The 144179-nt window shown below is 42.2% G+C and overlaps 2 protein-coding genes across 3 annotated transcripts in view; one reads left to right on the top strand and one right to left on the bottom strand.

Moving 5' to 3' along the window:
- The window catches only part of TTLL2 (tubulin tyrosine ligase like 2), a 26140-nt gene extending 5089 nt beyond the window's left edge, over nt 1-21051 (bottom strand). Inside the window, exon 1 of the mRNA XM_063441179.1 lies at nt 20965-21051. The gene's annotated coding sequence lies outside the window, so the exon portion shown is untranslated. The remainder of the gene's footprint in view (nt 1-20964) is intronic.
- Nucleotides 21052-50130: 29079 nt separating this feature from the next.
- Nucleotides 50131-119085, top strand: SPAST (spastin). 2 transcript variants are annotated; one of them, XM_063443211.1, is made up of 17 exons: nt 50133-50614; nt 64931-65014; nt 69055-69138; nt 77047-77142; nt 90992-91161; nt 92056-92195; nt 93754-93847; nt 100655-100729; nt 100810-100881; nt 104684-104759; nt 106802-106893; nt 108242-108321; nt 109337-109379; nt 113972-114051; nt 114250-114320; nt 116462-116502; nt 118260-119085. In XM_063443211.1, the coding sequence occupies exons 1-17, from the start codon at nt 50224-50226 to the stop codon at nt 118380-118382; spliced, it is 1812 nt and encodes a 603-aa protein (XP_063299281.1). In that variant the 5' UTR covers nt 50133-50223; the 3' UTR covers nt 118383-119085. The 2 variants fall into 2 exon arrangements, with proteins under 2 accessions (XP_063299282.1, XP_063299281.1); XM_063443212.1 differs by lacking the exon at nt 77047-77142 and having other exon boundaries at nt 50131-50614.
- The last annotated feature ends 25094 nt before the right edge of the window (nt 119086-144179 follow it).

Raw genomic sequence — 144179 nt, forward strand, 5'->3', positions numbered from 1 at the left:
ATTGCCCGAAATTCGTCCAAATTCATATTCAGACCGAAACGAATTACACATGTCTACTTCCAAGGATTCTTCTAGACAATTTGACGCAGGGCTAGTGATTCTGTTAGGCCAATTAAATGGTGGCATTTGGCGCTCTTTAATAGGGAATGCCCTCAGCGACCGTAATTCCAGCTCCATGTGAGAATATTCCAGCCTGCTGTGATTAAAATTTGAGGTGTTGGGCGCATGCAGCAGCAGCACTTACACTGCTAATCACCATTCAGGCACGCTCAAGACTTTAACTGGATAATCAGCCTTCAAATGAGAAGAACAGTGCAAGGGCACATCATCCACATGCTGCAGACCCCTATGTGTTTGGATGTGTATGTACGTATTTATATGTGTATGTAAGAAACAGTGTATGTGTGTGTGTCCGTGTGTATGTGTATAGATCTTCCCTTGAGAAATATATAAATATATATTCGGCAGTGTTTTTATATAGATCTGCCCTTCCTTTCTCAAATGGTCTCATCTTTTTGTTTTATTTGCCTCTTACCCTAGTGTCTTTCTTGCTATGTGCTTGTCTTGCGAAGAAAAAAGAAAAAGAAAAAAAAAAGAAGACACTTGGGGTCTATTAACAAAGCAGTAATTTAATAAGTTTATTTTAAAACATAGGTAAGGGGGCGTGGCCGGACACCGTGCGGAATGGAGGCACACTGACGGAGCTCTGCTTCCACGGGCTTAACAACGCGGCTAATCACAGCTCTTACCGGCTTAATCTCCGACCCACACAAACAAAAAGATGTCCCAACACCGCGCAAAGAAAACTGCGGAGGCGAAAGAAAAATCTACCTTCTTTGCAGCCAGAACGCCGCAACACAAATCCGCCGACCTCCAGGCCCAAGATGGCGCCGAAACAGAGTATGACACAGAGCACGGCTGCACAGTGAGTAGGCATGGCGATAACCCCTTAACACAAAGCCTCCTACAGGCCATGCTAGATACTGCAGTTACTAGAATGCAATCCACTGTCACAGAAGCCATTAAAGATTTGAGGAAAGACCTCACTGACATAGAGGCTAGAACCTCCCACCTTGAGTGCAGTATAGAAGGCCTTAAAGGGGCACAACAAGAGTCTGAAACACGCCTCAGCAAAATTGAAGAACAACTATACTCCCATGAGACTAAATTAGCTGACGCAGAAGACAGATCACGACGTAACAACATACGCCTAAGGGGAGTACCAGAGGAGGTGGGAGCACAAGACCTAACGGCCTACGCTATAGAGATGTTCAAAGCTTTACTACCAGATATCCCAGCAGACATGTTCCTCCTGGACCGCATCCACAGGCTCCCCAAACCGCAACATCTACCACCCACCACACCGAGAGATATCCTCATGAGACTCCATTACTAACACATCAAAGACCAAATACTCAGAGCACACAGAACCAAAAAGGACTTACCTGTTCAGTTCAAGAACATCCTCATGTTCATGGACTTATCCGCAGAAACACTACGCCGAAGAAGAACCTTCAAAGCCATAGCGGACGCGCTGAGACACCATAATATCCCATACCGATGGGGCTACCTGGCCAAGCTCCTTATCTCAAAGGGAGGAAAACTCATCGCAGCAACCACACCAGCCGAGGGAATGGACCTCCTGCGACAATGGGGAATGACTCGAAACCTGCAACCATCTCCCTGAAACCCCGGAAACACCGAAGAATGGCGCCCTCAAAAGACGAGACTCACATCCCCGAGAGAAGACTGATGTTACTCGACGAAACTCAGCAAGTTTTCACATGTTAATTTTTCTCTTTTATTTGTTTACCATTAAGTTACAATGTGATGTTATTACATAGATAAAGCTTACACTACTCCATAAGTTTAAGCCCATGAGGCCCACCCCTTGAGACGGGCTGGGGCAATACGTGTAATACCCCACAAAAGCCCTTTCGAATTCCCTTCACTGCCTATACTGAGCAAAAGCTTCCAATCACCGACCACTAGGGCCGGGGCCTCTACTGCTATAACACAGGCACTTCTCTGCTCATAGAGGCAATGGTAGCTGCAGTCACTAAATACCAAACAAGAACATAAGGGCGGAGGGAAACCGGTTAACGATAAGCCCGAAGCGACCCCCGCTCGACCCGACCACTTTACCCCCACCTAGGAAGTGCCATAGTCAAGACACATACCTCTAAAAGTCACTTTTGTAAGATACTTTATTTGTTTACTGTTTATTTGCTTACCTGTATTAACCTGTTTTACTTTGTATTGATATCTATATAGTGCTACCTGGTTCCAATCCCTAAACACCCAGGTGCAGCTACCCCCTAACTGCTCCGCATAGACAATCAGACCGGACATACCGGCAGGCCCACCACTCCAACGGGACTGTACTCCACTCCTCCCCTCAAGTTAGCCAACACAACCTTGTCACGCAACTACCATATACCAAGACACATACCCCACATCCACCACCCACGAAATATGAAAATCATTACCCACAATATTCGAGGGCTGAACTCGCCCAATAAACGTCATACCCTCCTTAAAGAGCTCAAGAACACACAAATGGACATCGTCTGTTTACAAGAGACGCACTTCAAACATGGCTCTAACCCCACTCTGGGCCTCAATAATTTCCCACACCAATTCCACGCTACCTCCCCGAACAAAAGTAAAGGAGTATCGATCCTATTGAGCCACACTCTAGCCTTTGACCTAATTTCAATCGTACCCGACCCACAAGGTAGATTTCTCATCCTCATATGCTCCTTGAACAACTCCACGTACACCATAGTGAACTCTTACTAGCCGAATGACAACCAAAAGTCCTATTTGGCCTCCCTACTAGACAAAATAGAGAAACTACAAACCGGCACCACATTCCTCTGTGGTGACTTCAACCATATCTTAGACCCTATGTCAGATTCTACAGCCCGACTCTCCCTGAAACGCAAAAAACACCTACACAAGTATTGCATCTCAATCAACAAGATACTGGCATCACACGGTCTCTACGATGTCTGGCGGACCCTACACCCTAACGATAGGGAATATACTCATTACTCCCAAGTTCACAATACGTACTCCCGCATAGACGGGTTCCTTATACGCAATGCTCACCTACAACAGGTTAGATCATGCACTATAGAAACGTCCACAATATCAGACCATAACCCAGTGTCGTTAGTCCTCACAGACTCATACCAATTCAAAAACCGCAGCCCCTGGAGACTAAACGAACACCTTCTCAACGACCCCTCATTCATGGAAAAGACAAGAAACGAAATGCACCAATACTTCGAATCCAACGCCCCTAACGGCACATCTCCCGCTACTTTGTGGCTAGCGCACAAAGCAGTTATACGGGGAATCCTAATAGGCAGAGCGGCATATCTTAAAAAGTGCACACTTTGCTCTCACTCCTCAAAAAACTTCAAGACCTCCACAGATCAAACCAGGCGAATCCCGTGAAAGCTCTCCAACAACAAATACAACACGCACAAAATGAAATTAACGTAATCCACCTACGCAAGGCACACACGGCACTAAAGAGACTAAAGGCCACTTCCTACTCAATAGGTAACAAAGCTTCGAAACTGCTAGCAGCAAGACTACGGGACAAACAAGCACAAACCAGAATACCTTATCTAAACACACAACACGGGCACAAGGTAATGCAACCCACGCAAATATGTAATGAATTCGCTCACTACTACAGCACCTTATACAATTTAAAAAACGATCCTAACTCACCCCGTCCCACCCCACAATCGATAAGAACATACCTCAGTAAACTCGACCTCCCCACTATACACCCACAACAGGCAGCACAACTCATTGCCCCCATCACCACAGAGGAGGTACAACGCCATATAGATGCCATGCCCAGAGGGAAAGCACCAGGCCCCGATGGGTACACCAACACATATTACAAAACATTCAAACGTGAACTGATCGAGCCTCTTACCCATTTCTACAACGAAGCAACTAAACTAGGCTCATTCCCCAATGAGTTCCTATCAGCTCACGTCATCACCATCCCTAAACCAGGGAAACCCCCAACTTCATGCCAAAATTTTAGACCAATATCATTGCTCAATGCAGACGCCAAACTATATGCAAAAATACATGCTGACCGCCTCAAGACAATACTACCTTCCCTAATACACACAGATCAAGTAGGATTCGTAGCAGGCAGACAGGGCCCGGAAAACACCAAGAAGGTCCTTAACATATACCACCTTCTAAAACGAACCAAACAAGAGAGCATTATGCTCTCTTTAGACGCCGAAAAGGCATTTGATCGCCTAAACTGGCACTTCCTACACGAAGTCCTGTCACTTAACGGCTTTCCACCGCCCTTCCTGTCTGTGATACACGCCCTATACAGCAACCCCACGGCAACAGTGCTGACCTCAGGATTCTGCTCACAACCCTTTCAGATTACTAATGGCACCCGTCAGGGATGCCCTCTATCTCCCCTTCTATACGTCCTCGCCTTGGAGCCCCTGGCAATAGCCATTCGCAAAAACGCCAACATACATGGAGTCCCGGTCGGCCCACTGGAGTACAAACTAAACCTCTTTGCGGACGACATACTGCTCACGCTCACCCAACCACTCATATCCCTCCCATCATTACACAAAGAATTACACACATACAGTCAGCAATCCTACTACAAACTCAATATTACTAAAACGCAAGCAATGTGTCTCAACGTACCTAGATCCACAGAAGATATACTAAAATCGGCCCATGAATATGACTGGAGAATAGACCACCTAACATTCCTGGGCATTAGAATAACCAACAAAATCGCCGATCTATTCACAGCAAACTACATAAAGCTCCTCCGAGAAACTGAAAAACAACTCGCTGGCTGGAAACATCTATTCCTATCATGGGTAGGGAAAATAGCTGCGATCAAGATGACAATACTCCCCAAAATCCTATATCTTTTCCGGTCCCTACAAATCAAGATTCCACAAAGCTATTTAACGAGCCTCCAAGCAATACTACTACGTTTCAGCTGGAGTGGGAAACATCCCAGAGTCCCTAAAGCCCTGCTTTTCAGACACGTAAAGAATGGAGGAATGGGGTTCCCAAACCTAAAATTGTACTTTCACTCAGCCCTCCTCACGAATATTATCGACGCCCACTCCACCGACAACTCCCCAGAATGGGTAGCTATAGAAAGCCAGTTCTGTACCAACAAAGACCTATCTTCCACACTGTGGACCCCCCAACACACTAGACCACGAACCACAGACATGTTACCCACTACCAAACTCTTAATATCAACATGGGACAGCTGCAGAGACAAATTATGCTCAGCTCATCCATGGGCACTGGCTGCCCCAATCAAGACCCTACACCACTGCAATGGCACATTCCCGCATCAAAAATGGAGCGAAAGAGGTATCACGCACATGTATCACCTATATCAGCCTGGGGGCCTGAAACCCTTCCCAGAATTACAAACCGAGTTCACACTCCCTTCGAACTTCACATTCGCATACCTCCAACTGAAAGCGCTACTGACAGACAACTCGATTCACACTAGGAACCAGACGCTACGTACCACAGCTACGAAGTTCGAACTACAATGCATGACAGCACTATCCCCGACAAAAGCGCTTTCCAATTGCTACTACAATCTCGCAAATCCCAAGACAGATGACACCTGGAAATTCATGAGGGATTGGCAAGAAGACCTTCAAGAAGAAATCACACCACAAGAATGGAAGAAAATCTACACAGCTCATGAAGGGCTGACCACCTGCGCAGCACATTTTGAGACGTCGCGTAAAATACTATACAGGTGGTACATGGTGCCCTCTCGATTGCATTCCATGTACCCAGCAACGACTGACATATGCTGGCGCTGTAACTCACATAGAGGCACAATGATGCATATTTGGTGGTCCTGCAACCCAGTTAACGAACTTTGGAAATTAGCAGAACGCTTGATTCATGAAATTACAGACTGCTCCTTACCGCACGAACCAAAGATAATACTTTTACGGTCAATACCAAATAACATCCCCAAACCAGAAAAAAAAATGATATACATCATTCTGAGCACAGTGTCCACCTTAATAGCGAGAAACTGGAAGACCCCTGCTCTCCCCTCAACCCAAGAAATTACTACCCTGATTTCGACAACTGTCGACTACGAACTCCTAATGTGGAACCAAATGAGGATAGGGAAACTGAGCCCGTCCATAGACGAGATGTGGCGTACCTACCTACTAAAACAGCCTACACAAATTCCCAAAGCCTTACGCGAAGAAAGGCTAACATAAGTCAAACTACAGAGTTCACAGCCACGAGGATCCTATCCATCCTAGACACAACATACCTACACATCACGAGACTATGCGAGACCCCTGTCAAGCTGTCAGCCCCCCAGATGACCCCTGCCCGGTCGGACTGTACCAGGACTCGGAGCCACTTCAGCTGCCCCCCCTTCCTTATTCTTTATCAACCTATTTTCCCACCCTCTCCTATGCCCCTCCCCCTATCCATTAAGCCTTAGCGACAAAACCTGAAGAGTACCATGACAACACGCTCTAAACATCTGCACAATCTCATAAACCAGAACGTTACAACGGAACTACCTTACGCAGGCACCTACGATTGCTCAGACCACATAAGCAGAGGAAATCCACAAACCCCATTGGGCATGGGACAGTAGACCAAACTAAAACCCTAATCTGACAGACCCTTTAGACAGCACCAAAGACAGAAGGTCAAGAGCAAATTAACACATCACAGGGGCAACTGGCGGACACTTGATCACCAACCTCCCACAGTTCCTATACCACACATCAATGGTTAACCTGACGTACGAGCCTACCACGCACGACCCGAGCTGTCTATACTAATAACAAGTTCTGACATGTTATGTAATAATATTCCCATAGTACGAAATGTATACTATGTAATTTGGAAAGTGTGTCATACTGTATAAGATCGTTTTGACTCCCCGCCCCTCTTCTCTTCTGTATCCCTATATTTTCAGAAAATAATAAAAACTAAGTTATAAAAAAAAAAAACATAGGTAAAAATAGCAAAGTTAAAAACTTCATCAACTTGCGGGAGATGGAGATTATTTTAAACTTTTCTATTTTAGCCTCACTATTTAAAGGGACACTGTAGGCACCCAGACCACTTCAGCTGGGTGCAAACTCACATCAACCTTAACCCTAGAGTGGTAATTATTGAAGTTTTTATAAACTGCAATAATTACCTGCAAGGTTTAACTACTCCTCTAGTGGCTGACAGCCACTAGAGGGACTTGAAGGTGACTTTTGGTTGCCTAAATGACACTGGATGTCCTCACGCTATGCATGAAGAATTCCTGCATCAACGGAATCCCGCCCGCCAGCGGACATCGGTGGGGGAGGTGCGTGGGTGAAGCTAAGCCAGCGCCAAGGGAAGTGCACCACTGGGGTGGACCTTGACAAAGGGAGAAGCTATAGTGCCAAGGCAACAGGGCCGGACTGGAAACTAAAAGCAGCCCTGGAAAAAAATTATATACCAGCCCAATAATGCGTCGCGCCAGCATAGTGTTCTGATATAGAGGGTGAAAAAATAACTTGAAATTGAAAACTCTTACTCCAACGAAAGAACGCATATAGGACTTCAAAATAAACAAAAGAGTGCCTTTATTTTAAGTAGACGTACATTTGCATGTAATCAATGTTTCAGTACAACTACTTTGGCCTATTAAGGACATTTTAGCAATGATACTGAAATGCTGAATGTCTGCAATTGCACAACTAAACAAAAATGAAGTTAGCTTGTTTATTTTGAAGTTCTATGGGTGCGCTCTAAACTTTAAATATGTTATGGTGCATGAGTATGCAACTAGCAACAAGATTGGGCCAATACGTGCTCATTACATATATATATATATATATATATATATATATATATTAATGACATTTATGTGTGTATTATGCATATATAAATGTATATTACTATATGTGTAAATATTATAGGCATAATTATATGTTACTAATACACACATCTATATATATATATATATATATATATATATATATATATATATATATATATATGTGTGTGTATTACTGTCAGGATCACATCAATTTACGTCTATTACCTTTACCTCGTTTAGTGTATCTTGTCTCCAATTGTCTCCTTTTTTTCACTTACAGCGACCCTTGTGCATCTTTTACTTCATCCCAGTCCCTGTGTTTCTTTTTACCCTTCTCCAGCCTCTGTATTTCTCTTTCCCTAGCCCCTTTTGCGTTGTTCTTAGCCCCAGCCAACAAACCTTCTGTGTCTCTTTCTCCCCTCTCCTCCCTGTCTCTCTTCCCCCTCTCCTCCCTGAGTTTCTCTTCCCCATCTCCTCCCTGTGTCTCTCTCTTACCCCTCTGTCTCTTTGTACCCCCATCCCCTGTGTCTCTCTATTACCCCTCTGTCTCTTTGTACCCCCACCCCCTGTGTCTCTCTATTACCCCTCTGTCTCTTTGTCCCCCTTCCCTGGTGTCTCTCTATTACCCCACCTGTCTCTGTGTCCCCCCTTCTCCTGTGTCTCTCTATTACCCATCTCTTTGTCCCCCAACCCCTATGTCTCTCTATTACCCCTCTGTCTCTTTGCCCCCCCCTTCCCTGGTGTCTCTTTATAACCCCATCTCTTTGCCCCCCATCCCCTGTCTCTCTATTACCCCTCTGTCTCTTTGTCCCCCCCCCCTTCCCTGGTGTCTCTCTATTACCCCTCTCTTTGTTCCCCCATCCCCTGTCTCTCTATTACCCCTCTGTCTCTTTGCCCCCCCCCCTTCCCTGGTGTCTCTTTATTACCCCATCTCTTTGTCCCCCCATCCCCTGTCTCTCTATTACCATTCTGTCTCTTTGTCCCTTCCCTGGTGTCTCTCTATTACCCCTCTCTTTGTCCCCCCATCCCCTGTCTCTCTATTACCCCTCTGTCTCTTTGCCCCCCCTTCCCTGGTGTCTCTCTATTACCCCTCTCTTTGTTCCCCCATCCCCTGTCTCTCTATTACCCCTCTGTCTCTTTGCCCCCCCCCTTCCCTGGTGTCTCTTTATTACCCCATCTCTTTGTCCCCCCATCCCCTGTCTCTCTATTACCATTCTGTCTCTTTGTCCCTTCCCTGGTGTCTCTCTATTACCCCTCTCTTTGTCCCCCCATCCCCTGTCTCTCTATTACCCCTCTGTCTCTTTGCCCCCCCTTCCCTGGTGTCTCTTTATTACCCCATCTCTTTGCCCCCCCCCCATCCCCTGTCTCTCTATTACCCCCCTGTCTCTTTGTCCCCCCTTCCCTGGTGTCTCTCTATTACCCCTCTCTTTGTCCCCCCCATCCCCTGTCTCTCTATTACCCCTCTCTCTTTGCCCCCCCCCCTTCCCTGGTGTCTCTTTATTACCCCATCTCTTTGCCCCCCATCCCCTGTCTCTCTATTACCCCTCTGTCTCTTTGTCCCCCCCTTCCCTGGTGTCTCTCTATTACCCCTCTCTTTGCCCCCCCATCCCCTGTCTCTCTATTACCCCTCTGTCTCTTTGCCCCCCCCTTCCCTGGTGTCCCTTTATTACCCCATCTCTTTGTCCCCCCATCCCCTGTCTCTCTATTACCCTTCTGTCTCTTTGCCCCCCCCCTTCCCTGGTGTCTCTCTATTACCCCTCTCTTTGTCCCCCCCATCCCCTGTCTCTCTATTACCCCTCAGTCTCTGTGTCCCCCCTTCCCCTGTGTTTCTATTACCCCTCTATTTATCCCCCCTTCCCCTCTATTTGTCCCCCCTTCCCCTCTATTTGCCCCCTTCCCCTCTATTTGCCCCCCCTTCCCCTCTATTTGTCCCCCTTCCCCTCTATTTGTCCCCCCTTCCCCTCTATTAGTCCCCCCCTTCCCCTCTATTTGTCCCCCCCTTCCCCTCTTTTTGTCCCCTTCCCCTACTTTTCTCTGTACCTGCTGCTACAGGAGGACTGAGGGAGGGGGCGGAGCTAACTCCCATGCTCCCTCGCGGTTCCCATAATTCCCAGCACAGCCACATCATAGAGTAATCCCTATTCTATGATGTGTAGATGCTGGGAATCATGGGAACCGCGAGGGAGCTTGGTAGTTAGCTCCGCCCCCTCCCTCAGTCCTCCTGTGCTGACAGCTATGCTGCTGTCAGTATCAGTGAGTGTGCCGCCGGATCGCTTAGGCGGCCGCCCGGCACACTCACTGATACTGACAGCAGTACAGCACAGGAGATGGGGCCGCCGGCCGCAAGGTGAGTAATCACCTCATAGTGTGCCGCCGGACCGGCCACCCGGCGGCACCCACATGCGGCCGGCGTGCGCGATATTATTAAAATATAGGGAGCAGGGCTCCCTCTCCATCTCCAGCCCCCCAGGTGCCGCGGCCCACCGGGAAATTTCCCGGTATCCCGGTGGGCCAGTCCGGCCCTGCAAGGCAACAAGTTTGTTTTCCGGGCACTATAGTTTTCCTTTAATTAACAGACCTATTTGGGGGGAAATACTATGAAGAAAAACAAAACAAAAAATACTGTGAAAAGGGCAAAAGACACTAACAAAAAAGTGACAGATTGGAAAGATTAAGTAGAGACGAGTAGGCAGAGATTGCAAGTGGAGTAAAAACCAAGGGAAATTTGAGAGGAAAAGTGTAGACAGTTTTGCTTAGCAAGAGGAATGGAAAAGGAACAGTTAAAAAGGAATAATCAGACACAGAGACTATGGGTTTATTTATCAAACACCAAACTGTAAGAAAGAGAAAATTGCTAAATTTAGGCTAAAATAGCTGATTTGAAAAATGTAGTGAACATCTCAGAGAATTGAACTGTATCTCATGACAAGGCAGCAAATGGATTTTTGACAAAAGCAGCAGAAATACTTGCATCTGCTCTGACCTCAACTTCTGATGAGATAGACAAGCAATGATCCTGTGTATTTACCCTTGCTGTGCTAGTGTTGGAAAGGGAGGTAGCCTGGGTCAAGTGGTGTATCCTGGTTTTGTGCTGCCTTAGGCATGACAAAACTCAGGCACCACTTCCCCCCACCCCCCCTTCTAAATACACACACATTCACTGACAGACACGCATACAGTAGCTAACAGACATACACACTCACTAACAGACACATACAGTCACTAGCAGACACACACATTCACTAACAAACACGCATACACTCTCACTAACAGACACACACATAGTAACACACTCCCTGACATACACACACTCACTAACAGACACACACTAACACACACACACACACACACACACACTAACAGACACACACACACACACACACTAACAGACACACACACACACTCACATTAACACACTCACTTGTTTTTTTTAAATTCAACACCCCCAGCCTCCTTACCATTGGGAATGCTGGGGGGATTCTCCCTTTCCCTGGGGATCCAGTGGCTGCTGGGCGGGCTCCCGGCATCACTCAGCGGCGCGCTAGGGAGCTAAGCAGAGAGCTCAGGGGAAAGTGCTCCCTCGCCAGCGCCGCCCGCACGGATTTTTACTTAGCCGCCTGCCTGCCTGGACTGTTAGCCGCCCCCTGGAAAATGCCGCCCAAGGCAAATGCCTTGTTTGCCTCACGGCTAATACGTCCCTGCCTGGGTCATTGATTCTATTGAGACTAGGTTTACCTTTATGTTCTATTTAGATAGAAGCTGCTGCCAGGAGTACTTTAAACAACTTTGAAATATGAAATGGGAAATATTGGCAGGCATTATGTCATTGATCCTAGTTACACAGTTACATAGTAATCTAAGTAATCTAAGTTACACAGTTACATAGTAAAAAAGACTCAAGTCTATCAAGTTCAGAACTAGTGTGAGCCTAGGCTACCAATATTAATTTGTTAAAAGTTATTTAAGTTAATTTTGTTAACAGTTTAGAAGAAAGAAAATCCTTTATTTAGGGACTGAGATTTTCAGTAACAAGAGAAAGGAAAGTTTGCTTCCCTAACCTGGGTCATTGAGTCTACTGTGAGACTGTTTCACTTTCTGCTGTATTTAGCTAGAAGTTGCTGCCACTTAAAACAACTTTGAGTGGGAGATAGAAGATTGGCAGGCATTTTGTCATTGACTAGCCTGGAGGAAAAGAAATCCTATTATTATCCAGGGTGTCAGCCATGAAGCATTGTGCAGTGTTCCTTAACAGAAAACACAATAACTCTACAGCTATTCATTCACCAAGGACAAACTTATGTTTGCAACACAAACACCTAAATTTGCTTAATAAAGTTGTGTTAGTTTAGCCATTATCCAATGCACAATCATTAATAGCCCAATAACCCCATTTATTGTAATAAGAAAAAGAAACCCACGATCATCAATGATACGTATTAATCCCAAGTATAAATTGAGGAAGGGTAGGGGAAGGTGTCATGTTCCCCAATCCAGTTTTAGCAGTAGTGCCATAACCTATAAGAATCTGAACACATCTTACACAGTCATGAGGACAGCTGACACTTCCTCTACTGCTGCTTCCAACATCACTGCTACCTTTACCACTATAAGTAGTATTCGGCATCATAATAGCGGAATTGGAAGCATGCCTGTTAGTCCAATTCACCAGCCAGGAGGCTTTTCATGCTGCAATAAATGTTGCTGCAACTTCCACTGGCACTACAGTTCCTTTTACTGCAGCTAGTTTAAAGGACCACTATAGTGCCAGGACAAAAACTCGTTTTCCTGGCTCTATAGTGCCCCCCTCCCGCCGGGCTGAAGGGGGTTAAAAACTTATCTTTCTCCAGCGCCGGGCTCCCTCGTCGCTGGGTAATCTCCTCATCCTTCGGTCGTCATCGGCTGAATGCGCATGCGCGTCAAGAGCCGCGCGTGCATTCAGCCAGTCCATAGGAAAGCATTCAGAAATCCTTTCCTATGGACGCTGGCGTCTTCTCACTGTGAAAATAAGTGAGAATCGCAGAAGCGCCTCTAGCTTCCGCGATTGAGACAGCCACTAGAGGCCGGATTAACCCTAAAGTAAACATAGCAGTTTCTCTGAAACTGCTATGTTTACAGCAGGCAGGGTTAACCCCAGATGGACCTGGCACCCAGACCACTTCATTAAGCTGAAGTGGTCTGGGTGCCTATAGTGGTCCTTTAAGTGTTACAACTTCTGTGTTTTCTGGTGCTCCTTTGGCGCAAGGGATGGAACCAGTGAAGTTGATGTCATTGTTTGTGTTACTTCCAATTCACCCCCCACCCCCACCCCCCCAAGAAGCAGCTAAGGGAGAGCTCTGCAGAGACTTTGTTGGTGCCATCACACAATGAAATCTGGTAGTCTAATTACTGTACATTTTTCCATTACCTAGAACATGATACAAATGCAAATGTTTATATTTGGTGTGTCTGACCATTGTGGTGTTATCGACAAGCAACAAAGACAGCTTCAATTCCCTCTAACAGCTGTGTTTAGATTTCAATAAACAAATATAATATATTAAATGATGACAGTGGCATTCTCCTGAATGAGAGCAAAGTGTTTACTTTTTATTACAAATGAACCTATGTACACAAGCGATATTATTAACTAAAAGCTTTTTAGTAAATGCAGTTCAAACTTTGCTTTAGTAACATATGACACTTTTATTTCAGGTAAAGCACCATATTGTTATGTAAAGCAGATTCTCGTCTGGTCATGTCTAGTGACGCAAGGACATAAAACAAGAATTATGTTAATGTTTGCTTGGCAGACAATGTTACTCATTCCTGAAAAACCAGATTAATAATATAACCTATCCAGGAAATGAGAAAATACACAGTTACTGTTTAAATGAGAAGTGCCCTTAATTATCCTGTTGTATTAAGCAGAAAGTAAATAGGTGCTATACAATCACTCACAACTGTTTATTTAAGCCATATCCTCAAACAAAAAAAAAGTAATAAAGGACCACTTCAGTCACCCAGGCCACTTCAACGCAAGGAAATGGCCTGAATGCAGTATTTCTGTCCTCTTAACCCTGCAATGTAATACATTGCAGTTTATTTTAGAAACTACAATGTTATCTCTTCTTCAAAGAGGAAGATAAAAAAGATGAAGAGAAGGAGGAGGAGGAGAAAAGGAAACGATATCGGAAGATACCGAAATCCTTTGGGAACTGGTTACAGGCGTTTTGCGTGCTGGCCAGTGTGTTGGGTGAGAAATCCCCCGGTTTATGCTCCTCCCTGTTCTGCTACTTGGACGGAATCTGGGAAGCGTACCGCACCTATGGAGGAGTGGCATGGTGGCGGTACGATGAGCAGTTGCGGCAGCGGCTGGCGGCCAACCCAGGTATGAGGTGGGACCAAATGGACCTGCCTCTGTGGATGAAACTCATGATGGCGCAGAAAGCGCAGCCCTTTCAGCAAACGGCCGGCGCAAAGGGGCAGTCCGCCTCGTCGGCCGCCTTGCAAAAGGGCTTCTGCTGGCTCTTCAACGCCAGTGTAAATGGGGTGCCATCTGCCGCTTCAAACATGAGTGTTCGGGCTGTGGCGGCGCCCACGGGCTCCACAGATGCTTTAAGAAGCGGAAGTCGGGGAATGCTGGCGTCCCTACCGCAGCTGGGGGTGGATGGGGCCTCCCCTGCCTCGGGGCTTCACTCCGGTGAGGCTCGACGCGATGGGGCTGTGGCTAAGCCGCTACGGTAACAGGGCGGATGCCGCGGTGCTCAGGGAGGGTTTCGAGCTCGGGTTCTTTATCCCATTCAGGGACAGGGTTGGGACGGGGGGACTGCGCAACCTAAAGTCGGTGGCGAAGTTCCCGGGGGTAGTGCGGGACAAACTGGAGAAGGAGGTGCTGTTGGGTAGGATGGCGGGACCGTTCCCGGCACCGCCGTTGGAGGGTCTCAGGGTTTCCCCCTTGGGGGTGGTGCCCAAGAAGGAACCGGGGAAGTTTAGGCTCATTCACCACCTCTCCTATCCGAAAGGAGCGTCGGTGAATGACGACATCGACAGGGAACTGTGCTCGGTCTCTTATGCATCATTTGACCGGGCGGTCGAGCTGGTAAGGAGAGCCGGGCGCGGGGCGCTGATGGCTAAGGTGGACATTGAGGCCGCATTTCGGCTTCTCTCGGTCCACCCGGTATGTCATCATCTGTTGGGGTGCTTCTTCGACGGGGGTTATTACGTGGACTTATGCCTTCCGATGGGGTGTTCCATCTCCTGTGCCTACTTCGAGAAATTCAGTTCATTTCTCGAATGGGTGGTGCGGGTTGAATCGGGTAGCGGTGCGTTGGTGCACTACCTGGATGACTTTCTCTGCGTGGGGCCGGCGGACTCCCCGGCGTGCCTGCACATGCTCAGAACTGTCGAATGGGTTGCGGGCCACTTTGGTGTACCGCTGGCAAGGGAAAAAACGGAGGGCCCGGCGGCATGCCTTAGTTTCCTGGGACTGGAGATAGATTCGAGGCTCGGGGAATGTCGGTTGCCGGCTGCGAAACTGGAAGGTTTACGGGGTGCGGTGGCCGTGGTGGCGCGGGCTCGCAAGGTGACCCTGCGGCAGCTGCAATCTCTAGTGGGGATGCTCAACTTTGCATGCCGGGTGATCCCGATGGGTCGGGTGTTTAGCCGCAGCCTATCAGCTGCGACGGCAGGGGTGCGCTCCCCGCACCATTTCATCCGGGTGTCGATGTCCATGCGGGCCGACCTGGCGGTGTGGGATGCCTTCCTGCAGGACTTTAATGGAACGGTGTTTTTTCGGCAGGAGGGTGTATCGGCGGCAGAGTTGGAATTGTTCACCGACGCGTCGGGTAGCATTGATTTTGGGGCCTATTTTGCGGGACGATGGTGTGCGGAGAGATGGCCAGAGGCATGGAGGTCGAGCCCCCTCATGCATAACCTGGCTTTCTTGGAACTGTTCCCGCTGGTCGTCGCAATGGCGCTGTGGGGGGATGGGCTGAGGGATTGGAAGGTGGTCTTTTTCTCGGACAACATGTACGTAGTGCACGCAGTCAATAACCAGTCCGCAGCGTCAAAACCGGTGGTTCGGCTGCTGCGACGTCTTGTTTTGATGTGTATGTCACTTAACGTAGTCTTTCGCACGCGCCATGTGCCGGGGTATTTGAACGAAGTGGCTGACGCCTTGTCTCGTTTTCAGTGGTCCCGATTCCGGAAGGCGGCCCCGGAGGCGCTGGACGTGGGCCAGACGTGCCCAGACGAGATATGGCATCTAGGAGCGTCTTGCTTGGGGGATTAGTGAAGGCTTCGCTGGCGCCGGCCACTTGGGCCGACTAAGATAAGGTTTGGAAATCTTAGGAACAGTCACTACGAGGGCTGGATCAAGGGTTGGTGAGGGAATCGCGCCTGGACGCCTTTTTGTGGTTTGCCTTTCGGCTTCTAGCGGGGGGAGGCGTCCCCCGCGGTGGTTGATAGGTCCATGGCGGCGATAGCGTTCTGGTTTCTCCTCCGAGGGGAGGAGGATCTGACCAAGACCTTCGTCATTAGGCAAGCGCTCAAAGGGTACCGGAGGGGCCGGAGATCTCCCGACACTAGGCGCCCAGTGTCGGTGCGAGTGCTGGGGGACCTGATACGGGTCCTGCCGGAGATTTGTTTCGACGGGTTTGAGGTGTCACTGTTCTGGGCCGTTTTCCTCCTGCCCTTTTTCGGGGCCTTCCGGATTGGGGAGTTGGTGAGCGCCAACCGAGCGGTTTCCGGGGGTTTGCAGTTTTCAGGCATTCGGGTGTTGGAGAGTAAGTTGGTGCACCTGGCCAGGTCCAAGACGGACGTCAAGGGAAGGGGCAGGGATGTAACACTGGGGGACGATTTAGTGAAGCGGATTGGGAGGTGGGAGTCGGTGAGGTTCCGTTCCTATGTTCGCTTGGGCTTATTGGACTGATATATTGGGCTGGTGGGGATCCGAACGGGGACGGGGTGTCTGACAGTCTGTTTATTTCTTCCCCAGGCTGGGTCGCATGGATCGTGGGACACTCTTTTGTCGTTGGGGCGGAGAGGAGGGCCGCAGCTCGAGCTCAAGGCCAGCAGCTGGGCTTTCCCAGGGAACACCTGTTAGTGCGATGGTTTGGGTACAGGGGAGGTTGCTGGGGGGATGTCTGCGGGGCCGTGTTCAGGATGGTGGCCAGTGGGCGGAGGCCTGATCTGCTGGTCATCCATGCCGGGGGCAACGACTTGGGTCTGACGCCGCAGCGTTGCTTGGTAAAATGGATGAAGCAGGACCTCAACAAGTTGAGGGACCTGCTTCCGGAGGTGATGCTGGTCTGGTCGGAGATGGTCCCAAGGCGACGGTGGCGGCACGCTCGGGACCCAGGGGCCATAGACAGGTGCAGGAAAAAAGTGAACAGCTTGATGGCAAGCTTTGTTCGGAAATTGGGGGGGGGGGGTAATGGTGCGGCACAGTGAGTTGGAGGATGGGCTACAGGCAGGGCCGGTGCTAGGATTTTTAGTTACACAGGCGAAGATGCATTTTGGTGCCCCCAACCCTCATTAAAAAAAAAATGCATCTTCACCTGTGTGTCTTTCCTCCCAAGCCACAGGCACACAGGCATAATTTTTCAGTCACACAGTCAAAGTCATACAGGTACACTGTCATACAAAGACAGCAATAATCATACAGAGACATACAGACACATACAGTCAGAGACATACAAGCAGAGATATACATGCATACAGAGACATGCAGGCATATAAAGACATACATGCATACAGAGGCATACCGCCATACAGACACATACATACAGACAGGCATACAAAGACATACACACATACAGATACATGCATGCATACAGAGACATAACATCATACAGACACATACATATAGACAGGCATACAGACACATACATACATACAGAGGCATACCGTCATGTAGACACATACATACATACAGAGGCATACCGTCATACAGACATAAACATGCATACAAAGACATACAGAGACACACACACACACATACGTACATACAGAGACATAAAGGCATACAGTTACATACATGCATACAGAGACATATATACAGACATTCAGAGACAACCATACATCCAGTTACATACATGCATACAGAGACATACAGAAACATACTCACATGCGCACACACACACTGACATACACACTCACACACACAAACTCATAGACACACTTACACACACACTGACAGACACACATACTCACATGCACACACACACTGACAGACACACACAAACTCACAGACACACATACACACTGACATACACACTCACATACACACACAGTAATTAATAATCTAAATTAAATGTAAGTGTCCCACCCAGCCTCCCTACCTGGAGAGCTGGCGTGGGTCTCTCATTGGTGGTCCAGTGGGGCTGCTGGGAGGCGTGCGGCACAAGTTGATTAGGAGGCGGCGAGGGAGCTCTCTGATCTCTCTGACCGGCTCCCTCGCAGGCTGTTTTCTGATGCCGCGGGAGCCGGAATATGACGTCATATTCCGGCTCCCGCGGCATCAGCAAAAGGCGCGCGAGGGAGCCGGTCAGAGAGATGAGAGAGCTCCCTCGCCGCCTCCTAATCAACTTGTGCCGCATGCCGCGCCGCTCCGCTCCGCTCCGGGGATCCAGGAGGTGACCAGGCAGGAGGGAGCACTTCCCTCCTGCCGGTCACTGGAATTTTGCGCCCCCAGAGCCGGTGCGCCCTAAGGCGGCCGCCTGTGCCGCCTTATGGACGCGCCGGCCCTGGCTACAGGGGTACTACCACCCAGACGGTGTTCATCTCTCGGCTGTGGGCTGGGATCTGCTGAACTTGGGTTGGCAGGAAGGGATGCAGAAAGTACTTTTTCTCAGGGCTTAAGGGGTCAAGGTCTGAGCTAGTGGCGAGATGGGGAGCTGAAGGAGAAGAAATAGGCTCCCCAGGAGGAACCGGATGGAATTGGAAAATGGTGGACATTGGTGGTTGGTAGGTTTCGAGTCCTGTCGGTGGCTCAGAACCTGGTGGGGTAGGGGTATCCGGGTATACCCCTGCCGTGGTTAATTGATGTTTTGGCACTTTAAATTGGTTCATGTTGGACTAATGTGATATGTTATGTATGATATTGTTAATAAAGCTGTGGACAATTTTTCCCATATATCTCTAGTGTCAGTGCATTATTGGGTAAGGTATGTGGGTTGGTTGTCCTGGATTCCGACTGCCCATATGGCGACTATACACCAGTCAAGTGTATGCATGAAATGGTTACTGTGAATGGATCTGGGGTTAATGGGACACTGTAGTTACTATAGCCATTTCATCTTTTTGAATTGGTTATAGTGCCTGGAGTCCCCTGGCACTGTTTCTCCATTCAAAGTTAAAACATTTTAGAGCAGTTTAACACTAAATAAGGCTCCTTGGCCAACCACAGTCTGGCCCCTTCTGGATGTGCGGCTTGTAGTCATAACCTTCATACCGTCAGATGGAGATCTGACTGGCTAAGAGCAGTCAGCTGACATTCGCAATCAATCACAGCTACCCATTGCTGCTCAAGCTAATGCTTCCTCATTTAGCATTAAACAGAATTAAAACTTTAAAAACTGTTTAATGCTGAATATAATTATGGTACCAGGGGATTCCCGACACTCAAACTAGTTTAATGAGATGAAGCAGATACAGTGCCTTCAGTGTCCCTTTAAGAGGTGCATATCTGGGGGCTTTACCCTCCGAACGCCCGCTAGCAATACCCAATATATGGAATATGGCATGAGTTAATGTCTCTTAAGAAAGTTACGGATACAATGTATGGGCACTTGTCATTCCAAATCCCTTTACATATCTTGTGGTTGGGGTTTTGTGAACAGACTGACTTGACATTATCTAACAAACCTGTAATTATATTAATTGAGTTGGGGACTGTGCACTCCCAATACTTACCTAAACTGGCACTGGAGCTAAAAGTTAGGCAATTCCCAATACGTATTAATAAAAGGTATGTGTCAGAGGAAGATTATAGTTTACTTTAGTACCAGCACCAGAAGTGCGAGAATAGGTGTAGTTATCATCAAATTATCAATTTGGAAGTTTTACCGAGGCACCCTCAATAATTATTTCAAATAACTCTTTAAAGTAGGATAGTTAATAGCATATGTTTTGATATTCTGTAGTAAAACATGTAAGATCAAGGGTTTACCAGGCTAAAATAAAACCTGGGTGATTCAATAATTTTGTGTAATTTGGTGAGTTTTGCATTTATTCTAACTGAAGGTTTGGTTCCTATTTAAAAGTGAATGAACCGAGACAAGGAGTGAGTGAAGTTAAAATCCATTCCCCATGCCCTGAGGAGAAAGAGATACCTGATTGGTCAAAAAACAATCACGGCGACAGTCTCTGGGCAAATCTGAAGAAAGTTCCATGTATGATTCAGTCAAACAAAAAGAAAGAGGTTCTGAGATAAAGTAAGCGGGTGAACTGAGATTGATGAAAGGCATGTAAAATTGAGGAGTAGAAAATGTTTTATAGCTTAGTAACCTCTCTTTTCCATTTTGTTTTTAAAGGTAATGCCAGAACAGCAAAGAATAATGGCAATGCCGATGTAATCGTTTTTTAACATTCGACAAAGCTGTATAACCCATCAATAACTAATGCCAGGCATATCAAGCTATAAAAGAGATTCTCGCACCTCGGGTCCTTAAAAGGTTAAAAAAAATATCATAAACTCTCTAATAAACGAGAGGCCATTGCCTTCAATGTATAAAGCAGTACATTTGACAGTCATCATTACCATCCACACCACTGAATAATAATATACTACTTAAAGTGAAATTAGAAGTTAAAAGAGTAATATTAGGCTCAGATAATAATTTGATATATCGGTCTGCCTGTCTATCTATAGATCTTAATAATTAAATTAACAGTTGATAATACCCAGCAATAATGAAGTCAAACACTTCATTGACAAGAATACCATTTAGAATAAATAAAATTAAACTCTTTGTCAATTCATGGTTTGATGTGGTGATGTAAAAAACAAACTACATATCTTAATCTTATAATCATTTCATTTCCTCTAAAATGTTATTTTATATAGCTTGGTTACAGTTTCCTACCTTGAAATAACTGTTCCCAAAGAGACAGAAAGTTTGACATTGTATGCCACAGTTTCTCTTCCCCTGATCACTTAATGTCTAGCTGTATATGAGCAGCAACGTCTTAAATGCTTCCTGACCCCCTCCCCTTTTTGAATACCGCCCTTGTGCATGGCACTAGTCAGGTTGCTACGAGACAGTGTCTCACTTTAAATGACAAAGGACTTTTCATTTCAAAGAAAGATTGCTGTCATAGAAGAAAACCACCAGCATAAATGACATATAGTTTGACTGACTCATAACTGCTGTAAAGTACATAATTATTACTTAAGGGGAAACTGCCACCAAAAAAATATCAAATATATTTCATTTTATTAAACTGTGAAAATGTTTTAGTTTTAATCTTTTTTTTTTCAATATAATTTTTTGACATAGACTTTTTTTTATTCACAATAACATTTTTTTTAATCATTGAAAGTGCCTATCTGAGTTCAGGGAAGTATGTGTGCTGTATATATATACTCAATGTAAAGAGAAAGAAGCTAGTGTATCACTAGTTGTAATATTTAACCCTCCCTTGAGGCCATACATAAAATCATCATAGTTCAGGAAATGCCTTGCAGGAGGAGTAGGGACAGCCTTGGGAAATTCATACTATATATTAGCATGTGCAATTCTGCTATCAAACATAGGAGGTTTACTCTAAACACCCCTTTTCCCCTAACCCTAAATTTAACCCCTTTTAAAAAGTCCAAATAGTAAGCACTCAAAGCCTAAAACTGGAAAAAATTCTAGGTTAAATTCCATTGAAAAAAACAACAACAAAAACACACAATGCTCTTGTTGCCCTTCCCTCACTTGTTCCTCTCTTCTTTATCCCCAGCCCTCAATTATTCCCCCCTTCCTTCTCCCCTTCCCTCACTTTTACCCCTTTTCTTTATCACATTCCCTCACTTGTACCCCTCTTCTTTCTTCCCATCCCTCACTTGTCCCCCATTTCTTTCTACCCTTCTTTCACTTGTACTTCTCTTCCTTCTCCCCATACCTCAAGCCACATAGTGCGATCTGCTTTGTGCACCCCTTTCACACCTGTCACCCTGGGAGTGTCCATGACCGAGGACCCAACACAGAGAGGGGGCCAGCAGCTCGCCCTTTATACCGCCAGGTGCAATGCCCCTCCTCTCACTCTGCCCTGAGAAGGATAGATCCTAGCACAGTCTCTGGTCTGTAGCTCCGTCGGGTGCAAAGCTGCAGACTGTGAAGTTAGTGTCTCACGAGTACAACCAATCATAGCATTACCACAGGACACCCCATGCCCGCAAGACACCTGGTCTGAAGCTCCAGATGGCTAGCCCACTGGACCACCAGGGAAAAAAACACCAGACCACCAGGGAATTCATCAAAATGTATTTGAAGGTATTCAGTGGGAAGGCTGGTCACAGAATCACATCCTCCCCCACACACTGTCACCCCCCCCCCCCCACACACACACACACACAAACACACACACACACTGCCATCCCCCTACACATTGGCACAACCACACACATACTGTTACTCTTCCCACACTGTCCCCTCCAACACACTGTCACCCCTTCCACACAGTCATCCCTTTCACCCAGCCACACTCACCTGCCCTCCCTCTTCACCCTCCTAATCCTGTCCTGTGTATGTATTTAGCAGTGTGTGAATACACACACACTGCTGTATACATACACAGACTGCTGAATAATACACACACAACTGCTGAATACACACACACACAAACTGCTTAACACATACACACACTGCTCAACACACACACAGATTGATGAATACACAAAGATTGTAACCCATGGAGCAGCATAGCTAAGGGTAATGGACCTTGACATGGCTAGGAGACAGCCACGGAGCGTGGGTAATGTTTGGGATGGGCTAGGAGAAAGTAGGGAAGGTTTTTTGGCTATGGGAGTATATATAGGGGCCCTTTTAGATTAGGGGCCATCTTAACTAATCACTACTTACGTGTTGTTATGGCAGGTCTGTGTGGTGTCTCTGTTTTTTTGCATTTCAGATGCTTTTGCTGTTTTGAAAAATGGGGATGCTCTGGGCACAGCCAGGCCATCTGTGATTTCAGGGACTCGTCCTGCCAGAAGAACCAGGAAACCCCAGCTTTTGAGCCCAAGTGAGCAGCCCGGTGGTCAGAGAAGAAAGAGACTGTCTGCGGAGCCTGGAGTGGTGGATGTGGCTGCCAGCGGGAGCCCCTTGACTTCCGCAAATTGAGGATGGCGCCGGGATGCAGCCGCGCTGCCAGGACATGTTCCCGGGAACAAGGCTGTCAGGGAACTTCGGGGTGTGAATTGGTGCAGTCGGTGACATCAGAACTTTTGCGCCACAAACAGGTAACCTGCAAGACTGCCAAACGGGCCGCGAATGGGAAACCACGTACGCTCGGGCAGCAACAGGAATCTGTCGAACATTCGGGCCGTGAACAGGGGACTGCCACATGTTCTGGCCATGAACAGGTACACATCGGATCTCCCGAATGGGTTGCGGAAACTACCAAACATTCGGTTGGTGCAGCCGGGGATTCAGCAGATTGTTCGGTTCACAAACTCAGGACAACAGCAAGTGCTTCTGGTTCAGGAACTAAGGGGAACAAGGCGGTGAACAGGAAAAAGGCTCCCCTTTTGACGGTGGACTTTGCATCAGGCATGGAATATGCTTGGAGTGCTGCTGGTACCAGGGACGAGGAGGACGATGCGGTAGCAAATACAGGTGAGTTGGCCACCAACACAGTTGGTCACCTTGTTGGTCACAGTGGGGAAGAGAGGGGTGGTTGGCAGGTCTACGGCTAGGCCCATGCATTTTAGTGATGCCAGACACCGTTCTGTTTCCTCAGTAGGGTCACGGGGAGGAGCAGTTCCCCAATGTCACCTCCTGGGCAGTACGGGGACTATGCACGAGAGGGTCATGCAGAGGGCCAGAGCTGGGAGATGCACACCTGTCCCTACTTAGGAGAGTCAGCGGAGAGCCCCATAGGATTTCCCCAGGGTGGGCGGTCATCGCCGCACTCAGGACTCGGACGTCAGGATACCTAAGGATGCTGATGGGCAGAGCTCTAGATATCGCTCTAGGAATGTTCTTAGGTAGCGGGGACATGGAGACGGCAGGGGGTCACCTGGAGACATTGCTTAGGGCTGGCGCTCGTGTCCCTCTGTTCGAAAAGGTGACAGACACCGGGGATGTCATTCTTTTAGCAGGAGTTCTCAGGAACGGGACGATAGAGGGCACAATCCCCGTGGGCACGGCCTACTGGGGTAAGATTGGACGTACAACTGGCCTTATCAGCCCCAGTCAGATGGTAGAGAGGTCAGGGCACAATTGGACGGCCTACCCAGGATGTTTTCTGTTTCCAGGTCTCCAGGGCGGTTGCCCGTGGAAAGGGTGAGACCACAAGTGGCGGACACACGGCGCCAGGACTACAACACTCGGGATGCAGCCTCACGGCCTTCAGCGGTAAGAGATTTGGATGGTGAGTAACCATACTTCTGGTGCTCTTTTTGAAGGTTTGAAATCATTTGGTGCCTAGATCAGAGGGCCAAAGAACAGGCCCGGTGGGGGACCCAGTAGTGGGGGAGAACGTGGCACGCGATACGGCTGCTCCGTTGGCGCCCTCGCATGACTTGAGGCACAAGAGGGCCGATCTGATTGGGGGAGTCCCAGAGGTGGCTCTTTTGCTGGACATTTGGGCTGTCACCTCAAGCCCAAAGTAAAGGAGAGAATTTGAAAAGGGGAATTCATGGAGATCTTTTCACTGCTCCCTTTGTACACTGATCTCAACGAGGAGGACAAAAAGGACAGTAAGAAGGAGGAGGAAGAGAAAAACAGACGTCATCGAAAAATCCTGAAGTCATTTGGTAATTGGCTTCTGCATTTTTGGCCAGTGTAATGGGCGAGAAATCCATGGATTGCTGTTCACAATTGTTCTGCTGTCTCGACGGTATCTGGGAGGCATATAAGACGTATTAAGGCTTGGCTTGGTGGCGTTATGACGAACAATTTCGTCAGCGCCTCTTGGTCAATCCGGGGATTAGTTGGAATTAGATGAATCTCCCTCTCTGGATGAAGCTGATGATGGCGCAGAAGGCATCTCCCTGTCAGTCGGGGGCCGGCACTGAACCTTCCTCCACCTCATCGGCCGCCCATAAAAAAGGTTTCTGCTGGCACTTCAATGAGGGCCAGTGCAAGTGGGGAACTACTTGCCGGTTTAAGCATGAACATTCAGGATGTGGAGGGAATCATGGCTACAACCGATGCTTCAAGTGTGGTAAGTCATCTGCGGCAGGTGGTGCTTTAGGGACGGTTGTAGCCGGTGAAGGTAGGCACGATGTTGCTGTGACTAAACAGCTACGGTAATCAGGCGGATGCGACATTGCTAAGGGTTTTGTTATTCCATTCAAAAAGAGGGAGGTGGTCCTGAGTGTTTCTAATTTGAAATCAGTGGGGAAAAAGTTCATCAATAAATTATAGCTGGGAAGGATGGCAGGGCCGTTTGCACAGCCCCCTCTAGCAGACATTTGGGTTTCTCCTTTGGGGGTGGTGCCGATACATCATTTATCGCATCCAAAGGGTTCATTGGTGAATGATGGTATCGATAGAGATCTCTGCTCGTTTGTACACATTATTTGACCATGTGGTCGAGTTACTTTGGCGGGCTGGTCAAGGGGCATTGAAGGCAAAGACAAACATTGAGGCGGCATTTCTTTTATGCCAATACACCTTGATTGTCATCATCTATTGGGCTGCTTCTTCGAGGGGCAGTACTTTGTCGATTTGTGCTTGCCTATAGGCTGTTCCATTTCTTGCGCATATTTTGAAAAATTCAGTTCCTTCTTGGAGTGGGTGATCAAGGTGGAGGCGAGCACTAGGTTCATAGTCCACTATTTAGATGATCTCCTCAGTGTGGGGCCTGGATGTGTGCTGTCCTTTTTGGGTCTGGAGATTGATTCAGTACGGGATGAGTATCGCCTGCTGGAGGATAAGCTGATTGCTCTTCGGCAGGCAGTATCGGAGGTCAGAGGGTCCAAGAAGGTTACATTACGGGCGCTTCAATCGTTGATTGGCCGTCTGAATTTTGCTTGCCGGGTCATTCCAGTGGGATGGGTATTTAACAGGTTCCTAGCTAGGGCAACGAGTGGTGTTGCATTCCAGGGCTGATTTGGATGTATAGGCGTTTTTTCTACGGGATTTCAGTGGATGGGTGTTTTTTTCAGGGAAACAGCTGTTTCTTAACCTAATCTGGAATTGTTCACAGACGCATCAGGGAGTATTGGGTTTGAGGCTTATTTTGCGGGTGTGCGGAACTGTGACCAGAGGAGTGGAAGGCCAGCCCACTCATTCGCAATCTAGCCTTTTTTTAGAATTTTTTCCGTTGGTGGTGGCATTGGCCTTGTCGGGGCACCAGTTGAGAGACAGGAAGGTGATCTTTTTCATGGAAAACATGTCCATAGTGTATTTATGGGGATTCATTATTATCAATTAATTTTCATTATTTAAAATTATTTTCATAAATATTATTAAAATGAATAATCTTTATTAAAATATCAGGGGTTGATATTTTATTGGCGCTATTCCTATTTGTTATTTAAAGCGAAGAGTTACTCACTATTTTAACTCTTTAGACCTGGGGTACGTTGTTCAAATTTAATATTTCATACATTAATATCACAACTTTTTATAAAAAAATACAATATTTATTTTTGTCAATGATTGTAAATATACATGGTAATTCGTGGATAGCTTTTCAATAATATTGAATAAGATATGGCATAGTACAGTATCACAATCTCAGTAGCAATTTCAAACTCTTTAGAGCAATGGGACTGTTAGTTCAATACACTTTCAATCAACCGGGTTAGCATATGGAATATGCTACTTCGTATACAATTGATTGAGACAATCAGCAAATAGAATGTTACTATTTGTTAAATTATAAGGAACCACATGAGTTTATCAGCATATGGATTATTATAATTTAAAGACATATGTTCAGGATCTTAAAGAAATGCAATCTTAGTTTTTACAATTTGTGGATTGTTTGCTTAATGTAAACACCATTCATTAGCCTTAGCTGGACAGAGTTCGTTTTCTACTCAGGTGATCTATACACAAAGTTCTACGGACAATGTTTTATTAGCTAGCCACAGAATTTTAACCAGTTTAGTGCTGACACGTCAGTTTAAGCTTTTAATTCATACAAGATTTTAACTTGCACACTGTTATAATTCATCCAGTATCTAAATTCTTGCAGGTAAAGTTCAAACAGTTCTTATCTGATAAATGTTTCCTAGATTGTTATCTAATAATATTAATATGGGTAACTCTTGATATTCTGTTTTTATTTCATGATTTTAATTACCATCCCATCTTCAGTTTGAGATGCAAATCTTTATAATGAGCTATCATGAAACCCAATCTGGGGGATTCAGATCAGTTTTTACCCAGACAAATACTAGCTTTTAGTTGTGTAATTTTATAATTGGTATGATTGGCTTATATTTACCAATAGATGTCTGCTGGATTCTAGACATGTGCAATTCGTTTCGGTCCGAATATGAATTTGGAAGAATTTCGGGAAATTCGGGCATTTGGATACTTCTGAATGTCCGAATTGCCGAAGTGCCGAAGTGCCGAGTTGCCAAGTTGCCGAGGTCCCGAAGTTCCGAAGTTCCGAAATTACAGAATTTCCGAAGTGTCGAAGTGCCGAAGTACAGTATTGCCTAAGTACTAATATACTTACCCAGTGAAAGAAGAAGAATGTTACATTGTATACAATTTTAAATAAAAAGTATACAAACATAGCCAGGATTAACCTGTAAGCATTTGCAACCCTTACAACAATCAAGTAAAACGCATTCATATAAAATGTAAGTTACTTAGCCTGTCAGTGTAATCACAGGAATAAATAAGTAGATAACTCCCTAATTCCCACGGTATTAGGGAGCTATCTACTAAAAGGCTGAAATACCTAAATTGGTCTTTCAGCCAAATTTACTAATACTAAGTAAAGATTACTTAGTATTAGTAAATTATGCCCCTACTCGCTATAACGCGAGTAGGGGCATGTCTATTAAACAGTGAGCAGCCTGTGGCTGCTCACTGTTAAAAAAAAAAAAAAAAAAAGGTCCCCCTTCCGAGCCCCCTTACTTCCACCAATCAGAGAGTTATCCACCAATCAGAGAGTTATGAGTCAAATTACACTGCGTGGGAAAATTCCAAAGAACTTTCCCACGCTGTGTAAAATGACACAGAGCACTCTGATTGGTGGATTTCAAACCAACCAATCAGAGTGCTGTGACAGGTAAATGTAGAGACTTACCTGTCAGTCTCTTCATTTACCTGTCAGAGCACTCTGATTTTGCCCCTCCTCCTAGTTTAAATACATCCTAGCAAAACCTCTGAAATGCTCACTGAGAACATTTGTTCCCTTTTGAGAAAGATGCAAACCATCTTTGTTGTACCGTTTATTTCCATTCCCATGAGAAATGAAGCCAAATCCTTGCTCCCGACACTATTCACCAACCCACAAGTTAAAGTCCCTAACACGCATCCACCTGTCGTTCTGAGTGTTATGCACAGCTGAACTTTAGAGAATGACAGTGTGGAAGCAACCTGCCGTTTATCATTGGCAAATACACTAAAAACTTCCTTTACCTCTGAAACCTCATTGCAAGCTAAGTCATTTGTCCCTAGATGCACAAGTACATCCATTTCCCCTTCCTGGTTTGCTCGCTTAACAATATAACAAATATGTCTCCTGTCTCTGTAAGCAGTAGCTCTGGGAAGACATCTCACAAGACCACCATTGTCCAGCTCCACACCTCTTATGATAGAATCCTCCAACAACAACTGCTTTCTAATTGGCCTCACCATAGTCTCCAAGCCTTATTATATGCCTGCTATAATAGGTCTGCCTGGTTGGTTATTTATATCTTTATGAACTTTGGGTAAAAAATAAAAAACATGAGTTTTGGGGTATTTAATACTAAGAAAATCTACCGGTAATTATTTTTAATTTAAAATTCCTTCATTTAGGCCTTTCTCAAAAAATGTAAAACATAACTTATTAATTTCTTCATTAAGATACTTACTTAGTTTCTTGTATGTATTAATATCATTGAAAATTCTATCTGCCTCTGTGCCATACAATGATTTAGACATTAAAACTATTCCCCCCCCCCCCCAACCCGCAGGCTTTATAACCAGGTTGGGATCATTTTTTAAAATCTTTAAGAGCTTGTTTTTCCATTAAAGTTACAATGCTTCTAAATTTGTCTTTTGGAGCTATCTTGTTTATCTCTGACATTACCATGGTTTCAAAAGATATAATTTTATCCGAAATAATGTTTCAGAAAGAAAGTTGATTTCTTTTTTAGATCTGTCTGTTTTAATTTTGATGTATTTACTACTTCTTCTCTTTCTATAGGATTTTTCAAGAAAAACTTTTTAAGACAGAGATTTCTCTTGAATCTGTTGAGCTCTAAGTACATTTCAAAGTGGTAGAGATCTTTGCTTGGGCAAACGTCAGTCCTTTATTCAGAACTGTCTTATAGTGTATGTTCAGGTCTTTATCACTAAGGTTAAAAATTCCTGTGGATGATCCTTGTAATGTTTTTTTTTCCCTCTTCCTATGTTGTATGTGTCTACCTCCTCTCTTTCCTTTTCTCCTGATATTCTCCTTCTTTTTGAATAGGTAGGGGAGTCTGTTTCTTGGTCTCTCCTGTACCTCCCTTTGGCTCTGTTTGCCAAAAAAACCTCCTCATCTTTATGATTTTCTAAAATGTCATAACGGTTGTATAAGTGGATCTTATCCTCTCTTGGATGTGGGCTTGTTATGGGGTGCCTTGTGGGGGGTTTATACTGATCTCTATCGGACTCCTTCCTATTTCTTTTGTAAATACCATCTCCTAGAACTCTAGCATGAGGGTAAGTATAACTCTCATTCCTCCTATGTGAGTCTTTTCTAGTACTAGAGTTGTTATGGGGCCTTTTATTATAGTTCTGAATAGGATAATTATTACATGTACTTGTGATTTAATCTCTTTTATATCTGTATGGGGTTTTATTCTCCCTAGACATAGTGGATGTGTATCTCTTATCTGAAGTGAAATTATTCCCTTGTTTGTCTTTATGCAAAAAAGATCTAACTTGTTTTAGTTTATAGCCATGGGTGTCTCTAAGGTATTTCCTATTTTTAACTTCTATGATGTCCCTCTCCAGTTTGTTCAAACGTTTTTCTATATTAAGGGTGGTATCTTCAAACTGTTGTTGATTAAGTGTATTTAGTAAGGTGTCTTGGTATCTGTTGATTTCTATATCAATCTCTTTGAGATTTTCCTTTCTCCTTCTAATTATAAGATTCATACTGGTAAACAAGAAACCCTCCAACATATTGTTCCATTCTTCCATAAACCCACTTACATCTCTATCAAAAGTTGGCATTTTGAAGTATCTAAGTCCTCTCGGAGCTATCTTCTCATTAATGCACTTCTCAAGGGTGGCTAATTCCCATTTTATTTTAATTTCTTTCTGTAATAGTTTTTCTAACTGGTTACTAATTTTAGATGATTCTCCTGTATTTTTTATTTCTAGTTTATCTGTCCAGTTGTCTAGTTCAGCTTCCATATTGATATAGGTGTTTTTCCTTTTGTCAAATAAAGACATGTTTATACCAGCAGCTGTGTACCTCTGAAGGAAAAGTGTAGATGCAGATAAAAATACAAAAAAGTATGAGTACTACTTTTAGGGAAATAAATGGAATATTCCAAAGATAATTAATAGATAGCTACTAAACACCAAACGTGTAACTTTTCCAAAATAACACAAACAAATAGTAACAACGGACAAATAAGTGTAGTTGCTTATGAGAAGGCAGTTATTACCTTCTAAATCAATAAACAGGGTACTTAGAATTTTATAACACTCTGGATACCTAAAAATATCAATATAACATAGTGCAGATCATAAGACTGAACGTATATAAGAAGTAATATGTACAGAACACTCACAAACAAGGAGCTATACAACCTAGCTCTGGTGTAGATAGCATCCGGGTGTCAGGATTACAAGTTGATCCAGCACGCAGTACTGTGTCACACCTAGGTCTCAGAATAACGTATAACCGGACCTTAGAATGGCTGGACTTAACGTCTCCAAGAATATTCAAAATACTAGTTGAGGTCAGGGACATAGAATCAGACACAAAGATGAGGGAAAGCCAAAAGTCAAGGATACCAGATATCAAGGAAGTCAAAGCAAAGCCAAAGTCAAATACCAGAAAATCAAGATCAGGAACGCACTCTCGGATAACCATATACATGAAACCACGACAGGGCACTGAGCAAGAGGAGAACTGGGCCTAAATACCCCTTCTGTAAATCTGATTGGCTGTAACCGGCCTTTGATGCCAAAGGCAATTACCAGGTTTCTATTTGCATGATTGCTGCTAAGCACAAACCCTCCTGTGGATTTGATTGCTGCTCGGCACAACTTTTCCTGTCAGGACAGTAATGTTGCTCGGCACAACTTTTCTTGTCAGGACAGTAATGTTGTGTAATGGCACCCCCAGGCATAAAAGGGTTAAACCGCCATTTAGTAGATCTTCCCTTCCAGAGATACAGGCACAGCTACTGCAGAACACCAAACTCCCGAACTGGATACAAAGGAATACTCCAAACTCCCGAACTAGAACCTCACGAATAGCTGCTAGCAGACCAACAGGAAAAGCACCCAAGCGGCTTACACTCCTGGCAATCAATCTCTAACAGCATACAGTAAATCCCCCCAAAAACGAGACAAAGCTCCGTGTTGAGGGTCCAGCAGTGATCAGACAGAGCTGTGGGTTTATTGTTCTTATATACTCTGCCCCCTGTAACTCAGCCTGCCGCTGGGGAATGGATACTGGGCTCCCAATTCTCAATAAATCACTCTGCCACTGGGGGATAGGACCGACTGTCTCTGCCCCCTGTAACTCAGCCCACCGCTGGGGAATGGAGACTGGGCTCCCAATTCCCAATAAATAACTCTGCCGCTTTGGAATGGAGACTGGGCTCCCAATTCCCTGCAGGAGCGGTGGAGAGACCTTGGTCCCATCTCCACCGGCCACCTGGGGTTCTTCCCAGTGAGTCTCCACAATATCTTCCCAGCTGAATGGGTCTGGATCTGGGTCTGTCACCTTGCTGTCCTGCTGAGCCTTCCCAATGGAGTGGAAGAGATCTTGGTAGTCCTGCTCCAGTTCCACTCCAGGGTTGCTAGGTTAGTGGGAACCTCATGGGGGTCATCCCAGTCATGCCTAGCCTCCCTCTTGTAGAAAATGTCCTGAAGTCTGGTCTGCGCAGGGCTCCCGAAGTCAGGCTCTGCAAAGGGCTCCCATAACAAGCCAGGACCATCAAACTCCTCTCCCTCTGGCTTGTCATGCTTGGCTGTCCAGGGTATATACTGTGCCATATACCACCAGAGCGCCTGGTAGGCATCCTCCAGCCATAGCTCCTGCCATACCCGGTGCTCTAGTTCCTTCACCCATTCCTCCAGGGGCTGCTCTCCCAGGAAGGGCATCTGCAGGGCCACTTGCTTCTGCAACCGCTGCTCTTCACTGAGGAGACTCTCACCCCCCTGGTATTGTATATTATCCAGGGCCTGGTACCACATGCCTTTCCTTAATGCATCCCAGCCATCCAGGTCCTCCTCCTCGTATAACACTGCTGGTTCCATTCTGTTGCTTTTAGGGTCGCTGTACTGGGACATGCGTTGCCACCAACTTGTAAATCCACGGAATGGTGTCTCCTGTAGCTGTCCTTCTGGCTGTGGGAGCGATCCCGCCGCTTGCCACCAATTGTAACGGCACCCCCAGGCATAAAAGGGTTAAACAGCTGTATAGTAGATCTTCCCTTCCAGAGACACAGGCACGGCTACTGCAGAACACCAAATTCCGAACTGGATACAAAGGAATACTCCAAACTCCTGAACTGGATACAAAGGAATACTCCAAACTCTTGAACTAGAACCTCACGAATAGCTGCTAGCAGACGAACAGGAAAAGCACCCAGCGGCTTACACTCCTGGCAATCAGTCTCTAACAGCATACAGTAAATCCCCCAAAAACAAGACAAAGCTCTGTGTTGAGGGTCAAGCAGTGGTCAGACAGAGCTGTGGGTTTATTGTTCTTATATACACATTCTTACACATTAGTACCACCCACAGGGTTTTGTAAAACAACCAATAAACATGTACAATACACTCAGACACTCCCACACAAAATCCTCCCCTCTGCCTGTGATACAATTACATTACACAATGGGTTAATGTAATTATCACAGGCAGAGAAATACAGTTTTTCCACATTATTCATAACGTTAAAAGTATACATCACATTCCCATTCACTTACATTTTCAGAATCAGCATACTCCAAATACAAACATATGTAAAAATCATCCAAATGAAGGTCCAGTGGTTCAAAAGATAGATCGAAGTCCTTTGTGACCAAATGAAGCATGGCTTTTCTGCCCAAAACCAGTTCCACAGAGTCTTCTATCCTGAAGATAATTGGGAAGTAATCCAATTATCTCCAAGGACAGAGGCAAAACTCCATTGAACACATGGTAGCAAAAGACAATAAAATACATACAAATATATAACTGTGCAGCTATTGTATAAAACAGGTACTTTCACCATATCCCCAGATAGCTTAGATCTGAGCGCACATTATTACTGAATGGCGCTCAGATCACATACATACAGTTCAATTGCCATGAAGCCAAAGTCTTTCACATAGTCTTTCGTTATACAAATGGGCTCCATGGCATAGCTATCTGGGGTATCACTGTTCAAATAGGCAGTGGCGTCTCTAGGATTCATTTTTAGAGGGGGCACATGGTGGGCCAGGGACAAAAGTAGGGGGCACATTTAACCCCGCCCTCACCGCAGTTTGACCCCGCCCCTGCCGCATGTTAAGCTCCGCCCACACACAATGTGTTTTGTTTTTTTGTTTTTTTTAATAATCCCTGGTGAATTCATTATTTTCCACCAAGGATTATTAAAAAACATTTCCCCTGATACAGTCCATACACATACACACAGACTGCTGAGTCCATACACACACAGACTGCTGACCATACACACACACACACAGACTGCTGAGTCCATACACACACAGACTGCTGAGTCCATACACACATACAGACTGCTGCGTCCATACACACATACAGACTGCTGCGTCCATACACACATACACACTGCTGAGTCCATACACACACTGCTGAGTCCATACACACACACACACTGCTGAGTCCATACACACACAGACTGCTGAGTCCATACACACATACAGACTGGTGCGTCCATACACACACACACTGCTGAGTCCATACACACACAGACACACACACAGACTGCTGAGTCCATACACACATACAGACTGGTGCGTCCATACACACACACACTGCTGAGTCCATACACACACACAGACACACACAGACTGCTGAGTCCATACACACACACACACAAGCTTCCTCACTAGCAGACAGACAGAAACACACACACACACACACACACCTGAGCACATCAAGCCTACCTGTTGCTGGGGGTCAGCCATCTTCTGGCCTTTGCAGCAGCAGCTGCTCAACGGCGGGGCTTATGATCGGGAGGCGGAGCTTCGTTTGGGGGTGGGGCCTGTGCCGTGGAGCCTGTCTGTGCTGTCTCCGGCCACAGACAGCCCCCAGCACCATTCCAGCTCCTCTGTCCTGCATTCCCTCGGGCTGTCACACACTGTTACAGCCCGAGGGAATAGAATGTAAGAACATGGCCAGCAAGTTGCTGAGCTAAGCCCAGAGTTTCAGGTCTTACTAATTGCTCTAAGCCAATCAGCTGGCTCTGCATTGCAGCGCTTAGATCAGGAGAGCTAACAGAAACTGCTAAGCAGGCATTTCCAGCCCTCCCTCCCTTAGTAGAGAAAGGGAGCAGCACCCTGGCAGACACCAGGTAAGGTGTACCAAAGTATTCTAGAATTGTTTGACTCCTTACATGAGGGGTGCCACTGCAATCCTGGCACCATAACTGCTACAACACGCTATAGTGAGATGTTCCTTTAATCCAAACTAAAACTAAAATGAGCCTGGGGGCAATGCTCATGTGTACATGGAGTGTGACGTCATATAGCAGGTGTCACTTGCACACACTTGAACCTGGCTCCCTTTGGTCAAAATAACTTTGTTCCAATGAAAGGTTCTTATAACCAACCAAAGTCAAAGCCGGCCTTAGGGGTGTGCAAGCTGTGGGGTCACACAGGGCGCATGACAGCACGGGCACCATTCGGCCGACATAGCTCACACACTCCCTTGATGATAGGTGTAAGGCAGGTGCACAGAGCACTCCATAAAGCAGGTTGCACGTGTTGAGTGACCGCACGGCACCTGGGTAGGAGATTTCATTATTCTCCATCCAGATCAGATAAGGCAACGGGCGTGGAGCTAAATTTGTGGCAGGGCAGAGCTAAATGTGCAGCAGGGGCCAACTACTAGACACCAGGGAGTGCATTGTCCCTGTTCCTCCCTCCAACCCATAAAGGAAAAAGGAAACGGTCTGTGTGTGTATGTGTGACTGTCTGTAACTGTGTGTGTCTGTCTGTCAAAAACGGTTAAAACTATTGTGAAAATATGTGGCGCTTATTACTTATTTGAGTTATTGTATTTATATAGCAGCTGAAAACATTCTATGGGTACTCCAAATAACCCACCAAAGATGTACCATATGTTTATGTGATACACCCCTACCTAATATAAAGTGCAAGTGCATCACTTAGTTTTAGAAATAGGGACTTCCCTTCAAAATTTTAGTGACTACAAATACATGTAAACAAAACAGAAATAAATTATAGTGTAGTAAGTAAATAATATTTAAAACACAAAAACGTGAGTGAAAATGTATTCACAATTTAGAGAGGCTCTAAACTCTGCAGCCTCTGTGCCCTCAAGGTGGCAAACAACAACCTCTCTTCAAGTGATATTCCGTCAGCAACTCCCAATAAAGTGCATGTGAATGAGAAATGATAGAGAGACAAACGCCTTCTAGGTGTAGTAATTCTGATACTTTCAAAATAGCACATAACTGAATGTAGTGCTCACCTGGCTTGGAGCCTTTCAGCAACTGGCTCCAAGCTTGAAAAAAACAGTCTCACTTACTTTGGGGGCTGACACTCCCCTATATGGAACCTAGATAGCAGATGAAGACAGGAGGGAGTGAGTATATTACCTTTTGTTACTAATATCATATACTTAAAAACAGTATAAATAACAGAAATGAAACACAGGCAAAATAAAAAAAGTACCGTTCTCATGTCTCCAAGACGTGTTTCACCTGGGGCAATGTATGAAATGTATTATTATAAGCTTCTTAAATCTAACCTTTGAACCATGTGGCATTTGTGCTAAAAGCAGCTGCTTATTGCACAGTGGCAGACAGACAATGGTGTATAACAAAACATGATCCTCTTACCCACAATAATGGAAGTTGAGACTTTTGTTTTGGAAGAGAGGAATATTGTTTTTTGATTCGTTTTTTGTAAGGAATCTTACAGTATTATTTACAAGAAATAAAAAAAAATTATATATATATATATATATTACAAAAAGAGATATAATTTTGTATCCTCATTTCTGTCTGTAGCAACCATTGTGAAAAACGATTTTGCTTAACCCCTTAAGGACACATGACGTGTGTGACACGTCATTATTCCATTTTATTCCAGAAGTTTGGTCCTTAAGGGGTTAAAGGAACCCTACAAGCACAACAACTACGAACACACCCCATAGTGATTATGGTTCCAGGAGTATCCCCACACCACCATTGTTAGTAGTAATTGTAGTAGTGTCCTGGCACCCCCCTCCCCACCTCCCATAAGTAACAAGCAGTACTAGTATATGTAAGGGGTTTTACAATGTTTTGTAATCTTACCTGAGACGCTCTTTGCCTCCATTAAATCACAGCAGCAGCAGCATGGTCTGCTGCTCAACGGCGGGGGCGGGGCTTGTGTGCGGGAGGCGGAGCTTCGTTTGGGGGTGGGGCCTGTGCCGTGGAGCCTGCCAGCACCATTCCAGCTCCTCTGTCCTGCATTCCCTCGGGCTGCCACACACTGTAACAGCCCGAGGGAATAGAATGTAAGAACATGGCCAGCAAGTTGCTGGCATTTGGGGGGGCCCAAGGGGGGGCACAGCATGATGTAGGGGGGGCCATGGCCCCCTCTGCCCCCCCCCTAGCGACGCCACTGCAAATAGGGCAAGTATCGAATGACCCGGCTTTCGTGTCTTTGCAGGGGAAAATCAAGCGTTTCAACATGGGGCCATAGTCTAAAGGCAGCAGGCGGGCAACCAGGCTCCTCCAATGTTGCTTGGCACAACTTTTCCTGTCAGGACAGTAAATGCCATTAACCACATTTTTATGTTCAGATGAATACGTGACACCGGGTCCGTTAAGGCGACCCACCCCTATAGGAGATAAAACGTCCAATCCTAGGGGAAGTACATAAAATAGAAAATAGAGTAGCACAGTATAGGATAATCATATAAATTCTAGTGCCGATTGGGTACTTACAAACCTAGAGCCCCTGTGGTTCTGTAGTAGCGTATTGTGCAGTTAGGGACTGCACTCCCCTTTGTGAGTAAACAGCTCTTAATACCGGGAACCAGGATTAAAAATGAAATAATTGTTTTTATAGCATATCAGTAAATTCTGTTATTTTTAATCCTGGTTCCTGGTATTAAGAGCTGTTTACTGTCAGGATTATAGTAGATCAAGCACGCGAAATTGTATCACACCTAAAGACTAAGGATAACGTCTAACCGGACCTTAGAATGGCCGGACTTAACGTATCAGAGAATAGTCAAAATACTTGCCGAGGTCAGGGATACAGAATGAGACGCAACAATGAGGAAAGCCAGAAGTCATGGATACCAGAAATCAGAGAAATCAAAACAAAGTTAAAGTCAAATACTAGAAAAAACACAATCAGGAACAAACTCTCGGATAACCAGCTAGTAGAAACCACGACAGGGCACTGGCAAAAAGATAATTTGGGGTTAAATAACCCTCTTTAAGCTGTAATTGGCTGTCTCTGACCTCTGACCCCACGTCTATGATGTGACGTCGCACGCACGTTGGTGCCATATTTAATGTGGGCGAAGGTAAGTTTATTATAAAATCCTGATCCGCAGTGGCCGGCATTCCTAAGAGCGTCGCACCCGCTGGGGACCGGAATGGAGGGAGACCAGGCAGCTGCCCGCCACGACCAAGGTAAGTTTGAAACCTTTCTGTTGGCGTGGCTGCCTAGTTTATGTGCAGCCACGCCAACAGAAGAGCCGAGAGCCACGACAGTACCCCTCACTTGAAGACCACCCACCGGGTGGGCAGGGCCAGGCTTGAGGGGAAACCTGACAATTTTCTGCCTGCATGTACGCCTGAAGCAGAAACACAAGAATGATCGGCAGGACCATAACCCTTCCAATCGACCAAATAGTGCAGAGACCAGCGAGAAAACCTGGAGTCGATTATAGAGGAGACTTCGTACTCCTCCTATCCAAAAACAACCAACGGTGGGGGAGGGACAGAAGGGGTGCTATACCTGTTACAGATAAGAGGTGTAAGTAGGGATACATGAAACGTATTAGGAATACGCAGAGAGGCGGGGAGAGCCAGAGAAAAAGACACAGGATTAATCCTACGCATAACTGGAAAGGGACCAATAAACCTGGGTGCAAACTTCATGCTAGGGACTTTGAGTTTAATATTCCTTGTGGAGAGCCACCCACCTGGTGAACAGCTTTGGCACCCCGCCTCTTATCAGCTTGTAGTTTGAAACGAGCTGTAGCTGTTTCCAAAGCCGTGTGGACCTAAGTCCAAGTCTCATGAATACATGTGAGATGATCATCCAGAGTGGGAATAGAAGTGACAAAGAACACTGCAGGGAGGACAAAAAATGGACTATGTCCAGATGAGTCATAGGTAGCATTATTTCTGGCGAATTCGGCCCACGGTAACAAATCAGAACAGTTTTCCTGAGTGCCATTAATAAAATATCTCAAATATTGTTCCAACGATTGATTGGCTCGCTCAGCCGCACCATTGGTTTGAGGATGGTATGAAGATGAAAACGATAATTCTATACCCAACTGTTGGGTATAAAATGCTCTCCAAAATCGTGACACCAATTGGAAACCCCTATCTGACACAATATTTAGCGGAATACCATGTAATCTGACTATTTGGCGTATTATGAGTCAGCTTTTGTGAAGAAGGTATCTTTTTGAGCGGAACAAAGTGTGCCATTTTAGAATCATTAGGATGGTGTTATAGCCTTTAGAATTTGGGAGTTCCACAATAAAGTCCATAGACAAGTGAGACCATGGGGCACCGGGTATAGGGAGCTGTTGCAATAACCCACAAGGTAGTTTATGGGGAACCTTAGAAACCGCACAAATAGTACACGCCTTCACATACTCTCTGATGTCCTTTCTAAGAGATGGCCACCAAAATGATCTAGAGACAGCGGACATCGTTTTATTAATGTCTGGATGTCCAGCTGTCACATTATCGTGAAACACTCTTAGTACCTCCTTTCTTTCCAGTAACGGAATAAACAGCCTATCTCGTGGTTTATCACTAGGTGCTTCGGTCTGGGCTTCCATTATAGCACAAAGGAGAGGAGAAGACAAGGAAAGAACTGTGGAACCAATGATACATTCAGGTGGTATAATGGGAGAGGCCTCTTTTTCTTGTTCTGCCTCTAGGTCAAATTGCCTAGATAGGGCGTCAGCCTTAACGTTCTTAGGACCTGGTCTGTACATGATAATAAAGTTAAAGCGTGACAAGAACAACAACCATCTAGCTGGTCTAGAAGACAGCTTTTTAGCATCACCAATGTATGCCAAGTTTTTTGTGATCCGTTATGATGAGGAGTGGATCCCTGGAACCTTTCTTTCAGACCTAGGATAATGGCTAACAATTCTCTGTTACCAATATTATAGTTACGTTCCGCTGATGACAACTTTCTAGAAAAGGATTGCCCACAGGTATATACAAATAAAGACTAAAACTTATAATTTATTGTTATATCTAAAATAAAGAAGAACATCTATAAATATCACACAGTGAGAAAAAGGTACTATCGTGAAAAAAAATATATATATGAATTTGAAAGACCCTATGGAAAAGAAGAAAAGAATATAGCTAGACTCTAAGTAAAAATGGCAACAGATATATCTCGTGGTTGCTACTTGGAGAGAATAACAAAGTGTTATAAAGTAGATATACAATCAACGGTGGTGACGGAAGTAGCTAGTTAAACTAGAGTATCAGAAAGAAAAACATATATTGAATAGTCCATGTAGTATTAACCTGAATTATATGGAGCTATCTAGGTTTGGCGGATAATTATAGCAGAGGTTCTAAACTGTGCCTTCATGGGCACCTAATTTATTGCAGGTACTGACTATACAGCCTATATGTCTAGCTGTCTTGTAAAAAAGTAAATACCTATGCTGTGCATTCAAGGGCATCTATTTGCTTGTTGTAATGTGTGAGGGGCTCGGCTCAGAAGATTATTTATGTTGGAATCCTAAAGACTTTAGAGTTCTTTAAACTACCCCTTGACGGCACTTTACCGTTAGAGCGGATTACATTGATAAGATATTTGAATGCAGCCGTCTTTTCTCTGAGCCAGAATTACCTGATTTAAGATAGGAGCTGCCATGATTTTAGGTGTTTAGCTTTATCTTACGATAGGTGCCCTTGAAGGCACACAGAGACAACGAGTGTACTGAACCTTAGACACTCATTATAAAAGCTAATAGGTGCCCTTGAAGGCACAACATAGGTATTCACTTTCTTACAAGACAGCTAGATATACAGAGATAGCGAGTGTACTGAACCTGAGACACACATTACAAAAGCAGTCTCATAACCCCTAACTGCATAGGTTCAGGTTCAGACTGTACAGAAGGGCCAGGGACAACAGGATTGGAGGATCGAGGTGCTAGTGACATATTCATATGCCTGGTTTTATTTCTAGTTATCTCCCTGTATCGGTTATCGATATGCATCACATAAGTGATGTATCCCTGGTAGTTCTTTGGCTGCAATTTCGTCAAGGATAGCTTTGGATAATCCCTCTGCAAATGCAGTGATTAATCAGTTATTAGTCCAGTCTACCTCAGAAGCCAAGGTGCGGAATTCTATGGCATAATCTGAGACAGAACTGTTCCCTTGTTTGATACGCATTAGGGAAGTGGAAACCTTGTTTTCCCTTTCCAATGGTTCAAACGTTAATTTGAATTCAACAAAGAATTCTTGGTAATTATAGGCAATAGTCCTATCGCTCTCCCATAATGGATTGGCTCAAGCTAAGGCTTTACCTTTCAGTTGGTTCATTAAGTACCCAATTTTAGCTATATCCTGTCACGGTGCCGCAGGTTTCTGTCGAAATGGCCACACTGAAAAACAGCGGTCATGCCGACAGAAATAACAAACAGTTATCTTACCATGGCAGATCAAAGCCCGACCTCCTTCCATCTCGGTCCCCGGCATATTCGGAGAATTAACCCTGTTTCTTATTCTCTGGCTCTTCCAGCCTCCTTGCGTATACCTAATTCATTTAATATCTCCTTACTTGAACCGTTTATTTGCAATAGGTATACTGTCCCAGTATTTTCCCCTCCTCCTTTGATCGTTTCTGGATAGGAGGAGTACGAAGTGTCCTACATAATTGATTCCAGGTTTTCTTGTGGTTCCTTGCAGTATTTAGTGGATTGGAGGGGGTATGGGCCTGCCGATCGTTCTTGGGTCCCGGCTTCCGACATACATGTTGACCGCAAGATTTGTTCTTTTCACTCCAAATTTCCTCTCAAGCCAGTCTTCAAGTGGGGGGTACTGTCACATCTCGGTCCCTGGCGTGTGTGGCGTTAACAGAGACGTCAGCCGCTGCGGTTCTGTTTTTAATAAAGAAATAGCCTTTGCCCAATACAAAGATGGCGCCTACGTGCGTGCGATGTCAGAGGTCACATACAGCCAATTATAGCTTAAGGAGGGTTATTTAAACTCAAAATGCCTTTTGATCAGTGCCCTGTCGTGGTTTCCCTTAGCTGGTTATCCGAGAGAGTGTTCATGATCATAGTATTTGTGGTATTTGACTTTGGCTTCATTCGACTTCCTTGATTTGTGGTATTCTTGACTTTTGCCCCCCCCCCAGCCGGCCCGGCCAGCCGCCTCCCTGCCCAGCAGCCCCACTGGACCCCAGGTGAAAAATCCACCCAGCTATGCCAAAAGTAGGGAGGCTGGGTGGATTTCATATTTTTTTAAAAAATAAATAATAATAATTGTAAGTGGGGGAAATGTGTGTGTGTGTGTCAGTGAATGTGAGTGAGTGTGTGTCAGTGAATGTGAGTGTGTGTCAGTTAATGTGAGTGTGTGTGTGTCAGTGAATGTGAGTGTGTGTGTGTGTCTGTCAGTGAGTGTGTGTCAGTGAATGTGTGTGTGTGTCAGTGAATTTGAGTGAGTGTGTGTGTCTGTCAGTGAGTGTGTGTGTCAGTGAATTTGAGTGAGTGTGTGTCTGTCAGTGAATGTGTGTGTGTGTGTGTGTGTGTGTGTCGGTCAGTCAGTGTGTATGTGTCGGTCAATGAGAGTGTGCGTCTGTCAGTGAGTCTGTCAGTGAGCGTGAGTCTGTCAGTGTGCCCCCGAGTAATAGTGTATGTCTGTCTATCAGTGTGTCAAATCAGTGAGTGGGTGTATGTTACTGTTTGTCAGTGTATATGAGAGTGTATGTCTGTCAATGGGTGTGTGCGTCTGTCAATGAGTGAGCGTCTGTCAGCCAAAGTGCGGCGTTGACAGGAAGGGGTGGGGAAAATTAAAACTAGGGGGGGTGCCCGAGCACCGCGAGATCACGGAGGAAAGGGTGAGTATTGTGGGAAAATTTCTCTGACCCACAGGAAGTAGGTCAGAGCAGGTCAAGCGTAGGAAACATACATAAGACAAAGTTGTCCCTACTTTGTCTTATGTTTTAAAGAAAACTAGATCAGATAGGAAAAAAGAATAGATCCTGCGAGAGGGAGAGAAGAAGAAGCGATTGGGGAAAGGTAAGTTTGGGATGACAGTGCCACTTTAAGTTGTAGACATATGCAATTCGTTTTGTTCCGAATGCAAATTCGGCCGAAATTCAGAAATTCGGACATTCAGATGCTTCCAAATGTCTGAAGTGCTGAATTTCCGAAATGCTGAAACAAACCGAATTGACGAAGTGCCAAATTTCCGAAGTGCAAAACAGGAGAGGGTTGGGGTTTTGAGGTTGGGTTAGTGGTTGGGGTAGGGATAGGTTTAGTGGTTGGAGTAGGGTTAGAGGTAGGGTGTAGCGGTACTTACAGGGCCGGCCTTAGGCATATAGGCGCCCTGTGCGGAAAGTCTTCATGGCGCCCCCCCACCACCCACCAAGTTGCCTGAATACAGTAACACACACAGGCACCAGGGGCGTGTATATCGTGAGGCAAACAAGGCATCTGCCTTAGGTGGCACTTTGCAGGGGGTGGCAAAAAAAGCCGCCCCCAAACCCCCAGGCAGATCCCTTGCTTGCCTCACGTCCTGGGGGGCTCAAGAGCTGGCCGGCTGGCCATGTTTGAGCCCCCCCCCCCCCGAGGCTGGCAGCGGGCAGCGAAGGAGCATACTCACCTGAGCTCTTCCTGCTCAGCTCCCTCTGCGCCGCTTAATGAAGCCGGGAGCCGGAATATGACGTCAGTCCGGCTCCTGGCATCACTAAGAGCCGCCTACTCAGTCTGTGCGCCCCCTGCCTGCCCGCCCAGCAGCCACACTGGACTGCAGGCAAGAAATCCACTCCAGCTCTCCCATGGAGGCTGGGTGGATTTAAAATAAAATTAAAAAAATATTAGTTTGTGAGTGTTAGTGGAAATGTCTGTGTGTGTGTGTGTCTGTGAGTGTGTGTGTGTCTAAGTGAATGTGTGTGTGTGTCTGTGAGTGAATGTGTGTGTGTGTGTGTCTGTAGGTGTCTGTAAGTGTGTGTGTGTGTGTCTGTGAGTGAATGTGTGTGTCAGTCAGTGAGTGTGTATGTGTCAGTGAGTGAGTGTGTATGTGTCGGTCAGTGGGGGCGTGCGTCTTTCAGTAAGTGCATGCGTCTGTCAGTGAGAGTGTGCATCTGTCAGTGTGTGTCCAAGTAATAGTGTGTGTGTGTGTGTATGTCATTGTTTGTCAGTGTATATGAGAGTGTGTGTCTGTCAGTGAGTGTGCGTCTGTCAGTGAGTGAGCGTCTGTCAGTCAAAGTGCGGCCTTGACAGGAAGGGGTGGGGGAAATTTAAACTTGGTTACAGGCATGTACACACACACACACACACTCAGTTAAAGGCAGTCACACATACAGGCACACACAATGGCACAGCTACAGCGACACACACAATTAGAGTCACACACAGACAGTCACACACACACACAGACAGTCACACACACAGACAGACAGTTATACACACACACAGGCAGTCACACACACACAGGCAGGCAATCACACACAGACAGTTACAGACAGACAGACAGTTACAAACAGACAGACACACACAGGCAGGCAGACAGTCACACACACAGGCAGGCAGTCACACACAGGCAGTCACACACACACAGGCAGTCACACACACACACAGGCAGTCACACACACAGGCAGTCACACAGACAGACAGTCACACACACACACACACACACACACACAGGCAGTCACACACACAGACAGGCAGTCACACACACACAGGCAGTCACACACACACACACACACAGACAGGTAGTCACACACAGACAGACAGTCACACACAGGCAGTCACACAGGCAGACAGTCACACACTCACACACACAGACAGGCAGTAACACACACACACACACAGACAGGCAGTCACACACACACACAGTCACACAGCCACATGGGACATGTGGGGGGGGGGCTATAGGGACACATGGGGGCTATAATGAGACACATGGGGCTGGGGAGGGGGCTACACATGGGGCTATAAGGACATATGAAGGGCTGGGAGGGGGTACAGGGACACATGGAGGGCTGGGGGGGCTATAGGGACACATGAAGGGCTGGAGGGGGGGTATAGGAGCATATGAAGGGCTGGGAGGGGGGAATAGTGGGACACATAGAGGGCTGGAAAAGAGGGCTAACAGGCAAACAGTCACACTTACCTCTATCCAGTGGATGCAGCTGGCTGATGGGGAAGCAGGGACTCCTTCCCTCTTCCTGTGCAGCAGGGGCTTCGGGAGGTATTAGCCCCGCCTCTGCCTCACGATATGCCCCGCCCCCGCAGCTCGGTAAGCCCCGCCCCCTCTGCCGCGATTTTTTTTTTTTTTTTTTTTTTAATAGACCCTGACACCGGCCATGTGCGGGCTGTGTCGGCTGTCAGGGCGCCCCCTGCTCCATGGCGCCCTGTGCGGCCGCACAGCTCGCACACCCCTAAGGCCGGCCCTGGGTACTTACCCTTTCCAGGGGCCGGCCGGGGTCCTCTGTTCGAGCCGCGCGCGGTCCTGCTGCACGAGCCGCGCGTGGCTCATCCGGAGGCAGGAACAGGAAGGCGGGCAGTGACCGCGAGAAGCGGTCACGTGTCCCGCCTGACTCTAAGAGCGCGCCGTGGGTCTCGGGCGCGCTCTTAAAGGGACAGTGGGAGCCTAAATTGGAAAAGGCCTCCCATTGGTCCCTGTCATGCCACACTCCCCATACACTTACCTTTTGGGGGCATGGAGATGACAGGGACCAATCAAAATAGTTGTTTAGTTATTTATACTCACCTTTTTCCCTTGGTTCCTTGCCCTATCATGGTTTCTGTTTCAGTTCCCTTTAGCGCTTGTTGTGTTCAGTTGTGTTTCTTCGTACTTGACCTTGGCTTTGTTTTCTGACTACGTTATTTCTTTATCCTTATCTGTTCTGTTTGCCGGCTTGCTGTTTACTGTGTACCAGACGCCTGCTAGTCCTAGTTTACGCTGTCTCTTTGTGCCCTTGACCTCGGATCGTTCCTGACTCTGTACTTCTCCTATATACGTCGAGTCCGGCCACTCTAAGGTCCGGTAGACGTATCTCCCCTCTGTGTTGTCTTCTGTTTAGCTGAATCCTGCGTGTTGGGGTATATTTTCGTTACATAGGGTAACCCTATTCCTACCCCTAAATCTACCCTACCCCTATGCTCACCCTAACCTTACCCCTAACCCTACCATAACCTTACTCCTAACCCTAACCCTGCTCCTAACTCAACCCTTCCCCTACCATAACCCTACCCTAGGGTTAGAGGTAACCCTACCCTAACACTAACCCTAACCCTACCTCTAACCCTAACCCTACACCTACCCCAACACTACCCCTACCCCTAACACTACCCTAACCCTAACTTAACCCTACACTTACCCCAAGTGTCGAAGTCCCAGAAGTGCCAAATTTCAGAATGCCAAACCGAAGTGCTGAAGTTCCGAATTTTGAATGCTGAACTGAACCGAATATTTTTTCCATGCACATCCCTATTAAAGGACCACTATAGTGCAAGGAAAACATACTTGTTTTCCTGGCTCTATTGGGTCTCTAGGTCCCCCCCACCCTCAGCGCCCTCCTCCCGCCAGGCTCTAGGGGGTGGAAGGGGTTAAATTTACCTCTTTTTCCAGCGCCGGGCGGGGAACTCTCCTCCTCCACTAGAGGCTGGATTAACCCATTTGTAAACATAGCAGTTTCTCTGAAACTGCTATGTTTATAGAAGAAAGGGTTAATCCTAGATGGACCTGGCACCCAGACCACTTCATTAAGCTGAAGTGGTCTGGGTGCCTATAGTGGTCCTTTATTAAGTAGTAAACTCATTGACATATCTTTGCTATGACTGATTGTTATACTGAATACATGTTTATTATTATTATTATTGCCATTTATATAGTTGATGATGTATTATTTAATTACTTCCTTTATATTACCATATTGTCTTTTGTCTCTCTTCCTGCTTGACTTCGTTGTCAAATTGAAGTTGGGTCCGACACGAATTTTCTTTTAGATTTCGGCTTGTTTTAATTAATTGGTTTATATTTATGTTCATGTTACTTCACGATCGATTGCAAGTGCTTTGTTTGAGACCATCTGGTATACTATGGAAGCGATGCTGATTGGTTGTTCCTGTTGCTGGGAGAATGTGTCTCTGATGGTATCTATATGTTATTGTATGGATTGTAAACGTTTTTTTTCTTTGCTGCTGAGGAAAAAAAAGAAAGAGTGCAGCATAATAATTTACTCCTTGTCAATAAAATCATGACTTTACGTCATGTTCATATTAAAATCTGGGAATTTTTTTTTATGAAAAAAATATATAGAATTTTTTTATGATATACTGACATTGTTATTTACTAATGTGAGAATTCAACATGAATCTACAAATTCACAGAATTTTTCCAGTTCAGGTATTTTGATCTAAAATTTGAAATTCACTTTGAATTCTCACGTGAGTGAATAACCCTGTGTGAGAGAGAGAGTCATTAAAAGAGGCTTGCTAAATCTCCAATACACATAAGTTTTATTATAATGATGGTACCAGTTGTCTTATTTATTATCCCCTCCCACCACATTTCTAGTTAAATTGTAAGAGTGCATCATATATGGCACAAATATGGCATGTGAACAATGTGGATTTTAGTAAATCATTTGCCAATGTTTTGTCTTGTTTGTATACAATATTAAAAATCTTAAATACTCCAATAATAAGAGTAATATTTCCCATATTAAAGTTACATCCAGTTAAGAAAATATGCAGTTTATATATAATAATAATGATCATAATACGCTGTAATAATAATATTGAGACACAATTGTAAATTACAGAACACATAAGGGATGAAGGGGGATGTAAGCCTGGAAGGACATTGATTTTGCAGGGTGATGGTTTAATGTGTGTCACAATAGTCTCTGTGGGACCATAAAACATTATAAGAGGTCCTCCATCTCTATATAATTACTCAGTAAACCAGTTCTGGTGTTGGGGATACATGGACATATTAGTGTTACGGCCCTTGGAGGCCTGAGCAGTGTGTGTGCTTTAACCATTAACTAGTCATTCACTGAGAGGAGCCAGATCCAGTGAGCTTAAACAGACAGAATAGAGAGGAAAAGAAAAGAAGATGGAGCCAAATGTAAACTATTACCTCCGAATGGGGAGGGGGGGGTGGGGGGGTGGGGGAGGGGGAAGTGTGGGACGGGTGTAAACCCTAGGATAAAGTATGCTAAAAGAGAGAAGAGTGGAGGTAGTAGTAGTAATGACATATATAGAGAGAGTGGAATACCCTCGGGGGGTGGTCTATTGTTTTTAAACCGTCACTTTTAATGGTTAATAATAAAAAGTCCCACAATAGGACTACATTATACTGCAAACTAAACCAACACACACACACATTGCTAGAAACAACAGCCAGTAATGCTACCCTATAGCCAGTAATGCTATCCTATAGCCAGCAATGCTATCCTATAGCCAGCAATGCTATCCTATAGCCAGCAATGCTATCCTATAGCCAGCAATGCTATCCTATAGCCAGCAATGCTATCCTATAGCCAGCAATGCTATCCTATAGCCAGCAATGCTATCCTATAGCCAGCAATGCTATCCTATAGCCAGCAATGCTATCCTATAGCCAGCAATGCTATCCTATAGCCAGCAATGCTATCCTATAGCCAGCAATGCTATCCTATAGTCAGCAATGCTATCCTATAGCCAGCAATGCTATCCTATAGCCAGCAATGCTATCCTATAGCCAGCAATGCTATCCTATAGCCAGCAATGCTATCCTATAGCCAGCAATGCTATCCTATAGCCAGCAATGCTATCCTATAGCCAGCAATGCTATCCTATAGTCAGCAATGCTATCCTATAGCCAGCAATGCTATCCTATAGCCAGTAATGCTATCCTATAGCCAGTAATGCTATCCTATAGCCAGTAATGCTATCCTATAGCCAGTAATGCTATCCTATAGCCAGTAATGCTATCCTATAGTCAGTAATGCTATCCTATAGTCAGTAATGCTATCCTATAGCCAGCAATGCTATCCTATAGCCAGCAATGCTATCCTATAGCCAGCAATGCTATCCTATAGTCAGTAATGCTATCCTATAGTCAGTAATGCTATCCTATAGCCAGCAATGCTATCCTATAGCCAGCAATGCTATCCTATAGCCAGCAATGCTATCCTATAGCCAGCAATGCTATCCTATAGCCAGTAATGCTATCCTATAGTCAGTAATGCTATCCTATAGTCAGTAATGCTATCCTATAGCCAGCAATGCTATCCTATAGCCAGCAATGCTATCCTATAGCCAGCAATGCTATCCTATAGTCAGTAATGCTATCCTATAGCCAGCAATGCTATCCTATAGCCAGTAATGCTATCCTATAGCCAGCAATGCTATCCTATAGCCAGTAATGCTATCCTATAGTCAGTAATGCTATCCTATAGCCAGCAATGCTATCCTATAGCCAGTAATGCTATCCTATAGCCAGCAATGCTATCCTATAGCCAGCAATGCTATCCTATAGTCAGTAATGCTATCCTATAGCCAGCAATGCTATCCTATAGCCAGTAATGCTATCCTATAGCCAGCAATGCTATCCTATAGCCAGTAATGCTATCCTATAGTCAGTAATGCTATCCTATAGCCAGTAATGCTATCCTATAGCCAGTATGCAGTCAGACTATTAATGTCTGTCTCTGGATAGGAGCACAGATTGTCCCCCAGTGTGTTTATCGGATAGATGGATGTGGGATATGTGGACCTGAAATACACACAGTGAGCTCATACTGGGCGGGGCTAACAAACCCAGTGAGGCGGAAGCAGCATGGAGCAGAGCAGCTGGGGAATGATAACACACTAAATGGCTGCAGTTATTGTTATAAATGGGAGAGGGGTCATAGAGCTCATTCAATGCGATAGGTCCCTGCAATGTCACGTGACATTTGGCGAGGGCGTGGTTAAATAAATAGTCTAAGAGGGAGGTTGGGCCCCATCAGCTGTCATTCATAGTGGGCGGGGCCACCAAAGCTGTCATTTGGAGTGGGCGTGGTAGTCAGGCAAGGTATTTTAGAGTGGGCGGGGCCACCCAGTTATCATCGAGAGTGGGCGGGGTCAACCCGAGATGACATGCAGAGTGGGCGGGGCCAGCGTTCGTTGTGCCCGGTGTAATGGCGGCGGCTGCGGGCACTGTGAATGAATTCTCCCGGCAGAAAAGGCACGAAGAAGAAACCGGTGACCCCAGCGGCAGAGACAGGTCCCGGGCCCCCGGCGCCCCTACTTCCCCCGGAAGCCCCGGAGCGCTCCGTCACGCCCTCTCTTCATAAGCGGAACCTGTACGTGTTCTCGTACCCGCTGCTGGCCGTGTTCTCGCTGTTCCGGTTCCTCGCCTTCCACCTCGGCCTGCTCTTCGTGTGGCTGTGCGAGCTGCTCTCCCGGGGGCTCATGGCGGACAAAGCGCCCCGCATGGCGGGGGTGGGAGCCCAGGCCGCGGACCGGCCGCTGGAGCCCGATGTGGTGCGGAGATACCACCAGGAGGCCTTCCACTGCATCTCCATGGCCCTCCGCATCGACGAGCAGGAGAAAGGTGAGGCCTCATGACGGGACAGAAACGTCCGCCGAGGTCGGCATAGCTGTCATGGCTGCCTTGCCATCACATAAACAGAGCCCAGGGGTGGCTGCCAGAGCTGTGCCCGGGCCCACTGTGTGCAGGGCCGTCTTTAATATCAATAGGACCCTGGGCACAGCGGGCTCCTGGGCAATATATCCTCACTGACAGACACTCACTGACAGACACTCACTGACAGACACTCACACTTTTAAATCTACTCCCGTTTCCTAACTTGAAGGATTGCTTCCCTGGTGTCCAGAGTGGTGGCTGAGGCTGTTGGGGGTTGCCTACTGGCAATCCAGGGGCCAGTTCCCCTCCTCTCTGCTTCCCTGGTGTGGTCTCTCCCGTGCGTCTCTCTCTGGGAGGAAGTGCCTCACTGCAGTCACTTCCTCCCGTGCTGTTAAAGAGCCCACCTGGTGGCCCTTAGTGCATGGGCCTCCTTAGTGTGCGTCCCCAGGATTCACCGGGTGCCCATGGCTGGGGGATGGCAAGAAAGTTTTCAAGGACAGCGGAGTACACAGGGCAGCTGCCTTGGGTCCCTTAGAAGTAAGAGGGCCCAGGGCAGCTGCACTGCTTGCCCTATGCGTTAAAGACGGCCCTGATTGCGGGGGGGGCTCCCACCCTCTGGCAGTCATTGGGGGGGGGGCGGCTCCCACCCTCTGGCAGTCATTGCGGGGGGGGGGCGGCTCCCACCCTCTGGCAGTCATTGCGGGGGGGCGGCTCCCACCCTCTGGCAGTCATTGCGGGGGGGCGGCTCCCACCCTCTGGCAGTCATTGCGGGGGGGCGGCTCCCACCCTCTGGCAGTCATTGCGGGGGGGGGGCTCCCACCCTCTGGCAGTCATTGGGGGGGGGGGCTCCCACCCTCTGGCAGTCATTGGGGGGGGGGGCTCCCACCCTCTGGCAGTCATTGGGGGGGGGGGCTCCCACCCTCTGGCAGTCATTGCGGGGGGGGGGCTCCCACCCTCTGGCAGTCATTGCGGGGGGGGGGCTCCCACCCTCTGGCAGTCATTGCGGGGGGGGGGGCTCCCACCCTCTGGCAGTCATTGCGGGGGGGGGGGCTCCCACCCTCTGGCAGTCATTGCGGGGGGGGGGGCTCCCACCCTCTGGCAGTCATTGCGGGGGGGGGGGGCTCCCACCCTCTGGCAGTCATTGCGGGGGGGGGCTCCCACCCTCTGGCAGTCATTGCGGGGGGGGGCTCCCACCCTCTGGCAGTCATTGCGGGGGGGGGCTCCCACCCTCTGGCAGTCATTGGGGGGGGGGGGGGGGGGTAACTGGATAAGCTGCCTAACAATAGTTTGTTCTCTTACCTGTGTACAGACTGAACTCCGGTGATAGGCTGTGGCAGAGGTGTAGGAGCCGTGGTCGACGTAGTTAATTTGGCTGAGAGCATACGCTGACTGCTGTCTGTCAATGACTGACATTATGTGCAAAGAGAGTTGCACCAAATTGACATTAGCCAGCCTGGAACTCTAATGGCTCCTCAATTGTGCTGCCAGGGGTGTAGTTTTACCAACAGCAGCAGATTTGTCAAACTTTGTATGTGTAGCATTTCAAAGCGAACACTGCTCATACATAAATAAGGCACCTTAACCGCTTCAAACCACTCAAGGGATCATGGTGCTCAGAGTACCCCAGTAAAATTACACATATGTCTAAAACCCAAAATATGGCCACCAGCTCTGCAGTTTTGGGACCCACATGATAGTGCAAGTAGCACAGTAGGATTGTACTGTGGACAGACTAATCTAACAACACATGTTAATGGTTGAAAAGTCCTGTCCCTGACATAATAGGTTAATGCCAATGATGGCTATCATTTGTAACAGGTGTTTTAACAGTCTATTAAGTAACTAACATACAAATATTTATTCCTGAAATACTGCACTAGCAGACTCAAAGCACCATATCCACTTCAGATCACTGAAGTAACCCTTTAAAGCAAATCTATGACTATTGACTCTTTCATAAAGATAGTATCTTTTATGGGAAAAAATACTGACGAAATTGACCTGAAATTCTAAATCTTATAGAAAGATGTAAAAAAAAAAAAAAAAAAAATGAAGACAAATAGGAATATATCTTTTCCCACTGTCCCCCTATGTTGCACCGTGGACATGTTGCCTGGTGTGGGGATCTGAATTTTTTCCCCCCCAGAGACTCTCCCCCAAGTAACTGCTTTGGGGAATATGTAAAATATTTTGTGTGATGCATCACATGTTATAAACTTACAGGATTGCAATATTGTTTGATATTCAAACCAGCAGGTCTTCATGTTTTGTTACTGTGAGTTTGTATCAAAGAGGCACATTAACATGTTGGCTTGGCAGTTATTCACACATGCACTCATGTTAATTTTTGGCAGGTGTATTGGTTAAAGGGACACTATAGTCACCTGAACAACTTCAGCTTAATGAGGTTGTTCAGGTGAGTGCTACAGCTACCCGGAGCCTTTTTCTTGTAAGCACTGTATTTTCTGAGAAAATGCAGTGTTTACATTGGAAGCTTGGAACACCTCTTGTTGCAGTCAATCAGACGGCCACCAGAGGGACTTCCGAGTTCAGAGGCCCTAAAAAGGCCTCTCGTCCGATGCATTCTGGGTGAATGCATCAGACGGGCTATCAGCACACAAAGCACTGTGAACGCGCTTTGTGTGCTGATAGCCTGTCAGCACTGCTGCGGGCGTGGCTTCAGCTGACAGCTTCAGCTTCAGCTTCAGCTGACAGCTTCAGCTTCAGCTGACAGCTGAAGCCCGAACCCACAGGGAGCTGACTGTCCACAATAGTGGTTGAAGGGGGGGGGGGGGGGGGGGGAGACCTACTCTCCTTCCCCCCCCCCCGGCCCCCACCGCTGTGCGGCGGGTGGGGGCCCTAAAATTATCAATAAGGGGGGGACCTACTGTCCCCCCCCGGACAGTAGGTCCAATAAGGGGGGGACCTACTGTCCCCCCCCGGCCCCCACCCCTGTGCGGCGGGTGGGGGCCCTAAAATTATCAATAAGGGGGACCTACTGTCCCCCCCCCCCCGGCCCCCACCCCTGTGCGGCGGGTGGGGGCCCTAAAATTAAAATTATCAATAAGGGGGGGACCTATTGTCCCCCCCCGGCCCCCACCCCTGAGCGGTGGGTGGGGGCCCTAAAATTATCGATAAGGGGGGGGGGCCTACTGTCCCCCCCGGCCCCCACCCCTGTGCGGCGGGTGGGGGCCCTAAAATTATCAATAAGGGGGGGACCTACTGTCCCCCCCGGCCCCCACCCCTGTGCGGCGGGTGGGGGCCCTAAAATTATCAATAAGGGGGGGACCTACTGTCCCCCCCCGGCCCCCACCCCTGTGCGGCGGGTGGGGGCCCTAAAATTATCGATAAGGGGGGGGGCCTACTGTCCCCCCCGGCCCCCACCCCTGTGCGGCGGGTGGGGGCCCTAAAATTATCAATAAGGGGGGGACCTACTGTCCCCCCCCGGCCCCCACCCCTGTGCGGCGGGTGGGGGCCCTAAAATTATCAATAAGGGGGGGACCTACTGTCCCCCCCGGCCCCCACCCCTGAGCGGTGGGTGGGGGCCCTAAATACAAAGGGGGGGGGGACCCTAGTTAACCCTCCCCCCCCCCCCCCCCAAAAAAAATTATCTCCCTACCTACCCCCCTCACCCTAAAAATAATGAGGGGGGGAACATTAACTAAAAACCTGTAAAAAAATAAAAAGAGATAAAAAAAACTTACCATTCGATGTTTTCTTTCTTCTAAAATCTTCTTTCTTCAGCCCAAAAAAGGCCAAATAAAAATCCATAATAACCGACGCAATTAAAAAAAAAAAAAAAAAAAAACCGAGCGCAAAAAAAATAATCCATCTTCACCCATGGAGGGCTCCGCGCAGACTGAGCTCCGCAGGGTGGGCAAGGCTTATAAAGCCTTGCCCCGCCCTGCAATTAGGCTAAGAACACTCTGATTGGTGGGTTTAAACCAATCAGAGTGCTCTTTGTCATTTTACAAGCGTGGGAAAGTTCTTTGGAATTTTCCCACGCTTGTAAAATGACACAGAGCACTGTGATTGGATGGATTTCAAGCCATCCAATCACAGTGCTCTGTGTCATTTTACAAGCGTGGGAAAGTTCTTTGGAATTTTCCCACGCTTGTAAAATGACACAGAGCACTGTGATTGGATGGCTTGAAACCCATCCAATCACAGTGCTCTGTGTCATTTTACAAGCGTGGGGAAATTCCAAAGAACTTTCCCACGCTTGTAAAATGACAAAGAGCACTGTGATTGGATGGCTTGAAATCCATCCAATCACAGTGCTCTGTGTCATTTTACAAGCGTGGGAAAATTCCAAAGAACTTTCCCACGCTTGTAAAATGACACAGAGCACTGTGATTGGATGGCTTGAAATCCATCCAATCACAGTGCTCTGTGTCATTTTACAAGCGTGGGAAAATTCCAAAAAACTTTCCCACGCTTGTAAAATGACAAAGAGCACTCTGATTGGCTCAAACCCACCAATCAGAGTGTTCTTAGCCTAATTGCAGGGCGGGGCAAGGCTTTATAAGCCTTCCCCACCCTGCGGAGCTCAGTCTGCGCGGAGCCCTCCATGGGTGAAGATGGATTATTTTTTTTTGCGCTCGGTTTTTTTTTTTTTTTTTTAATTGCGTCGGTTATTATGGATTTTTATTTGGCCTTTTTTGGGGCTGAAGAAAGAAGATTTTAGAAGAAAGAAAACATCGAATGGTAAGTTGATTTTATCTCATTTTTTCTTTTTTACAGGTTTTTAGTTAATGGTCCCCCCTCATTATTTTTAGGGTGAGGGGGGTAGGTAGGGAGATATTTTTTTTTGGGGGGGGGGGGGGGAGGGTTAACTAGGGTCCCCCCCCCCTTTGTATTTAGGGCCCCCACCCACCGCTCAGGGGTGGGGGCCGGGGGGGACAGTAGGTCCCCCCCTTATTGATCATTTTAGGGCCCCCACCCACCGCTCAGGGGTGGGGGCCGGGGGGGGACAATAGGTCCCCCCCTTATTGATAATTTTAGGGCCCCCACCCGCCGCACAGGGGTGGGGGCCGGGGGGAGACAGTAGGTCCCCCCCTTATTGATAATTTTAGGGCCCCCACCCGCCGCACAGGGGTGGGGGCCGGGGGGGGACAGTACGTCCCCCCCTTATTGATAATTGTAGGGCCCCCACCCGCCGCTCAGGGGTGGGGGCCGGGGGGGGGACAGTAGGTCCCCCCCCTCATTGATAATTTTAGGGCCCCCACCCGCCGCACAGGGGTGGGGGCCGGGGGGGACAGTAGGTCCCCCCCTTATTGATAATTGTAGGGCCCCCACCCGCCGCTCAGGGGTGGGGGCCGGGGGGGGGACAGTAGGTCCCCCCCCTCATTGATAATTTTAGGGCCCCCACCCGCCGCTCAGGGGTGGGGGCCGGGGGGGGGGACAGTAGGTCCCCCCCCTCATTGATAATTTTAGGGCCCCCACCCGCCGCACAGGGGTGGGGGCCGGGGGGGGACAGTAGGTCCCCCCCCCATTGATAATTTTAGGGCCCCCACCCGCCGCTCAGGGGTGGGGGCCGGGGGGGGACAGTAGGTCCCCCCCCTTATTGATAATTTTAGGGCCCCCACCCGCCGCTCAGGGGTGGGGGCCGGGGGGGGACAGTAGGTCCCCCCCCTTATTGATAATTTTAGGGCCCCCACCCGCCGCTCAGGGGTGGGGGCCGGGGGGGGACAGTAGGTCCCCCCCCTTATTGATAATTTTAGAAAGCGAGCTGAGCTGTCAGTCAGACAGCTCAGCTCGCGAACGCGCATTCCGCGCACATGCGCGGTAAAGCGCTCAGGTTCTTCATAGGGCGGCATTCAATGCCGCTCTATGAAGAACGCGATTGGTCCAGCGCGAAGCCGTCCCATTGGGCCCCGCGATTTCGTCATTTTGACGAAAAAGGGGGCGCGGCCTAGCGGGGAGCTCGGCGCTGGAACGGAGGTAAGTTTTTAATATAAAAACACCGATTTTTTTTTTTAATTAATGAAAGTTCATATAAAAGCAAGAAGGAAGGCTGGGGGACCTGTCTTTCTTGCTTTTATATGGTGACTATAGAGTCCCTTTAAGATAGCCTTTTGCTTACCATCCACAATTTGGGAACTAATTTGAGCTGTGACTGATAGCATCTCTTGTGCAGCATGTGTTTTGGCTGATGCAGTATGAAAAAGTGAACTGTCAGCATACTTGGTAAAAAGTTTGTTGGAATAGGCAGTTGTTAGAGGGTTTACCAAAGTGTTTTAAATTTTAAAAAATGCATAGTCACAGCTTGAAGTCTTTACCTAGTAATATCTGACTCAAAATAAAGACCTTGGTTGTTTAATTTCAGACAAATAAGCGTTTTACAGCATTGCTACCGGCAGATGGAATAAAAAAAAATGCTCTGGCTGTCTATATTGTTCTGAATATACAGTGCAGTTACAATGAGACCATGACTTTTTATTTTTGAACTGAAATATATATTTCATGTGCAGGTATAATGTTTTTACGTCATCTGTTCAGACAAACAAATTAGAAAACCCTTTGAAGTTTGGAAGATGAATTGATGTAAAACACTACCAACCCTATTCACAGTTTAAGTAGTCTGTTTAAATGTGCTGTAAATCTCTCTTTTAGAGAGAGCAAAATCTTAGTAGCTTTGAAAGTATATATTTAAGGACACAGAGGGAAAGGCACGCGATTCTAACTAAAAATTAATTAGGTTTGCCTTATTATTGGCTTCTTTTCCCCATCAACTGCAAGGAAATTCTGTCACAATTTGGCATCTGGTTCAAAAGCAAAATGCCTCATAAAAGCTTATTGCCTGCAAACATGCATGCAGGGAATCACAGGGAAATTATGCCTGGTGTGCCAAAAAATGTCAATGCGTATCTTTAGAGATCACTTGGAACTTCAGAAAAAATAAAAGGAGGGGGAAGAAGTGGTAAGATGTGTATTTTTTTTTTCTTCTTCTACTAAAAATTGTTGTTTGTTAGGGTGAGCAAAATTGGTGTCTGGTGCCAGACAGCCATTGGCTGGGGGGGAAATAGCAAACCAGCTAAAAACAAGGTCCAACTTTGCATCAAACTGTTTTAAACATGTTTTTTATTTAAATATATAACATTAAGTTTGTGCTGCTCAGAGGATGAAAGGTAAGCACATTTGTAATACAATTCAGAGAGTACACATATGCAAATTATTGAGTGTTGGTTACAAACGAAGTAACTGCCGTAGATGAGATTTTGATGTTCAAATCACTCCTATTATTGAGCTAGTAATCATGCTGGGATAACTCATACTGTGCATCAGACTTTAGATTTTAGCTGGTTAAGCACTTATCGCTATGTGACACTGGGGTTTTCAAAGGGATTTGGCATAGTGTTTACCATCTAGCTTAAAATACGTTTGTTTAGATGTCTCTGCTACCTTTTTACTGGCTCGACTGATGTGGGTTGTAAATATAGTAAGGTAGCCTAATCTATATTTTAAAGGTGATAGCTAGTGCTTTTGAATGCAGAGGAGTCAGCTGGGACACTAATGTAGCTGATATTGCGAGCTTATATGCACTTTACTGCTAGCAATGAGTGATGCAGAGTTAACATGTTTGATGGCTCTATAAGAGATCACAAATTGTGCTTTCTAGATCTTAGTTATGTGCAAATGGCTTAGAAGATTGCAACAATTTTACAAAACAGACCAACAGAACAGTTAGGTATGCAGATTGGACTAAGAGTTCAAGCTTGCCTTTGTTAATTCTGCCCAAGGTTTGCATGTAGCATCTGCACTTTGCACAGTTCACTAAACTATGAAGCAGGCAGCAGGCTGTTTCAATTGATAACAGCTGTGGCATCCTAAGTGATGAGTGGAACTGTTTATTTTTATTTAGTAAACTACTTATCCCATAAATCCTACTGTTCACTTAAAAGGGGTCTATAAGGAAAAGAGTGCGTTTTGTGAATATTTAATGATGAAAATTCAGTTTTGAATTATCATTTTACAATATTTATGTAAATCATTTCAAATGATTGATCATAAAAACCACTCTCTTTGTCTCTTTGTCTTTTGCCTAGACAAAAAAGAGAAACTATCAATAGCTTTAATCTGCTAGATTGTGTGATTTTTTTTTTTTTTTAATAAACTCCAGTTTTATAAGGGGGGGGGGGGGGTGGCAATGTTTCTCTTGTTGTATCTGCCAGATTCATGTCTAGATGAGTTAATTAAATCATTCATACATATCAAAACACATGGTTATTGTGTCAAAACCTATTAGGTCAGTTAATGTAATGATACATTGGCCCAGGGCATGTTGCGTCCCGTATTGACAGCATGCTGATTCCTTCTTCATCCTTTGTTGTGCCGATAAAGTCACAGCCAAGAAAATTCCGTTTTGATGGTAGCTATAGGTCTTAAGTAGTGAAGAATAGAAATCCAGAAAACATATGCACGTTCTTGGAAAGATTGTGCTTTGACACATTGCATTTGATTTATTTTCCATGTTTGTTTTTGATACAAAAGAAAACATGGAAACATTTACATCTTCTGCCTAATGCCTTCCCCCCCTTTGCACATTCTTATCTGTGTAAACCCACATTGTTTTAATTCCATATTGAAACGTGTGTGTGTATACTATATGATTATTTTTATTTTTTATTTTTTCTCTCTCCAGCAAAACGAACTAAATCCTTTACATAAATATTATATTATGCCTCCATCAACTCCGAAGTCCCTCTGGTTCACTCTGAGTGACTGCAACTGGAGGTGTTCCTAACTTTTCAATGTAAACACTGTATTTTCTCGGAAAATACAGTGTTTACATGAGAGGCTGCAGGGAGATATTGTTCTCACCTGAACATCCTCATTAAGCTGAAGTTGTTCAGGTGACTATAGTGTATTTTTGACCATGTACATTATTCTAAACTGATATTTTTATTTTGGCGACAGAGACCTGAGAAATGAAAATGTATGACAGTGCATTTATAACAATTCCAGGGCTACACCTTCCTCACCGTTGAAATGGGCACTCACTAGTATTGTGTGCATGCTTATGTCAGCAGGATACAGACATTCCTGCTCCTCCTAAGCCTGTTATCTCCGCTGTCTATTCTGACACTGGGATTTCTAATATGCCATATGGCATGGCAGAGGTAAATGTGTTAATGTTGCTACAATAAATTAGAGATACATTATATTGAGAGAGGGGGAAAAAAGTGGCAAATTAAAAAATGCAAATGTAATCTGAATTTATATCATTCTTTGACATCTCTTATTTTTTTTATATTCATTTAATTCATTCTAATTGGAGTGATTCAGATGTTTGGTGCAGTTATGTAATTAAGTGTTCTTGCATAGCAAGACCACTTACTGTTATCTCACATATATATTATTATAGCCAAATTTACCACCCTAACTCCTCCCACAGTTTTTACACTACATAGACAGTAATCTACCGAAATGTGCGGATTGTTCCCGATTGGTGTGCTATAACTTTGTGGAACGTTTCGCCGAATGGTTCTCGAAATATCGTTGTTCTTGTGGCGAAATTTGTCCCATAGGAATGAATGGCAAAGCTAGAGTGGGAGCTGGCAAAAGCTGAAAAATCAGGACATGATTTCTAAACTGCCACCACTCCCTCATTTTCAGGCCCACCTACACAAATCTTATATCAAAACGTTCAGCTATCCCTGCTGCCACTAAAAATTTCCACAGCTAAGCCATAGTCCTGATAGTTTTCACAATATGACCATTTGTTTGCAACTCACGCCGTCCATTGATATTCATTGAAACTCCACTTTGCAAAGCTCACATTTGAAGGGCAATTTCTAAACTGCGACTGTGCCTTCATTGTTAATATTGCAGAGACATACTATACATCAAAATTTAGGTCTGGGTCTTGTGATTCTCACAATATAAAGCTCTTCGTTGTAGGATTTATAGTTTTTTTTTAAAAAACGACCGTTTGAAGATGGCAACCGCAAAAATACTCTGACCTGTGCCAGGCTGCAGCAGCAGCGGATGTCATAGACAGGGCCTTTTGTACACCTGCTAAAGATTTTATAAATGTATGTTTTAATGTAACTATGAAGCACTTTGGGCAACAACGTTGCAATTAAATGTGCTATATAAATAATAGTTACTCCGCCCACTCCAGTTGTAGACTACTGGTGGAGGCAAGAACACTTCACACAATTACCCCAGAAATTGTAGCTTTTCTAGTTTCTTTTTGCTGTTCCTTTGTTGTCCACTGGGGAATAGTTTAAGTTACATTTTATTTTTAATACCTGACCCAACCTAAAGCGGTATCCTCCCTTCCTAATTAAACATCAACGTTTTACCTAATTATGGGTTTATAGTTTTTGATCTTTTCTCATTTTAAAATTTTAAGCTGGTTCGCTTGATCAAATAAGCAGCATATTAACCTTCATTTTGCTGATATTATCAAATATTACTATAAACACTCCATAATGCCTACTGCATAACCAGTATTACCTCACAATAATGAAGTTAGTAGCCCTTTCAACTTGGCTGCCTGTTAATCTTTTTGCCAGTGGCCCTAGTGATAGAGGGAAAAAAATGAAACAATGTTGGATATTTATCAAATGTTCTTTGAAAACTGACTGTTAAATCCTGTAATTCTGATTTATTTATTTATTTATTTAAATATTATTTTTGCCTCGTAAATTTTGTCAGTTTTTCAAGAAATTTCCATTTCAGGAGACAGATATTTACAGTGACAAGAACAGCGAAAGTATAGCCAAAAAAATACAACAGATTTAAAGGGCCACTATTGTCACCAAAACCACTTTAGCTTAAATGGAAACTATTGTATTTCTAGCCTATAGTGCAAGTCTCGCTCGCCCCCACCCCTCCCTCCCCTAAAAACACTATTGTTACTTACATGAATCCAGTATCGACGTCCCTCAGTGCTGGATCAGGCTCCGCTGATGTCAGGGAACTAATGCATATGCGTGGTTATTGCCGCAATCACATTGGGCATTGAATCCATGCTTTCCTATGGGGTTTTACCTGACGCTGGATGTCTTCATGCATAGCATGACGTCCAGGGTGAGGTGACCAAAATTCACCTAACCACCCGGGAGTTCCACTAGTGGCTCTCTGGTAGTTAACCCTGCAATGAAACTATTGTAGTTTCTCAATAACTAATGACCATTGCATGGTTAAACTGACAGAGTGCCTCCAGACCATTTTCATAAGCTGAAGTGGTCTGAATGCATATAGTGTCCATTTAACTAACCAATTTTGGTGTATCATCCTACCACTGCAGTCTCACTGCTAAATTCTCTGCCATTTAGGAGTTTAATCATAAAAATCATGCTATTCCATGCATCCACTATGCTCTCTGTAAAGTAACTTCCTGATATTATTTTTAAACCTCTGCCCCTCTAATTTAAGACTCTCTTGTTGTGGTAGTTTTTCTTCTTTTAACCCCTTAAAGACGGCAGGCGTGCTATGCTGTCCTTGGGCGGCATAGTACATCCCCGCTGTCCAGGGGATTTACCTGCTCGCTTGTGATCCGCCGGCGATCCCCATGTGATTGCGAGGACTTCACGATCACAGGGACAGAATAGCCGTCCATAGCAATGCCAGCAGGGGGAGTGCCTGGAATGACAGGTAGTCCCCCTGCTGCCTGTAATAAATTAAAATAAAGTTAAAACAATATATACTTGGATCTCTCTCTCGCTGATATCATCAGTGAAAGTGAAGTTTTTTTTGCATTTTTCACACACAAATGGCACTTACACTGGTGATATTGTTGTGATACGTATTACAGTTTTGAAACATTAATATTTGTGTTCAGTGAAGTCTCCCAACTATAACAGTACCCCTCATGTACAGGTTTTATGGTGGGTTCAGGCAGTTCAGGTTAAACCCCCATGCTAGCAGCACTATGGACACCTATTGCAGCCATGTGACCGCTCTTTTAGGGTACGTCAGTGGTCGTTAAGGGGTTAAACTGCTCCTGTCTGATAATGCCTATTTTACACATATTCTAATTTTAGAAAAGTCAGTTTTTCTAAAGTCTAGAACTTTTTTTGTTTTTGTGTGGTGTGACTGTCACTGTTCTTATATTTAAACCACACTGATGATCACTGGATCCTAAACTTTCACCTACAGTAATATCTGATACCAAATATCCATTTGTTAACACTAAATCTAGTATGGCCTCTTAGATATTTCCTCAATTAGTAGATTATCTAACTCTATTTGTCCTGGGGCCCTATAAATAACACCCACACGAGTTACTGTGTAATTCCTAAATTCTAATGTAACCCAAACGGACTCTATGTTCGCCTCACTAACTTTTATTAGGCTCGATTTTATGCTATCCTTCACATACAGGGCCACCTCTCCCCCTTTCTTGTCTTCCCTGTCTTTTTCTATATGAAGAGTACCCTGGTATTGCTATGTCCCAGTCATTTTTATCATTCTACCATGTCTCCGTAACAGAGACTGAATCTACATTCTCAGTTGCCATTATTGTCACAAGTTAATGGATCTTATTCGCTAAACTGTGAGCATTTGTTCCCTTTTTGCGAAAGATGCAAACCGTTTTTTTTGTACAGTTTATTTTCAATCAGAGCTTACCATGAGAAATGAAGCCAAATCACTTTGTTTATCCTGTCCTAGCCACACCTCTCTGCATGTGACTTGCACAGCCTTCCTAAACACTTCCTGTAAAGTGAGCTCTAATATTTATACTTTATTGCACATGCTGTTTAATTTTGGACTTTTCATCTTGTGCAGTGTTAATAAATTGCTACATCTTGCAGGTGTCTCCTATGTGTGATTTAAAATTCACCAGAACAACTGCAGTTTAATGTAGATGTTCTTGTGTCTATGGCCTGTTCCTGCAGGCATTTTCATGCAAACATGGTCTTTTCAGAGAGATGGTAGTATTTACATTGCTCCCTACAGACATAATGCATAATGCATAATAATAATGCATGTCTATCCATGATTGTGGATTTTTTTTTCTTCCTCCTTTTTCAGTTCCCATTTCAATAGGTGGTACAATAGTTTGGCAGCATTTTTGTATACATTAAGTGTCCCAGTATTGAATCTTTCATCCAGCGTTCCATGTTCATGATGCAAGAAAAGGATGGGCATTTGTTGATTTTTGCCAATTTCAATAATGTGTTAACTCATTAGTGAAAAGGGGATACTTGTGAGATTTGGTGTGGGGGCATCAAGTCTTGAAAACCTATGCATTCCACAATTGTAATGTCAAGTGTTATCTGTCCTGTCACTGCCAAACAGGCTCCAGACATGTGGTGATACATTTCATTATCGAAAGACATGTTTGTATTGGCTAAAATGAGTTGCAGAAATAAATACCTTCTCCTCAGCTGCCTGTATAAAACAATCAATGGTGTGACCAAGAACAAAAAGGAACGTCTCCCACAGCTATTAGCAGCACAATAACCATACTATATCCGCATGTAAGCTGCTGAACTATTTATGATGTAAATTTAGGAGGAACATGCCAATTGTGTGTAAAAAATAAATAAAATAATAATAATTACGGAGCTCACAAGGCTCAACAAATATTTAGAAATTGAATACAATTTGGTATCATCAGCTTTGGCTCTGGATTGTACGGGTTAAAGGGACACTATAGTCACTAGAAAAACTACAGCTTAATGTAGTTCTGGTGAGTATAATTGCCTGCAGGCATTTTTATATAAACACTGCCTTGTCATTGAGAAGGCAGTGTTTACATTTAAATGGAAGTGCTTCTTGGGGGCAGTGCTGCACACTCTACCAATCAGCTGAGATGCTGAATTTTCCTCCTACAGATGCATTGATTCATTGCAACTCTATGAGGAGGTGCTGATTGGCCAAGCCGGTGTTTGGCTCTGCCTTATCCCATCTCCTTGCTGATTTCAGCCAAACCAATGCTTTTCCTATAGGAAAGCATTGGATTGGCTAAAAATCATAAATTCTGATGTCAACAAGGGGACAGGGCCAGAGCCGGCAGACCCGCGGGGCACTGGAAAAAATAGGTATGTTTTATTGCCTTTTAAGAGGGTAAACAGGGGCAAGCAACTTTAAATGGTTTTAACACTATAAGGTCAGGAATACACATGTGTTCCTGACCCTATAATGTTCCTTTAAGCAATTCTCTTGATTACTGTCAAAAAGGCTGTGAATTTAGAAGCCAGGTATTCATTTCTAAACTCGTAAAATATTCTTATTTGAAACTGTATGTTATGCGTTGGGATCTCTGTGGGTTGACCTTATTTTCTGCTAATATGCTCTAACCAGATAAATTGTATATTTAAACAGATCAAAAGGAGCAAGCTATTAAATGGTATCAGAAAGGCATTGATGAAATGGAGAAAGGTATAGCTGTACAAGTTAATGGACAAGGTAAGAAGTTTTATTTTACACTCCTATTAAAAGCATGTTTTTTTTTTTTTTTCTTCTTTTCTCTGGTTGTGTTTATATGTTTATGTACAGTGTGTTCAGAATAACTAAGAAAAAAAATAATCTGGTAACCAATCTAAATAATGAGATGGGCAGCTGCATACAAGTAAGCGTCTTTAAGCAGATAGGTGTATAAAATTTAAAAATAAAACATAGTATGTGCACTCCAAAAGTACAAAATGAATAAATAAAAAAACAAAACCGGAGATATTTCTATAGATAAAACCTAAGAATACCTTTTTAATGAAAGATCACAGCTAAAACAATGTATAATTAATATTCCTAAAAGATATAACCTCTAGATAGGGGTATAAAACACACAAAAGTATTAAAGGGACACTATAGTCACCTGAACAACTTCAGCTTAATGAGGTTGTTCAGGTGAGTGCTACAGCTCCCTGCAGCCTTTTTCTTGGAAGCACTGTATTTTCTGAGAAAATGCAGTGTTTACATTGGAAGCTTGGAACACCTCTTGTTGCAGTCAATCAGACGGCCACCAGAGGGACTTCCGAGTTCAGAAGCCCTAAAAAGGCCTCACGTCTGACGTATTCACGCATGGGTGAATACTTCAGACGGGCTATCAGCACACAAAGCACTGTGAACGCTCTTTGTGTGCTGAGGCTGTCAGCACTGCTGTGGGAGTGGCTTCAGCTGATAGCTGAAGCCCGAACCCACAGGGACGCTTTCTGGCCTACTCTCCTCCTCCCCCCCGGCCCCCACCCCTGGGCGGTGGGTGGGGGCCCTAAAATTAAAAATAAGGGGGGGGACCTATGGCCCGCCCCCACCCCTGTGCGGCGGGTGGGGGCCCTAAATTTAAAAAGGGGGGGGACCTACTGTCCCCCCCCAGCCCCCACCCCTGAGCGGCAGGTGGGGTCCCTAAAATTATCAATAAGGGGGGTGACCTACTGTCCCCCTCGGCCCCTACCCCTGAGTGGCGGGTGGGGGCCCTAAAATTATCAATAAGGGGGGGACCTATTGTCCCCCCCCCGGCCCCCACTGCTGAGTGGCGGGTGGGGGCCCTAAATACAAAGGGGGGGGGACCCTACCTACCCCTTTCACCCTAAAAATAATGAGGGGGGGACCTTTAACTAAAAACCTGTAAAAAAAAAAAAAAAAAAAGATAAAAACAACTTACCATTCGATGTTTTCTTTCTTCTAAAATCTTCTTTCTTCAGCCCCAAAAAATGTTAAATAAAAAGCCATAATAACCGACAGAATTAAAAAAAAAAAAAAAAAAAAAAAAACAAAACAATCCATGTTCACCCATGGAGGGCTCCGCGCAGACTGAGCTTTGCAGGGCGGGGGAAGGCTTATAAAGCCTTGCCACGCCCTGCAATTAGGCTAAGAACACTCTGATTGGCTGGTTTAATCACAGTAGCCCCCCCCCCTTATTGTTAGTTTTAGAAAGCGAGCTGAGCTGTCAGTCAGACAGCTCAGCTCGCGAACGCGCATTCCGCGCACATGCGCGGTAAAGCGCTGAATTTCTTCATAGGGCGGCTGTCAATGCCGCTCTATGAAGAACGCGATTGGTGCAGCGCGAAGCCGCGCATGCGCACCACATCGCGATGACGCTTCTCTCAGAGAAGCGTCCTATTGGGCCCCGCGATTTCGTCATTTTGACGAAAAAGGGGGCGCAGCATGGCTGGGAGCTCAGCGCTGGAACGGAGGTAAGTTTTTAATATAAAAACGCTCCGAAAATTATTTTTAATCAATTAAAGTTCATATAAAAGCAAGAAGGAAGGCTGGGGGACCTGTCTTTCTTGCTTTTATATGTTGACTATAGAGTCCCTTTAATTTCTTACAAAAGTAGTAACACAGACTTCCCAAATGGGGAAAAAAAAAAACAACTAAAAAAACTAAACAACTGCAACAGTTTCAATTAATATAGAAGCAGCATGTTGCAGCCAAGAATTGGAAGTTTAGAAAAAATAGAGAGGGTTGAACAACTAAATGTTGCACATCTGTGAATAAATTAATATAAAACACTAGTAGTAAGCAATAACAGTTACTAGTTGTATATCACTCTATTAGTGAGAATTATGACAATCAATTGTACAAAAAATACAAGAAAAAAAATACACCATTTAGTTGTTCAACCCTCTCTGTGTTTTTTCTAAACTTCTCATTTTGGGCTGCAACATGCTGCGTTTATATTAATTGAAACGGTTGCATTCTCTCCCCCTTTCTCCCTCCCCTCCCCCCCCCATTTGGGGAAAGTCTGTTACTACTTAATGTTTGTGTGTTTTATACCCCTATGTAGAGGTTATATTCTATCTTTTAGAAATAATAATTATACATTGTTTTAGCTGTGTTCCTTAATTAAAAGGTATTCCTTTGTATTATCTATAGAAACATCTTCTGTTTCGTTTATTAATTAATTTTGTATTTTTAAAGCGCACTTACTATGTTTTAAAATGTTATACCGTGTATTCAGAACTGAAAAGGTACTGTCTGCAGAGCTCAGACAGGATTGTGTAAAGGTGTACAGATATGGGACAGCCTACAAAACAACTTTGGCTGTATTGAAGGTTCCCAATAGCACATTATACTTAAATGGAAGAAGTTTCAAACAACCATGACTCTTTATAGATGTGGTCACCCAGCTAAACTGGGGAAAATGGCATTGGTAAGAGGCGACCAGAGATCATTTTGTTGAAATGGTAGAAACATGCGTAAGGACAACCATCAGTGTAACATTCCACCAATGTGACTTTGACAGACTATCCAGACTTGACATCCCACTTGACATTTGCAAAAAAAAGTACCTAAAGGACTAGCAGACTGGGAGAAGGCAAAGTTTTCTAATCTGATAAAATGAAGATTGAACTTTTTGGCTTTGATTCAGTGTCCTGTCTGGAGGAAACCAGGTACCACTTGCTACATGTGTAATACCATCCCAGGATCATGTATGGTGGTGAAGCACTGGTCGGGGTTAATGGAAAGCTGAACATCGCAAAACACAGGGGCCATACTCTTCACACACAAAGCAAGATGCAGGGTCCCATTAATGCAAACCTGGTACAGAGCACAACAGGACATTGATCCCATGCACACAGCCAAGAAAAGAATGTCTTAGGGATTACTCTGTGAATGTCCTTGAATGGGCCAGCCACAGTTCGGACTTAAATCCATTCGGACATCTCTGGAGAGACCTGAAAAGGTTTGTCCACAGACTCTTCCCATCCAACCTGACAGACCTTGAGGGTATGCAGAGATGCCTGGCAGAGACTACCCAAATCAAAGTGTGCAAAACTTGTCAGACTTGAGGCTGTAATTGCTACCAATAGTGTTTCATCTAAAATATGACACTGAAATACATATTCAGATACTTGTGTGTTTGTTTGTTTTTTCAGATTAGTATATATGCAGTGCTGTCAAATCTAGCGGTTGCTTTATTACTATAGGGTAGTGGGTGTAGAATCATTGTGATAAAAAAGGATTTTTTTTAAATATGCATAAATCGGTGTGTATTTATGACACGTGTAATGACTAATGCTTTTGATCAACAGCGGAATCATCATTATGTCATGGGAAAAGTATCTGAAAGCATTAGTTCTTGTTTGATTAAGGGTATCCTATTTTTCTTTCTTTCTCTACAATATTTGTTTATTAAAAATATTTTGGGACTGCGGCACAGGCGTGTGCTCCTGCGCCTAGCACTGCTAATCAAGTGATAATTTTAGTCAGCTTGCAGATTCATGATTATCATACTTTCCTTTTAATGTCCTTTCTATTTTCCCCCGATTACTCACCTTCTGACTATCACTTAGACATGATTGCCTAGTATCTGAATGTCATTTTACTTTTATCAAAATTGTGCAGTAATCTAGATGTGCCTTGCACTATACACTGTATTTCTTTAGAAGATTTTGGCTTCATAAACATGCCAGTCTTTCTATGCACAACAAAAATAAATGGGGCGGGGGGATTTTAAATATATATATTTTTTTTCTTTGTGATTTACACGTTTTCTACTTTTATAGGTGAGCAGTTTGACAGAGCACGCCGCTTGCAAGGAAAAATGACTGCAAACCTGCTCATGGCAAAGGACCGTTTAAAGCTTCTAGGTAATGCGTGGGATAGGCATAAGGCTATCCTAACTATAAGATAAGGCCAGGGACTAATGAAAGTATTTAGAAAACTGGGCAGACTAGATGGGCCGAATGGTTCTTATCTGCCGTCACATTCTATGTTTCTATGTTTCTATGTAATGATTTGGTTTTGTTTAAACTTGCAAAAAATAACCGTTTAATAGTTGACACTTTCTCAAAGTAACTGATGCCAAAATGGGGTTTACAGGCATGACCAGCACTAATCAAACTACAAAGTATTGCATGATTTATGAATTTAGTCCTATTTAAAGTTCTTAGAATTATTCAATCTGCTTCTTCCTCTTTATATAATGTTATACTTTTGTTCAAATTATCGTAATGATCTATCTGGTACAAACACAGTTCTTGTGTAGTGTGAGTTTTAAGTGCACTTGTCAGGTCTATCATGATTTGAATTTCAAATTTAAGGCCAAAACAGCCAAACTGAAACAATGTTCATTTTGGGTACCCTGGCCTGAATTTTTGAATTCCCTTTGAAGTCTCACTTTAGGGAGTAACCTGTTGGTATCACTTTAAAGACTGGGGGCAAAACAGTATGTTACGGTGCCTCCACATTTTCACTTGCATGCTAGGACTTCTGGATTGCCACTTTTGAGACTGGGTGGCTGCACATACAGCTTCTCTTTGCATTCAAGGATGCCATGCTGGATCCAGAGGAGCAAGTTTAAGCGAAGTATGTCTCTTAAAGGGACACTGTAGGCACCATAAATACTTCATCTTATTGAAGTGGTTATAATATCTGATGGACCCTGGCATTGTCCTTCTGTTCAGCATTATATTGTTTTTAAGGGTTTAGAAGTAAGGGTTTTATCTCCGCCTTAGCCATTTCTCCAGTGGGGGCAGGACTATGGGAAGCCACGGACCCTCATTCTTTATTAAACTGCTTTAAAAAGGTGTAACATTGAATGTAGGGACAGTGCCAGGGACTACAAGTACTATGATAAATGAATTGCGATGAAAATATTAGTGTCTACAGTGTCATTTTAATTATTCGTTCTATCACTGGCACAGAGTATGGCATGGATTTATGCCTACATGAATGTGAACTTGATATTCATGGTTGATGTTGCTTACATTGAGATGCCGATGTGTTCAAAGTTTTAAACCACTGTAAATTAATCGGTTACTTATTGGGATATGACCTTTAATAGGTTGGAGAGATGTTTTATGGCCAGCATTGGAATATTCCTGCTAAATAATTAATAGTATATTGTACACGTTCTATGTGTGCCAAGTCATAGTATGCGTGCATTGCATACACAGACACTTAGACCATAAAGGAACACTATAGCATTAAGAATACAAAACTGTTTTTAAAACAATCCACAGCTGTTACACTAAAGTGTCCGCCTGCCTTTTTTTGTAGATCCATCCACCCCCGTATATAATGGGTTAAAAAAAAAAAACCTCCCCGACTTAACAGCTCTCAAGTCACTCTGCTCTGGATCAATCTTCTCCAGTGACAACACACCCATGTGGTAACCTAATGTGCATACGATGTGAGCGTTGTGTGCACGTTAGACATTCCCACAGGAACGCATTGAATCAATGCTTACCTGTTGGGATTTTGAAAATGCTGAACGGTTTCATTCAGTCTTCTAGATTGCCACTAGAAGTTGTCTTAACCCTGTAATGTAAACATTCAATGTGATTTAGGTGGTCTGGGTGCCTATAGTGTCCCTTTAATCAATAAATATCTTGAGCTATATGTGAATATGGCTTTGTGAAGTTCGAATAACATGTAAAACACCTTAGTTATGAATGCTGTTTTGTTGATGCAAACGTCTTGGAGCTTAATATTGCATGGGCATTTAAAAATGCATTTTGTGTTGCATACAATGTTGCACTATTAATACTGAATACTAAAGGGAATCTTTTGTCTTTTCCACAGTTTAGGATTTAAAGAGATAAGTTCTACTTTTCAGCGAAATCCTTGCTTACAGCGATTGTTTGTTTATTACATGTGTATTCCCTTAGTAAAGTACATAAATTCGAATTTGTTAAGCCCCATGAAAGTTTCTGTGGATTGTATTGTAATTGTTTTATAGGGGTTCACAGTAATTACAGTTTTGAGATCCATTAAAAGAGGAACTTTAAAAAATGTTTTTGGGATTTGTATTTTATTCCTGGCACAAACACAAATTGTAGATTTACACCTTGTGAAAGGACTATACGTGTAATACAATCCTTTTTATTTATAAAAGATTCCCTTTAGTTGGCTTTTGCATGGGATGTTTACTTTGGTTTAACAGCTGTTTCTATTGCACGCATCTAAACCAGTTTTTCTCTGCTCACTAAACCAGAAAATGGAGTCCAGAAATTCTTTAACAATAATACTGTTAGGAAATACTACACAAAAGCATTTCATTTCATTTGTTTATGCCCGATAATTTCTTATTAATTGGCGTGCGTTTGTAGGATTTGTTTTCAGGTGTTTGTTTTGTAAAGTAAAATTGGCACGGTAGAAAAGATCCAGACCGGAATTTCGGTTTCCTTTTTTAAAGGGATACTATATGCATCAAAACAACTTTAGCTTAATAAAGCAGTTTTGGTTTACAGATCAGGCCCCTGCAGTCTTACTGCTCAATTCTCTGCTCATATGTTAACTTGCTTTAGAAGTTTTTATCTTGCTCTGTAGATCGAACTTACATGACAAACAGGAGATTCCTGCATGTTCTAGAAGAGCAGGAGATAAATTCTAGATAAAACAGACTGCAATAAAGGAACCTAGAATATCTTGGTTCCTTTTCAGGAAGAGTTTAGGAAAGCTGTGCAATTTACATGTAGAGAGATGACTATATAAACAAAGTGATTTCACTCCTAAATTGCACAGAATTAAACATGCTGCAAAAGCATGTGCTATACAGCAGAACTGCTTTTATTAAAGTGATTCTATTGTGTAAGATTCCAGCGTGAGGACGTCCAGCATTAGTTGGACAACCTAAACTTGGCTAGCCAATGTAGTGGTGACTATCTCCCTTTTGGAGCGTGTTGTGTACCCAACATGTTTGTCGGGAGTCTAGGGCAGTTGAGGCTCTGATGCCTCTCCTGTGTGGGTGGAGTGTGCCGGCAGGTATTGTACTTTGCAAGACATTAACAATAAAAAAGGCGAACGAGAGTTGCATATCAAACTCGGCAACATTTGCAAAAATAAAAAGTAATGTACAGTGCTATTGGAGCTACATAGCTATCAGTGTTCTCTCAGGTAGTGGGATCCATTTTCCTTCCGGGTTCTAGTGAGGGTGTGCCGGTAACAGTCCGGGCCGGAGAGCGAGACCTTCCCTGTGCTGGGGTGTTTCTAGTGGGTAGGCCCAGTGCGGTCAGCAGTGCAGGTGCATCCGACGGTGCTGTGGCTTTATATGATTTTCCTTCCTTTGTGACCCAAAGGGTGTTTGGGGTTGCCCATTGGTAGGTCAGATTTTCCGCTTGCAGTGTCTTTGTGAGCGGTTGCATACTCTTGTGCCATAACAAGGCGGCCCTGCATAAGTCATGAAAAAAGAATATGTTGCTGTCCTCTACTGTTTGGCATCTAAGGATGATGTCTATAGGTGATGTGGCTGGGGCTTTACAGGATTTGGCTATTCTATATACCCCATCAAATTTGAAGTACTTGGCTTGTTTCGCCGTTAGAAGGGACGCCACCAGCCGTCTCACGAAGTGCGGCAGTTCTTCCAGGGGGGTGGTCTGTTTTTATCTCCGTCCTCTCTCATCTAGGATGCCCAATTGTTTGTTGGTGTCGTTTTGGGCCGTTTGTAGCTGGTGTACCTTGTCGCCTAGCGCCTTGAGGTCTTGTTAGGGCTCCGGGGTGATGTCCTGCCTTCGGGCTGCGTGGGTGTTGGGTCTCCCATGAGTCTCGTGGTGGCGCCGGCGTCGGGGTCAGCAGCATCTGGCCTATGTCACGCTGCGTTCTTGCAGCAATCGCGGGTGGCTTTTGGGATTTTCTCCCCATGTCCATGACTGGCTGGTAGGCAGGTAGCCTACCCCTGCGGTTGCGTGTGCCCGTCCGTCCGTGCGGTAGGCCCTGGAGCCTCGGTTGCCAGGTGCCAGAAAGAAAGGCATCGGCCTCATCAGGATGGTGCCCTGATTGTAGATCTGGTGTCGGGTAGGTCGTGGCTGTAGAGATGCCGTCGTTATTCGGCGTGATTGAGTTGGGCACACCTAATGAGCAAGTTTTGATGTATAGATCATGCCTCTGAAGTATCACTGCTCAATTCTCTGCCATTTTGGAGTACAATTATTTTGTTTATGCAGCCCTAGGAATGCCTCCTTGCATGTTATTAAAACAGCCTTCCTAAACACGTCCTGTAAAGAGTCATCTAATGTTTACACTTCCTTTATTGTAAATTCTGTTTAATTTTAAATCGCCTGCACTGTTAATAGCTTTCTAGACCTTGCAGGAGCCTCTTCTGTGTGATTTAAAGTTCAGTTACAGAGCAGTAGTTAAAACTTTTGAAGTAAGTTTTCTGATTGGAAATGAAAGTATTTTGTTTTCATGCAGTCTGTCAATTACAGCCAGGAGCGTGTCTATGGCTACAGAAACAAGTTATTTTAACTCCTAGATGACCCATTGTACTGCGCTACGGAATCTGATGGCGCTATATAAATAATAATAATAATGGTGAATTCAGCAGTGAAACTTCAGTGGCATAATCTATACACCAAAACTGCTTCATTAAGCGAAAGTTGATATGGTGACTATAGTGTCCCTTTTAAAAGTTGTTTTTCCAGCTTGAACTCTGTTGTTAAAGGGGCGCTTGTAACCCACATAGCAACTTCAGTTGATTGAAGTTAAGTGTTTAATGAAGGTATTGAAGTTGTCTTTCCTTCAAGTATTAAACCTTTTTGTAAAGTCTTAACCCTGAAGTTGGTGACCTGACACCCAAAGAATCGATTCCCCCTACAGCATTAGGAAGGTTTAGATGAGGACTTGGTGATTGGATTTGTGCGAATGAAGCCACGGGGGTTACTCTAGACCCTAACTTCAGTATTAAACCTTTGCATAACTGTTTAACGCTTTAAGGTAAACTGTTATGAAGATGTGAGTGTTCATTTAACTGAGAAACATTTGGATATGAAATCCTTAGAACATGCAATTTTCCTTGTGGTTGTGTATTATGTGAAACCTGTAAGGGGGGTTTATTCTCATTGTAAATATGTAATTTTGTTTCTAAAACAGCAGTGCAATAATAGTTGGTCTAACATGAGATAATCACTGTTGGTGACTACTCATCTTTGAGCTTAAATAAAGTCCAGTATAAATATCAGAGCCCTTTGGCTTTACAAAAGTTGACATAGATGGGCTTTACTTCTTTAAGTTATCTTTCTTGTGATCAAAGTGCAACATTAGAGACTTATTACACGTTTGTTACATTCCCTATACCTCTACACTTTTTTTTTTTTTTTTTTTTTAAATACAAGGTGCAGTAATGGCTACACATGGATTCTGGCCTATATTGGTTCCAGTGTTCAGTGGTGTCCAGCTGACTGCTATTGTGTTTCTATTCTGAATAGCTGATTTTTTTCACCCTTAATTGTACTGAGATCTTGTCAGGGAGTGCGCCACTGGGATAAGTTTGCTGACTAGTTAAAGTATTCTAGCTGTCAGGTGCAGGGCATTCTCTTGCTGAAAACCTCCATAAGGAAAACACAGTATGCCAAAAGTGCACCATCATCGGCTTGCAGTGCTAAGACTCGCCAAGTAAGACATGTGTGCATTTTGAGGCCTATTGAATGGAGAAAATCCATGTTTGCCTGGTTTTCAGTACTTGACTGCCTAGTTATTTTCTTAGGCCATTGTAATCCGTTTTGCTAAAAGTGTTGGTAAAGGCAACACAACTGTGCTATAAGTGAGTTAAACAGTGAAATTGAAAAACACAAACTACATATGTACTACTTTCATTCAGAAACTCTTGATCTTTTACTTTTCTGATTTGTTGTAATTTCTTCACCAGAAGATGTATGTTGAATATGAGAGATTTTGTGTGCAGAACTCCGAGACATGGACATGTATAAAATTGTGTACAAATACACATTTAAAGACATTTTTGTTTTGTTTCACATTGGATGCTCTCTGGTCCAACCCACTGTTTCTCTTGTGCCACATTTCATCAATTGGATGATTCATCTTGAGAAGCATTTAAAGTGTTTGGTTACTCCGAACATGAAGTCTTTCGGTTGTTTGGCAAATGCAGTTCTATTCCAAGTAATAGTTTGTCATATAGAAAAAGTGGATCTGCTCACTAAGCAGATCGCATCCATTGTATAGCTGTCATCCATGTATTGAATGGGACTGTGTGCTGTGTTCCCTTGTGCTAGTCTAGCATGTGCAAACCTGTGCCTCTAGCCTCTTACGAATAGCAACTCCGGGTAGATTGTGATAGCATTCCCACAATGTACTTAGTCATGTGTGGACAGAGGAGGAAACGCAGCTTTCTCCTATGCATATATGACAAAAGAGCTAGACGTAAAGTTGCAGTTCATAGTTTTTAACTTGCACTGATGTTAACGTCTGTGCAAGGAGACAATCGGGGGTGGACCCTCCTTACACAATATACAATAAGCAATATGGTTGTTCCGGTGCTTGGAGTATCAATGGTATTTAGCCGTTGTTTTTTTTTTTTTTTACATTTGTGTATTTTGCACAGTACAATATTTTTGCATGTTTGTTCTGTTTCTTAAACTGAATTGTTTTTATTGAATTTGAAGACACATAAGACACACTCCAGAGTACGGGCATCCATTTTCCTTTTCTTTGTGTTTCACTAACATGCCTGTGATGTCTGCATGTATAACTTATGCCATTATATTTAAATTGATGTAGAATATTTTGCACTTTACTACTACTACTACTACTACTACTATATGTCCTCTCAAGATTGACTTATTGAAAAGTAGGTGTTTTGGTGCTTATGTTAAACTCTCATCAAAAATTTAAAATTGTAATTTTAAAGAATAAGTTTTTACCCCTTCCCTCAAAAAATGAATAAAAATACAATACACCTTAAAAAATGGTTGAACATGGAATTATGACACTGGCTCCTGCAAGTGTGATGCTTAAAACCCCTTAAGGACACAACTTCTGGAATAAAAGGGAATCATGACGGAATATTTCCGTCATGTGTCCTTAAGGGGCTAATTAATTTCAAGCAACATTTCATTCATTCTCATGTGTGATACAATGCTAACGCTTACAGAGAAGTTCTGCTATGCAGGACATGCTGTGATAGTACTTATGGTGCTGTTGGACTGCAATTGTTATATCCAATTGTGGATCAAAGCATTTTCGAGTGTGTAACCAAATACTGGCTCTTGGGGTACACACAGCCCAGCCCCTTGCTTGCTTATAGCTATTTCTTAAGAATTAGCAATATCTATTTGGTCCATATTTGGACAATATTGATGGGCTCGGTATGTCAGCAGACACACTTAGCCAATTATTGCTGTACAAGTAAGACCCAAATTATTGTTGTAATGCATGTGCAGTAGTAGATGAGATGGGTCACGGATCCCTTCATCTGTTATTTATGGTGTAAAACAATCTAGTTGAATAAAAAAGAAAATACTTTTGAATTATTGTAACATGTTTAGATGATTTTTGTCATCTCTAGAAATGTAGCTGGATTGCCTATCAATACAATACATTTGCGAGAATCTAATTTTATTTATTATGGTGCGGATTATATACAATGTCCTGCAGAATCTAATTGGTAACAATGTTGCCATGGACATTTGGGAATCTGGAGTGATTGCAGTTTTGTGATATGATGTTCCATCCATTTTTAAAAAAAAACTTTTTTTACATTTATTTTGTTTGTCTTCCATGTTCATTTCTTTTCCCTTTTGTCCTCTGCTCTGTTTGCATAGCGAAGCTGCAATCAGATTCACAACCTCAGAACGCACAAATGGAGGTCTATAGTGACCGTACTAACCCACCTTGCACCAATGGACATCTGAAGCCAGGTGGGTTTATAATGCATTGTTTAACTGGAGATGTTTGATAGTATTTTTGAACTGACAACTTTTAGTTACCTTTATTTTTATATACATATAGCATATATTTTTAATAGACCAATAATACCCTGTAGATTCCATTGTTTTCTCTTGAAGGGAATGAAGATTCTAGCCAGAGCATTCTTAGTTTTCATAGTGTGGATTATGGCATTTTTCAGACTACCGTCTAATCTCAAGATTAGGCGCAAAGTGAGGGGGGAAAATGGAGTTTGGGAGGAAAAAGTGCACAATACAGTGAATAGTTTGTTGAAAACTGCAAATGCAACACTGCTTCTGCTAAATAATAATAATAACAACGAAGTATTTAACCAGGAAAGGTACATTCAGATTACTCTGGTTTCCAAGTACGTCCTGGGGATGTTACCTTAGCCCAACATCCAGGGGTTGTTACCATCACCCAATTTAATGGTACTCATTTTATCAGGATTTGAACCTGCGACCCAAGGGTTAGAACAGATTCTGCTGATGCATTAGCCCACTGAGCTATTTCATCAGCCTAAAAAATTGTTCACGATCATGCTTTTCATAGTAGTGTATTGGGCTCCTACAGCACATGCTTGGTATTTGCCACACCTCCAATCTGATGCTTCTAAATAATTCCATTGCTTCTCTGGGAGAAACATTAAAGGACCACTATAGTGCCAGGAAAACATAGTTGTTTTCCTGGCACTATAGTGCCCTGAGGGTGCCCACCTCCTGCCGGGCTGGATGGAGTGAAAGGGGTTAAACTTACCTCTTTTTCAGCGCCAGGCGGGAGCTCTCCTCCTCCTCTCCGCCTCCTCGGCTACATGCGCGGCAGGGGCCGCGCGCATTTACAATGCTTTCCTATGGACGCTGGCGTCTTCTCACTGTGATTTTTCACAGTGAGCAGCACGCAAGCGGCTCTACCGGCTTTCAATAAGACAGCCACTAGAGGCTGGCTTAACCCTAATATAAACATAGCAGTTTCTCTCTCTGAAACTGCTATGTTTATATAAAAAAGGGTTAAACCTAGCTGGACCAGGCACCCAGACCACTTCATTACGCTGAAGTGGTCTGGGTGCCTATAGTGGTCCTTTAACAACTTTCTGTATCATGCTATGCATGATCTGAAAGTGAATCTTAGTATGTTCTGTGCATTCCTGAAAATAGTGGGCTTTAAATCGATTCTTAACTTCTTGCTTTGATGTAAGCATGGTTAAATCCATGCTCGCACCAGGGAGCCCCAGGTATCAATTCCTGGGGCTCACCTTTGTCAGTCGGGGCCTTATTTGGGAGCCCCCGACTGACCGATAAAATGTGTGCAGCACTCAAAGCAACCTGTGCATACAGCCCTTTAGGTCACTGTGGCTGAATGATCATGTGCAGCCACAATGATTCTCGGAGGTAGGTAGCTAGAGGGGGAGAATCCTGGCATCTAAAAATATACCCCATTGAAATCTCACAGCGTGCCCCTGGGCTGTGTCTGCTGGCCAGCACCAATCACTATGTGATTGGCAGTGAAAGCATGCAGGAGCTACAGCATGAGAGGTAGATCTGCCTCTCATGCTGCAATCACACAGTACAGTGGCTCAAACTGTGGAAAAAATATTTTAACTTTTCATTTTTATTATTTATACTTGAAGGACCACAATAGTCATCCATAACACATCGACTGGGTGCAGTGGTCTTCTCTTAACCCTGCAATGTAAACCAATTGCAGTTTGTACTAAACGGCAATATTTACTTTGCAGGGTTAAATACATTTCTATACCGGTGCTTCCACTTTGCATTTAATCAGATCCAGCTTCTAACATGTGCCGAGACCTAAAATGTGTAAAACCGAAAGAAGCTCCTAACACTTATGAGTTGGTCAAACATTTTTAAATTAAGGTGGCTTTGTCACCTTCTGGGATCTTTGCAGTGACATTATCTGTTGATATGTGGAGGCCTTGCAGTGCTTGTTAGTTCTACGTACCTAATGCTGTCACCTGCAGGCATCACCATCTTCAATCTTTAACTCCTGGCTTTTCAAGGAGCCCACATCAGTGATATACTTTTGCGCATGTGTGAGGGTACATGTGGAATCTCTTTGGTTGGTCCTACGAGTGAGAATTACTTATTCCCACAGCCATTGCTAGCGACCCCTGGGGTAAGTGACAAAACTTTATATTTTGTCAAGCTGTGGATTTACCATATGACTTTCTTACATTTTTTGAGGGGTGGGTGGTTAACAAAGTCAATGCACACCCACCCCTGCCTGCATATTACAGGGAGTGCAGAATTATTAGGCAAGTTGTATTTTAGAGGATTAATTTTATTATTGAACAACAACCATGTTCTCAATGAACCCAAAAAACTCATTAATATCAAAGCTGAATATTTTTGGAAGTAGTTTTTAGTTTGTTTTTAGTTATAGCTATTTTAGGGGGATATCTGTGTGTGCAGGTGACTATTACTGTGCAGAATTATTAGGCAACTTAACAAAAAACAAATATATACCCATTTCAATTATTTATTTTTTACCAGTGAAACCAATATAACATCTCAACATTCACAAATACACATTTCTGACATTCAAAAACAAATCAGTGACCAATATAGCCACCTTTCTTTGCAAGGACACTCAAAAGCCTGCCATCCATGGATTCTGTCAGTGTTTTGATCTGTTCACCATCAACATTGCGTGCAGAAGCAACCACAGCCTCCCAGACACTGTTCAGAGAGGTGTACTGTTTTCCCTCCTTGTAAATCTCACATTTGATGATGGACCACAGGTTCTCAATGGGGTTCAGATCAGGTGAACAAGGAGGCCATGTCATTAGATTTTCTTCTTTTATACCCTTTCTTGCCAGCCACGCTGTGGAGTACTTGGACGCGTGTGATGGAGCATTGTCCTGCATGAAAATCATGTTTTTCTTGAAGGACTTCTTCCTGTACCACTGCTTGAAGAAGGTGTCTTCCAGAAACTGGCAGTAGGACTGGGAGTTGAGCTTGACTCCATCCTCAACCCGAAAAAGGCCCCACAAGCTCATCTTTGATGATACCAGCCCAAACCAGTACTCCACCTCCACCTTGCTGGCGTCTGAGTCGGACTGGAGCTCTCTGCCCTTTACCAATCCAGCCACGGGCCCATCCATCTGGCCCATCAAGACTCACTCTCATTTCATCAGTCCATAAAACCTTAGAAAAATCAGTCTTGAGATTTCTTGGCCCAGTCTTGACGTTTCAGCTTGTGTGTCTTGTTCAGTGGTGGTCGTCTTTCAGCCTTTCTTACCTTGGCCATGTCTCTGAGTATTGCACACCTTGTGCTTTTGGGCACTCCACTGATGTTGCAGCTCTGAAATATGGCCAAACTGGTGGCAAGTGGCATCCTGGCAGCTGCACGCTTGACTTTTCTCAGTTCATGGGCAGTTATTTTGCGCCTTGGTGTTTCCACACGCTTCTTGCGACCCTGTTGACTATTTTGAATGAAACGCTTGATTGTTCGATGATCACGCTTCAGAAGCTTTGCAATTTTAAGAGTGCTGCATCCCTCTGCAAGATATCTCACTATTTTTGACTTTTCTGAGCCTGTCAAGTCCTTCTTTTGACCCATTTTGCCAAAGGAAAGGAAGTTGCCTAATAATTATGCACACCTGATATAGGGTGTTGATGTCATTAGACCACACCCCTTCTCATTACAGAGATGCACATCACCTAATATGCTTAATTGGTAGTAGGCTTTCGAGCCTATACAGCTTGGAGTAAGACAACATGCATAAAGAGGATGATGTGGTCAAAATACTCATTTGCCTAATAATTCTGCACTCCCTGTATATGATGCCCTAGCTCTGTAAATTAAGATGCAGCAGCAAGGTGATCTAAACATGTCTGTACTATTAAAGAGGAAGCTTCTTATTTATAATACGTGGGGTGCACTCGAGAAGAGATGATTTAGGGAGATATAATCTCTGCTGTGCCCCTTTTTATAGTCATAGAACTATGGATTTGTTGACCCCTTTAATGTAAATGTTAAAGGGACTCTCCAGTGCCAGGAAAACATATCAGTTTTCCTGACACTGCAGGACCCTGCAGTGCCACTCTCCCTTCCACCCCCATCCCATGTTGCTGAAGGGGTTAAAACCCCTTCAGTGACTTACCTGAATCCAGCGCCTATGTCCCTCGGTGCTGGGTCAGGCTCTGCTCACGCTCCTCCCCGCGTGGCAATGGCCGCGCGCACTAGACCTCCCCATGGGAAAGCATTATTCAATTCCGGAGCCACTAGAGGAGGACTTAATCCTTCAAGGTAATTATTGCGGTTTATAAAAAACTGCAATAATTACACTTGCAGGGTTATGGGTGGTGGGAGTTGGCACCCAGACTACTCCAATGGGCATAAGTGGTCTGGGTGCCTGGAGTGTCCCTTTAACTAGATGCATAAGATTTCCCTGAATCACCAACCTAAAAATACTTTCATTTTACATAGTATTTTAAACATATTTCCTAACTTATTAAATACTCCAATATATATATTGCTACTTGTAGTTCTATGTAATTCTTTTTTTTTTTTAAACTTTTGAACCGTTGTGCCACTTGCATTGTTGCTCTGTTCTTAGAATGAACAATACTTTCCAGTAGAAATAAATTGTTTCACTGACCACTGAATTGTGTTTTGTAGTGTTTTCACTTTAAAACCTACTCTGTCCTGCTTTTTCACTGCACTAGGTTTTGAGGAAAATGCTTTTACTGTCATTAGAAAAATGTTTCTATTTAAACCCAATGCAATCAGAATTAGAAGGTAAACAAAAAGTCTGAGACTGCCGGCAGAGGGGGCAATTGAATATTTGAAGATTCATTAAAAAGAGACAAACATTTCAGTCCATGTACTGGACTTTCCTCAGGATCAAGAAATTCTGGATCTTGAGGAAAGCCTTGTACATGGACTGAAACGTCGATCACCAGCAGATTTGAACTGACTGCTGATCTGGTGACAGCACATATGTGTATATTGTTTATAATTAAGATTTCAAAATGGGGATAAGTTCTGAGGAATTTAGCATTTTAGGGCAAACCTGACACATTTTATGGCACAAAGGTAAGTACATTTTGCCATATGTACTAACTTAGATTATGTGGGTTGCAATATAAAGTGTGTGGATGCGCGCGCACGCACACACACAGACTCAATGTCTTAATTTCTCTTTTTTTATTTTCTTTTAATTTTGTTCATATGAAATGAAAGCCCCTTTTTCTCCTGAACAAAATGACATATAATATGGGTGGGTGTACTCAATATGAGAGTTGAATTATGGTTGAACAGACCGTCGCGGCTTTAAAGGGCTTTAAAGCCGTTGCGGCGGCATAGAACGCCGTAACTGCTTGCAGCCCCAGGAGCTAGGAGCTACTCACCTCCGCCGCGATCCTCTTCTGGGGGGCTGTCTGAGAGCCCAGGCAGCCCCCCTCCGGCAAATGAGGCCCCCTATAGCTGGCTATGGATCTGCCAGCAGGGGGACTGTCTAAAATATTAGACAGACCCCTGCTGGTAGGTAGTGTAAAAAAAAATATTAAAATGTTATAAAATAAATTAAATGCATATATACCGTATTTATCGGCGTATAACACGCACTTTTTTCCCCTGAAAATAGGGGAAAAATCGTGGGTGCGTGTTATACGCCGATATCCCATAATTACTTACCTGTCCTGAAGCGTGGGCCGGCTTCACAGCGCGCACCGCGGTACAGGAACTTTAATTTAAGGTTCCGGTTTCCGGCGGGACTGAAAGGAAGTGTGCACAATAGTGTGCACACTTCCTTTCAGTCCCGCCGGAAACCGGAACATGAAATTAAAGTTCCTGTACCGCGGTGCGCGCTGTGAAGCCGGCCCACGCTTCAGGACAGGTAAGTAATTATGGGAGGGGAGGAAAGTACACTATGGGAGGAGAGGGGAGGGGAGGGGGAGGAAAGTACACTATGGGAGGAGAGGGAGGGGGAGGAAAGTACACTATGGGAGGAGAGGGAGGGGGAGGAAAGTACACTATGGGAGGAGAGGGAGGGGGAGGAAAGTACACTATGGGAGGAGAGGGAGGGGGAGGAAAGTACACTATGGGAGGAGAGGGAGGGGGAGGAAAGTACACTATGGGAGGAGAGGGAGGGGGAGGAAAGTACACTATGGGAGGAGAGGGAGGGGGAGGAAAGTACACTATGGGAGGAGAGGGAGGGGGAGGAAAGTACACTATGGGAGGAGAGGGAGGGGGAGGAAAGTACACTATGGGAGGAGAGGGAGGGGGAGGAAAGTACACTATGGGAGGAGAGGGAGGGGGAGGAAAGTACACTATGGGAGGGGAGGGGGAGGAAAGTACACTATGGGAGGGGAGGGGGAGGAAAGTACACTATGGGAGGGGAGGGGGAGGAAAGTACACTATGGGAGGGGAGGGGGAGGAAAGTACACTATGGGAGGGGAGGGGGAGGAAAGTACACTATGGGAGGGGAGGGGGGAGGAAAGTACACTATGGGAGGGGGGGAAGTACACTATGGGAGGGGAGGGGGGGAAGTACACTATGGGAGGGGAGGGGGGGAAGTACAGGAGGGGAGGGGGGGAAGTACACGAGGGGAGGGGGGGAAGTACACTATGGGAGGGGAGGGGGAGGAAAGTACACTATGGGAGGGGAGGGGGAGGAAAGTACACTATGGGAGGGGAGGGGGAGGAAAGTACACGAGGGGAGGGGGAGGAAAGTACACTATAGGAGGGGAGGGGGAGGAAAGTACACTATGGGAGGGGAGGGGGAGGAAAGTACACTATGGGAGGGGAGGGGGGGGGAAATACTATGGGAGGGGGGGGGGAGAATACTATGGGAGGGGAGGGGGGGGGGGAGAATACTATGGGAGGGGAGGGGGGGGGAGAATACTATGGGAGGGGAGGGGGGGGGAGAATACTATGGGAGGGGAGGGGGGGGGAGAATACTATGGGAGGGGAGGGGGGGGGAGAATACTATGGGAGGGGAGGGGGGGGGAGAATACTATGGGAGGGGAGGGGGGGGGAGAATACTATGGGAGGGGAGGGGGGGGGAGAATACTATGGGAGGGGAGGGGGGGGGAGAATACTATGGGAGGGGAGGGGGGGGGAGAATACTATGGGAGGGGAGGGGGGGGGGAGAATACTATGGGAGGGGAGGGGGGGGGGGAGAATACTATGGGAGGGGAGGGGGGGGGGGAGAATACTATGGGAGGGGAGGGGGGGGGGGAGAATACTATGGGAGGGGAGGGGGGGGGGGAGAATACTATGGGAGGGGAGGGGGGGGGGGAGAATACTATGGGAGGGGAGGGGGGGGGGGAGAATACTATGGGAGGGGAGGGGGGGGGGGAGAATACTATGGGAGGGGAGGGGGGGGGGGAGAATACTATGGGAGGGGAGGGGGGGGGGGAGAATACTATGGGAGGGGAGGGGGGGGGGAGAATACTATGGGAGGGGAGGGGGGGGGGAGAATACTATGGGAGGGGAGGGGGGGGGAGAATACTATGGGAGGGGAGGGGGGGGGAGAATACTATGGGAGGGGAGGGGGGGGAGAATACTATGGGAGGGGAGGGGGGGAATACTATGGGAGGGGAGGGGGGGGAATACTATGGGAGGGGAGGGGGGGGAGAATACTATGGGAGGGGAGGGGGGGGGGGAGAATACTATGGGAGGGGAGGGGGGGGGGAGAATACTATGGGATGAGGGGGGAAATTTCCTGGAATTTCTTTCTAAAAATGAGGTGCGTGTTATACGCCGATAAATACGGTATATATTTATGTATGTATGTATGTATGTATATTATATATATGTAACGTCATACGTAATGTATTTTAATATTTATATTAGTATTAAAATACACTTAGAATGACGTTACATATATATAATATGTATATATTATATATAATAGATCTACATATATATATTATATATATATATATATATATATATATATATATATATATATATATATATATATACGTATAATTACAAACATAAATAAATAAAATAATTAAATAAATAAATAAAATATTGAAACAAAATATAAAATAAATTATATATTCATATGTAATTTCATTCTAACTGTATTTTGTTATTAATATATATATATTGGAAACAGAATACACTTAGAATGACATTCTATATATAAAATACAAATAACCGCAAATATATATATAGAGATAAATACATATAATTACATAAAAGATTACATTAGTATACACGTAGAATTTATATACCTATAAATGCATATAGATTAAAATTCTACGTGTATATTTAAGTAATTTTTTAACATAATTATGTCATTTGATTAATTAAAATTTGATTGACATGCCTGACAACACAGGGAGAAAGTGCAGAGAATTTAATTCGCAAGCACTATATTTGACCCTGTAACTCTCCAAGACACCATAAAACCTGTATATAGGGGGTACTGTTTTACTCGGGAGACTTCGCTGAACTCAAATATTAGTGTTTAAAACTGGTAAATTGTATTACAACGATGATATTTTAAGTAAAAGTGACGTTTTTTTGCATTTTTTACAAACAAACTGCACTTTTATGGACTATATTATTGTTGTAATATGTTTTACTGTTTTAAAACACTAATATTTGTGTTTAGTGAAATCTCCCGAGAATAACAGTATCCCCCATGTACAGGTTTTATGGTGTTTTGGAAAGTTAGAGAGTCACATATAAGGCTTGCATTTAATTTTTTTGACATTGAAATTTGCCAGATTAGTTATGTTGCCTTTGAGACCGTATGGTAGCCCAGGAATAAGAATTACCCCCATGATGGCATATCATTTGCAAAAGTAGACAACCCAAGGTATTGCAAATGGGGTATGTCCAGTCATTTTTAGTAGCCACTTAGTCACAAACACTGGCCAAATATTAGTTTTTTGCTTTTTTCACACAAAAACAAATATGAACGCTAACTTTGGCCAGTGTTTGTGACTAAGTGGCTACTAAAAAAGACTAAACATACCCCACGTTCAATACCTTGGGTTGTCTACTTTTTCAAATGGTATACCATTATGGGGGTAATTCTTATTCCTGGGCTACCACACCGTCTCAAAGGTAACTTTACTAATCTGGCAAATTTCAATTTGAAAATGGAACGTTCTATATTTGACCCTGTAACTTTCCAAAACACCATAAAACCTGTTAATGGGGGGTACTGTTGTATTCGTGAGACATCGCTGATTACAAATATGTACATTTTGTTCCAGTAAAACCTAACAGTATTATGACATTTACAGCTAAAATGTGAGGCGGAACTACAAATTTAAAAAACAAAATTAAAATGTCTCAGTTTTTTTAATTTTATTCATAATAAATTGTTTCATATACAAATATTTTATATGAAATGAAAGCCCTGTTTCTCCTGAACAAAATGATATATAATAAGTGTGGGTGCATTTAATATGAAAGAGGGGAACTACGGGTGAACAGACATATAGCGCAAATTCCAGTTTTTGTTTTGATCAGAACGTGTACTATTGACTCCGTCCTGAAGGGGTTAATGGGCTAAACACAAAGCTATAATGGAGAAGCAATGTGTGGAAACCCGAAGTACACTTTATGATTCAATAGCTTGTAGAGCCACCATTTTGCTAAAAAAATAATTACATGGTGTAATATGTAATGTGTTGTTAATCTGAGGTTTAAGAATGGCCTGCTAAGGAACAGAGTATGTCCTGGTATGTATAACCAAAGAATTCAAAGAGGGTGTACTTTCCTTGTGACTGTAGGTGACTGTTTTTGCTCTTTCTTGTGACTCTGATCTCTAGGGTAATTGTTGTACTGGGATTGTATTCATATGATTGCCTCAATAGAGTAGTTGTCTTTGGAACAATGTATTGTTTGTTTTTTTTTCTTTATTGTAAACCTAGGATTCTGATCTAACTTTGTTTTTTCCCTGTGGCTGGCAGATCCAAAATCTGTAAACCAGCCAACGGGTGACTGCTATGGTTTCCATTTCCAGTTTTCTCGGACATGGAAAAAAATAAACTTTATTTTTTATTGGCTGATTATACATTCTGTATTCTACAAGGCATGTTTTCATTTTTTTTTTTTATTTATATGTCCTGCCCAAGAGCATAGTGGTATGTGTCTTGGAAACATGTTATATCTTGAAATTCAGCAATGGTGCTTGTTGCAGGTGATAAACTAACTGGTCAATCTCCCAACCTGTTGTATGCTTGCTAGGCAGATGCAAAACCGTGGCACGTTTATAAGTTATTCTGCTGGGTGCCAGTTGCGGTTTAGTTCTTGAGGGGAGGGGGTTTTGGTTTTTTTTTTGGGGGGGGGGGGTTGTGCCTATATTTTAGAGCCTATATTGCAAGCCATGTATTTTCCTTTTTGACTGACTGTCTGAAGAATCCTAGTATCTTAGAACTTTTTATGTTTTGACTTCCAGTGCTGAGGGGCACTCCTTCCTCAGATATAGGATTGTAGGCTACTGGTCTATTTCGGTGCTTATTCTATATGGAATTTAAAAATATTCTGTAAGGCAACATTTATATAATCTTCGGCCGAGGCTCATTTAAACTCAATGCAGTCAGAATGTACTTATAATCTAGATTTAATTTTACATATTTTGACTAGGATTTTTAATATATCTAGCTGTCTTTCTCTATCTAGATCTTTACTTTATATCAAAAAGAGTACACCCAGGAAAACCAGTTTAAGAACACCTCACTTGGGCAAAAATGATGGGGGTTTAGTTACAGTATATCGTCTGGGGTTTCTGTATCTCTTGTGCAGAGAGAACTTGCCAGCATTTTGGTTCTAGACTGGCATTTTGGGCTAGATCAGTCTGATGTGCAGTGGCATAGGTTCATTAAAAACTATTTTTTTTTTTTAATATTCTTTATTTTTATTGTGTTTAGCATATACAGACATTCCTGCTTTGCCACGACAGCAGATGCAAGCATTTCAATATTCATAGTAGAACAATCGCATGGCATAGAATTTTCCTGCACATTTTTGTAGTATTAATAGTAGATGAGAACAAAGAAGCTGCACTTTGTGTATGAGAACATTAAAAGAGAATAATACAGGCTGATGTAAAGATTGCTCACAGACAAGCTCATAGAAACTGTAGGGTATGTACCATCAGGGATGTAAAACTGGTTTGGACTTATGTGGTAGGAAGCTTAACCCTGTGGTGAGGAATCTGAGCTAGTGTATATATTTTGACAGCCTTAGTGGGATAACTTATTCAAAACGGGAGTGCAAGGTTTATGTAAAACCACAGCATTTTTAAGATCTGCTACACAGCAAGTAACCCTTAGTGGTGAGAACACAGGGGGTGCTTGGCAGAGAGGCTGCAACAAAATAGTAAGCAAGAAGTACTCTTCAGAATAAGTTCAGTGTCAGGATCTGTACATGACTTTCACCCCACTCCATCTCTTGTGGCTGGATTATTCAGTCCCGGGTTGAGGCCGAGACAGGGCCTGAGCAGGGTGTTGCATAGTCTTGTGGCAACCGCTGCGTTTTGTTAGCCGGCTCTTTGGACTCGAGTAAGTGTGTGGTACCCATAACCAGAGGTCACGGGGTGCTCTCCACTCCACAGTCGCCATTGGGTAGGGGTTAGCCACTGTGGTGGTATTGCCATTGACCTCTCCAGCTCCCGCCGCTCAGGTGCTGCACATAGCTGATCTAGAAGTGTTGGCAGCCTGCCACCGTGAAGTATAGGGTCAGTGTTGCTTGTAGGAGTCGTCGTGGTGCCGACGGCCGCCATCTTAGTTGAGTTTCACTGCTTCCTCCCGCCTGTGTCCATCCAGCAGGGTTTGTGTACGTAGGTCTAGGCTTGTAGCGATGCCATGGTGGACCCAGGATGACGCCCGCTGGTCCAATGGTGGGAGGTGGGGGAAGGATTTGCGATGCCCTACAGGACTTGGGGGTTGGGAGACCGGCCACGTCTCCCACCCTGCATCGATTGCTAGTCCGCAAGGCAGACCTGCCTCTGCAAGTGCGCCCGGAGAGTCCATGATGCCCCAGCCCTGATCCCGCTGAGGGCTCTGTGGGTTGCGTAAGTGAGGTACCCGTTTAGCTCGGCTGTGTGGCATCAAATAAGGCTTAAAGTCGGCCACTTGATCAGAGCACCGGGTGGATGCGACTTCTCCACATGGCGGTCAAGCTCACCACTCAAAACTAATTTGATACTTAAGCGGGGATTTACCGAAGAGCAAGGTATTGAGTTTCTCTAAGCTTTTGTCTGTTCTCAGAGTTCTCGTATTCTGTTACTTGATCACACATTGCATATGCCTGCCATGATGCCAATGTACTCCATTTTTGGCATGGCCTTGCTTTAACAACCTAATGCCTGCTCTTATTAACCTTTTTCTATATGTGTGTGTGTGTATCTATAATCCTAAACATGCAGGCATTAGGGCGTTAAAATAGGATCTCCTCAAAATAGGTGTACATTTATGTTGTGGCAGGCTTATGGAAAAATGGGTAATCAGTTGCAGTATATGATCAGACTTTGCACAAGTCAGTTTTTTTAATTTCTTCCTTTTTTTTTCACTCAGACAGCTACCACTGTCCTCTGGATCCAGTTACTACATGGGGATTATATTCCTTTATGTATTCCCTGCAAGTATTTTTTCTACCTTTTTGGTTCTCTAGATCATTTTGAAGACTGGTATTTACCTGAATCTCGTTTTGCAGTAGTACCTGGTAACTCAAAGAACATCATAAGAACATTTATGCCCCCAGTGTAGTGTCTTATTTACATTTTGTAGCAAGTATCATAGTATGGGGTATTTCGGAACTGGGCTTTTTACTATCAATTTTTAGAGTAGGTAATAAGCAAAAGTTGCATTTCGTTTACAGAAAAAAGTATGCGTCCACTAAGACTACCAAAATTATAGTAGACTCAATCTAGCTGTGCCTCCAGCTTTGAATGTAATATGCAGTAGAATTTAGTTTGCCTGCCTAAGTATAGGCATGGACAACTTCTCTAACATTTTTGCTCCTCTAGTTTCAACAACAATCAATACTCCTCTAGATCCAATGCTAGTTCTGAACTTGCTTTGGAATATACCTTTAACTCTCTTCCTACTATTCATTCATTTTACATCTTCATCATTATTGCAGTCTCAAATTAATGCCCTGTGAGTACAAAACTCCCATTTTATATTGTGCACAACCTGTATTATCTTTTAATTCAATACCTTTCTGTATAACTTACAAAATTGAATATAAATCTGGATAAAGTTGCAAAAGGGGGGCTATTCACTGAATCCTGGCATTATAAATAAGACCAATATATGTTTGCAGGTCATTTAACACTTGGATTTGTATTGAAGGCGGTAGATCATATCCATGATGCATATACTTTGTCATTATATACTGTAGATCATTTGGGGTTTAAAATAGATGCATCTTGAAAAGTGTGAGGATAATTCTCAGAGCACATTTCTATTGTTTCTCGGCAGATAATGTCTTATGTTTCTATCTCTCTCTCTTTTTCTCTCCTTTTTCTCTCTCTTTTTCTCTCTCTCTTTTTCTCTTTCTTTCTCTCTCTCTCTCTCTTTCTCTCTCTCTCTCTCTTTCTCTCTCTCTCTTTCTCTCTCTCTCTCTCTCTCTCTTTCTCCCTCTCTCTCTCTCTCTCTCTCTCTCTCTCTCTCTCTCTCTTTCTCCCTCTTTCTCTTTCTCCCTCTCTCTTTTTCTCTCTCTCTCTCTTTTTCTCTCTTTTTTTCTCCTTTTTTTTTCAGCCAAAATGACAAATTGCAATTATACAGAACATTGTTAATGTGCTGCCATCTCTCAAGTATGAAGTCTTCTTATGCTGCTATTGCTCTAACATTGATGCATTTATTTGTTTTCCTGTCCTCAGAAAAGGGGGCCATCTCAAAAAAGACAGTACCACCAGCCCTTACGAGTACTGCCTCTCGTGGAAGGATACTACCCAAAAGCACATCAACAGGAATTTCAAATACACATAGGAGTAGTACGGACACGCCATCTTCTGCCAGATTAGCAGGAACTCGTACATCTCCTAACAGGGTATGGAAGAGGTGATTTTTTTTTATTCCTGAAACCTCCGTATTAAAGGGACACTATAGTCACCTGAACAACTTTAGCTTAATGAAGCAGTTTTGGTGTATAGAACATGCCCCTGCAGCCTCACTGCTCAATCCTCTGCCATTTAGGAGTTAAATCCCTTTGTTTATGAACCATTTGTTTAAGTTAGATTTTCTTATCCCCTGCTATGTTAATAGCGTGCTAGACCCTGCAAGAGCCCCCTGTGTGTGATTAAAGTTCAATTTAGAGATCGAGATACAATTATTTAAGGTAAATTACATCTGTTTGAAAGTGAAACCAGTTTAATCATAGCCAGAGGAGAGGTGTGGCTAGGGCTGCATAAACAGAAACAAAGTGATTTAACTCCTAAATGACAGTGAATTGAGCTGTGACATTGCAGGGGAATGATCTATACACTAAAACTGCTTTATCTAGCTAAAGTAATTTAGGTGACTATAGTGTTCCTTTAAGTTTGATAGTTGGCAACCGTTGAGATTGCTCGAAAACACACCTGCATCTCAGAGAGGTTTTGTTTTCTTTTTCTTAAAGGTTTCACAACGAAAGTGCTCAGGAACAGAGACTGATATATTATAATTGCCTACTACAGATATTCTAGTCCGTTAATATTACCTTGAAAAATTATGATGTCCGGTTGTTTTTTTTTATCTAAAATGGCATTCCAAGTAGGAATTCTGAAAATGGGTGATAAAACAACCCAAGACAACTGACTGCATCCTGAGAATATGCAAAACAATATATAATTAAGGGGAACCACTCAGGAGGCTTGTGTATTTGCATACTACTAGATCTCATATTTTACATGAAATGTGTTAATGTAAGTAATACCAACCAGTTTCTCATTTTTCTTCTTTAAAGGGGACAGGAGGAAAACCAAGCACAAGACCACATGGCAGAGCAACAACACCAACTACAGCAGTTAAGAAAAAGGACATTAAGAATTTAAGAAACGTAGATAGCAGCCTTGCAAATATGATTCTCAATGAAATTGTTGACGGGTATGATTTTAATCACTCAACTCTTTGTGCATGTTGCATGCCTTAATGTGATCAGTCCATGAGATCCCGTTACCTATGGGATATTGTATCTCCTAACTGGAGAGGTAGGGCCAAATAAAGGAAGTCTCATAGAAACCAACTTCTTGCACCTTCCCCTGGAATTTGCTTAGTTATGGCTTTGTTGAGCTTTAAAGCTAGATTTTTTATTTTTTTTACTTTGATCCAGGTCTTCACTCAAGGGATTTTTTCCCTTAGGTGTAGGTAGCATCTGGCATTTCAGATGTGTGCTCCATCTCCCCTAATGCGGTCACTACAGCATTACAGATGCAGTTTACATCTGGAATTGCAAATGCTGCCTATCCCTGTTCTACTCTGAGTACTTTGTCGAAGTAAGAGCAGGAACGATAGACCTGGATTAGCACTAGAGAACCTTTAGAGCCCTTTGTGGGCTACTATATCGTGGTACTTCTTCCTTTCACTTCTTCCTTTCACTTCTTCCTTTCACTTCTTCCTTTCACTTCTTCCTTTCACTTCTTCCTTTCACTTCTTCCTTTCACTTCTTCCTTTCACTTCTTCCTTTCACTTCTTCCTTTCACTTCTTCCTTTCACTTCTTCCTTTCACTTCTTCCTTTCACTTCTTCCTTTCACTTCTTCCTTTCACTTCTTCCTTTCACTTCTTCCTTTCACTTCTTCCTTTCACTTCTCCTCCAGAGGAATGTTGAGCCCAAACCGTAATTGCACAGTTATTCCTTTAAGAAACCTATAGTGAGAAACTCTGTATGCATGCCACACCTATATCCTTCAAGCTGTGTCCGACCTTTTTTCTTCCCAAAATTGACTTTCTGATATGCCTGTTGTTTGCTCGCTGTGGTGTGATTAGCTGTATGAAGCAGTCTCCTCTGATGAACTCAATTTTCCCATGTGCTAGGTGTTTCCATGGATCTATTTTGACTTTCCAACTTGAAAGCTCTGTAACCGAAGAGCTTGACTGTTGGCCAGGGTTCCAAGTCGAAGCTTCTGATCGCTTTTTCACACACTACTTTGGCTTGGATTTAGAAGTAATAATTTATAAAGTGTCTTGACGTTTTTTTGCTCAAGACAAATCTGGCTGCTGGCCAGCTATGTTTTTAACCTGTGAGCACTCAGGATTGTCCTCTAGTGCACACATGTAATTGCTTGATCTTCATATGACTTGAATGCTCACATGCTCAGCACTTCCATAAGTTTGCATGTGAAATTACTGACTGGCAAAAAATGTTTTCAGTGATATTATCTTCCATTTATTTATTTGTGTGCTTTGATGGATGTATTTTACTTTACCTTTATACATTTTACCCCTGCATTGTTGCCAAGTGTAAAGGTTTCTGTTCTGCAAATGCTGTCTAATTTAAACAGTTGTGTGTTTAACCATGCAGTGGTAAAAACTATTTTTGTGCAGATGGAATTTCTTTCACATGCATGGCTAGCTCTGTTATTGTTGGTTCTAAACCATTTAAATATTTTCTTTATTATACTCCAAGGATTTAAACCATTTTTGCATCTACATTTTTTTTTCCAGTGGTCCAGCTGTTAAATTTGCTGACATTGCAGGACAAGAGCTAGCTAAGCAGGCCCTGCAGGAGATTGTTATTCTCCCTTCTTTAAGGCCAGAGGTAAACCGTTTTTATCTTATGTTTCTTTAAGAGCTGTATATAGCATTGCTTACCTGCTGCCCTCGCTGTGGTGGGGGTGTTGGATGTTTTTACACCGATGTTCTGTTGCCACCCCTTTTCTGTAACAATTGGCCCTCTTTGAATATTCGTACTACACTGCTTTTCCCTGTCACTTAAATAAAAAAAGATCTAGATATATATTATTTAATATTCTTAAGGATGGAATATTAAGCAGCCAAAAATGTTACAATATTACAGGGAGTGCAGAATTATTAGGCAAATGAGTATTTTGACCACATCATCCTCTTTATGCATGTTGTCTTACTCCAAGCTGTATAGGCTCGAAAGCCTACTACCAATTAAGCATATTAGGTGATGTGCATCTCTGTAATGAGAAGGGGTGTGGTCTAATGACATCAACACCCTATATCAGGTGTGCATAATTATTAGGCAACTTCCTTTCCTTTGGCAAAATGGGTCAAAAGAAGGACTTGACCGGCTCAGAAAAGTAAAAAATAGTGAGATATCTTGCAGAGGGATGCAGCACTCTTAAAATTGCAAAGCTTCTGAAGCGTGATCATCGAACAATCAAGCGTTTCATTCAAAATAGTCAACAGGGTCGCAAGAAGCGTGTGGAGAAACCAAGGCGCAAAATAACTGCCCATGAACTGAGAAAAGTCAAGCGTGCAGCTGCCAAGATGCCACTTGCTACCAGTTTGGCCATATTTCAGAGCTGCAACATCACTGGAGTGCCCAAAAGCACAAGGTGTGCAATACTCAGAGACATGGCCAAGGTAAGAAAGGCTGAAAGACGACCACCACTGAACAAGACACACAAGCTGAAACGTCAAGACTGGGCCAAGAAATCTCAAGACTGATTTTTCTAAGGTTTTATGGACTGATGAAATGAGAGTGAGTCTTGATGGGCCAGATGGATGGATTGGTAAACGGCAGAGAGCTCCAGTCCGACTCAGACGCCAGCAAGGTGGAGGTTGAGTACTGGTTTGGGCTGGTATCATCAAAGATGAGCTTGTGGGGCCTTTTCGGGTTGAGGATGGAGTCAAGCTCAACTCCCAGTCCTACTGCCAGTTTCTGGAAGACACCTTCTTCAAGCAGTGGTACAGGAAGAAGTCTGCATCCTTCAAGAAAAACATGATTTTCATGCAGGACAATGCTCCATCACACGCGTCCAAGTACTCCACAGCGTGGCTGGCAAGAAAGGGTATAAAAGAAGAAAATCTAATGACATGGCCTCCTTGTTCACCTGATCTGAACCCCATTGAGAACCTGTGGTCCATCATCAAATGTGAGATTTACAAGGAGGGAAAACAGTACACCTCTCTGAACAGTGTCTGGGAGGCTGTGGTTGCTTCTGCACGCAATGTTGATGGTGAACAGATCAAAACACTGACAGAATCCATGGATGGCAGGCTTTTGAGTGTCCTTGCAAAGAAAGGTGGCTATATTGGTCACTGATTTGTTTTTGTTATGTTTTTGAATGTCAGAAATTTATATTTGTGAATGTTGAGATGTTATATTGGTTTCACTGGTAAAAATAAATAATTGAAATGGGTATATATTTGTTTTTTGTTAAGTTGCCTAATTATGCACAGTAATATTCACCTGCACACACAGATATCCTCCTAAAATAGCTATAACTAAAAACAAACTAAAAACTACTTCCAAAAATATTCAGCTTTGATATTAATGAGTTTTTTGGGTTCATTGAGAACATGGTTGTTGTTCAATAATAAAATTAATCCTCAAAAATACAACTTGCCTAATAATTCTGCACTCCCTGTATGAAGTTATAAAGTCCTCTATAAACACATAACCGGTCATAAAAAGACAAACTGATCGTGGTGTTCCAGGACGCTATATTAACGTGCACATATGTCACAGCTAGTGGAGTTCACCTGTATCCCAAGTCCCATGTTAGTACAAAATATCCTTGATTTGCACAAACATTCTCACTACCCCATGGGTCATTAGTATGAGTGTAGTGAGCCAATGAAGAGAGAAAAACAATAAAGAAAAGAGAGGAGATTAAGAGAAGGGGTCTTTGAGGTAGTGTGACAAGATAGCATTCAAGTGTTGGTTTAGCAACCAAGGGTCCCATATTTAATTTTTACATTTTGGAGTTGGGCCCATCTCAACTCAACTGTGGCCGTTTTTTTTTTTTTTTTTAAATTCTTTATTTTTGTTGTGCATGGTAAAACAGTCGGCTCACTCAGCCACAATAGCATAGTCGTAAGCTCAGAACAGACATCGTAAACATAACATGGTATACAATATTCAGCACAAATTTTACATTTTGTTGTAGGGAACAGGCTGCACATTTTTAGATGACATGCATAACATCAAGTCTAATACAGTTTAGGCAGTGGCAGTAAAAAAGTACATGGTGGTATAATGACATTCGGCAAGGTGCACGCTAATAGTTTAGGTACAGGCAAGGTTGGGAGGTACTGCACTGAAGTGCTTTTACGATAGCATCATGCTTATTAGCCAAAAAATAGTATATGAGGTACAAATAGCAAAGGTCATTTCGTTTATAATAAATTTTTAGTTCGTTAGTGCATGAAGAATGTAACAATCTGGGGTGCCTCGCCAGAACGGTGGCAGGTAACTATAAGGCCTCGATACGCAACTTAGCATTGGGAGTAGCGTGCACATTTTTAGGAAGTACCATGACAATAAACAGGATATTTAAACAGTTTAAAAATTGAAAAAAGAAAATTAAGTGTTGTCAAAACTTGTAGTAACATGCGGGCTTTAAGTGGTGAGGGTTTTCTCTTAGGGTGCGTGTTAGTCAAAGTGTGAAGGTAGTATGCAAGAAAACTCGCTAGTCAGTCAGTGTACCTACTGTGTGTCTTCGTAAACTAGAGTGGTAAACAGGCTTAGGGTAGTGTACGTGGTTGTTCTTGGTTAGGGTGCGTGTTTGGCATGATTAACTTTTACATATCAATCGTGTTTGTTGCGCCGCACTAGCGGTGGACAGTCTGTGTGTTGTCTCAACCTAGATTAAAATGCATGCTTTGCGTGGTCTTCGTAGTAGGGAGTATATGTATCTCTGTGGACTCGCCAGACATGTGAAAGCTTGCTAAAACATCTATGAAAGCATGCATGTACAAGCTGTGTGGTGTGAGTTAAGTTCCATGGTGAAATATAGCATGTGTTGCATGTTAGTGTTGTAGTTTGTTTCAGGTTAACAATCCGATATGAGTGAGTAGCGTGATGAGAGGCGCTATATCTCTGTGTGAGGTCTGTAGTTGCATGAAGGTATGTTTGCTGGGAAAGCACTATTGTGGGGCTAATGATGACTCATTGCTGCTCTGGGGTTAAGTGGGAAAACATATCTCAAGTCCACAGTGAAAAAGGGCAGTGACACTGCTCGGTGGGTACAGTTCTGTATGGTCTCAGTCTTCCCCGGCAATCATCACCTGCCAGTCTGCGGGTCCTCGTTCCACTCAGCCGATTCCTTGGGATGGCAGGTTCTCTAAGCAAGCTTGGGAGATGCTGGGGTTGTTGGTGGGGAATGCCACAGGGAGGCAGGTTTTGCGCTGTGGAGGTGAGGTGGGGTGCAGGTAATCCATACTGCCTGGCAGACTCAGGTGGGTGGTAGTGTGTTGGAGCTCCCGTGTGGTGCTGTGGGCTAACGCGTATTGTTGGGGTCGGGTGATTTTACCTTGCATCCCCATGTGGGGTCCTGCCGCTTTCCGTCTCCAGTGTGATGCCCTTGATATCGAGGGCGGTGATGCGTGGCCTGGGTAAGGTCCCCAGTTAAGTCCATGAATCGGGACAAGTCCCTTAGAGCCTGTGAATGGTGCTGTAGTTTGTGACTCCTCGGCCCAGGTGAGTTGTGAACCTGGAGTCGGTCTTTGCCCGATCGTCGTGCCGTGCAGCAGCGGCGTCTGGGGTAGGCATTTCTGTGGTGATGCCCCACTCGTGTGGTCTTGGATTCTGTATGGCGGTGCAATCGCCGAGTCGCTTGGTGGGGATCGATGGGTGATGGTCGCTGTAAGGGAGCAGGGGGCCCGGGAGGGGCAGGTAGACGTAGCCTGCCCTCCAGCTTCCTCCAGAATACCTCAAAGTGGTGGTTCAGTCTTGTGAGATCTGCGCCTGTCTCCCTTCCAAAGGGTATATATACAAAAAGGCGTCTCCTTCAGGATGGGTATGCAATGTGGTATAGCAGCATATATAAAGACATCCAATCCTCAAAGGAAAAGATATATATATATATATATATAGCAGTATTGTAGTAAAAAGAGAATTTATTAGTACAAAATGCACTTACATCAATAAAAGGTAAAAGCAGCTTGTCTCCACTAAACAAGTGGTACCCAGGAGAAACGAAATCCCTCTGTGGTAAAATGAACAATAAAAAGAAAAGCCAAAAACATACAAAGTCTCTAGCTGGTATCCAACGCGTTTCGTCTTCTAGACTTCTTCAGGGATATGTTGTAACGTTCACATAGTCCTTTCTTTATATAGGGCTCCAAGATCTTTAATTTTGCCGCGAATACTTCCGGGTTTCGTTTTTGCCGGTTGTTGATTGGCCGGACGTGATGACATGTTCCGGCCGTCTGTGTAAGGGAGGGCTATTTCCGCGTTCCACTGTGGAACGCTTGCCGTCCTATCACTTGAGACTAAAAACGCTTCCGCGTTCCACCGTGGAACGCACGGCAATTCCGGCAACCAGAAGGCAATGCCGTACATGGTTCCATCTGGCTCCGATCAAGTAGCAGGACGTCCCGCTGTGTGCCCCTTGGTGTGGATGGCCAGTGGGCATCCAAATTTGCTGGTTGTGTCGCTTGTGTGAGCCCTTTGTTGCTCATTTCGCCAAGATTGTGCAGGAGCTTGTGTAAAACATGTCTCTCCGCCATGATGGTCAGGCCCCGCCCCCGTGGCCGTATTTTTAAGGTTTATTTAATCAAACTGTACCCGTCTTTAATTTTAGACTAGCTTTGCTGTGCATGACAAGAACATATTAAAGGGACCCAGACCACTTAAGATCATTGAAGTGGTATGGGTGCAGTGTCCCTGTCCCACTTAGTGTGTGTGTGTGTATATGTATATGTATATATATATATATATATATATATATATATATATATATATATATATATATATATATATATATATATATATATATATATATATATATATATATAACCAATTATACCAGATCAAAGAATAAATCACATCAGACCTAAGATTGTACAGTTGTTTACAGATTTACAATATTTGACCATATGCAATGTATAAAGTTTATAACAAAAAACACATTATTTAGTAATATATTTTTCTTTAGCCATCTTCTCCCAAGAGTCTCATAGCTGTCCTAGTTCTGCATATATTGCAGACGAATGTCTCCTAACTAATTCATAACACTTATTAATAATCGGTTGTTTTTATTTTTATTTTATTTTTTTAGGCGAATATTGGGAATTTCTAGTAATTTGAGATACAATTAGTGGAGAAATGTACAATATACACAGACAAATACAAGAGGTAGAGAGAGCCCTGCCTGTAAGCTGATCTCTGGCCGTTGACGCTTCTTTATACAAAGTGCTTAGCTAGATAGCCTGTGCGTGTACAATCTAAAGGATACAATGGGGATTTGAGACAAGAGGCAGCAGGGGAAATTTGGAGGAGGGGGGGGGAGAGGCAGGTCCACTTACAAAAAACTTTATAATGAGGCTTGGGAGCGCAGGGCCTGACTATCGAGTTGAGCAGACGCTGGTTGCTTCGGCTCCTGCTCTTAACTCACATAATCGCTATAAAACTACTGCTTTTAGCCTGTTAAAGGCTCCTGATCTACACCGTTAGACTCCTGGAATTCCCTCTATATGAGAGGCAATTCTTGACATGATGACTTCGGCGGAGGAGGTGGCCAATCCTTCGGCCCTGACCTAGTCTGGCCACATCAATGTGAAACAAGGGCCCTGTGTGCCCCACCCTGTGTTATCCCGGACCTCCCCAATGGGCACTGACCTCTGTACCGCTCTCGGGCAAACGTTGTACAGGCAACTCCTGTTCGGCCTACTCAAAACAGCCGACCGCAATGCCCGATTTGCAGGCCTCAGTCAGGAGATGGGAAGTTGGCTTTCAGAGTCTGGATCTGGAGGGCAGCCATGCATGTGACAAAATGGGGGACACCAGCTATTATCTCTAGCTCCCTAGACTCTGCCTGAACACAACGGGCATCAGTTAAACAGGCTGCTAACCTGGGGCTCCTTGACCTGACTGTCTGTCTGTCTGGGGTGTAGCCCCTGAGTTGTTGCTTTTGTCACAGTGACTGTTCTGCCGCAGTTAGATCTGCTTAAGTGTCTCTCCTCTTGAGCACCTCTACTTGTTCCATCTGATGGATACCTAGTGCCCAACTACTACACTTCATAGTGGTCTAACACTAGTATGTTACTCTATTGGTTTGCTTTATATTTTCTTTTGATTTTTTTTGTTTATTCACATGTCTAGTATCTCTTTTATGCCTGACTGCAATATTGTGTTTGATGCTTAGATGTGTTCGCTTAGCATATTTTAATTTACAAAAAAAAGACTTTTCAATCCGGATTATATATGATTGAATCTTATTTGACATGTTACTCTGATACAGCTTGTTTCTTCTGTATCGTATCCTGCAGTTTCTCAATGAAGAAAACAGACTGGCAAAACTTTGAAATGCTTTGCACATTGATCATCACTTGAAGGGCATTTGTAATCTTCTACCATTCCAATATAGAAAATGAAAATGTCAATTCTTTCTCATTTGATGTAATTCAAGGTATTCACTTCTTTTAACAGTTGTTCACTGGTCTAAGAACGCCTGCACGTGGGCTGCTGCTATTTGGTCCTCCTGGAAATGGAAAGACTATGCTGGTGAGTGAAACCTTTCTATTTAGGTATACAGTGCCATTGTCAGAGAATGCTGTGTATTAAATGTTATTTCCTATGTTTAGGCAAAGGCAGTGGCAGCAGAGTCAAATGCGACATTTATTAACATAAGTGCAGCAAGCCTTACTTCTAAATATGTAAGTAACCCTAATATTATTATTTTATTTATTTCATAACGCCTAGCAAAAAAAATAGCATTCTGTAATTTTTGTCCCACTATTGTTCTTCGGTACCATGCCAGAGGCTTGTTTCTCTCCTTTTTAAAAAGCATTTGTGCTAAGCTTTTTATATAAATATCCGTATTCTCCCAGTATATTTTATTTATGATGTTGGACTAATGAAAGTGTCACTGTCACTGATATTTTCAGTATTGTTTTCAGAAGGTTTATGAAATACTTATGTTGAATGCATTGTAATTTCACTGAAATTCCAACATAGTCAAGATGTCCTAAAATACACACTACTATGTCTTAAGTCCTAAGTGGACAAAACTTGATTAAAATAATAAATAAAAACAAGTTTTGTCAGTTCCTGCTAGTGGTAGCTGTGTTAAAATGTAATCTTTTTGTTGCTCTCTAAAGTTTGTCTATAGAAGATATTGTAGTTTTGCAGAATTCTCTGTTCCTCAGTTTTGTACTCTTGTAGCTCCTGGCAGATGAAATGCCAGGAGCTGAAAAAAGATAGCGGTGCCCATGGGGACAGCTCTAGGTAAGTATATCTGTTTATTTCCTTGTTCTTAAAACTTTCGCCTCCTCTCGCTATGCTGATTTATTTTCCTGCCAAAGTACTCCTTTTAAGGAGTGGACTGATTTAAATTGCATTAAAAACAGAGTAAATTTCAGTAACTGTGTTGAAAACGATAATCTTGACAATGGCCACTTAATATTCTACATGTATGCATTTTTACAACAAAGAATCAACACAAAGAGAAACCGATTGTTTATCTCATTTACATTGTAATGCTCCTCAATGTGAAATCTTCCTCAGATGCTGCCATCACAAAAAACTTACTTCCTTGAATTTCTGCCCTAGACAACTATAAGCAAGGTCATGTGAAGTGAAAAACAGTGAGGGCACGAGTGAATTTGACCTATTTTCAGCCCTCGCTGCTCTGGTCTTTTTTGGGGAAGCTCTGCCTCCTTGGCTGAGATAATAAAGATCAATTATTTCTGCCAATTCAATGCTTTTCCATAGGGAAGCACCAGAAGGTTAGTGCACATGGATGGCAAAATGTTGCGCTGCACCAATTAACGAACATCTGGTAGAACATAATATTTACTCTTTCATCAGAAGTGTGTCTAGTGGCTGTCACTGGCATTTAACCCCTTAACACCGCAGCCAAATGTACAAGTTGTGAACGAAACAAAATGTAAACAAAACCTGGCATTTGCGCTATATGTCTGTCCATCCGTAATTCACCTCTTTCATATTAAATGCACCCCCCCTTATTATATATCATTTTATTCAGGGGAAACAGGGCTTTCATTTAATATCAAATATTGAGAAAATTTGATTTTTTTTTTGATTTTTTTAGTTCTACATGACATTTTACTGTCAATGTCATAATACTGTTTGCTTTTACTGCAATAAAATACACATATTTGTATTCAGCAAAGTCTCACGTGTAAAACAGTACCCCCTATGTACAGGTTTTATGGTGTTTTGGGAAGTTACAGGGTCAAATATAGCGTGTAACCAATCTGGCAAATTTCAATTTCAAATGTAACATTGCCTTTGAGACTGTATAGTAGCCCAGGAAATAAATTTACATCCATAATGGCATACCATTTGCAATAGTAGACGACCCAAGGTATTGCAAATGGGGTATGTCCAGTCTTTTTTAGTAGCCATTTGGTCACAAACACTGGCCAAAATTAGCGTTAGTATTTGTTTGTGTGTGAAAAATGCAAAAAACACAAGTTTTGGCCAGTGTTTGTGACTAAGTGGCTACTAAAAAAGACTGGACATACACCGTTTGCAATAACTTGGGTTGTCTACTATTGCAAATGGTATGCCATCATAGGGGTAATTTTCATTCTTGGGCTACCATAGGGTCTCAAAGGCAACGTAACCAATCTGGCGAATTTTAATGTGAAAAAAATGAAACACAAGCCTTATATTTGACGCTGTAACTTTTAAAAAACACCATGAAACCTGTACATGAGGGGTACTGTTGTACTCGGGAGACTTCGCTGAACACAAATATTTGTGTTTCAAAACAGTAAAAAGTATTGCAGCAATAATATCGTCCGTGTAAGTGCTATTTGTGCGTGAAAAATGCAAAAAACGTCACTTTTACTGGCGATATCATCGTTGTAATACAATTTACTGTTTTGAAACACTAATATTTGTGTTCAGCGAAGTCTCCCGAGTAAAACAGTACCCCCCATGTACAGGTTTTATGGTGTATTGGAAAGTTATAGGGTTAAATATAGTGCTAGCAAATTAAATTCCCTATACTTTTGGCATGGGTTGTCGGGCAGGTCCCGCTAATTGTAATTAATTAGGATACCTAATGTATGTAAAATTATTACATAAATATATGTGTAGAATTAATATATATGTATGTGTGTGTGTGTGTGTGTGTGTATATATATATATATATATATATATATATATATATATATATACACGTGTGTGTGTGTGTGTGTGTGTGTGTGTATATATATATATATATATATACACATGTGTGTGTGTGTATATATATATATATATATATATATATATATATATATATATATATAATTTTTTTTATATTTTTATTTATATATAGGTATATATATATAGTGATATACGTATATAGATATATATTATTTCGTTCTATGTGTATTTTGATATAAATATATATATCACAATACAGTTAGAACGAAATAAAACACATCTATATATTTTTTAATATTTTATTTTTAATTTTTTTTACGTATTTACATATTATTTTTTATTATATATAACTATATATATATATATATATATATTTAATCAGTATCAGTCTACGTGTAATTTGATATTAATATATATATAATTATATATGTGTGTGTGTATATATATATATATATATATATATATATATACTTAGATCGTGTGTGTATATATATATATATATATATATATATATATATACACACAATATATATATGATCTAAGTATATATATATATATATATATATATATATATATATATTTTTTTTACACTTATTTTAATTAATTTGAATTTGATTTCCAGCCAGCAGGGGGACTAATTGTCATTACAGTTAGTCCCCCTGCTGGCAATGCAGCAGGCAGCTATCCCGGCCATGTGATTGTGACTTGTGACGTCCTCGCAAGGACCTCACTCTCACATGGCCCGGGGGGGGGGGGGGGGGGGGGCTGAAGAGAGCAGACGTGCCGTGGGGGGCTCCCTGGGAGTCCCCCCAACCGCGATCGCCGGCGTGGGATTGCCGGCGACCGGGTAAGTTACAAAAAAACGGAGGGCGTACTATTACGTCCTGCGGCATTTAGAGACGCTTTTAAAAGGACGTAATAGTACGCCCTCCGGTCTTAAGGGGTTAAACCCTGCAATGTAAACTTTGTTGTGCCTGCAGTGCAGCATTGTTTTTAGTTGCAAGGTTAAAACTAGAGGGACATGGCACCCGGGCCACTTGATTGAGATTAAGTTGCCTGGATGCCTGTAGTGTCACTTAAAAGAGGAACTGTGTTTTAGTGCCACTGAATAGTTAACTAAAAGGCAGCTATTGATTGTGCTAAATGTTTTGGGGTGTTTTTTTTTGGGGGGGGGGTGGTTTGAAGGGGGGGGGGGGTAATTCTCCATTGTATACTCAAGGCTTCATGGGACATTTAAAACCACTACACCGGAAAATGGACTTCACTTACATCCAATATGTGCGTGAATGTTGTACAACTACTATTCCACTATTACGTTTGTTTGTGTACTGCTTTTAGGTTGGTGAAGGTGAGAAAACCGTTCGTGCTCTATTTTCTGTGGCTAGAGAACTGCAACCATCTATTATTTTCCTAGGTGAGTACTTGTTTACATTTTCAGTGTATTTCTTTTTTACTATACGATTATAGTTTATTCATTTTGTTTTAGTGACTCCATTAGAGTACTGTTAAGATGTAGTCAGATTTGTCAACCCCACACCATCAAGAAATTACAGATGAGCTGAAAAAAAGACGACCGCTCAGTATTGGGAACGTTTTGGAAATTATCCATAAATTGGGTTGTTAGAGCACAATCATTTTTATTGACTTATTTCTGCATTTTCTTGGGTATGGCTTAGAAGTAAATCCTACTAGTATGTGAAGTCTGTTTAATATAAATCATGGCTAACTGATTTTATTTTTTTTATTTCATATTGCGGGGCTTAGGTTTTTAACATAAAGCTGGGTAATTCTTTTCAAATGAAAGGTGTTCCACAAAAATGACTCTATTGCTACTGTAAAGAGTCATTGTTGGGGGGGAAAAGACCTTAGAGGAGCATAAGAAATAAATGGAATATTCCAAATGATTATTTAAAATCTTTCTCACTTCGAGAAATGTTAAGCAGACCTAATCTAGCTGGTACCTCACATAGACGGAATAGATACCTAGAGGCAATATGACGGACGGCCAGCACCATGACACCAACCCCCCCCTCCCCCCCTCCCTGCACTGGGGATAAAGGGCAAGATACACAAAGGAGCATCACGCCTAACACAGGGGCAAACCAACAACATCAAACAGTCAATCCTGACTAAACCCTGGCAAGACACAGACAACCACGCTCCACACAACCCACCACTCTCAAGCAGACGAATGTAAGCACACACTACACCATCTACAGAGATGGGTGGCTTATCAGCGCACACCCTGTACCAGAGAACCACCACCACTCAGGCGCCAAACCAAGGCGCGACCCGCCATAGACTAAAAACGACCACTGGTAGAGACGGTTAACTCGATATAACCAGACAGCCGAGTATTTCTGAAAAAGGTGCATAAGATGACTCCACCCCAATAGTAGAACGTATTGAAAAATGTCAAGTTACATGTATATGCTGTTGTGGCACACTATACTATGTTTGTACCTCTGACATTGCATCGAAAAATAAAGAATTAAAAAAAAAAAAAAAAAATAATCTTTCTCACTGATTTTTAATTAGGTTTATAGTTTTAAAGCGCTGTTGCCCAAAACCCCCGATATAATCACTTTCATGTTAATGTTTTCTAAATACATATGCATATTTGTTATGCAACAATGATCTCCAGCAGTTAGCCTAAACTTAATATTACTATATTCCAGAAATATATGCTACAGACAACTCTAGTGGTTATGATGTTTGGAGTACACTAGTACTGTTCTGTGTTTTAACCTCTAAGTTGACCTTCCACATCCGCTTTCTCTAATTCAGATCCAGAAAGCAAAGCCTCCGGGGAAGCTCACACTCTAAGCCAGTCAGTAGCTCCCCATTCATACAAAGGGATGCATATCTTCCTTATGAAAGCAAATCAGCGATGCTGATGCCCAGTGGCAGGCCTTGCTTCCTGGATCAGACCTGGAGAAAGCAGATGTGATGGTTACATAGGGTAAGGGTGCTGGAGAGGCAACCAAATGGTTTTATCATTTGTGGACAGTTTAAACCATGAAGGTAAGGGTAGCACCAAGGGGGCTCCTGGTACCATATCAACTTAATTTTGATTTGTTATTATGGTGTTCAGCAGTAAACCTGCTTTAAGCTTTAGTTGCACTAGTTGTGTAGAAATTACTATAAACACTTTTTTTTTTTTTTATTCTTAAACTTTATATTTTATTCTCGTATAAGATATGCTTGTAGAAATAAAAAGCCCTGTCTGTCCTTGTAACATGATTTATAACACATGGGTGCTCTTAAACAGCTTGAAATTACTGTGGAATGAACAACAAGTGCCAACAAGGCCTCAGTCACAAATACATAAAATCTCAAAACATCCTTGGTCACAAACTGGTTAATTTCAATAACTGCTAGCGCTGTACTATACATAGCTTACTCTTATTGTGTGTGGGTGTATCTATCTGTTTAACTGTGTATTTATTTTTGCAGATGAGATTGATAGCCTGTTATGTGAGAGAAAGGAAGGAGAGCATGATTCCACAAGGAGGTTAAAAACAGAGTTTTTAGTTCAGTTCGATGGTGTAAGTATTTCCCTTTCTATTTTCCAGCACTCTGATAACCCCTACCTCCATTTATGCTAGTTTGTAAAGTACTAAAAGTGAGGCAGTTACCATGGAGTCCAGGCACCTGTCAGTCATGACTTCCCAGCAGTGTACAGTACACCACTGTTTGCAGCCACAAAATGTCAATGCAAAGCTTCTAGTTTCAAGTATTATGGGTATATTTTAGACTTGGCAGTTTTTACAAGTTTGACAAATCTTGTCAAATGTTTTTTATTGAAAAGTTTTGCAATTTTAACAAACGAAGCAATATTAATTATAACTAACATTTATCAATCTAACAAATGAATGAACACCCCTTTAAGAAAAAAATTAAATAACATTTTTTTTTAAATAATATTGGGGGTGGGGGCAGGGCATCCATCCATTATGGGATTGGCAATAACATTGTTATAATGAGCAATATTAATATTTTTATTTTTAGAAAGTAAACAAATTCGGCAGCACTGTACAATGGGTGGACTAACAAACATGTAATTGTAACCAGATAAGTTGGACGCACAGGGCAACAGAGGCGTTGAGGGCCCTGCTCAATGAGTTTATATGCTAGTGGGATCTAGGTAAACTTTCCACTGGGAGAACCAATATCTTTAAATACAGTATGTACATTCTTTCATATGTGATGGCAATGTCCGTGTATTCAGATATTTTGAGTGTGTGCCTGGGTTCGTAAACCACACCAATAGAGATCCAACAAAGCTGAGTACATGTTCTGGAGATGGTCAAGTTTGCTATTGTCATTGGTAATAAGAGACTGATACTAGAAATATGCTCTTCACTTGTTTTTATAGTAGTCCCTGGATTAGGACGTTGCTAATCTTCACCATCCTTGTTCTTTTTAAATGTCTGGATTATGCACAGAAATGTATGCAAATTGTGTAGATTATGCATAGATTCCAGTCACTGCTAAATGGGTCTTTCTGGCACCTACATAGTGCTTCTCTGTAACAAATTTTGATGATGCAGAGGTATTAGAAAGAAAAATCAGCTCAAACCTTACATGGCCCTTTAAAATTATATATCTGTATATACATTTTAAATGTCTAGTCTACCTAGCCAATTAATCTATACATAGTTTTTCATGACTGGGACAGGGAAACTGTAGGTGGCTTTTTTTGCCTAGGTGATTTACCAGTTGGCTGACTGAACATTTTGATAACCTAGTCCACACAGCAGGTGGCAAGTTTAATGTAAAAAACTTTTTTTTAGTCTTTAGTTGTGAAAACCGAGCAGAAAGTGTGTATCATTTTGTTGTTCTAGCATCATATGATTTTAATTTTTGTTGGTAATTTACTGCTTTGCATTATAGGTACAGTCTTCTGGAGATGACAGAGTCCTTGTCATGGGGGCAACAAACAGACCTCAAGAGCTTGATGATGCTGCTCTCAGGTGCCAGTTTTTTTGTGTTCAAACTGCTCTATTTAACTGCATCTTGTATATTGTAGTTTTCAGGTTGTGAATAAAGAAATGTTTTTTTTTGTTTTGTTTTTTTCTCCTCGCCAATACATTTTATCCCAGAATAGAAATGGTGTGTGGCTTAATTTTTAATTGCTTTTTGAGTTAGAGATTTTTTACAAGCAAATTTAGCTCACTCTGATCACCTCTATTTGGATACAGATTAGGGTGTTATACTTACTGACCAGTTTTAAATATCGGCAAAACACACATTGATAACTCTTGGATCAGCTTGCGATATTTTATTATAAACCATAGTTTAACAAAATATTCTGTAAACCCCATTTTATAGCTTTAGTCGGTACCATTAGTGTCTTTTCAGGGCTGACCAATGTTCAGATGTACAATGTATGAAAAACTATTTGCAGTAAGCCCTTTTGCTGTTTCACTCTGGTTGTTGAATCATATACTTTAAAAATTACGTTTGACAGATGATTTATAGACTGTTTTGTTTGGTACTTGTCTCAGTTACTGATTTAATTAATTTACGGTCTTTTCATGATCCATCTATTTTCACATCTTTGTTGCAGCATGAATGGTTATTGTGGGAAGATGATGTGAAAGATAAATTCAGACTTTAACCATGTTCCCACCTGACTGAATGCCTATTCTGTTTTCTGATTTATTTATTTTTTACTGCCGTGTTATTAATTACTTGACACTTTATTTTATTTCTGTACATAGTTTACTTATTTCATATACAAATATTTATAATATGTATGTGTATTTTATTCTATATATAAATGCCAATGATACATTATTTTAAAACATTAATAAAAAATACTTGACGGAATTAATTTCCTGTCTGCCTAAACGTTTAGGTGTTTGCAGCTTAGAAAAGCTGACCAGTTGTTGCTAACCACTCTGTTTAGTTCTGCAAAACCATTACCATTTTTGTAAAATACTCCTCAATTAAGTTTTATGTAATTGATTTTACTTTTTGTTGTAGGCGATTCGCAAAGAGAATTTATGTCTCATTACCAAATGAAGAGGTAAGAACTGTTTACTTTTTTTGTACATATACCTAGGCTAGAGAAGACAAAATTACATATGTTCATCCTTATAGACCTATCTTGAGGCTATATTTCTCAAATGAATAAAACACATCATCTGGTACACCCCTCTTCTCCCCCCCCCCCCCCCCCCAAATGTATATGACTTTTGGTACAGGGCACATAGCTATCTAAATGCACCTGGCCTCAACTTCTGCAGTGTGAGACATGTGGTTTTAGTGAAATATACATTTATTTTTATTTTTTAATGTCTGTTTCCAGCTGAACTAATAATCTATCATCATGGGGCAGGACGGATCGGCCTAAGCACCATAAATACTTTGTGTTGCTGCCAAGTGCATGGTACTTAGTGTTTTCTGATCCTACATTCATGTTCGAGAATTGCTTACATCAACAGATTTGTAAACATCAATGCCAAGAAAAAACAGCCCACAAGTGCTGTAAATCAGGCAACCCGAAACTCTTACTTCATATAATTTTTTTTTTTTGTCCCAGTTGTATGTGTGCAGCATGTGCTTGCTGAATGCACAGAAGAGAAAACTCTTCCCCCAAAATTAAACCAACGTGCAAACTGCACATGCATAGTCCACGACTGTCATGATGGCAAAACATAGCCTGGTTCACTGAACAATGATCAGGAGTGTGTGTAAGGTCATAGCAGCCACCCTATAAGTGGTTTACACATAGGGTGATTGAAACTCTGGATAGGTCATTATCTACGTATCCAAACCCCTGCTCGGCAGTAGATTATGAAATAAGCTAATTTTCCATAGACCAGAATGAGGCACTGCACCTGCTGACAGACCCACTAAGCAGTGGACAGAGGGACATATTGAAGGTAACTTAAAAAAAATAATTTAAAAAAATCAAATTTTTAATTCCAACTTGCAACCCTTGCAAAGTTAATGTATGGTGCACTTTGAGGTTGCTTGATGCACACTATCGTGTCACGGCACACTGAAAACCACTGATCTACATCAGTGGTTTTCAACCATTGTGCCTGTAGCACAACTCAGTGTGTGCCAAAAAGACACACTTTTGTGCGGACCTTAAAATAAGTAAAATGTTAAATGTCCTTATAAAGATGGGATTCCCATCTGAAAATTACAATTCGTTACTGTGACGGACCGCCTGCCAGCCCGACTGGGTGCCTCTGCCAATCGATGCTTCAGAGTACTTCCAAGCACTCCTCCAGACACCATAGCCGCCGCAACTTGGCTGGGGTCTCGTCGTCCTCCACCCACCCTTGACCCAAGTCAGGGATCCAGCTTGCAGTGGGTAGACCTCTCCTCCTCCAGAGAGTATAGCAGGATAGCTCTTACAAGAGCTAGTGATATAACTGGTATAGCTGTTCCCTACAATCACGAGACGAGGTTCTGTGTTGAACTGTTTAATGGCAGCCATAACTTGCTTTATATGCAAGTCCCCATGCAAGGGGTTTCCATAACACATTGCAGGAGCATTCCCCATTGGACCTGAGAGGGGACTGTGACAAAGTACACACTGTAATTACTCTCAGGTCTAGGACACACCCACACAAAACAGGAAGATCCCTCCCCTGTGCCTGAGAGATAATGGAGTCAGGAACTGTATTAACCCCTTAACCCCTTAAGGACACATGACGTGTGTGACATGTCATGATTCCCTTTTATTCCAGAAGTTTGGTCCTTAAGGGGTTAAGGACCAAACTTCTGGAATAAAAGGGAATCATGACATGTCACACATGTCATGTGTCCTTAAGGGGCTAAACTCCATTATCTCCAGGCACAGAAAACCTATATTTTACAATAATCCAAAAGTCATATCCCCCTGATAGCCGTGATCTGGGAGACCAACATATCCAAAAATCACTCCTATCGGTTCAGGGGTTCGGGATTTCCATGAAAGTTATAATGACCGACCGCACACATGGCTCCTGCCCAAAACAGTTCCAGAGAATCAGGGTTTGCGGTCGGTCTAGTTCGGTAGTTTAAAAACTGAACAAATTGCCGAACATAGTCAATAGTCTTACCCTGGAGCTTGTTCACCTCATCCAGAAGAACGATTTCACCGAACAGTGCCCTTCTAAGTTGTGTAAAACCGAACGCAGGTGATGATGGAAGCCCAGCGGTGTTCGGTTTGTTTACGATTTTAGTTCCAGGAACTCAACGACCAAACACCACTACCTGCGTTCATGTGAACAAGATGACCGCCAACTTCATGCGAACAGCGGCCACCCAGACAACAATTGGAACACTGCTGTTAGAATCGTTAATAAGTGTTAATAGGATTTATCAAGCTTCCGGATGGTCTTTGGTTTGTGCGGCTGGTCGGTTCCCGAACCACATAGTCCCAATTGCAAAGTCGTTTTTAAAGTCGTTTAACCAGGGTCTATTGCAGGGGCCATAGTCCTGAGGCAGGAGGCTGGCAAGCAGGCCCCTCAAAAAACATGTGGCAGAGGCATTTCTGCCACAGTTAGCAAAAGTTAATTTTGGTAGATGTATATGTATGTATATCTCTAATAAGGCATCACATAAACAATATTTATAAGCTGTCTGTTGATAAAAAGAAAGTGTTCTGGAAATGTCTCTTATTAAAGTGTACCTTGCTTCATATTAGGTCGGGAACAAATTATCTATATAATGCAGTAAACCATGTTGAGTCAATTTTTATATACCGTATATACTCGAGTACAAGCCGACCCGAGGCCCCTAATTTTACCCCAAAAAACTGGGAAAACGTATTGACTCGAGTATAAGACTAGGGTGGGAAATGCAGCAGCTACTGGTAAATTTCTAAATAAAATTAGATCCTAAAAAAAATATATTAATTGAATATTTATTTGCAGTGTGTGTGTGTGTATGAGTGCAGTGTGTGTGTGTGTGTGTGTGTGTGTGTGTGTTGCAGTGGTGGGGGGGTGGGCAATTTTATTATTTTATTTATTATTTTGTATTATTTTAATATATTTTTTTCCTTATTATTTTTTATTTAATTATTATTTTTATTTTCGTCCCCCCTCCCTGCTTGATACATGGCAGGGAGGGGGGCTCCTTCCCTAGTGGTCCAGCATTGGCAGTTCAGTGGGGGGGGAGAGGGAGCTGGCAGAGATCTTACTTACCCGTCCTGCAGCTCCTGTCAGCTCTCTCCTCCTCCGCGCCGACCGCGCAGCTCCCTCTGTCAGCTCACACTGTAAGTCTCGTGAGAGCCGCGGCTCTCGCGAGATTTACACTGGGAGCTGACCGAGGTGCTGAACGGATGGCGCGGAGGAGGAGAGAGCTGACAGGAGCTGCAGGACGGGTAAGTAAGATCTCTGCCAGCCCTCTCTCCCTCAGTCTGTATTATGGCAATGCAAATTGCCATAATACAGACTATGACTCGAGTATAAGCCGAGTTCCGTTTTTTCAGCACAAAAAATGTGCTGAAAAACTCGGCTTATACTCGAGTATATACGGTAGACTAACCATCAAACTTCTGTAATTCTTGAAATCTGCAGTGTGTTTTTTATATGCAAACTAAAATGAGGGGATTGTTGTACATGAGCAACAGACATTTGTACTCCTTTTATGTATGGATCTATATTGGGGATCGGCCGATATTAATTTTTTTTTTTTAGAGCCAATTTACATTTACCATTTTAAAAAAATAACCTATTTCTACACTAATCAACTGTTAACTGAACATGTTAATTATTTATATTTTTGCAAATCTTTTTTTATTAAGGTAAATGCACAAAATATACATGCCAGTCAGAATTGTTTGTTTTCAAGAATGTGTGGGTGCAGTGCGACTATTTGATTAGTGAATGGAGTGTTTGTGTAGTGTGTATACAATGGATGCAGAATGTGTTTGTGTAGTGTGTGTGAATGCAGTGTGCGTAGTGAATAGTGTTTGTGTAGTGTGTGTATATAATGAATGCAGATTGTGTTTGTGTAGTGTGTGTATAGTTAATGTAGAGTGTGTGTATGTGGGTATAGTGTATGCAGTGTTTGTGTAGAGTTTATATGACACCCCCCGCTTCTTACTTGGCCAGGGAAGGGGATTTGGCATTCCCTGGTGGTCCGGTGGCATGGACTGTGCAGTGGGGGGGCCACAGCCAGCTCTTTATTACCTTCCCTTCAGCTCCCCTATTTAAAACTTGCTGCCAGCGTGCCGCGCGGAACATTCCAATGGTAACCCGTGGCAACGCTCTGACAGCCGCAGGACTAGCGAGATTTAGACAGGGGAGCTGAATGAAGCTGCTGGGAAGGTAAGTAAGAGTTTGCTGCAGTCCTGATCTGTATTCTCTCTATAGGCCGATACCGATATTGCCGAAAATACCGAATATCGGCCAGACTGATAATCGGTCGATCCTTAATCTATATAGACATGCTTTTGAGTGTTTTATGCATGCATACAATTATATATATATGTGTGTGTGTGTGTAAGCATAGCAAAGAGAATTCCTGTTTTTGGGTGATAAGTAAATACAGCACTTTCTTTATTCATTTTTTTTTTTTTTTTATGTCTTTGGTTTGTTTTTAATCACGCTGTATATATGTGTTAACAGATATTTCTTTATCACTTTTCAAACTTGTATGTGCTCTTCCGTATAGACAAGGCTACTGCTTCTCACAAATCTCCTAGTCAAGCAGGGCAACCCACTGTCTGAAAAAGAATTGAGGCGGTTGGCAAGGTAAGCTATTTGGGAGTTATTGGAAATATCATATGTATATTTGTAATAAAATTTTAAAACCTTGCGCGCCTTTTCTTACTTATTTATTTGTTTCCCACATCCACTGGTGTAATATTGGCATGTGTTTATCTTCTAAAGTAATTATTGTTTTTAAAGCTAAAGTTGTAAACATAATGCATTTTTATTTTGTGACACTAGGCTGACAGAAGGATATTCAGGAAGTGATATCACTGCCCTGGCAAAAGATGCAGCTCTTGGACCAATTAGAGGTATAAATGTACAATAGGATTGGGTTGCTTCACGGACCCCTAGGTTTTGATCCAAACCACCTAAAACTGACCAAGAATGGGACTCTGCATACTTGTACTACAACCAATACAACAAGCTTTATCATTTAATCTACACCCCACCCCCTGGAATTTTCTGCATATTGACTGAGGAAGATAGAAAACACATGTATATGGATATGTCATTTGTACAAGATCCGACACAATTTTTTTTTATATATTATATGTATAGAACTCAAAATGAAGTATTAATACATTTCAATGATTATAAGGATGAAACAGAATTCAGTTTTTCTTATATTTTATATACAACTAGGATAGTTAAAGGAAAAAAAAAACAATTTATTAGTGACGATTGTGGAATTGTCTAATACAGTTGTGCTCAAAAGTTTGATACACTGGCAGAAATTGTGAAATTTTGGCATTAATTTTGAAAATATGATCATGCAAAAAAAAAAAAATTATTGAAGAATAGTAATCATATGAAGCCATTTATTATCGCATAGTTGTTTGACTCCTTTTTATATCACGATAACCGAAATCACCCAAATGGCCCTGATCAAAAGTTTACATACCTTCGAAAGTTTGGCCCTTTTTACAGACACACAAGGTGACACACACACACAGGTAAAAATGGCAATTGAGAGTTAATTTCCCACACCTGTGGCTTTCTAAACTGCAATTAGTGACAGTGTATAAATAGTCAGTGAGTTTGTTGGTTCTCACGTGGATGCACTGAGCAGACTAGATACTGAGCCATGGAGAGCAGAAAAGAACTGTCAAAAATCCTGCGTAACAAGGTAATGGAACTTTATAAAGATGGAAAAGGATACAAAAATATATTAAAAGCCTTGAAAATGCCATTCAGTACTGTTCAGTCACTTATTAAGAAGTTTAGAATTCTGGGATCTTTCGATACCAAGCCAAGGTCAGGTAGACCAAGAAAGATTTCAGCCACAACTGCTGGAAGAATTGTTTGTGATACAAAGAAAAACCAACAGGTAACCTCAGGAGAAATACAGGCTGCTCTGAAAGGTGTGGTTGTTTCAAGGAGCACAATATGACGATACTTGAACAAAAATGAGCTGCATGGTCGAGTTGCCAATAAGAAGTCTTTACTGCGCCAATGCCACAAAAAAGCCCGGTTACAATATGCCCGACAACACCTTCACACACCTCACAGCTTCTGGCACACTGTCAACAAGGCCTGTAGTGAAAAGAATACCATCCCCACTGTGAAGCATGGTGGTGGGTCACTGATGTTTGGGGGGTGAGTTCTAAAGCCATGGGGAATGCAGCATGTTATCAGAAAATACTGGCAGGCAATTCACATTCTTCTGCATGAAGGGTGCTGCGCATGGGACGCTCTTGGACTTGCCAACATGACAATGACCATAAGCAAAAGGCCAAGTTGACCCTTCAGTGGATACAGCAGAAAAGGGTGAAGGTTTTGGAGTGGCCATTACAGTCTCCTGACCTTAATGTCATCGAGCCACCCGGGGGAGATCTCAAACGTGCAGTTCATGCAAGACGACAAAAGACTTGAGATATTTTGCGAAGACGAATGGGCAGCTATACCAGCTGCAAGAATTAGGGGCCTCCTAAACTATTACAAATGACTACATGCTGTCATCGATGCTAATGGGGATTATACACTGTATTAAGAATGAAGGGTGCAGGCTTTTGAACAAGGGTTATTTCATTTTTTTTTTCTTTGTTGGGATGCTTTATTTTAGGATTGTGCCATTCTGTTATAACCTACAGTTGAATTTGAATTCGATAAAAATAAAAAATGTTTTTTGCTTGCTCACTTATGTTTTCTTTAAAAATAATACATATATTACCAATTCTTCAAGAGTATGCAAACTTTTGAGCACAACTGTACATCTAGCATTTCAGTAAATTTTCAACCTATTACCATATAAAAATGGTATATTAAAATTAAGTACAATTTGATATTTTAGGATGATATGTTTAATAGCGCTTAGCATTTAGACTTGCTGTCTTTGGGGCAAAATGACAGCACCTACCTGCAAGTTACCCCAGCAATATAAAATGTCATTTGCAAATGTGAAACTGGCTATGTATTATGTATCTTTTATTTTTATTTTTTTTAATTGCAGAACTACAACCTGAACAAGTGAAAAATATGTCTGCTAGTGATGTAAGTAGGCATATATCGTCTTATATCAATTATATTGTAGAGAACACATTTATTTCTATAGATGGGTAAGTGAATTTTAGGCAGCCTTCGAGATTGTGAAAATTTGTACTTTCTAAGGATTTGCTGCCATATTACTGGCAAATCCTATGCACAGTTCCATAAACTTTATTACACAAGCAGCATATGCATGTGATTCTTTCTGAGGTTCATTTGGGAATTGTCATATTATTTTAATTCCACACTGATTATCTTGAATTCATTGCTGTCCCATCTATATAAATCCTTGCTCACTGTTCTGATCTGCCATGCATACAGGTGGTCCTCGTTTTGCGACCTACCTGTTTTACAACAGCTCGTGCTTACGTCCAGCTCTCTTCTGGGGTGGTAATTGTGAGCTGTTGTGGGGATTAGAGGGATTCCCTGCTCTGCTGCGTCGTTCTATTTTCGGTGAAATGTCCCTGAATACAGACATGCGCACCAGAGCAGGGAATCCCATAAATCTATATTCAGAAAAATGTGCCCGAACACAGAAGAACGTAGCAGAGCAGGGAATCCCTTAACTCCTCACCTACCGACCAATTGGTTATACGACCGGGTCGTTGAAACGGAACCGGGTCTGTAAGTGAGGAGTGTCTGTACTTACAAATTAAAGGGACACTATAGTCACCTGAACAACTTTAGCTTAATGAAGCAGTTTTGGTGTATAGAACATGCCCCTGCAGCCTCACTGCTCAATCCTCTGCCATTTAGGCGTTAAATCCCTTTGTTTATGAACCCTAGTCACACCTCCCTGCATGTGACTTGCACAGCCTTCCATAAACACTTCCTGTAAAGAGAGCCCTATTTTGGCTTTCTTTATTGCAAGTTCCTTTTAATTAAGATTTCCTCCTGTATGTGATTAAAGTTCAATTTAGAGATTGAGATACAATTATTTAAGGTAAATTACATCTGTTTGAAAGTGAAACCAGTTTTTTTTTTTTTTTTTTTCATGTAGGCTGTGTCAATCATAGCCAGGGTCAGTGTGGCTAGGGCTGCATAAACAGAAACAAAGTGATATAACTCCTAAATGACAGTGAATTGAGCAGTGAAATTGCAGGGGAATGATCTATACACAAACTGCTTTATTTAGCAGACTATAGTGTTCCTTTAAAGATGGTCCAAAAAACACAGTTATAAGGACCGTTCATCTGCAGATTTATTATGATGAATAGGGCAAAGTTTCAGCTCTGCAATCAAGCTTTTATCAAGTCTCTTGATAAAGGCTTGGGTGTAGAGCCAAAATGTTGCTCCATTGATACTAGTATATCTGCATGTGGATTGTCCTTCTGTGTCCTGACTTTGTTTGTATTTTGTTTACAAATTAAAAGACTATATCCCCTTCTGTAAAATATACATTATACTGGTTAAATCATGATTGTTTAGTTTACGTAAGAAAATCGCATCTGCCTTTTCTAATGCCTGCAAATGTGTAGGTACCTAATCTCTTATGACTGCAGACAGGCTGTGAAGAAGAAAACTGGTAATTTAAATCAAATCAACATTCTCAATATTTTAGAATAAGTTTTCTTTCATAAAGTATAGTTAGGTTTGATCTTGAGAAAATGTGAAGATCATAAACATAATACTTCTCAATATGGAATTTGCTGCCGCTATATAAATAATAAATATTACACACTCTTAAATACTAGTTGGCCTAAATTATATACACCTGTCTAATAGCAGTTTCATAATTCTTAAATTTATATTTTTATTTTTAGGTGCGAAATATAACTTATTCCGATTTTATGAATTCATTAAAGAAGATAAAATGCAGTGTGAGTCCTTCCACATTGGAGTCTTACATTCAATGGAACCGAGACTTTGGGGATACTACTGTCTGAGTGTGTGTGTTCATCCTATCCCTGAGGCAGGAGTGGGACACTAAGCAAGCTTGCTTTATGGAAATTCAGATTTGCAAATGTTTACAATAAAAAAAAAAGGAAATTGTCAGAACTGTGCACTTAACCTTTAGAAATGCCTAAACACAGATGGGGAAAAAATAGTTGTACAAAGTTTGATGTTTGCAGAATCTTTTGCCCTTTAGAGTTGAGATTTACTCACAGGGCACCCTCTGTAATGTAGAGCATTATAAATGGGCAATCGTCAATGTCTGGTTAAGAAGAGTTCAGTTGGCTCTACATTGAGTTGCTGATATAACATTTTGTACACTGTGCTACAAGCTCGATTGGTCTGATTTGGCTACAGGAAGACCCCCGTGCCTTCAGTTCCTGCTTACTGGTGCCTGCCCTTTCTTTTTTTTTTTTACTAGCTTAAAATCTTCTATACTCCTTATATCTACTAACTGCGTTTTTGTAAATTTGTAACTTTTCTGTTGGGTGTGGGTGGATGAGCAAAAATTAAAGGGGTTAGTAAGAGTATTGCTCATTTTTTTGGATACGTGCCAAAGGAAAGTATTTAGTGGTCCTGGAAAATCCATAGCTGATCCACTTTAAGAACAAAAATAAACTGTGAAGCAGCTGGTTTGCTTTATTGGTGTGTTTTTAGGGCTATATCACAGATAATTTAGAATATTTCAGGTATGGGAACTAGACTTGTGTAAAATAATTTATAGTCTCTTCAATATGCATGTAAAATTAAGTTCTAATCATTTTGTTCAACCTGATATCTTCAGAATGTTGTTAGTTGTCTCACAGTTGGGTAGCTGTGTGTAAGGGGCATAGCTTATACATTAGATATGTTTTGTAATTTCTGAAGAATTTGAACTATTACTATACAAACACCTAAAGCCTGTTCTTTTCTAACTTTTAAAATGTACCCACTGTTTAAGTGTTTACATTGGAAACTGTGGTGCAATTGCATCTATGAGGTTCTAAACTTGAGATTTGTCTTTCTTTATTCTGAAGCATAGCGACTTGTGACCCAGCAAATGTTCTTTATTAGTAACCTCGTGTTACACTTTACAGTACTTCAAAGTATACACTGTTTCAGATGTATTGCAATTTCTTGATGCTTGTACACTTTTATATGTGGGGGTGAAATGCTTCTGTTGGTTTCTAAAATGTCTAAAAATCTGCACTGTTTCTAAGTTACAAGATTTTAAAGTCCAAACGCATTATTTATTTGGGGGAGGGGGGAGTATTTTTGTTCGATTTATTCACCAAGATAAAACAACCTGTGGTAGCGCAAGTAAAATAATTAAAATGATCTTTCATTTTGCTTTTACATTGGTTTATTGTAAATGCATTTTTTAATGAAGACACTGAGTATCATGTTTTTGGTTTGTTTTTTGTTTTTTTTGGTTGTATTTTTTTTTCTGCCCCACAAAGAGCAACATGTTAATCTGTGGACATGGTGTAAGGGATTCTAATTAATTTGTCTTCTACTTAAAAGGATACTATATGCACCATAACTACTAAAGCAGTCTGTAGCGATTATGGTGCAGGGAGCCCTCTGGTGCTATTCTAGGGTAAGTGGTAAAACCATTTACAACTGATTTGGCACTTAGGCGTCACTGTTTAGATGCCTTGAGTCCTTCCATATGGCACAGCTATGCTAAAGTGCAAATTTATAACTGGACATTACTCGTTTGCTTAGAGCAGGGGTTCACAATAATTTTTTCCCCCTAGAACCCTTTGACATACGCTAATAACGTTGAACCCACCAAAAGTTTTGGCGCTGTAGTGCAGATAGTAAACAGATAGTAGTACTTAGGAGCAGGTGTGATTTTGTGTGTACAAGTGGTGTTTGTATATAATGTTAGTGTTTTGATACAGGAGTGTGTTGGTATGTAATGTTTGCATTTGCATGCAGGGGTGTGCTTGGATGTAGCGTTTGCTTGTACATTTGTGTGAGTAAAGGTGTTTGAGTAAAGGTTGTGTTTGTATATAAATTTGAATTCAGGGTTTTTTGTATGTAATGTTTGTGTTTGCATATTGTGTTGGTGTTTGTTGGGATGTATGCCCATATAAGTGTTTGCTGGGATGTATGTACATATGATTGCTGTACGTATGATCTATATATATAGATATACACAGTGACACATACACAAACCTTGACACCCTGGCACACACTCAGATATACATACTCTTTGACAGACACACACTATTTATTTTTTTTACATTTCACTCCACCTAGCCTCTCTGTGCTGACATGGAGTCTCTATTTCCCTATGGTCCAGTGGGGCGGCTGGTGTGCGGTCCCTGGGGTCCAGTGGGGCTGCTGGGCTGAGAAGCGGGCGGCGAGGGAGCAGTGATCTTTTTGCTCAGCTCCCTCGCGTGCCTCTTAGTGATGCCAGGGCCGAAGTGACGTTATATTCCGGCTCCGGCATCACTGCGGTGCACATGAGTGAGCTGAGCAAGCAGGGGAGTGTGTTCCCTCGCCGCCCGCCTCAATTATCAGCGGCACCGGACCAGGCTAGAGCGTGGTGGCCATTTTGTTTGCCAAAACTACGGTGGAACCCAATTTATGTTAATGCGGAACACCAATTGGGAAACGCTGGCTTAGAGCATTAACTATGCATACTTGAAGAACTGTGGGTATCCAAAAGAGACAGGTAAATGTCAAACTTGTCAATTAGTTTTACAGCTTACCCTGGGACAATGCAAGAAGAATTCCTGTTACCATAATCTCATCACACCATAGTGTTTATAGTGCTGAATGTGTTTCTTTAAGCAAGTGAAAATGCTTTGCAGGTTTATTTACTCACCAGTGAATCATGGTGAAATGTAAATTACAGTCTAAAATAACTTTGCATTTTGTAGCTTGGTTGCTTATGGGTATATTATATAGTTATCCAAGCTGGAGAACTGTTGCATTTCACCTTAAATTGTTGCAATTCCCTTGGCAGTTATCCAAATTTCATGTTTAGCCAATAAACCCATTCGTATATTCTATTTAAACAGGACATTGTCGGTAACAAAGTTTTTAGCTCAGAATTGCAGAATTTAGGCCCAAGTAGTGGAACTTGGGAGAAAATAAATCTTCCCCTCCTAAAGCTATCTTTCCAATTTGACTATATTTGTAGAAAGCAGTTTGGTTTTCTCTTCACCTAAATTAAGCTTATTGAATACAATCCATTGTGTGTTGTAAGGTTCTGCCCACTTGCTAGTATTGCATGTTTTTGCAGTCCAGCATTACCAGTTTGAATGTTACAACACAAGTGAAAAATGATGCTTCACTTGATAAAACAAAGTCATATTTACTTATTTTAAATTCTGTTTTGGGCATTACAGGGTGCCTGGTATTTGAAAACTTAACTTATCAAGGTACACAATTTGATTAGGAGCGCTTATATGTAACTTATGACCAGGGCCAGATTAATAGCCCAGTGGGCCTGGTGCCGACAATTATGATGGGTCTAAATACAAAATCTTATAGACTAAAAACACTAAAACAGTCCTACCTCCCAAGCGTCATGTATTTGATGAAGATGGTGCTGGAGGGAAACTCATAGGATGCAGCTATGCTGGAGTTTGGGGAAGCCTGCTCTATGCTAATCTCACGCTTTCACCTTTTCAAGTAAATCCATACCCCATAACAGCAGTGTCCAGTGAAGCAGGAAGTCTATGGACAGGGTAAAAGCGTGGGCCACTGATTTGAATCACGTAACCAGAACTGCTGAACGGTGCATGTCTGCCACAAGAATTTGAAGGACAGCCTTGCATGAATGCATGTCAGGCTGCCTGCAAGTCATGCAGGCTGGCCAACTAAGGGCATACTATGCAGACAGCACCCTTAGCTTGGCATAAATGTGTCTGATACTCGCTCCACTCTTTCTAAGGACTCACATGTACACTTGTCTCCTTACCTTCCTACTAGCGGGCAGAAGCCCGTGGTATATAATTTGGGACAGAGAAAAGGTGTATGTAGTGAGTGTAGAAGACAGGGAACTTACCACAGTGTTAGAGACCAAAGTCAGCATTACCTAAACTAATTTCAGTGTCAGCCAAGTTTTGTTCCGCTACATCTCTTTTAAGTTTCCATACTTAAGCAAGAGTATGCGAAAAGTAGTTGGGGTTGCCACCTTTCTTGGGGAGGGGGAAAAAAAAAACGGCCTTACTAATTTGCATATTTTTTGTATGCGTGACATCACATAATGTAAATCACAAGGTGTGACAGATAATTCTGTAAAATCACCAAAAAACTACTTCTAGTTTGATTCTACTGTAAATATGGATTACTCCCTGTCTCAGTCTCCATATGTATCAGTGTCCACTAGTGCTTTAGTCTCCCTTAGTGTCTGTGTCCCCATATCACTAGTACACTGAGACATGGGGAGACTGAGACCCTAGGGACACTGGCTGGGAGACATGGGGACACTGGGTCTTAGGGTTCCCATGTGTCCCAGTGTACCAAAGTCTCTCACCGTCCACTGTGTCTCAGTGCCCCCCTAGTGTCTCAGAATGTCCCCATGTCTCAGTGTCCCCTAGTGTCTGTCTCCCTATTTCTCCCTGCAGTCTTCCACCCCTCTCCCCTACCTATCCCTCACTTACCTGAGCTGTAAGCTGTCTCTGCAGGTTGGGAGCTGCTGTCTTGACTCTCTGTTCAGAGCTGCTCCCCCGCAGATCAGTGAGTAGAAAGAGGGAGGGATATGCTGTAACTTCATATCGCTGCCTCTCTCCACACACGCACAGCGCCACCTACTGACCGGTGCTGTTATTGCAACTAATCTCAGTGTATTCTGAGACCAGAAATTTGTATTGCTGGTATTATTGCAATACTGGCACCAGCTAGGCAGCCTCAAATACTGGAGAAATACCGACCAGGTGGCAACCCTAAGATACTGTGTAAAAAAATAAATAAATAAAATAAAAATACATGTGCCTATTCTATTGTCCTGGAGCTGCAGCTCTATCTGGCCCTCCTTATGACAATCACAGAGCAGCTGACAGTTTCATGAGGACTGGAGCAAAGTGCAGGTCAAACCCGTAGTTTGTGTGATTTCAAGGGCATTTAAAATAATACACAGATGCTTTGGCAGTGGTTATCATATGGGCAGCTCGTCATTCTGTTCTCAGTTGGGGCCAAATGACAAACTCCTTTTACTGAGTATCACATCAGCAGTGAAGCTAATGGCATTGTGGACATGCCCATCCACAGTCTCTGCCCCTCCCTCTCAAACATGGCAGGTCTGAACATGCTTAGAACAAAGTGTGTTGTTTCATTTGTGGTTTTTTTTTTTTTTTAATTTGGCTTCTAAATCAGTAAATTTAATTATTTGAGTATAATGATCCAAGTTTAGAGAAAACTAGGTGAGCCATTTGTTTGAACTCTAGATGTCATAAACCTAAAATAATAAGGAAACTACGAGACAGCATTTTATGAGAGCACAGCTACTCAATGTTTAGCCTGATATATTGCTATTCAGTATTTTTCATTTTAGTGTCTTTTTTCCCTGAAGAACAATACTTGAACAAAAAATGGAGAAAAAAAAGTATCTCACACCACTGAATGAAATCTTCGGAATACACTCTATGCTGACGATTTGACTGGCAAGGGAGAACAGGAAAGACTTCCCACAGGTGGTCCTTCTGCTCTCAAACAAGCAACTACAGCGTACACTCTGTGGTTACTATGGGAACTTCCTAGCAAAGGCGACTAGCACTGGTAGGGAATATATGAACAGAATGACTGATGTCACTCCATTCCAACACTGGCATGCTGGCTCACAAACGAGGCTTGCCCTTGGGGAAGTGTAACCAAGCAGGTCAAGTGAAAGAAGAGACCAGGCAGAGCCTGTGTGGAATGGAGGTGGGTGTTGCATGAAGAGTAACACCCGCAAAGGCTTAGAAATGTCAGCGCTAGATCAGGGGAATGGTGAGTGATGTCTCATAACTTTACATTTAATACATCATGTATCTTTGTGATACGTGAATTTTCAATGCTTTGGGGCTGATTTAAAAATAACACTACAGGTTTTAAAGCAGTTTTGTTACCCTAAAAAAAACACCTTAATATTACACCTTTTAATAGATCTAATCTTGTATTCTTTAACTTCTTGATTCTTTAACAGGGGTATGTAGTTCTTTCCTTTAAAGAGAAGGGTACAGAAAAGCAGTGCTTACATGGTAAAGAGAAACTTATAACATTTTATTTTTAAAATAAAAGACCACATGTATTATAGCATGCATGTTTATTTACTAAACTTAATTTTGCCATTCTGATTTAATCTGCTAAAATGTAATTCAAAATAGCCAAGCGCTGTAGCACAATAGCAGAGACTTAGAATAGTTTTCCTAAATCCTGACATTTGGATTTAATTGAATAACTCTACAAATGTATTATTTTGTAATGCACACATAGATTTCTGTATTAGAAGGCCATCTTAAAGTCCTATTTGGTCTGAAGCAAAATAATATGTAATAAAGAGCCATTGAACGTCACAGATCCTAATGTCATGTGCAAGTTGGGTAAACATGCTCTCTGGGATGGATTAATACATTAAAGTTCTGCATGTTTTTGTGTGTGTGTACTTTTCATACAATTTTTTATTTTATTTATTTTTTAATGACCGCCCCCAGCAGTGCAAGGTTAAGACAGGAGGTGCACTAAAAATTGTAACGGATATCGATAGCCTTGTTGTATGATTTTGTAACAAATATATAATATAAAACATGGAATCTTATAGTTCTATAGTAATTAAAAAGCACATTTTACCATGTAACGGGACAGAACACAAATGTTCCATTTAACTCTTCTATGGTTATTAAAATAAATTCCTAATTCATTCAATATACGTACAGTACAAATCTAATCTAAAAATCCAATTTTCGTAAAGTGTTTCCCAGAAATGTTGTACACAGCCTACAACATAGTTGTAGACTACAGTAATACCCCCTTCCCCAAAAAGCTCCACAAAACACCAAAACTTTATTACAAATAAGAGGCAGTGTTCGCAGTAAGCAGAAATACTAGCACGCGTTTCAATATAGATATTACTGTACTATAGATGTACAGTTTGTGTACATGTGAAACTTGGAAACTTTAACATATTGCCAGATTTATGAGCTGGTATGCCACACGAGGGTAAAATGACTGATGTTAAATATTTGATGTAAGTAGATGCAATATAAGCTTTGTATAAAATGCCACAAATGGAAAAATAACAAATGTAATTTTTAATTAAACTGCAATTTTATCTTGTATTTTTGTGATCAATTTATTTGTGCATGGGGAAAAGCCCTCCAAGAATTATGGTGAATATACATGTCAATGTTATTTTGTACCTATAAAGTGAGATTTCTCTGCAGAGAGGATATCTAATCCTAAAAGTTGTTTTTTTTTTTCCCAAAGATTGTATGTTTTTCAGTACATGTTATTAAGTATCTTATCCCCATAGCAAAGAGTGCTGGGGTGCAATTTCTGTAATGAAGAGAAAAAAAAAAGTGGTGGGAAAAAGGGAGGAGGCACTAATGTAATTTAAACCACGGCCCTCCACAAAAACCATCACAACAAAACACTAATGAATACCGTCTACCTCACCAAAATCGGACCAATTCACATCGACCCCATCACACCACTTCTCAATCACCAATTTTTCCCAATAACAGGCACCTTTCACCTAAACCCCAAAGATCCAGATACAATGATCACAGAGAATATTCTAATTATTTTAAATCACCCACAATTCCTAGTAACCAAAACAGATATCAACTACTGTCAATAGATTCAGAATTTGAAAACGAGGACCATTTTTTAGAAATTCGAACACATTCCAACCCACTAGCTCAAACACCACACCCTTCACGATCACAGAAAAGGATTTTAAGTTTAGAGGAAGAAGTGGTAGACAAGAGGCTAGAGAGAGAGAGATCACACAGAAAAATAACACTTGCTCAGGCATTTTTAACCTTTCACAGAAAGTTTTAAGTTCAGCACAACTATTCGTTTTAACCAAAGGTTTAAAATTTGCCCCAACAAATACATTTAAACCCTTCGAAGCTTTTATTGATGTAAATAAATTTGTGCGCAAAGCAACTCTAAAAAGATTTTTTCTAGAAAAAAATACAGACATTACGGTTTCATCTCTCCCTCCACTTCAAATTGATCATCAAATTATTAATACACAATCGCGAGAGAAATCAAAATTTTACCCTGCACATTTTAAATCTGCTCCTTTAATTACATTTGAGAAATTAGTAACAAAAGATCTTGATAAAAAAAAAATATATATGACCCTCGCAATCTTACATACGCTGAAAGCAATGCTCTTAAAGAGTTCCAGGAAGAGAGACATAGTAATAAAACCAGCAGATAAAGCAGGAGGATTAGTTATTTTATCCAGTACTATGTACGTAGAAGAGCCACACAAACAATTAAATGATACAAACGTATATATATATATATTTTTTTAATACTTCTTTATTCAAAATTTTTTTTATATTTTATATTACAATACAATTCAACAAATACATACTTACAAACATACATAATGCATATTAGACCGAATGATTTAAGTAGATCCTAGTATATAAAAAAAGTACATTCCTTCGGATGCAACAAGCCATCCCCCAGACAGACAAGAAAGAATGTCAAACACAAAAAAAAATAAAAAATAAAAATTGAGGAAGTCGTTATTATATTATAAACATAGTCTATGGAAATATGATAGGAAATATATCCCTAAAAAATATACACAAACTGAGAAGCCTGTTGTCCATACAGAAATTTCTACTGATTGATTAAGGCTACATCGTTCAGACCCCCATCCCCTCCCCCATCACTTGAAAAATTTATGAGGTGCCATAGAGTAAAGAACAGGTGTTTAACCAAAGTAAATACCAGTCTCTTTTTTTTGAGGCCAGTGGCCAAGTATTAAAAATATCGTTTTCCATTGTTAATTGAAATTAAACTTGTTTGATTAGGGAAGCCTTCTGAAAAGGCTCAGAAGATTTCCATTGTCTTGCAATGGTAACTTTAGCTGCAATAAAGCAGTGAGTAGCTAAACATCTATATTTACTTGATTTAAAAGGCCAGTTCAGATGAAGGAGGGCCGAGGCTGGATTTTTGTTTGTCTCATTAAATGATGCCTCATTCAGAGATATTTCTGAAAAGATATTGAAGGTCCAGGCCCATAATGGCTTTAGTGCTGGGCAATACCACCAAATATGAATATATGTGCCTGAATAGGTGCCACATCTCCAGCAAGTTGAGTCTTGAGAAGTATACATTTTAGCCAACCTTGTTGGAGTATAGTACCACCTATACAGAAGCTTAAAGTGGCACTCAGTCAAATTCAAGCCATGGACAAATTTGTTTACCCAAATTAAGGAGGAAAACCAGTCATTTGGGGAGATCACTAAATTAAGTTCATTTTCCCATATTTTAACCAGTCTATACGGGAAGGGATCTAGACCTTTAAGTAACGAGTTGGCAACCGAGATAGTCTTGGGTACAGTTTGAAAGGAAAATAGAGTTTGCAACTCTTTAGCACATGGGAACAACATGTTTCTGAATATAGTGTTTAATACGAAAGTAAGTGAATATTTCTTTAGATGGTATATGCAAATTGTCTACTAACTGTTGAAAGGGTAAAATATTCTCGCCCTGCATAATATCCGCTAAGGTTAAAGTATCCTTATTAGGCCAGTGTCTCAATGATAAATCTTCTACATTAAATTCTAATATATTTAATTTGCAGGTTCTAAGGATTCGATTAGTTAAACCCAAGATTTTCTTAATTTCCACCCATATTTCCAAAGAGTGGGCCAGCGATATTAAGCAGTTAGGCAGAACTCTCAAGAGCTTACCAGGATCTGACCAAATATAAGAATAGAGGCTAGAAGCGTGTATAGCTTCGGATTCCATTTTATACCAGGGTTCAGAGAAAAATTGTGGTTCTTGTAAAATGTAAATATGTCGTATAATGTTTGCGTAATAAAGATTAGTGATATTTAGGAAGTTTAGCCATCCCTGGGACAGTTTTCTTGAGATATTTGTTTGACTTATTCTAGGCTTTTTATTTTTCCAAATGAATTTATTAATAGCCGATTGGATCATTAATAGCCATCCTTTAGGGATTTTAAGAGGGACCATTGAAAACAGATACAGCCATTTCGGTAAAATATAGGAATTAATGATATTAATTCTACCTGTCCATAAGGTCTCTAAGTTTTTCCATTTTTTTAAGTTTTGATTCATATCTTTCATTAACTGCATTACATTCCTCTCCATTATATGGGAGGCATTAGCTGGAAAACTGAGACCCAGATAATTAATTTCTAAGTCAGTCCAAATAAATTGATATTTTTGGGATAGTTTTTCAACCTGTGTCGAAGGTAAATTGATGGTTAAAGCTGTGGATTTTGATACATTTAACTTGAAATTAGAAATATTGGAAAATTCGTCTATTTCTTTCATTAGTGCGGCTAATGATTCCTCCGGAGATGTGAGAATAACCAAAGCATCATCGGCGTATAATGCAATCTTTATATCTTGAATTTTAGTGGGGACCCCCTTAATTAAATGATTGTTTCTAATATTAACCGCAAGAGGTTCAAGAGAAAGAATATACAGAATCGGTGACAGGGGACACCCCTGTCTTGTTCCGTTTTTAAGGTCGAACCAGGACGAAATAATATTGGGACCTACAGTTCTGGCAGAAGGAAAAGAATACAGTACCGTAATTGCAGTATATATCCAACCTTTAAAGCCGTATGCCTTGAGGAGTTCTCTAAGGTAGTCCCACCCGACCCTGTCGAACGCTTTTTCTGCGTCAAGGGACAGGGAAAGGAGGGGCTCCTTGTGGTCTTTAGCTAAGCCGATAATATCAATAAGCTTTCGAGTATTATTTGATGCCCATCTTCCAGGGATAAACCCTATTTGATCTGGGTGGATCAATTTAGTAATGACCGTTTTCAATCTCTCAGCAATAATGGTGGAATATATTTTCATATCTACATTGATTAGTGCAATCGGTCTATAATTTCTTGGGTCCCTACTGTCTTTTCCAGGTTTTAAAATTGGGACGATATTTGATTGTAATAATTCCTTTGGTATGGCCTCATTTTCTGCAAGTTGATTAAACATTTCCGTAAGAGGTTTTAAAAGATGGGGTTTCATATGTTTGTAATATAAGTTTGAAAAACCATCGGGACCAGGGGTTTTATTTGTGGCTAATCTATCAATTTGGAATTGTACTTCTTCAGATGAAATCTTTCTATTCAGATTGGTCAGATCCTGGGAAGAAATTCTCGGCATTTGGGAATTTAATAAATATTCCTTGATGTCTTTAGTTTCTGGGGATAGCCTTAGATTATACAGGTCTTGATAGAACTGGTTAAACTTTTGTCCGATCTCAGATGGGGTGGAATATACAATTTGGTCAACCACCAACTTTTCTACCCTGTTTTTTGCTTGTTTATTGCGTAATCTCCTAGTTAAACCTTTACTCGCTCTATTGCCCGAGACGTAATGGTTTAATTTTAGTTTATATATATTTTGCTTAATTTTTTCCTCTTCTTTTAAGTTAATTTGAGTTTGTAAAACTTTTAATTGAGTTCTCAACTCCGGAGAAGATTGTAATTTATTCTTTTTAGAACATGAGTAGAATTCGATATATAAGTCAGGCAATATTGTGCCGTTCTTTTTCTTAAGAAAGTGGTCTATTTTGATTATATAACCCCTCATTACCGATTTATGAGTGCACCAATTTATTAACGGAGAGGTATCTCCCGGATCATTTTCTGCCCAAAAATATTCCAATAATTTGGTAAGGTTCTCCCTATTACTAGAGTCTTTTAAAATTTTATCATTTAGTCTCCAAGTGTTACGATGTAAAGGGGGAGAATCCCCAAGATCAAATAGGACGAAACTATGGTCTGACCATGTATTTTCCATAAGATTAATATGGTAAAAGAGCGGAATCGTGTTGGCATTTGTTAGGCAGAAGTCAATCCGGGAGTAAGTACCATACACCCCGGATAGATGGGAAAAATCTTTTTCAGAGGGGTGTAATAGTCTCCACATATCGTATAGATTATGTTGCTTACAGATATTATTCAATTTTTTTGCTTGTTTAATAGCTCCTTTGTTATTTGATAAGGGAGACAAAAAAGTTCTATCCATAGCTGGATCACTAACACAATTAAAGTCCCCGGCAATGATCAAATGTCCCCTACAAATTTTATCGACTTTATCCATTATCAGGGAAAATTTGGTCATTGGATCAACATTAGGTAAATAAACATTGACCAGTGTAAAAACTCTATCTTCGATCTTACATACTAGAATAATAAACCTCGCTTCTAAATCCAATTCAATATGAAGAATATCCAAATTAATATCTTTTCTGAATATAATTGCCACACCCCTTTTTTTTTTTCTATTAGCGAGGCCTGAATCACCGTTGCAAAATTTTCCCCACCCCAAGTTTGATAGGTGTCTTTAAGCCAATGCGTTTCTTGTAGAAACGCTACCTGTATGTTTAGTTTCATCAATGAATCATACAATCTATGCCTTTTCTTATTTGTATTAAGCCCCTGGACATTCAAGGATAAAAAGTTCAACATAGAAATACATATAGACAATACTTTTTGACTTCCTGAAAAAAACAAAACCAAAAATAACTTATCACATTGACATTAAAAAGAAAAAAAAACCAACAGCCAACACGTATACCATCTGACGAAGGGCGCTGAATAAGACCCCCATCAACAGTCAACCGTTTAGGTAAAAACCTAATGCTATAGTAGTCATTGAAAGCCATATCGGCACAATGAAAATAGAGTAGCAAAGCTACACAAGAGTGGAAACCCTAAACCATGCCTGAGTTAGAAACTCGCCCCTGAAACGTCCTCCCTCTTTCGTATTGTTTCTCTCCCGTTATATAGAGGGGGGAGAGAGACAAGAAGAGAGAAAGAAAGAAGGGGAAAAAAAACCCCACCAATTTTTGTTTGATTTATAGATATCTTCATTAGTCTATCATTATCTATACGTGGTGCGCACAATGAAGATATATTGTGTGCAAACTCTAATAGCTAGTGACTTAAGCTTGTGAGAACATTAGTAAATTTGTAGTGTATTATTACACTTGGATCAACTCCTAAGTGTTAGCTTTTGAAGTGTTAATTAATTAGCGACAGTTTTACTTAAAGCCTATATAGTGATAGTGAGATTACTTAAACATGGGTATCCTTCTTATAATACAACACCTATGGAATACCTATAGTGACTAATTTACATGTTTAATACATTTTATAATATATGAGCACCAAAAGTGATGAGTATATATTGTTTTTTCAGGTATTTTACCTACAAATATAGAATAAGAACAAATTATCCAAAAAAAAAAAAAAGCATTCCTTTATCTATCAATACCTTAATCATAATGCCTATAATATATGTATATTTTATACTAGCTATTGGTATGTGATATATTAAATTTGTATAAGGATTAACAGGTATATAATATATAGACCCACCTAAGGCATCAAGAACAGTATTGCTATTTTCTTTTTTTTTTTTTTTGACATATTACTTAAATCACATAAAATTTGCTTTAGTGCATATAGAGTAATATTGGCATTATTTAAACATGGATATCCTTCTAGTGGGACGACACCCAGACAGTGTCTATATTATCAAAAGTGAGATAATTGGTGCAGTTATAAAAACCCAGTAAAAACAAGTGGATATTGCTTTTTCTTTTGTTAGATAATTCAAAAGAATTTTGCCTTAGTCAATATATAAAAAAAAAAAAAAAAAATTTCCTTTTTTTTTTAAATTCCCTCCCCTCCCTCTTTCTCTCTCATCACTTTTCTCTTATTCCACTTTCTGACCTCCCTTATTTGCATTTTTCCCCCTATAGTGTACGGTTACGATTATGGGTCTACAACAATAATTTATTATTTTTGAGCCAATCTGTTAAAGATGCATTGGTCTCAAATATTTCTCTTTTGCCTTCATAGGAAAGGCTAAGTTTTAGGGGGAAAAGCCACTTGTATTTTATATTGTGGCTTCTCAAAGATCGAGTGGCAAAGCTGAATGTTTTTCTTTTTGTTCTGGTTTCGAAGGATAAGTCCTGAAATACTTTGACTTTCTGAAAAGGTCCTTCAGAGGCTGGATTGGTTCTTGCAAATTTCAGAATGGTTTCTTTGAAATCAAACGAAAAGAAACATGCAATAATATCTCGAGGAGAATCATTTTGAATAACTTGTGGTTTGAATGTCCTGTGGCATCTTTCTATTATCAATTCTGAAGATTTAAAGGGGACACCCAATATAGATAGGTACTCCATCACGGATTGCTTTACATCCTCTTGTCTGCCTTTTTCTGGAATGTCTCTAAAGCGTAGATTTTTTCGCCTAGAACGGTCTTCTAAGTCAGATAATTTGTTTTGTAAATTTACAATATCCCGCTGAGTTTTATCACAGTCTTCTGTTAAATTATTTACTTGAGAGTTTAGTTGTTTGAGATGGTCTTCAAAAATTTCCATTTTTGCAGCGAGAACTTTTATTTCAGTTTTAATATCAAGTTTGATTTCTGCGGCAGTAGAAGCCAATTCCGCTTTGAACTCATCCAGATTGATCTTAAGACTAGTTTGGAGCAAGGAGATGGTTATTAAATCTTTATCAGGATTTCTTGTTGGTTCTGGGTCCAGAGTTTCCGAAGTTAAGTCCATATCATTTAATCTATGTTTGGAGTTCTTGTGTTGCTGGGGGGAGAAATATGTTGTTAATGATTTGTCATGAGATTTATCTTGGGAGAGTTCTTTTTTGTCTTTCCTTGAAGAGAGTTTGGTTTCGTGTGTTTTTTTCGTAGCTATGTTGTAGCAATTCACAGCTTGTAGAGAGAACAAGCCCACCAGTCAATCTTTATTCCGACTTGCTTATTTCTACTTTAACTCTTATCCGTTTACTTTTAGTTTTTCTTTTACTTTCTCTTTCTCCCTGCTGCCTACCGCCTTCTGTATATTTTTTTCCCCTTTTTCAGAGCTCCTCTCCTTCTCTCGTCCTTTCCTTTAGAGTTCTTTTAAATGTAGTGTTGGTTTTGCCTATTAACTATGCTGTAATCGGGGATTATTTTCTTTCAGCCTTTACTCCTTATTACACACTTATTAGTGCCTCAGTTAAGACCACAAAACCTGTATGCTTATATCGCTACAGTGTCTCTCTCGTTTTTTTTTTTATTATATATATATATTTTTTTTACCCGTATTTTTCTTTTTCCCTCTTTTACTTATTGACCTGGATTAAGCAGAGAGTACCGAGAATACAGGGTATAAATATCCGCACTTTGAATTTAAATTCAGTATCAGCCAATCAGCCAGTTAAGGTATACATTTAAACTCACTGCCACGGAGAGCAGCCAAAATGTGGAGATTTTAAATTTTAATATATAAAGTTCTACTTCACCATGTTATTCCCGGCGTTTGTAAAAAGAGAGATACATAGTTCTCTTCCAGCAGGGCTTCGAGACGTTAACCGAGTAGAAAAAAAAATATGTTTTCGGAGGGCAGCACTCCGAGTCTTGAGCTGAGGCTGATGGCATATAGTTTTCGAGGGTTGTCGTTGGCAGTGTTGTTTGCTTTTCATTCGACGCCAAAACGGCTGCCTGAGGACACTCAATAGGGAGAAAATAAGCAATTTGTGCGGTCGATCTCTTGCACGGCGAGAGAGACTTTCAGGCGCGGCAACCTCGGCAAGGCATGGCGGTCTCCCCTCCTACTCCGTCATCCCGGCGAACGCACATACTCACGTCCACACGTCATGACGCCTGCTTTTGAAACCCAAACGTATATTTTTTAAATACAACATTCCCTAAAATACCTGTCATATATTTTCTTCCAAAAATACATAAAAACGAAACCCAACCACGGGTAGACCAATTGTGTCAGGTATTGGTTCCCTCCTCTGTAACCTTTCGTAATATATTGATACCCTCCTCCAATCATCTGTAAAAATAATGCCATCCTTCCTACAAGATTCAATGTCATTATTAAAGTTTTTAAATAATTTTAAATGGAAATCTAATTTTATCCTTGTTACATGTGATGTCCAATCTCTTTATACCATTATACCTAATGACATAGGTTGCCAAGCAATTAAAGAGATTTTAACACCCGAAGGAAAGATAGCAGATATACAAATAGATTTTATCCTTGAAGGTATTAATATTATTTTAAAGAATAACTATTTTTGGTTTCTTCATTCTTTTTATCTTCAAAGAAGGGGCACAGCTATGGGGACTAGGTTTGCCCCCAGCTATGCAAATCTATTTTTGGCACATTGGGAGTCAGAAGCCATTTTCGGTGACCATGCATGGAGGGCAAACCTAGTCTCTTATTTTAGATATATTGATGACCTCTTTTTTATTTGGGAAGGTACAGAAGATTGTCTTATTTCTTTTATCAATTATCTTAATATCAATAATAGAGGCATAATTTTAACGTATGAATACAGCAAAGAAAAAATTAGCTTTTTAGATCTCAATATTTTCAAAAGAACGGACAAATACATACTAAAACATTTTTAAAAAAAAGTTTGTGTAAATACTGCAATTGAGAAATCCAGCTGTCACTACCAACCATGGCTGGATAGCGCTCCTAAAAGTCAAATTTTAAGATTATGCAGAAACTGTTCAGAAATGAAAGATTTTAACGAACAAGCAGATTTTAAAAAAAAAGAAGTTTATTGAAAAAAATGACCCTGAATCAATTTTAACAGACACAATTAATAATATTCAATACAAAGATAGAGAAGAACTTTTAACATATAAAATTAAAGATACAGATGAACCTATGCCCCTTCCTATTATTTTTGATTTTAACAATAAAAGTGATAGAAAAGAAAACATTGGCATATTTTAAAACAAGACGACACCCTTAATAAAATTTTACCAGAACATCCTAATATAATATTCAGAGGAGCTCCTAATTTTAAATCTATCCTGACCAAAAATGTTACTAGAGAAACAAAAACCAAAACAGCTTTATCTTTATTACCTAAAATTAAAGGTTTCTGTAAATGCAAAACATGTATAGTATGTAAAACCACTGATTCATCATTACCATCCAAAATAACGGAATTTACCTCTAAAGTAACAAACGAGGTTTATAAAATTGATGATTTTATCAACTGTACTACAAAAAATGTGATTTACCTGCTTGAATGCCCTTGTGGCCTCCAATATGTTGGAATGACCACAAGGTGCTTCAAAAAAAGAATAAGTGAACACTGCAGAAACATTAAAAATGGATATCTGAATCATTCAGTGTCCAAACATTTTCTTAAACATAATAAAGATCCTACTATGTTAAAATGTATGGGTATTAAGAAATGTTCTGTTCCTTGGAGAGGAGGAGATATAAAAAATATTTTGGGCGAATAGAAATTAAGTGGGTATATGGGCTTAAGACCTTGATACCCCAAGGTTTAAATTCTGATTTTGATTTGTTTAATTATATCTGAAACTCTGTGTCTTTTATTTTTGCCTCTTTTTATGTTATCATCTTCATGTCTCTTCAATTCTGTTTTATTTTTTTATTAGCTTTCCCAATTTTATTATTTATGCTTAGACATATGTACTATTAGTATCTTTTAATTTTTAGCTGATTTTCACTTGTATTTTTATATTCCCTCTCCTTTGCCAGTTTTTGTTTCCCATGATCTATTTATTTGCCCTTCCTTACCATTATGTATATTTTTCTTATTATTTATTTATTTATTTATTCAAATTGTCTCTATCGGCCGCAGTTTCAGTGCGTGCCGATCCCCCATTTACATAATACCCGCCCACCCTCTTCCCATTGGTGGTTAGTGTGTGCATCACTTTCTCCAGTCCCTGATATCAGCCGCCCACTTAGTTTTGCGCAAGCGCGCACGCACGTCAGTGCGCATGCGCGCATGCGCTTACACTTACTACAATCCCCATAGATCATTGCGGTCAGCCGATCACGTGACCGCATACAAAACTGAATTTTCAAGCGAAATAACGCTCGTTTCTGATACCTGACACTTACATTAAAGTGCCACTAATATCCACCATTGAATCCTAGTATTACATATGTATTTTAATTATATTTATAACTGTTTTATTATATTAGAATTTCTTGCAATTTGATTGGCTAACCTCTGTCTTAGGCGCCATTTCTAAACATCTGTACCCCTATTTAAAGTCACCCTGCCAGGTTATATGTTTTATTCCATATTGATTGATATTGAAGCCATTATAGGCGAAACGCGTTTATGGACTTTTATATTGTGTATTTTAAATATTAAATATTCTTTTGGTCACTTTTTTGCTTGTGCCAATATTCTTTATATACACTTTACTGTTACCTGGCATTTTCTACTTCTGGACTCCAAGCAATCCTTGGTGGGGATTATTCCACCTACGCTATCATCAAGGAGCAGTCAGCCTGCTCCATCCTTGTGAGTACCATTTCATTTATTTATTTATTTATTTTCTACTTTTTTTTTTTTTTTAATTCTTTATTTTTGCAGTGCGTATATTGGTTACAGACATACATATGGTACCCCAACGGCATTCCATATGCAGGTTTCATGACATTAGTTACAGTGGGGGTTATATAAACAATGCACTTTTTTTTTTTTTTGCTGAATACATAACACATTAATATAGTAAGCTAATAGGTGTCGCTTTGTGGCATAACATGTGAGGTCATACTTGCGAGTAGGTTATTTATGCCGATACAACTTTAAAGTAGTACGCTTTTGGTGCTCTAGGTGTTTACACCGCTAGTACATTCAGATTATGCTAAAGGATCATAAAGAAAAGCTTGGCTAGGAATTTCGCTTTGCTGTACTGGGGTGAGCATGACGCAATTACAAATTTTTGTTGTGCTTGCTAATCTAGGCCATTTTGTGACCACTGAAGCATTCATTTTGACAAACGGTTAAATCTGAGTGTCACTTCAGTACGATTTAAGAAGTCTGAGATTACTATCTGGCTAATCTATTCGGATTAGTGCATCCTACGCATAATAGATTAGGTGCTTGATATCAAATATTAATAACACGCTAAAGTAAAATCACAATAGGCGAATAGCTGTATGCAAGTACTAGCGTGGGTGTCTTAGAGGCTCTTCCTCCCTCTGCTCTGACAAAACTACATTGTCCTGTGGCCCAATAAAGCAAGTCAATTAAGTACACAGCAAGACGATCTGTCATATGGAGAAGCTTATCAGGGAAGCAGGTGGTTGTCACCAAGAGCTAGGATCGGCTGCGGGATGTCCAAGGATGTTTAGCCAGTTCCCAACGGGTGCCGGATTGGGGTAAGTCCCTGTAAGCTCGTACCTGGGAGGCATGGCGGGGTCCGGTGGGTATGTTTTCTTCCGGCGCGTTTCTTGTTTGAGAGTTCACCCGACTGGAGTGAGGTAGCACGGTAGTCCCGGTCGGGGTTCTCTCTGCGTGGCGTGTGGTATGCGGCGTCGTACCGCGGTGTAAGTCCCCTCACGGGATGTCCGTCGGCTGGCTCGCCGTCGAGCAAGTCGTCTTGCTGAGTGCTTGGTGGATTGCGTAGCCGCCTCTCCAGCCTCTCTCCCATGCGTGGTATATAGGACTGGGTAAGTAGAGTTGTATTCCATGCTCCTCCATAGGTCTCGGCATGTGAGGACTGATTCGGCGGGCAAGTGTGTTCTGCTTGTCTGCGTTTCCAGGCTGTCTTGTGATCGCAGTTTGGAACTTGGCGGCCATCTTGGGCCCGACATGCGGTCTGTATTACAGGCGGGAGACTCAAGATGCAGGCTTAGTAGTTTAGTTCTCGAGGTTATAGACCGGGATCACCCCCCCGGTCCATAGGGGGGGGAAACGGGGCCGGCACCCCCACGGGCCCGACTCTAAGCCCCGGGCAGTGAGCGGCAGGGCAGCGGCCGTCCGTCCCGCTCGCCTCTGGAGTAGGCCTCGATATAGTCGGGTAGGATTCTTCCTCCAGGGGACTGTAGCCTGTAGGGCCAGCCTCACCCTGGACCCCAGGGCTCTCTGCCCAGCGAGGGCCACCGTTGCCGGCAGGTTTTGTGCCAAATTTCGCCTAAATATGTCTTTTGCTGATGTTTGGCCGCAGGAGCTGGTCCTGCATGCGACCAGCCGGCTCGGCGGTCCGGCCCCGCCCCCCCTTATTTTCTACTTTTACACAGAGAACACTATTGGTTGTGTTTTTTATTTTTTTGTTTGAGTGGCACTTATCCCTAAGAAAAGAAAACTGCATTGTATCCCATAAGCGGGGATTTATACCGCTGTACGCCTTTCCACACTAGAGCTAGTTAGAGCTCTACCAAATGTGAGTGCTATATCATTCTTTTTTTATCCGTTATATTTTAGTGAACTTATTACACTATTTTGCATATTTGTTTTATCTTTTCATATCATTGGACTAACCACAATTGGACTAACCACAATAGCCACAATTTTCTTTAGAATAGAGCACTAACAAATCTTCTCTACCAATATTCTATGTTCGAAAACACTGCTTTGAGTCCAGAAATAATCCTATCCTTTTTATCTGGATACTTAAGTGTTTTTAGGTCTTTGGAGTTTAATCATTTTATATGTACTTGTTTAGACTTGACTTTATAAAATAGTACATTTTAGCCTCCAAAAGCATGACTTTAAATTAAAAGAAATATTTGTCAATTCTCCACAATTCCACTTTTCATACAACGCCCTTTATTTTATTTTCTTGTCTGCAGAAGGTTGCTGAATGAAACTGGGGTATATTTGTCACAGGTTGGAGAATAGTGGCGAATAGCCTTTTTTATGTTTGACTCAGTGTCAAGCATCAAAGGAATTTCAACATAAGAGCTAAACTAGTTTAGAAGATGATGTCCTGTGTCTTAGATTGGGAATTGACAAATAGAGCTTCTCCTTGCCAATTTGTTACAGGTTTAGTTGAAGATGAATAAGAATTGTCTTGGGTATGCAGGTATTTAAGGCAATTTGTTACCATTGTGATTAAAACCAACTAAGGGATGTTTTCTGGCCTACCAAATTGTCTTGTTGACATTGAACGGTACTTTTATGAAAAATGGTGTGTATGTATATATACACATATACTACCTATGTCTAACTCTCAGCAGGGATAATCACAAAACTCTAAATTTGTGCTCATTTAAATCTGCATGGCAAAAATAACCCTAGTTGTGACAATGAAATTTATTTTAAACCAACTAGTTTTGTTTTTTGCATTCTGACTTAATTTTCAGAAATTCAGATTATAGTAAGTAACTTAAGTATTTACAATGATTTTAGTAAGAATTTCAAGAAAACACACTTTTAAAGTTAAAGATATATTAATGATTTAGCAAATTACATCACCATCCAGTTAAGTCCTGGCTAGCCAAGTGGACAAGAAGAAGAAGAAAAAGCTTTGATTCTTGTCCTTAACTTACTATGTTCAATGACCGTTTAGAGTAGAATCCTTTAGTTCTATTCTGTAAGTGCCTTCATCTTGTTTCCCTGTAAATGTTATCAAAAGTGGTGTTGATTTCTATAGCTGAATTCTTTTTTTAAACCAGGCAAACACACATTTGCCAAATCTAAGGAATACATAAACAAAATATAAATTCTGTCAAGTGACCAAATTTTGTGTAAATAACGTAATATGAAAAACCTTTTTTTTAAAAAAAAAATGTTTTTAATGAGTATAAAGACATCCACCTCTTTTTTAATCACTCTGGTATAATTTGGCAACATATATTAATATGGAGGAAATTTAAACATAGGATGTTTTGTATTATGGACACACAGGATTTAATCAGTTAGGTTAAGCACTATTATCCAAATGTTGACAACATAAATCAGGGGTGGGCAAACCCTTGATCCCCAGGTGTTGAACTTAAAATTCCATGTTTTTACTTTGTGTCTTGCAGAACATTATGGCACTTGTAGTTCTATATCTTGGATCTACATTTTTGCTCAGCCCTAAGCATATTATGGGATGGGCATGATGTCACTTAGAACTACCAGAAAGATGGGATTAATGTCAAGTTCCCCCTTTCATAATTATTCATTTTAATTAAAAAAAATTAAAATGCTTTTCACAATACGTGCACAACCTAAGATCCTGTAAAATCTGTTCTTTGCAAGTTACTTATTGCACCCTATTTCAGGCTCACTGTTTCCAAGAAGTCCCAAAGAGAGAGATGATCGAGTTATTATATATTTTTGTTTTGCTTGTTGCATTAAGGATAAAGCTGGTTTCTATGGTCTTTTTCTTTTTAGGACAGACACTGAACTACATTAAAATGTATATCTTCTTATAGAAGTTTGAAGCAAATTTTATTAAGACGTGGAGGCTCCTATTATGCTGCACTCTTTATTTCCCTCAGCAGCAAAAACAAAAATTATAACATTAACTCAGTATGATAATAATAGCATGAGAGATATATCTTCCTAGCGACAGGAACAGACAATCAGATTCCACTCCCAAGCATAATAGGCAGTGATCAGTAAACTACTTCCTCTTTCTTTGCTGCTCCCTCAGTTAAGGAACAGAACACTAGGTTGCACTGTTTTCTTAACTGTGGGATCTTTTTCTTGACATTCTTCTTATTGTGTGGTTTTAGAACATAAATACGAAAAAAACAAGTCCTGTGCTCACTCCCATCACTCCTGGGCGGCAGCAACGACCACAGTACACATCACCACCAATACATACAGTAAAAACCAAAGAAAAAGTTACCTGCTCTCTCTCCTAAATCCCTATGTATGTTTAAACAAATGGAGGTCATTTAGTTACTCCAATGGCCAGTGGAGGGAATGCCCGCCTGCCAACGTCAAGGCAGACTCCCTTAGGTGGGTCCTACACTGACCTTTCACCCTGCTTCCTTGAGTAACTAAATGACCTCCATTTGTTTAAATATACCTAGGAATTTAGGAAAGAGCGCAGGTAACTTTTTCTTTGTTTTTTTTTTGTGTGTATTGGGACTGATGTGTACTGTGATCGTTGCTGCCGCCCCACGGTGCCATCGGAAGCACTAACTACCCTCCTGGGCACCCCTCGAGGACAAGTCACAGGCTGATGCCTTTTTTGTTCCCGCAAACGGGTAAGAAGACCCGACGGAGAACTGGGGACTACATTGCATTCCAAACCACGAGGCTTGCGTCAGAGACTATGGTACAGGAAATACGTCACGACACCCGCCTGCTGACTGGCACCACCGAACCGGACAGTCCCAACATACAGATCACCCGCAGAGACACACAGGACATAGGTGACCCAAGATGACGGCCTGGCTGGACCATACACTAGTCCCTCAAGACGAAGGTGAACAGCCTGGGGCTGAGCAGGAACTATCTACCGCACAAGCAACCAAACCTTACAGCGGATTGGTACTTCTGACACTGGAGAGACGTCAGCGACTGGCAATTAAACCCGCACAGTGGTGGATGCCTTCACCCGACACTGGCCAAGACAAGAGGCTTATGATTTTCCCCCATTCATAATGATTGCGAGAGTACTCCACCAAATACCTCAGAGAAGTGACGATTCTCCTTCTGACATCGTTATGGCCGACCCAACCCTGGTTCCCAGACCTCCTAGACATGTCTTACGAGGATCCAATTCTTCTGCCGGACGACCTAACACTACTCCGGGACCCAGTGGGGAACTCACATCCTATGCTTGTGGATGGATGCCTGTCCTTAGTGGCCTGGACTCTTTCAGGTTTGCATGGTGTACCAATGACTTATTGTCAGCAACTAGAGATCTGCTGTGGAATTCCTGGGCCCCAGGAACATGGAAAAGTTACCTATCTGCCTGGCTATCTTGGACCGCGATCAGCGATCATATATTTCCTCTCTTGACTATTCAAGGAAGCCAAGTCATACTACGCCATTAATGTCATCAAATCCGCTATATCGGCGGCCCATGTAGTGGTTCAAGGGAGGGCGGTTGGTCAAGACTCACTGATCTGTTGACTACTACGCGGCATCAAACTCAGACGTCCTCCAGCACCCAAATATCAACATCTATGGGATGTGGATGTAGTGCTTCAGTTCTTGAGTGTGGCCATCTATCGAACTTTTATCCTTAGGACAATTGATGGCCAAATTTACCTTCCTACTGTGTCTCATTTTGTTCCGACGAGTATCAGATGTGCGCGCTTTCGACTTGGATGCTTTTACGGTCACTCCGGAGGGAGTCATATTCACGACAAACTAAATCTGATTTGTTGTCAGTCTTCTACCCGTTCTTCGCCTCAACTATGAATGGTTACGGCATTGCAGACATATGTGAAGGCGATGGAGACGTTGTGCCCAACATCATCCCGACAACTGCTGGTGTCATATGTCAGTCCACCATGTCCAGGTGGATTAGATGGCTTGGATAGACCCGTCTTTTGGTGACACTCAGTTCGCGGAGAAGCGGAATCATTGGCTTTTATGGCGGGCGCGCCATTTTTGGATATCTTACAAACGGAGTACTGGTCACTTGAATCCACGTTTCGGACATTCTACTTCCCTCCGTCGTCTAACACTGCGTTTTCTCTTCTTCCTAAGCGTTAGAATTGCAAAATATGAAGCCTCCTATAATGTGGTAAAATTTAAGATTATACTAGCGTATTAATAATCTTAAATTTAATAATGAGAGGAGGCTAGTATTTTACCCCCCTTTGTTCTTTCCAACCTGGTATAAGGTAAGTTTTATAGGGTCATAGGACACTTGGGGTTTCTAGTACTTTATATGTCTTATTGGTTATAGAATTTTCATTCTTGCATGTGTGAATAGTTCCAGTTATAATATCTGATATCGTTGGATAACTTTAGTCTTTTTAACATCTGCTTACATTAGCTCACTGTTATATATTCATACGGTCGGTTCTGTATTACTGAAACCAGTCGTCAGCGCCTATGGGAGGAATTGGTTTCCCTTATCTTTTTCAAGTTCAAATTTGGATTTTCGTAAGTTATCCGTTTGGTTACACTCCGACTGTGTTCTGATTGGTTCTTTAAGAAGAGAAGGAGACTGGACAGGGATTAGAATGGAATCCTCCCAATTCACAGTCCCTATACCCCGAAGCAATATTCGTTCATAATAGAATGGCAATAAAAAAGGAGGAGGAGGAGGAGGAGGAGGAGGAGGACTGTGTGCTTGTATGGATTTTTGCCTGTGTCTATGTCTATATGGGAGAAAAAGTGAGATAGAAAGGGGCTAGGGGGAAGAAAGAGACAGAAAGGGGCTGACTGGAAAGTAAGAAATACATAAGAGGGGTTGTATGAGACACATTAAAGGGGGTGTAAGGCACAAAGGGACCAGAGGGGTAAGAGAGTGGATATGCAACACTAATGGGGGTAAAATTCTAAAGGGGGGCTACGAGACACAGAAGTGAAGATGCATTGGTTTTTTTTGGGTTCGGGGGGTGGGAGGGGGCGTCAAAATACATCTTCGCCTGTGTAGTCAAAAATCCTAGCACCGGCCCTGATTACACATCGCTGCAATACAGAGGTACCCATACAGTACAATGTCTTTGTATAATGTCACAGCTCTCCCTATCTCTAGCACTCTGAGTCCTGTTATAACAACTTTTTCTATTGAATGCTTTTGCTGTTCTGAAACAAGTCTGCAGCTATTTCCGATTCTCTATTAGCTGTCAACACAATTTGTAACCGGGTTAAAAGCAGATTAGACTCCTCGTTACTTTTGCAGCTAGCAATATGATGAGTCTGCTGTAATATTATGGAGCCAATAAGTAGCTGACACTGTTAACAGAAGCATCAATC

This window comes from Pelobates fuscus, chromosome 2, assembly GCF_036172605.1.
Source record: "Pelobates fuscus isolate aPelFus1 chromosome 2, aPelFus1.pri, whole genome shotgun sequence".
Classification (NCBI taxonomy): Eukaryota; Metazoa; Chordata; class Amphibia; order Anura; family Pelobatidae; genus Pelobates; species Pelobates fuscus.

Excerpts from the sequence above, each read along its gene's own strand:
- SPAST (XM_063443211.1), top strand. The coding sequence starts at position 50,224 with ATGAATTCTCCCGGCAGAAAAGGCACGAAGAAGAAACCGGTGACCCCA. Across the intron at positions 108,322-109,336 it reads CTTGATGATGCTGCTCTCAG|GCGATTCGCAAAGAGAATTT; the intron begins GTGCCAGTTTTT and ends TTTTTGTTGTAG. Across the intron at positions 109,380-113,971 it reads TCTCATTACCAAATGAAGAG|ACAAGGCTACTGCTTCTCAC; the intron begins GTAAGAACTGTT and ends TCTTCCGTATAG.